General features: G+C 41.2%; 7 protein-coding genes, 1 non-coding gene and 1 pseudogene across 9 annotated transcripts; 4 read left to right on the top strand and 5 right to left on the bottom strand.

Annotated features, from left to right (window-relative positions):
* The window catches only part of LOC114559646 (protein-glutamine gamma-glutamyltransferase 2-like), a 10,018-nt pseudogene extending 6,298 nt beyond the window's left edge, over positions 1-3,720 (top strand).
* A 5,625-nt stretch (positions 3,721-9,345) lies between these two features.
* Positions 9,346-26,806, top strand: rspry1 (ring finger and SPRY domain containing 1). Its single transcript, XM_028585884.1, has 15 exons — positions 9,346-9,765; positions 10,298-10,916; positions 14,463-14,515; positions 16,046-16,158; positions 17,224-17,350; positions 18,406-18,464; positions 19,816-19,882; positions 20,444-20,575; positions 20,714-20,829; positions 21,044-21,187; positions 21,288-21,399; positions 21,709-21,811; positions 22,079-22,231; positions 24,007-24,111; positions 24,343-26,806. Exons 2-15 carry the CDS (start codon positions 10,519-10,521, stop codon positions 24,437-24,439), a joined length of 1,779 nt encoding a protein of 592 aa, XP_028441685.1. The 5' UTR covers positions 9,346-9,765; positions 10,298-10,518; the 3' UTR covers positions 24,440-26,806.
* Positions 26,807-27,244: 438 nt separating this feature from the next.
* Positions 27,245-31,157, top strand: arl2bp (ADP-ribosylation factor-like 2 binding protein). Its single transcript, XM_028586018.1, has 7 exons — positions 27,245-27,339; positions 27,697-27,766; positions 28,100-28,161; positions 29,051-29,157; positions 29,425-29,510; positions 29,756-29,852; positions 30,125-31,157. Exons 1-7 carry the CDS (start codon positions 27,321-27,323, stop codon positions 30,221-30,223), a joined length of 540 nt encoding a protein of 179 aa, XP_028441819.1. The 5' UTR covers positions 27,245-27,320; the 3' UTR covers positions 30,224-31,157.
* Positions 31,158-31,201: 44 nt separating this feature from the next.
* pllp (plasmolipin) lies at positions 31,202-46,847 on the bottom strand. 2 transcript variants are annotated; one of them, XM_028586161.1, is made up of 4 exons: positions 46,481-46,847; positions 33,871-34,044; positions 33,233-33,358; positions 31,202-32,249 (listed from the first exon to the last, which is right to left on the bottom strand). In XM_028586161.1, the coding sequence occupies exons 1-4, from the start codon at positions 46,643-46,645 to the stop codon at positions 32,142-32,144; spliced, it is 573 nt and encodes a 190-aa protein (XP_028441962.1). In that variant the 5' UTR covers positions 46,646-46,847; the 3' UTR covers positions 31,202-32,141. The 2 variants fall into 2 exon arrangements, with proteins under 2 accessions (XP_028441962.1, XP_028441964.1); XM_028586163.1 differs by lacking the exon at positions 46,481-46,847 and adding an exon at positions 36,437-36,517.
* A 1,715-nt stretch (positions 46,848-48,562) lies between these two features.
* trnal-cag (transfer RNA leucine (anticodon CAG)) lies at positions 48,563-48,645 on the bottom strand. The gene has a single exon. It is a non-coding gene; the product is annotated as a tRNA-Leu (tRNA).
* Positions 48,646-53,577: 4,932 nt separating this feature from the next.
* Positions 53,578-66,650, bottom strand: tgm2l (transglutaminase 2, like). The gene is made up of 15 exons (XM_028586510.1): positions 65,785-66,650; positions 64,475-64,645; positions 63,464-63,694; positions 62,962-63,080; positions 62,316-62,444; positions 61,666-61,843; positions 59,747-59,888; positions 59,548-59,651; positions 59,045-59,187; positions 58,463-58,562; positions 56,944-57,089; positions 56,611-56,740; positions 56,134-56,294; positions 55,301-55,437; positions 53,578-54,545 (listed from the first exon to the last, which is right to left on the bottom strand). The coding sequence occupies exons 1-15, from the start codon at positions 65,798-65,800 to the stop codon at positions 54,374-54,376; spliced, it is 2,079 nt and encodes a 692-aa protein (XP_028442311.1). The 5' UTR covers positions 65,801-66,650; the 3' UTR covers positions 53,578-54,373.
* Positions 66,651-82,380: 15,730 nt separating this feature from the next.
* On the bottom strand, positions 82,381-84,285 carry exosc6 (exosome component 6). The gene is made up of 2 exons (XM_028586003.1): positions 83,872-84,285; positions 82,381-83,057 (listed from the first exon to the last, which is right to left on the bottom strand). Exons 1-2 carry the CDS (start codon positions 84,147-84,149, stop codon positions 82,511-82,513), a joined length of 825 nt encoding a protein of 274 aa, XP_028441804.1. The 5' UTR covers positions 84,150-84,285; the 3' UTR covers positions 82,381-82,510.
* Positions 84,286-84,676: 391 nt separating this feature from the next.
* aars1 (alanyl-tRNA synthetase 1) lies at positions 84,677-114,395 on the top strand. The gene is made up of 20 exons (XM_028584446.1): positions 84,677-84,781; positions 87,458-87,615; positions 87,801-87,989; positions 88,470-88,615; positions 89,488-89,679; positions 93,437-93,581; positions 95,781-95,926; positions 96,112-96,220; positions 97,041-97,191; positions 98,151-98,275; positions 99,503-99,647; positions 100,325-100,503; positions 100,924-101,037; positions 101,251-101,457; positions 102,359-102,543; positions 105,641-105,749; positions 111,441-111,554; positions 111,635-111,841; positions 112,955-113,068; positions 113,151-114,395. Exons 2-20 carry the CDS (start codon positions 87,472-87,474, stop codon positions 113,328-113,330), a joined length of 2,901 nt encoding a protein of 966 aa, XP_028440247.1. The 5' UTR covers positions 84,677-84,781; positions 87,458-87,471; the 3' UTR covers positions 113,331-114,395.
* A 4,827-nt stretch (positions 114,396-119,222) lies between these two features.
* On the bottom strand, positions 119,223-143,695 carry st3gal2 (ST3 beta-galactoside alpha-2,3-sialyltransferase 2). The gene is made up of 8 exons (XM_028584422.1): positions 143,653-143,695; positions 142,451-143,076; positions 131,327-131,386; positions 130,779-130,912; positions 127,773-127,952; positions 127,563-127,608; positions 125,430-125,549; positions 119,223-124,471 (listed from the first exon to the last, which is right to left on the bottom strand). The coding sequence occupies exons 1-8, from the start codon at positions 143,693-143,695 to the stop codon at positions 124,298-124,300; spliced, it is 1,383 nt and encodes a 460-aa protein (XP_028440223.1). The 3' UTR covers positions 119,223-124,297.
* Positions 143,696-144,179: the final 484 nt, after the last annotated feature.

The raw sequence follows: 144,179 nt of genomic DNA, 5'->3' as shown, positions 1-144,179 counted from the left end.
GGGAGGAACATCAGCACCAAAAAGTGACACAGAGACGATGTCACTCTACCCTACAAATATCCTGAGGGTTAGTTAGAAAGTCGTACAAAGAGGAATTAAAAGAATGGGACCACTGATTGCAGAAATGTACAGCAGCCATAGTGTTAAACCCTTAAGGTCCTTAAAGAAATCCAAAATTTTCCGCACGCTAAAAAATAAATACGACCTCAAGTTGTGTCAATCCCGTTTACACACTGCCTCTGAAACTTTTGTCCATCATAAAAAAAAAATCTGATTTGGTTAAATTTTTTTTGTAGCATTTTTAGGGGTTTTGTGCATGTCCATACATGTCAGCCTCTGTTCAGCTTCAATTGGTTCGTCAAAATCTTCTTTTTAAAATGTGGTTCCAGTATGGCTAGCAAAGCATCAAGCTGAGCCACTGACCTGATCCTGAAGTAAACTTTAAATTGCTCGGGATAATGCCTCAGTTCCTCGATAAGGAGGTGGAACTCTCCTTGCTCGCTGCGCAATCTCAGGATTGGATGGACCCAATATTTCCTTATCCTTTTTCTCTTTTTAAGAAGAGAGAGGACAACAAAATCAACCTCACTACTTGAAGAATCAATTTCGTATTGTTTTGCGGGGAAAAAAAATTGTTTCTGTGCGTGACAAATTTTTAGGATGAGAGATATGGAAAAAACGCATACAAACATTTCAGACTCAGTGTGCAAGGATCTTTACTGACTATCAGAACAAAGCATTCACCAACACTATGTAGCCTCCTACTGTTAAATCTTGTGACTGTAAGACTTCATTTCATGTGATTTAAAAGAAATCACACAACTGATTGAGCATGTAACTGATGGATGCTCTGAAGCTCCAGCTTTCTGTAACTTCCACTGTTGAACTTGTGTAATGTCTCCTCAGAGTCATCTGTTTAGACTCATGAATAGGGCTAGTTGTCATGGACCAACGTCCTCTTCTCAGGCTCCAAGAAGGAGAGAGAGGTGTACGAGAAGGCGGGGCGCAAGGTCACAGAGCCGACCAATGGGAGCGCAGAACCAGGACAACTGATGCTGTCAATCAAGCATGCTAAGCCTGTATTTGGGACAGACTTTGATGTGATTGTTGAGGTATGGAGTGCTTAGACTGTAGCTAAATAAATGGATGGATGAAATGCTAAAATGATTCCATTACATCATACACAGGGAATCTGGGGCTGCCTTTGTCAGAGTGTATCTACTGTATATTCTTCTGTTTGATTTATGGACACATAGTGATATACCATCACAGTGGTCAATCCATTCATCCACTCATAAATCCTCTCTGCCTGCAGGTGAAGAATGAAGGAAGCAGAGATGCTCATGCTAAGCTGACCATGCTGGTCATGGCTGTAACTTATAATTCTCTCCACCGGGGGGAGTGCCTGAGACAAACAATCAGTGTGACAGTACCCGCTCACAAAGGTTAGTAGCTCAAATAAACACACAATCTATGGTGCGTTCCATTCGTACTCAGAAGTCGGATTTTCCGAGGTCAAAGTCGGACACTTCAATGAAAATCCGACTTGTAAATGGAACGCATTTAACTTGGGTGTGACGTCAGTCCCAGCTTCGGCTTCCGAGTTCTGAGGTAAATGGAATGCACTAAAAGTCTCTGGTGCAGATATAATGTAAAACAACAGTGCTGTGTCTTACCTGCACACTTCATCCCCCTCTTATTTTGTAGCAGCATGATGTACCATATTCCAATTTAATACTGTGTGTGTGCATGTGTGTTCAGCCCACAAGGAAGTCCTGCGTCTGCACTACCATGACTATGCCAGGTGTGTGTCAGGGCATCATCCGATGAGGTTGGAAGCTTTCTTAGAGGCTCCAGGTGAGAGCGAACCCATCATAACCGTCGCCAACATACCACTGAGCATGCCTGAACTCCTCGTACAGGTAGGTACACACTGAGCTCGCCCAGAGGTCATAGTGTAGTTGGACCTTAAAAGGTTTATAATGCTTGTCTAATGTGTGTCTAACAGAAAGGTAGAGTACTGATTAGAATTGAAATACTAACTATTTGAGTGTGTAGGTTGAGGTTAATCTCAGTTAAATAAGGTTTACGTTGAGCTAGGAGACTACTGACATAAAGAATTTGATGTTATATATATATATATATATATATATATATATATATATATATATATGAGATTTAACTGCACGAGAAACATCCCATGCATCATTCTTGGAGGTTGTTATCCCAGTATTTAATGGAAAATTTAAGTTTATGTATAAAACCGCAGGATAATGCATGTACAATCAGCTGGAAGCTCCTTGGATTTTTGAAATTTTCCAGGAGCCCAGGAACCAGTTTAGGAACTCAGGAACCTTGCCTGCATTTTGACTGACGGAACCAGGGTTAAGATTTTGTTCCCTCAGTCTCTGGGCTCATTTGCATACTCTCTACAGATGCAAATCTAAAATGGACATTTTGTCCCTGAGTTTAGTTCCTGTGGTTGGGTAGTACCTGAAATTCTTTGGACAAAAACAGGCATTCATCCCAATGAATCCACAATTCGGTCTGGTGGAAGTCTTTTGATGTTTTAATGTTTCCAGATTTAAAACTGTGATGTCCTAAACTGTAATTATTTAACCTTCTGTGTGTTAAAGCTGTCATCTCTTTTTCCAGGTGCCCGGAAAGGCTTTTGTATGGGATCAAGTAATAGGCTACATCTCCTTCACCAATCCTCTGCCAGTTGCTTTGAAGGGTGGCGTGTTCACTGTGGAAGGGGCCGGCCTACTGCCGGCCACTGAGGTCCATGTTAAGTAAGTACATGTGCAAAGAATTGACAGCCAATATACAAATTCATCACACAACCGCATATATCACACACACTACAATAAAAGATGGTGATTGTGTCCATATCTAAACATCCCACATGAATTAAAAAGATGGTTAGAATTAAAAAGGCCCCTTGGCCTCCAAAAAGTGTTACGTTTATGTTAGAAGCCCAGAAGCGCAATAGTTCAGAATAAGTATTTTGAGTTTACAAACTAGCTGTTGTAGCCAAACTAGTGTGTTTGGTATAGAACCTACGGAAGCCCTGAGAGGCAAGTGAGAAAAACAAATCTAGGGATTCATTTTCTAAGTCTGATCTAAATTGTTTTCTCTCCTGTGAAAAAAATCCTTCTAAAAAGACTAAAACAATAGATTAGCGCTGATTACAATACATTTCTAGCCAAGAGAAAGACCTGACAGTAATAACGTTACATAACTTGCTAATACACAACATTGTGTTTAGAGTGCATGGATAAATTAAAACTCACCTGGAGGAAACCATGAATGCTTTTAGTCCTATCTAGAACATAGGGTAGTGGCGCACGTTTAAATCAACAAACAAAAATATGTTTCACCTGCCAAAACCAAAAAAGGAACTTTGAAAATGTAAAACATTTCTTGTTTTTACCTGTTCATAAACACAGTAGAGAATGACAACAGATCAAAATTGTCCAACACTTTGGTTTACGACAGGACCTCAGTAACGAAATAAAATGAAAATGAACAATTCTTTCTCTTTTCTTTTTCAGTGAAGACTGCCAGAAGGTGTCTGTCGAGTTCGTATTCTCACCCATGCGGACCGGGGTCAGGAAGCTCCTGGTGGACTTTGACTGTGATAGACTGATGGACGTGAAGGGAGTCGCCACTGTGGTTGTCTGCAACAAATACCCCTATGGAATTCCTGACCATTATTAAAAAACCTTTGAGCTTACAGAAACCGACATATCTTGTATTGTGAGATAACTTTCTGGATGGGAGAGGAGGAGCTGCCTATTGCAAGTATTATAACAGTGAACTGTATATGCAAATAAGTTCTTAAATGATAAGTTTGTATCTTCCAGGATGACTGTGACTTTGTCCACAAAGAAATGCTGGACACAGTGCTAGTTTAATTACCTTAAAGCCACTATGTGTCAGATTTGAACACTTCTGCATAACGCCTGGCACTAGATGCCCACTTAGAAATGGACAGAAAGACAACAGGTGACAGCATCTGGATGGCAAATATGTAATTGTTTGCTTTTTGTGTATGATCCTCAGAGGTGTCAAAAGTATTCACATTCATTACTCAAGTAGAAGTATAGATACTAGGGTTTGAAAAGACGTTTGTAGAAGTTGAAGTATCAACTCAAACTTTTTACTTAAGTAAAAGTGTAAAAGTACTGGTTTCAAAACTACTTAAAGTATAAAAGGAAAAGTAATGTAAGGCAGAGATCTTCAACCAGGGGTCCTCAAAGTCATTGCAGGGGGGCCTCCAAATTATTGTAAATTTTTTAGTCTTTTTATTATCTTTGAGTCTTTTAAAATTAAAATGCCTTAACATAATTCCAACATATTATTAGCAAATATAAATTCCCACTGATGATAGGCTTACTGGCCTATAGGTAAGGGAGTCCCTAAGATATCAGCCCACAGATACAGTTAATCCTAAATTTACTGTGCCACATACAGTATGTAACATTAAAATATTATAAAATCATGCCAACAATTAATATTTTAATAGCTTATGAAAAAATGGTATGTAAGAACGCTTTAGGTTGCCCTAACTGTTATTGGAAGCCCAGTTTAATAGGCAACTTAATTTCATACAATATGTAGTAGGGGGTCCCTGCTACATCTCACTTTAAGTTAAGGGGTCCTTGGCTTAAAAAACGTTGAAGACCCCTGATGTAAGGGGGAAACAATGCCATTAAGGACAACAGCTTAACCCCAAAACGTTAGGACAAAATCATATGACTATAATAATGTAATATTAAAATCATACCTGCAAACTCAGAAGGGCTGAAAAAGGTGACACATCTCTGTGTCTGTGTTTTTCAGACAACGGCAGCTACAGTCTGGTGTTACAATCCTCTCCAGTGAAATACAGACACACTTTACACCATTTAGCTGTCAGAATTTTAACCGTGTTTACTCCAGCTGCTAGCTAACCGTAGGCTAACGTTACCTGCTGCCAACTGTAGTGTTAACTAGCGTCCCGTGCGGCGATGTTTCAGTTCCCTCTAACATCCGTTTTCGGAGCATCAGAGATAAGCGCAGGCATCTAAGTGGCACCTAAATAAGGCACCAAAATCCGCGTTGCTTTTCGGTCCGGTAGATAACGGTCGTTAAAGCACCGGTGGCGTATTAGCTCCGGGTCTGTGCAGGTTTGATGGATCGCGTACAAACCAATAGGGTGTTGGAATGACTATGTTTATACTTCTCATCCGACCACAATCACATTCACTCTCTCCGGATGGAGCGATTTGGATAGGTTTTTTTGTGTGTGTTTTTTTGAACAATGACGAGCCGGAATGAAAACAAGCCGAACTGAAATATGAGTAACGAGACTATTTTTAAAATGTAAGGAGTAGAAAGTACAGATAATTCCGTGAAAATGTAAGGAGTAGAAGTAAAAAGGATGCTGTAAAATAATTACTCCAGTAAAGTATAGATACCCAAAATTTCTACTTAAGTAAGGTAACGAAGTATTTGTACTTTGTTACTTGACACCTCTGATGATCCTCCTCTGTACCGTTTCATTTCTTGTATTTCTTACTTGACAGAATGGCCAAATTTGTTTCCTTCTATCTTCATTCCCTTCTCCTGGTCCATATCATCGCTGGTGTTTACTCCCTGAATATGAACTGAAATGAAAACCATCAGGGCAATAGTCATGAGGTTGAGGGTTAAAAATATGCTATATGCTTTGTTATGCATATACTTGTTGAAAAGTATCTGATTTCACAAAATCTGTTGAATTTTTTCTTTCTTGATTACCTTTTTGCACTGCTTCCAATCCCATTCCCCAAGCTGATATGACACATATGCACAGTATGCTTTCAATAAAGTTTTTTTTTTTACCAGTATTGACTTAATCTGACACGTTATTAACATGAATGTCTCTGAGCTAGGCGATGAGTTGGCTATCTGCAACATCATTTTAAACAGTACAGCAAATTATTAATAAAGGTGAATCCTACTGTCAGTTGAGTTAGAATTCTTAGATTTCTTGAGTAGGCTGGTCCTCAGTGGATCTCAGGGTTGGTTGAAAGGACATTTGTTGCCTTTATCTGCAGAGACTAAATGCAACTTAGAGAAGTAGTTAAACTGTTTTAGCAGCGAGTAGAAGAGATTGTCACCATCGCTGTGATCACCCTGCTGACATAGACGGGGTCATATCTGTGCTCAACGTCCATCTCTAAGGTTTTCAGGGCATCCTTGGAGTTATCCAGGATTTCAAAACAGATGTCCATCACATAGTCCTCAAACTGAGAGAGAGAGAGAGAGAGAGAGAGAAAGAGAGAGTCACAGGGAGATGGAGAGAAAACATGAGAAAGAAAACAAACAGTTGGTTTTTGAGCCAGATGCTTGCTGTTCTGTGCTGTTGTCTCATTGGCATTTTCAGTCCAAAATGGCGGCAGCGCCATCTAGCTGCGGTTGTCAATAAACACTGTATAGACACTACAGCTAAAACACCAGCAGAGGGAGCAAGAGAGTGTAAAAGTGTAAATATACTATAGTTATGCTGAAAGTGTAGCTATCTAGCCACGATCTTTACCCATAGGATTGAAGGGACACTATCAGCTAACGAAACCCCTCAAATTCACAAAAATACATTAAATTGAAATCGGAAGTGTTAGCTAGCTTTGTAAGACTTTAGGGTAGCTGTAATATAAGTGGTGTGACGAAATTCAAACTGTAAATATACTATAGTTATGCCGGCAGCCATGGATAGTACAGTAACCCAGAAACGGTGACTTTGCCCTGGGCTCATCAGACTGTGTAAAGCTCCTGAAGTCCTTACCAAATTTGCAATTAGCCATCCATTTTCGTAAAACAGCCCATAATTGAACTTTATATAGTGGATTTCTCGCATAAAAAAGTCTTAGAAGTGAATTTAAACAATGCAGTGTCTGAAATATGAGACCTGCTGTCTCATTTCCAATGTATGTGTATGTGGGTCGCTCAACTAATCAGCACGCAGGTCATCTAAATATTCATGAGCACACCATATTTGGAAGAAAAGCTCTTGCTCAAAATAGGGCCGTACTCACAGGGTAGTAAATGACCCACAGAAAAGCAACATGGGCCATTTTCAGCCCAACCAATGTTACATACCCTATTAGGAAACCTTAAGGAACAGTGTGAAATACCCTACAAAATCATTCTATCACCCCTTTAAATATTATTTTTTAGATATGTAGGCTACATACCAAGAAAATTTATGAATATTAACTGAGATACCCCATTATGTTGTGAGCAGTAGGCCTACGTGTGCTGTTGGCAAAATGGTGTCTAATATGTCTGTGTCTATGTCTGACCTGGGCTGGCACATGTTTACGTTAAAAAGCGTGTGTGTGTGCATGCACAAGCACTACAGTAACGCGCAAAGTGTCCCGGTTTTAGTTCCCGGGAAATCTGGTCACTCAAAGCTCAAATTCCACTACAGCTAAATCACCAGCAGAGGGAGCAAGAGAGTCATGTATAAGGTTTAGCCTTTGTTGCTGCTGAACCACTAACATTTGTCTACTTCTAGGAATACACAAATATACAAATACGAAAAGTAGCATCTATATCAAGTAATGCTTATTTTTCAAGGTTTTCATGTCAGGATGGCCAAGCGGTCTGAAGGTCGTTTTATGGTTCAAGCTTAATGGCTGTTGTACGGACTGCTCTTTCTATGGACTAGAAGAAGAAAAAGGTAAACAACGGCAGAACTGGCAGCAGCATTGCCGTCAATGCTTCGATTTGATTCGATGACCTACTTAGTCGGATCAAGCCTTTCATTCACCATAAAAGAACTTATCTTAACCCAGTAAGTTTACGTGAGAGACTTGCAGTCACTCTGAGAGTCCTGGCATCCGGTTGTCGGCGAACTCGATCAGGCCTCCTGTTTCCGCTTTGTTGCACGTCGCTGAAAAAAAGAGCTGTGCGCGACCTCTGCTCGCGCGCTATAAATCAGGCGCGCCGGCAGGATATTACGTCATTTTGACGTCACGATGGCGCGCGCCACCTTGGAATGCGTCTAGTATATAAGAGCCTTAAGGCGGTGCGTTAAGGTCACAGTCTCCTCTGGAGGCATAGGTTCAAATCCCACTTCTGACAGAAACCTTTATTTTTTTTTCATCAATCAAAAGCTACATCCTGTCATAAACACCCGGTATGTGTCAGTTTTTACACAGTTGCTACACAGTGTTTACAATGTGTATTACGCATATAACATTGCCATACCAACAAATATTAAATAACATATACATACTTTACATCAGACTTAATTGTCCACTATAGTGTAAACAAGAATAAATCTGACATTGTGATCTATTTATTGTACTGTATAATCATGTTATTGCAGTTATGTAATAATGACATTTTTCTTGGCTGTTGTGTTTTATTCATATGTTGTATGTACTGTCTGTGTCATGACATATTGAGTGTTTAGTAAATATGATGGGGTGAATGATGGTTGTTTTATGAAATGAGTTGAAACAAGTATTTTTTTCACTCTTCTTCAAGTAGCCTATAACACTGAAACCAGTTTCACTTTGAAACACCAGCACACAACTCACTCTTTCTCACTGAAGAACCAGTTGCTCACAGGATGTTGCTTTTGAGTTAAACGTACATTTACAGCATACTATCTGGTCATGTGTCATTACCCCTTTTTTCTTTCATGAAACATCTGGGGCCCGTTTCAGGATGGAGAATTTAACAAACTCTGAGTTGATTTACCCTGAGATGGGAAACTCTGAGTTATCGGTTCCAGAACAGCTGATTTGAGTTGGTTCAATCAACTAGCCTACAGACTAAAATATTCTAAGTTATCCATGTAGCCTATGTGTGCACTTTCAAATGGAAATATTGGATCATTTTAAACAGATAGACATCCTGAGTTTTTTGTTGTTTTCTTTTGGGACTTCTGGTGATTGCGTTCAAGCACTGTGGGAAAGTTTGGCTTCAGGTCATCTAGTCGCCTTCTGGCATTCACGTGCTAACACCCAATTTCAGTTTTTTTGGTATTTTATTTTCTTAAACAATTGTTGTAGCACACTTGTTTGAAGTGTTTGGTCTGCATTGTCATCTCATGTAATGTTTTTTTTTTTTTTGTTACACACTTGTTGTTGCTTTTATTCTTGCTTCTCGACATCTTTTTTTCAGTCAAACAATATTTTGCAAAAATACACAAAACAAAATTATTTCTAAACAGAAATCAGTGGGCTTCGTGATACATCATGGATAATGAAAGAAAGAGAGAAATATTTTATTTGACAATAAAATGGGAAACTGTATGTTGACGTTGTGCTCAACATAAACCATTGACATATGACATAAACCCTCCTCCCTCCCTTCCAGTCAGCCGCGCCTCCGCAGCCACAGCTGATGATAGCCAACCTTTTAGCTGCAAACGCTACGGAACTTAGCAAACAGCTAGCGGTGTAGCGTCGTTATGGGTACGAGGTGTTAGCTGACTGTCAAATAAATGTGCTGCTTTAGAGTTCAGCAAAGCTGTGTTGAGTAATATAGACGGGTCCTGTAAATGTGCCCCTAAACTTTACCGGCGCGTGAGTACCCCGAATAGTTCAATCCTACTTACTTTAGCTAACTTGTGCTGTTTGACAGTAGGATCAGAGGAGTGTCCAGCTAACCGGGCTAACAGCTAGCTAGCTGGTTCGTAGCTGGCTAGTTAGCTGTCTGTTTTGTTAACTACTTCGGTCTGACTCGACTTAGCTTGACTGCTGCTGTTTTTCAAGTGGTAGCAACGTAAGTATGCGTTTCGGTTAATATTTAACCATATAGTTTACTAACGAAATAAAAAGTGCCGGCTATTGAGACATGTTTTTCATTTGGAACTGCTAATGTTACAATGCCTGCTTGGTCGGTGGCTAGCCAGCTAGCCAGCTAACTGAAAATCTCTTGTTTGTCAACAATACTAAAATGACTCAAATGAGCGCATTGTTAATACACTGTGGCTGTCTACTTACACAGCCCAGCTTTAGATTGAAACGGCTAGACATTATATAGTAGCTAACGTTACTGTGCTTGAGAGATAACCTAAACGGCCAATGTTGATTTTCTAGTTTTTACAATTTTCTTTCTAGTTTTCACAATTCTCTTTCTTTCAGGCGTGACACACATCATGGGGTGTGCAAGCTCAGCTGGTTTTAAGCTTTGCTGCTGGCAGAACATGATCAGTTGAAATGACAAAAAACAGTTAAATATACTGCTCTGACATACTTAACTTTGGGGCATAATTCACTTTTTCAATTCTATTTTGTTTGTGTTGCTTTCACAGCCATGCAAGCCCTGGATGAGAACTGGACCTGAGCCCTGGGCTGTCTATGATGTTCAAAACCTTTTTTGTTGCATCAACTGACCTCTCCTGGTCCGTTTAACCAGCCATTATTATTCCTAAAACAATCCCACATCTCTGCTTGGCAACAGTATGATCATTCAAGCTGACCCGACCCAGCCCACTGGGACAAGAATACCCCATAACCAAGCTCTCCAAATGATATGATAGTTGCCACCTGGATCACTTTTTGTGCTTGCAGGAGCCTAGCACAGGTTCTGATCTTCCTTTCCTCCTCAAACTCCCTTTCCCCATTCTGGGAGACCCTTGTCACTGTGGTCTCTGGCACTGGAACCATGGGTAACAGCTGTGTGTGCCGGGAGGATAGTGATGTGGAGGATAATCACCATGGGTCGTCGAGGGCAACTCGAGGACAAGCTAGGCGGGTGGATCACGGTACAGGCGTAGGTGTTGATGCCGGAGAGGCGCGGAGCAGTCGACCCAGGGACCCAGTCAGGCCACCACGCCGAGGGCGAGGGCCCCATGAGCCAAGACGGAAGAAACAGAATGTGGATGGCCTGGTGCTGGACACATTGGCTGTCATCAGGACACTTGTAGACAAGTAAGTCTAATACGAATATCAATGTATAATAATATTGAGGAGGTGGCGTATCGTATATATCCTATCGATTTGAATTGTTGACAGGTTAATCGTAATCAAATAGTTACACCAGTGAAGATTCACACCCCTAGTGTTTCCTGTGGCTAGCTAAAAGTATAACTGGGGAATCTATTGTTCTTTTCCAGGAAACCAGGATTTCTCACCATAAATGAAAGCTAATATTAAAATGCACCATTGCAGCCAATTCACAACTAAAGCAGTCATTTTACAAAATAGCCTGCCTAAAATAGAAATGTAAAGGCTGCAATAATTCATCTTGGACCAAACTGACATATTTTTTTACCTGAAGTAACAAAATACAACAAGCAGAGATGTCTTATATCAGGACTTAACTTATCATAAAATGTTTCAGGGCCTTTGTCACAGCTCTGTGCAGCCCCATGTACCTCTCTCTACATAACTGTTCCTCTGATCAAAACAATCCAGTTTCAGCTTGAGTTCCTTTACGAGCTATTTTCATTCACATAGGCCTGTAGCTAGTGATGCACCGATGTGAAAATTGTGACCGATACCGATAACCAATATTAATATTGCTGTTATGGCCGATACCGATATTTACCGATGTCGATATCTCTGAATAGAACACATTTTTTCTGATAATCAAATAAGGAACTATTTTCCAAAAGGCATTTTTTTTACTTTTGTGATTTATTTTCAGAAATCATTGATATTGGGCACCTTTACCTGTGTGCAAAATATGACTCATCAGATTTTCAGAAGAAAAAATAAATATTTATATAAAAATACATTTTTAAAAGGATACAAGTGTCCTGAATTCACACTATGAATAAGCCAACCCTGAGTATTCACAATAAACATCTAACTCACTTAAGACCAAGTCACTGTATTCTGTGAACATTGTACAACAGTTCGAAACTTTAAAGTACAGTAGTAGGCCTTAAATGGCCAAAGCCAAAAGTATTGAAAGAGGTAAAATGTGAAAATGGAGCCAGAACAAACTGGACTGAACAGACACTGGCTTTTGCAGTCTGAACTGGAAGTACAGTAACTGCCAAGTACTTAAAGGTTAGGCCTAACCCTTGAAATTATACAAATTGGTGACTTCTAGGCCGAGATTAGCCATAAAATGTGTTTTTTGCTCATATGGATGAAAGACACCAAATCCTAGAATGCACTTGCTTCGCTGCTTAGACTCTACTCCCAAGCCACATCCACCTACAGACCGACAGTGAGGCAGCATTCAACTCAACCCAAATGTGTTTTATTGTCATTTCAACCATATACACAAAACAACATTTCACCGTGGCTGGAATGGTTACACATTTAAAATATATAAAAACGACATACGAAACAGGTGTTTACAGTCAACCAAGCGCTAATGCTAGTATGCATTAGCTGAACTTTACGTGTGTGTGTAATAGCTAAATGTAGCAGATTATAAACACAGTTGTAAATTTGCGTGAAATGTAGAACGGTCGGCATTTACTCGTCACAAACTTCCCCAACAGTTAGCATTTAGTTGGATACAAGCAGCTAATTTTTGCACAAGTCCTTGTTAACAAAATCTCCACTCTTACCCGGCGACATGTTTCCACAACAAGAAAAACACAGTAGTCTCTGAACTCGCGATGGGAGTTTCGTTTAAGTTGGATGTACTCCAGTTTGTTGTCTAATGAGCAGACACTTGCAACCAGGATTGATGGAACAGGTGGCTGGCTAGCGTTAGCTTTCCACCTAGCTAGGTCCAGCCCCCGTTTGCGTTTCACCGCTGAGAAAGTCCCCCCATGATCGCGGCTGCTGCCCACTCCGGCCGCCGCTGCTGCCCGCTGGTCAAACTAACCTGTATGGCGGGCCGCAGCAACCTCTTATTTCCGAACATTCATCTCTCCCCCGCCCACCGAGAGCCGGTGGTCTAGTAAAGTTTCCAGTGTCCCACTCGGTCCCACTTCGCCGCAGATTCCGTCTGCAAAAACCAACATCCCCGCCCATAGTTTTTCTTCTTCTTCTTCTGATTTCAGCAGTATAGACGCTGTTAAGCGTATTACTGGCCTCCACAGGTCAGATTTAAATCTATATTCTCACACACTCACATCTAAGCCTACACACGTCAAATACACAGGAATGATTCACATCGGCTCTATTCATCGGCCCTATCTTGACATCGGAACGATACCGATGTGTAAAAAAATGACCATATCGGCCGATATTATATCGGCGACCGATATATCGTGCACCACTACCTGTAGCTTTTCACTGGTTTGACCAGTTGTGTAAATGTGTGATTTATAAATTCTATTTTATAGTTAAAAGAAACAGGCCACTTTCTTCACATGGCATGTACATTTTTATGATCGTTTGATCTCCTCTTTTTCAGCATATTCTCTGTCTGATCAAGCCACTTGTGTAACTGCCTGTATTTTTTTTTCATCCATTTTATTCTCTTTATTGACATTGATTTTAGCCCAACTTCCCCACACAGTTAAACTGTAATCTACCATTTTAGCATAAAAAAGCATGGTACATAAAAAAAGTTAACCCAACTTTATTAATTAATAACTGCATTTTAAGGTATAGTATGTGTGGCAGTTTTATCACATGTGAACCCACAGGCGTGCTTTTCAGTTTTTAAGTGCCATTTTTGAAACTAGTTGCAAATTGCTGATTTCTCATTTGGTTATTGATGTTGATACTATGTTATTTATTAAGTAAGTGGATATTTAATTTCATCTCCTTAATTGTGACCATTGACAGCTTTTCTCTGTTTTTATGGTTGTAAATTTAACATTTTGGTATTTTTATTGATTGTTGAGGCCAATTGTACACTTTGACATTGTATAGCCTAAATAATAATTCTATCATTAAAAAAAGCAACTAGTTTATTTATTGATAAGTAAATAAAATATTCAGTTGCATCTCGAGTAGGATTGCATTAATTGGAAGCTGGTCCTCTTTGATTGTACAACATCTGTGTGTCAAGATACTAAAAACTAACAGTGGTTGCAAGATACAGCAAAAATATCCCTTTTTATTAGAATACTGATAAATATTGCAGCTCTGTATGAAACATGCATGTACATTTCAAAGAATTTGTTCACAGTTTTACTTTTAAATGAAAGAAGATTAAGTTACAATATTACTTAGTTGTGTTAGGAATCTGAGGATCAAGTTGGCTGAAGTTATGGCTGTCAAAACAAAAGCAGTTTTCAGCTTAAAATGAGCTGTGACAAGCAACAGTGCTAGCTGCAGCGTCATCAAAAACAACCTCCACTGAAGTAAATCTTTTACGCTTGCTTTAACCTCCCCATGGGATAACATTACTGCCCATAGCCATGACTGCAATCCCAGAAACGCACAAAGGCTTGAGTCATTTATTTATAATATTTCAGATGCTGGGTCATAAAGACATAAAGAATGCATATATCACAAAATATAGAGCAGAGTTTGTGTTGTATAGCATACAGGTAAAATGAAAAGAAGGTGTAAGAAACAAGCTATCACATTCTGTCCGAACATTTTGTTTTTCAGTGACCAAGAGCCCCCTTACTCCATGATCACTTTGCACGAGATGGCTGAGACAGGTAAGAAAAAATTAAAACCCATTCACACACTGGTGGTGGACTTGACACTGTATTTGTCCAGTTAGCAATGTGACCTAAGGTGATGCTAAAGCAGTAATTGATACATGTTGTTCGAAGCAGGTCAAGCAGTAAGTATATTTGGTTTGTGTTGAGCTGTGTTCTGTTAAGTTTTGAGGACCTACACAAAGAAGATGGATGGGTTTGAATGATGTGTAAAAGAGGCCATTTATTTCAAGCTGGAGAAACCTTCACTGAAGGGGGCTGCAACACCACCTGTCTGCTGCTTACAATGCTGCAGTAATATTGCTGCCTCAGCATTTCTTTAACACACCTAGTGGCCCAGCCCGGGGGGGAAGGGACATAGTCACGAGTTGCACTGCAGTCATCATGTGTTGGTCACTACTTATTCCGTACGCTCAGATCTGCAGGCCAGCTGCTGCTCTCGGACCCCAGGGCAAGGCTGGAGACGGAGGGTAGTAGGGCGTTTGCTGTTAGGGCTCCAAGACTGTGGAATAATCTTTTTTTTTTAAATATTTATAAAGTGGCTTTTAATTAGTTTTTCTTTTTGTTTTATGCTTTTCATCTTCTTTTTTTTAATCTATTCTGCAGTAAACTTGTTTTTGAAAAGGGCTATGTAAATAAAGATTATTATTATTATTATTATTATTATTATTATTATTATTATTATTATTATTATCATTATTATTATTATTATTGTATTACTACCCTGATCATGTGAACTGTGTCTAAATACGATTGAAATATTCTCCCCTTTTAAAATGTTACAGATGGATATTTTTGCTGGTTTGTACAGCAAGTTAATAAAATATAACGGAGTTTCTGTATTCTCAGTATTGACTGACAGGTCTGATTCTTTGGGGTTGTGTCTATTTCAAGCTTCTTGATGTTTGTGTATGCTTTTAGTTTGTTGTGTGTGTGCTCTCCATAGGTTGTTAATATTAAGAAAAACTAATAATATACAGTCTATGGTGCTATCTTGGTGAATGATGCTCTCATGCTGTGTGTAACCCTGTTATGGGGTAGCCTTTGAATTGTTGTGTTTGCACATATGGTGTTTGATGCTCACATGGTTTGACAAGAGCCAAGTTGGGTATTCGCTTGCAGATACTGAACCTTGAAGGCAGCCAAGCAGCAAGTCAGCCAGACAGTCAACTTTCTGTTTTCGGTTTGTGCCAGATGCGCCAGATGTGACAATATCAGGCAGTTGGCTGGGGCTTTCAGAAGTGGTAGTATTAGAGAGAGAGAGAGAGTTTCTTACTGAGTCATGGACAGGAAATTGATGTTTTTAGTATTTATGCTGCATCTGAAAATCATAACCCAGTGGTCTGTCTCAGAACAATTTCTGTGTTTTTTGCATAGTGTGTGTTATCCTAATGAAAGAACATAAGCAACACAGAGACAAGAGAGTCAGACTGGACCAAGGAGGAGAAACGCCTGAATGCCCCGATACATTAAAGCAGTCGATTCTGAAATCAATCTTTTTTTTTTTTTTCCCCTCTTCTCCCTCAGATGATGGTTGGCTGGAGGTTGTCCAGTCTCTGATTCGAGTGATCCCATTGGACGATCCGCTTGGCCCTGCAGTGATAACCCTTCTATTGGATGAGTGTCCCTTGCCCACCAAGGTTAGTGGCTTATGCCCAGGATTTTTCCTGTGTTTTTTTTTTTTTTTTTTTTTTTTTTTTTTTTTAAGAGCGCTTAGGTACAAATTACGTCCTGCACTCATTTGCATACGAAACCCATTCCTGTGCGTTGGCTCGTCCAGGTGCTCTCTACATCATTTTTACGTTCATACGCCTAAGCCGTGTAAAGGCATAAATAAACCCTGCTTATGCCTTTTTTATGAAACGGAGAGAGTCATTTGGGGTAATAACTTTAAAATAATATGACCCGTAACCTAGAAATGTCTTACCCCGAAACTGACCAAAGCCTTAAGTGAAAAAGATGTAATCTCAAAACTGATCCTGCCCTGCCCCCCACCCCCCATGATTAGTGAATTGCTGTGGTCCCAATTCTTAACACCTCAAGATACAGGCTTTTTTTTGCCCTCTGCTTTCCACCCCCTCTCTCTTACACCACCTTGATCTTTTTTTCCCTTTTGGACAAATAAAATCTGGTTAAGACCCCATACCTCCTGGTCCAAAGTAACCTGAGGACAAAGGACATACGCACTATGTACTCTTTCCTAGTAGTACACCGCCTAACAAAACATATTTTGCAGATTTAAAATCTAAAATGCAAAGCTTTCAAACACACAGCAGCTATAAAAGGAAAAAAAAACCTGCTCTTATAACATGCCTTGCCTGCAGGTGGTGGCTATAAGTAGCACTGGCTGGACTCAAACTGCAAGTATGAAACTGCTGGCACTGCAGCTCGGTACTGTGTATTGATTGGATGATATTGTCAGATCCTGGTTTCTGCTGCATCAGTGACACTGTGTCCCTGTTAATGAAGTACATTTCATTTACTTATGGTGTGCTTTCTCTAGCTGGTCCAAGGGGGGACCAGCTAGACCAGCTTGCTTTCTTTCTTTCTTGGCATTTTCCATGAATCATGTATGGATTTGGGAACATTGTGACTAAAATTGTAATATTTCATCTCTCCATCCTCTTCAAAGTTTTTGGATTATTTGGTAGAAACTGAGTGTATGTGATTTTCATTAGACCAACTGCTCCATCTTCTCTTTCCAGGATGCTCTCCAGAAACTGTCTGACATGTTGAGTCTGAGTTCGGCTGTAGCACAACAGGACGCTCTAATCCCGGCTAAACACAGAAACACCACAGCTGTCCTAGGATGCCTGGCAGAGAAATTGGCTGGTACAGTCCACATTTAAACGTTTTTTTTTTTTTTTTTAAATCCTGGAGTCAGTAGTCTTGCTTGGTATGTTACTTTATAATTAAAGGATAACTTCTAATTTTCCCCGTGTCTAAAGGATTAAGTCCGGCTACACACTGCCTGCGCCGAAAACACGTGCGTGCTAGAAATAGGACCGACACCAATTTTTCACGCGACATGCAAGCGTGTTGGAAGCGTTTCCATTCTAAATAGAATAGGAAAAGATGTATATATGTCATTTTGACACGTATACATTTAATAAATGTATTTAATTTTGGCTAGCAGCAGCAGCGCTGCGTCAGACACGTTTCTGGTGTGCAAAGACATAGAAAACTCTGCCACGCAATTGACTCAAAGTCTCGCCACGCAGGCAGTGTTTAAGCGCCCTAATGGGAACAACAATTTTTTAAATTGGTGTAGTATTGAGTGAGTGGTCCGCAGCCGTGAAATAGGCTGCAATGTAATCCTGTGAGGCAATTGCCCACCGTCAATTTACATCCACTAAAAGTGCTTGTTTTTGCCACTTAACAGGCTCAGATTCTTATTTTAACTATCTGGCTACATTATGGAAAGGACCCTACAGAGAAATAAAACTTTTTTTTCTTTACTTTTCACTTGATCTGGACTGTTTCTTACCAAGTCTCCCTCACGGTAAAGTCTTGTTCTGTGAACTCTTCCCAGCACTCCTCACTCCGCTGTCTTACGACAACAAGTCACCTCTCGCGAGATTTCAGAACGAGACTTTTCCACGAGCGAGACTTAGTTAGACACAATAACAGCGGACCGGATCAAGCGATCTCTGTAGGGTCTTTTCCATAATGTAGTCAGACACCTATAATAACAACCTTAGCCTGTCTGTGGCAAACCAGCACTTTTTAGTGTTGACAGTTTGTAATTGCCCATAAGATTACATTGCAGCCCATTTCGTTGCTGCAGAATGCAGGGCTCTCGGTCAATGAGTGAGGTTATAATCCAGTTGTTCCTCATGATATAGACCCATTAACACAATATCTTTACATTCCTTTTGTTTTTTTAGGTCCGGCTAGTATTGGATTGTTGAGCCCTGGAACCCTTGAGTACCTTCTAGAGAGCCTGGTGAGCAAGCAAGCAAGCAAACACACACACACTCACTCACTCATCCAAAAAGTACTTCACTGTTTTCCAATCGGCTCTCTTTGATGTGCTTTGTCAGAGCTATAAGGAAGTCAATTCTGCAATTGAAGTGTTTTATACTCAAATATGACAACTTGAGTGGAAAAACACTCTGTAGCTGCCTGTCAGGAAAATCCTTTGACAATGCACTTTACTATGAAGTAGTTGATGAGGGCTTTGTATAGAAAGAAGAAGAGTAACTATTCAATTTCAATTCAATTTTATTTATAGTATCAAATCATAACAAAAGTTATCTCGAGACACTTTACAGATAGAGTAGGTCTAGACCACACTCTATAAATTCCAAAAGCCCAACAATTACAGTAATTCCCTCAAGAGCAAGCATTAGCAGTGGCTATTGCGACAGTGGCAAGACAAAACTCCCTTTTAGGAAGAAACCTCGGCAGACCCAGACTCTTGGTAGGCGGTGTCTGAAGGGCCGGTTGGGGGCGTGATGAACAGTGGTGATAACAGTCACATTAGAAGTCACATTGACTTTGAAGGTTATCGTGGAAGTTCATGTCATAGCAGGGCACATCGTGTCATACTGAGTAGTGCAGTCTCCTATACCGGATCCTGACTACTCTGTGCGTATGAACATCACAGCAGGGCGTTGCGGGATGTAACGTGGCGCTGCAGAGCACGGGGGAGGCTGCGGATGCAGCAGGGCGCAGCAGGATGCAGCCGGAAATGCAGAGAATCGCAGAGCATAGCTCTGCGAAGAAGAACATAAGGACTCCGGGGAGTAAACTCCCCAGAGCTAGATTAGTAACAAGCATTTCTGGGACAGGATGCATACAAAAGTAACAAGTAGAGATGAGAGAGCAGCTCAGTGTGTCTTAGGGAGGAACAGCCTCCCTGGCAGTCTAGAATTGTAATAGCATAATTTAAGAGAGGCAGGTTAAAGAGAGGTGCCTGGTCGGGCTAGAACTCCCCCCAACCGGGTCGGGCTGTACTGGACCGCCTCCCTCTACTCTCGCTCGATTATTAATTATACAGACAACTAAGAGATACTTTTTATGTACATGACTGCCAATAACTTTTAGGTCATGCTGGAGCTAACAGATGTACTTGGGGAAATGTCTGTTTTGTAACTTGTCAGTTACAAAACTCTCAACCACCTTTTTTTTTTTTCCCATCTGTCTGTCCTTGGAAGTATGCTCACTATGAATTTTGAACAGCAGGGAAAGTTTTTCAAGGTTGCGTGGAAGAAAGTGTTGTGTATATCAATATAATAACCCGAAAAAGAGCACCGACTGATTATCTTTTTCCTTTTCTCTAAATCTCCCTCCAGAGCTCCGAGGCCCACCCCACTGTCATGCTGTTTGCTCTCATCGCTTTGGAGAAGTTCTCCCAGACCAGTAGGTTCACTTACTGTATTTTAAGAAACAAAAAAAAATAAAGATTCATGATTAGATAGTTGAAAACTAGTGACTTCCTTAAAAAAGAATACTAAAATGAGCAAGGAGGCTACGATTTCTATGATAACATAGGCATGTCGAGTGTCTCAACTTCTGCTTTCTTCTACTACCCTGTTCCCCTTTCCCCTTGTTTGCTTTTGCATACTAAATATTATGTTGTGAAGTAGAGACACAGATGTGCTGTTCTTCAACATTTTCTCCTGTTCAATTCCAAACCAATAAGTGAATTGCTGATTGGTTGCAAAAGTGAAATTGTGGTGCTGAAAAGTTTTAATACTCTATACAAAAATTCTCCACTTGTGGCTTTACAAGTCTTTGTAGTCTCTCATTTTTTCCAGGTTGTTGGTAAATTTTGAACTGGCCTTTACATCCTAACATTGCCTCTCCTACCTAGGCCTTTTTAAAAACATATTTCACTGAAGTCACTTTCATCTCTGACACAGATTTATTTTGAGATTTGAGGCTTTAACACACATGCCTGGTGCATGTCCTTGCCCTCAGGTGAGAACAAACTGACGGTGTCCGAGTCGTGTATCAGCAATCGACTCGCTGTCCTGGAGTCGTGGGCAGAGCAGCCTGACTACCTGAAGAGGCAGGTCGGATTCTGCTCACAGTGGAGCCTCGACAACCTCTGTGAGTAGCCCCATGTGTTCAACATTGTATGTCTGTGTAGGATCACATGCTACAATCTCTTTGTGTGTGTGCGCTTAGCACAAATGAATGAAGTGCGTGAAGAAATGTGATAATGTTCCTCTGTCGTCCTCCGTCCAGTCCTCAAGGATGGTCGTCAGTTCACCTACGAGAAGGTAAACCTCTCCAATATCAACGCCATGCTCAACAGCAACGATGTCAGCGAGTACCTTAAGATCTCCCCTTCAGGACTAGAGGTTAGTCCGTGTGTGTAGTTTATGAGAATAGCCATAAATGGCAGAATTCATGGATGTGATAAATAGCAGATGCACTCCTTTAGGAAATCATGCCTTCTCCAACATTGAGATTTAAAAACGTTATACCCTTAAGTCTGATAGAAATGTTTTTCACAAGTGTATAAATAAAATCTGAGTGATTTCTGAATGTTTTCTGTCTTTTTGCTCCCCTCAGGCACGATGTGATGCCTCGTCCTTTGAGAGCGTGCGTTGTACATTCTGCGTAGATTCAGGCGTTTGGTACTACGAGGTGACGGTCATTACATCCGGCGTGATGCAAATCGGATGGGCCACCAAGGACAGCAAGTTCCTCAACCATGTACTCCTCTTCAGTGTCTGCACTGTTCAGCTTTTCCCCATTCTGTTTTTCTGCAGTCACACAATGTAGCGTTTTGTGTGTGTGTGTGTGTGTGTTACAGGAGGGTTACGGGATAGGAGACGATGAATACTCGTGTGCGTATGATGGCTGCAGGCAGCTCATCTGGTACAACGCTCGCAGTAAACCTCACTCTCACCCCTGCTGGAAGGAGGGTATGCACAACACACATGCACACACTTAGGACTACTATTTCTTTCTATTTCTCAACCATACACTTCAAAGGAAGTTTGTTGTCTGTCTGAACAGTACAAGAGAGGGGGACACAATGCTTTAAATGTCGGACTCGTTTGTTTAGAAATTGCTTTGTTTTTAGTTTCCCTGGAGTGTTTTGTGGTTTGAACACCCACACGCTGCTGTCACCGCCAGCATTCAGGCTCTGATTTACCTCCCACATGGAGTATCGGAAAATAGTAATAATAGCATGCCAAGACTTTATTCTTCTGCGCGTGTGGCCTGTTTAGGAGATGCCATCGGCTTCCTGTTGGACCTCAGCAAGAAGCAGATGATCTTCTTTCTGAATGGACATCAGCTGCCGCCAGAGAAACAGGTCTTCTCTTCAGCCACGTAAGCACACACACACACACACACACACACACACACACACACACACACACACACACACACACACAGTCGCCTCCTTAATGTCACTTTTTCTATGGTTTTTGATCTGTGACATAAATTTCAATGTCTGTTCTCCCACTTACATTTCTTTGCTCTTGCATTCCGTTCTTCTTTTTTCCCTCCTTTCTTTCCTGTGTATTTCCTTTTTCTTTCTTCTGTCCCTTTCTCAAATTAACCCCTGTCTTTCCTTCTCCTCTGTTTTGTTATCAGGTCCGGTTTCTTTGCAGCAGCCAGCTTCATGTCCTACCAGCAGTGTGAGTTTAACTTTGGGGCCAAGCCTTTCCGTCACCCACCTTCTGTCAAGTTCAGCACCTTCAATGATTTTGCTTCACTGCTGCCTAGTGAAAAGATCATCCTACCCAGGTAAAAAAATGAATCTGGCCCTAAAAGTGATTTTTTTATTTTTTATTTTTTTTATAGCGTCTAAAATACACTACACTCTGATAATTTGGAAAGGCACTTTGCAATCTCTTGTTTACCCAACCGGCCTCTGACTAGTGAATCATTTGTTTGCACACAGCGTAGGTATGGCATGATACAAACATGACTCATCTTTTGGGGTTGCTTTAGTGTACATATAGCATTTCCATCTCTTATTAATTTGCTGGCAACATTAAAGCAGCTCTTTAGACTTTTTGTAAATGTAATGACTAGTTAAAGGGCTCCAATAACAATAATTAGATGCAATGTTATGAACAAAGCAATATTGGCCACTTATCACCTTTTTTTAATAATGTCTATCTCTAGAAATTGTGCCAGTGACCTAGCATCCACAATACTCTGGCAGTGGAACACCAAAATTAAATGCAGCTATTAATATATTTATTACAACTAAGTTTGACAAGACAAAATGTCTGTCATTTGAAGGGTCTACCAGCCTGAAATAAACATCTTTTGTGAAGCCTAAAATGGTCAGATTTAGTTGAAAGTTTTTGACTCAACTCGAGCAATCCCACATTACATTACTGTAGAAGAATCAAGACCTCTCAGACACAGTGTCAACAGAAACTGAACATTATAATCCTGACAAAGACAGGAATTATTGCAGGGTTGTTTCTATTGGATCAAACTGGTGTATTTGTTAGTGACACAAGCGGGGGGGAAAAGTAGACCTTTATCTGCATGTTCTGCCTGTGCCACAGTGACACAAATTGTTTCCCTTAAATAGCTCTGCCGGAAAGCGAAACTTAAGTTCCACTGGAATTGTTTCCTTTTAAAGATGTGTACTCTTTTCTGGTATTTGAATAGTTTATCTTATCTGAGTTTCAACTAACCGAAAACCACACAAAGTCAAGGCATGATTGTTTTTGTTGTTTTTTTTTTGTTTTTTTTTTTTCTTTCTGTGAATTTTTTTCTTTTTTTATACTCAAGCCTCATGGGCCCTTTTCACGTCGTCGAGCCCTGGGGCTTGATCCCCTGTAAGCCCCTGCATTAAAACTGCGTTGACAGCAACAACCGCATATTGAGGAAGTGGATCAGCTGATTGATCTGCGATAGCGGAGACAAACCAGCTGACTGCCGCACAGATTCATTGGGGAAACACTCACGTCATCACTCGCTCAGAGCAACGGTGTATCTCCATCGCTCGGCGCCCTACTCTGTGACAGACACTCGCGTTTGTAGCGCTGGCCTTGCATTGCTGCGGTCCAGCCAAAAATAATGAATCAAATGGCTAGTCAACCCACATCTTGACTCGTTCCTGTCTGTGCCACCAACATCTGCAACATGCCCTTTTGGCCAACTGTCCCACAGCAAATCTGTAATGTATACACATAGTGAAGAAAATGAATAGATTTATGAATTAGCATAAACACATGAGTGTTGGGCTCTGTTAGTAGCTTGGTAAAATAACCGTAGTGGGCTTTTTAGATTCAAGAATATATCCCTCTCGTCCTATATTTGGAAGATATGTTGTTAAAGCTTTGCAGTTAAGTGATTTTACACTCCATAAAGTTATTTACGTTAATAGAAGTAAGAGGCCAGTGTAATATGTTTAAATTTAGACTTGCCACAGTGCAAGTACATCATGACGATCTGCAGCACTGAGTTGTCGTCATTATACCGAAGAAAACCACTTTAAATACACGGCTGTAAATGGAAATATTAATCTGCTTTGTTTGTGTGTGTGTGTTTCACAGACATCGGCGTCTGGCCTTACTAAAGCAGGTTAGCATCCGAGACAACTGCTGCACGCTGTGTTGTGATGTCATGGCTGACACGGAGCTGCGGCCCTGTGGACATGGGTATGTGTGCATCTGGTGTGACCAAACAGCGCTTGAAAGTCCCAAACTATTCAAACTGGTTTAATAAATATATTGTAGGTCAAAAATATTTTTGAGATTGAGATTTTATATTTGAGAGCAGCTTGTCTTAGTAAATAATGTTAGACTAATACACAAGCCAATTTTCAACTGCAGTTTCTATGAATGGATAATAAAAACTTTCTTTTATGTTTCCCTCCCATCTTCCTCCAGTGGTATGTGTATGGAGTGTGCCTTACAGTTAGAGACGTGCCCCCTGTGCCGCCAGGACATACAGACCCGCGTTAGACTCATTGCCCATGTCTCCTGACAAACCTCCTGCCCCTTCTCTAATAAGGAGAGACACCCAAGCCCTACAGCCTCCTCCTCTAATCCCCTCTCACCCAGCAGGGCTGTGAGGACGGTGCCACAATGTTGTGACGATACCACAACTGTGACTTCTGGTAAGCGGAGGCAACGACGGAGGGGTGGAGAGGAGAAAAAGAGGAGATGAGAGGAGGGGAAATAAACCACAGCTGGATCCCCAGGAGCTTTCTCCCATTTACCTACATCTCCTCTTTTGTATCCTTCTGGCAACTCACTGCAGAAGCTGGGCCAAGAATCGTCAACTTTCTACCAACCGTGTGTATTTCAGACAAAAAGAGCAGAAGTGAACCGCAAAAACAATTTACCCAAGATTACAGACGGAACCAACCTCTCATCTGCAAGCCCCTGTGTAGAGTTATCAGACATCCTTTCTATGATATGAGAATCTCGCTGCGCTTTCAGTCCAGAGGCTACTACTATTTAATCCCAGTCGTCGTCATGCACACGTCTGCAGATCTGAAAGGGCTGGCTAACCGAAAAGAATACAGCCTGTAGTACAGTATTACACTCAAGGTACAGATACATTTGAGAAAAATCTCACCTTCATGTTTTTTGGTTATAGATATGCGAATTATGGAGTTCTCGAGGTAGCATTTTCATTCTCTTTTCCATTTTTTTTTTTTTTTTTTTTTTCGAGGTTATAGCAACACCTATCCTTTGGTCAGCTTCACTGTCTGTTCAGATTGATCGCCCACTGGTAGGATTTGCCATTGGAGAAAAAAAAAAGACTTCCTTGGGCAAAATATCAGATTTTAAAGCTTTAAAATTGGAGTTATTCAAAGAGTTTAGTTTTCCAATTCGGTTTACAAAAGCAAATGTTGAAAATCACATTGGCTGTCACACTACCGATAACGTTGATGACAAAATTCTTAACCTACTTAAATCTGTATTAGAAGTAACTGATTTAAAGCATGGCTGACCCTGCTGCTTTTTGTGCTTAATCGTCTTTGCTCAGATGTTGAAATTGCTTCAGTCATGTATTTAACAAGCACAAAAAAATAAAAACACAGATGCACTTTTACAGAAAATGTATCTGTAAATGCAATGAGATGTTTGTTTTATTTCCCCAGTTATAAGTGCTAATGTTTGGAGAGCCATTGAGGCGGAAGTATATAATTAGTTTTCCACCACCACCTTCTGAATTTATTTTGGATTGCTCAATAGGTGAACACTTTGGCAACAACTTGTAATGCAGCTCCACCATGAGTCAGGCTCCATTGAGGTGCAGCATAAGTAACATGATATCATTTTTGTTTTTAATGACAAACACCCTGCGTCTGTAACTAAGACGACTATTTTCAATCCTCAAGATTTGATTTAATTTTGTAATATAAATGATGGTGATCGCTGATGTAGAAACTTGGTTGAGAGGTACAACAGGTTTTGTTGATTTTACAGTGTTGTATTAGCCGATGAGTAAATTGCTTAAAAGAAATGTGAAATGTTTGAGAAAATATTTTTTTCCCCTCAATATCAGTTTACTAAATATCCCTGGGTCATTTTTAAGATGTTGTCATTCTGGGTCTGATTTGGCAGTGAAATACTTGACATGAATTAGCAAAGAAACTACCCGCCACAACATGGTGACGTGAGCTGAAGAGTGTGGGCTTCAGTACAGGGGGGGAAAAAAGGATGTTAACTTGCTACTAAACGGCATACAGAATTGATCTTGTCAAAAGACGTTTGTCAGGTTGGAAGTGTATCTTCCATTGTATCTTTTCAGACTGAGACTCTCCGTGCTTTATATAACATAGCAAATCTCTCTGCTCTCATTTAGCCAATTCCTTTTTCATCTTTTTCCCTCCGTCTTTGTAAGAAACTTATGTTTTCCTCTGTCTTTCTGTCCATCCTTTACTTGAAGCATCTCTGGGTTGACTAAATTACATTTGTATTTGGGAAACCGGGGATGAAATGAGATCCAATGACATTTCAAATTCTTAAGCTGAATAGGTTTGCATCTGTTTTGGTCAAGTTATTTATGGAAGTGTTACTACTTCACCAAATTGCATGAACAGGATCTGTAAAACCATTCAGACTACTGGAATTATTTCTAAAACGTAACATGCATCTCTCAGTAGGAAAAAGACTGGTCTGGTCACTGTTTGCTTTGTTGTATTCCTGGAGCACCTTATACTGTACACAATTTTATGTTTGCTTCTACGGCTTGAGATGACATTCGGGATTGTAAAGAATTAGTCGTGGATTGTATTTGAAACATCTATTAAGGAATTTTGCCCCACAGTTCCCAAAGATGTGATTGAAGAATTGTTTCCTGGGTTGTGATATTTGTAATAAATGTATGTTCATGTGATTTTCTTTTTGTATGACTGAGTGGTGTTTACTTACATCTCAACGCATCTTTTATCTCAAAACCAGGAATGATAGTCTGATTATTTAACACTGGCTTTCCAGTTTTAAAACTTGGCCTCAAACATTTGTGAGTAAATGAAATGTGTGATTCTTAATATACGTTGAGTTACACAGCTATTAATTCTTGAAATAACAGTCGATCACAACAAAGGGCCATACCAATGCTTATACGGTTAGTAAAGAGTGACAGGACAGATGTGGTTATAATTAAAAATTAAAGATTACTTACTTAAATGTGAGTGATATTCCAGTACAGGAAGTAAGGGGACTTTGTCTCAGTAATGTCTTAAAAAGAAGAAGAAGAATTTGTGTCTCATTTTTTTCTTTAATCACACTGTTCTCAAGTAGGAACCAACGTGCACAACGTGTACCGGACGGGACTCAGTTGCGCACATGTTCGCCGTTTCCTTGGTAACAACAATTTACCATACACGTTAGCGATTTATTTAAACAACATGGACATCCAGGAACGAAGTAAGTCGATTCAATTAATTTAACTGACATGCCTGGAGCTTAAGGGAGGTGTAAAGTAATAATTTAGCTCGGAAAAATGCGAAATATAGCTAACCGACTCTGACAGTTCGTATTAATTTAACACTAACATGTGTTTAGCTAGCTAGCTAACCTTTAGCTTACCTAACGTTAGCCAGCCAGCTAACGTTATCGGCAGCTTTATCATTCAACGAAATATTGCTTTTGTTGAAAAAGGACAATTGCTGGTTCACCTAACGTTAACGTTGGCTAGCTGTTTGTATAGCTAGCTTTGACAGCTTTGATTTCACATGAACACGAATATATGTATATCAAACGTTGCCTCCCCTCGGTCTCCAGATGTGCGAGGCTGTGGAGAGAACATCGTAGAAATGGTTGACATGGAAGAAGAAAACTTTGCTATTTCAAGGTGGGTTTCAAGTCCCAATACTTGCTTTTGTTTCTTTGTGAGGTCAAGTTCTCTAAGTGAAATGCTAAGGCCAGATAATTAAATGTTCAAGCTGTGTTGTGCGGTCATGAAAGACTTGTCTGCCACTGTCTTTGGTATATTTCTTATTAATCTGGGACCTTACCAGGTCAAGACTTGAGCCTTTACTTAGCAGTCAAGTCTCAAGTTCTCATTTTTGAGACTCGAGTCCACAGCTAGAGAAAGCAGAATTAATACATAGCTGTGATATACTGCATATATATAAAGTCTACCTTTAAGTGATATGATCGTGTTCTCTTGGTTTTTCCTTTCCAGTTCCTCAGCAGCAGACGCAGCTTTTGATGCGGTTATTGGCTGCATAGAGGACATCATCATGGGTAGGATAAGTGATGAATCCATTCTTGTCTATATGTCTATATATATATATATATATATATATATATATATATAAAATTTAAATCATACAGGTTTACAATTCAACTATTTGTGAAAGATGAATTTTTCCACAATCTGGCAGTAAGAAGCGATTGTCATATTCTTATGTTGTAAAACATGTCTCGACAGTAGAGCTGGTCAATATATCGATTGGATTGATGGATTATATCGATATCGTGATATGAGACTAGATATCGTCTTAGATTTTGGATATCGTAATATGGCATAAGTGTCTTTTCCTTTTTAAAAGCTGCATTAGAGTAAAGTGATGTCATTTTCTGAACTTACCAGACTGTTGTAACTGTTCTATTATTTGCCTTTACCCACTTAGTCATTATACCCACATTACTGATGATTATTTATCAAAAATCTCATTGTGTAAATATTTTGTGAAAGCACCAATAGTCAATACTACAATATCGTTGCTGTATCGATATCGAGGTATTTGGCCAAAAATATTGTGATATTTGATTTTCTCCATATTGCCCAGCCCTAGTCGACAGTCTTTATGCTTAGAAAACTAATGGATAAAGCGACTGAATGTGAGAAAAGTGTCCTTTTTGCCTAAAAATGAAGGCCTCTGTAGCTTTATTAGACCTATACAAAGACGTTTGGATTTAGGTTCTTAAATTGCTTCAACTGGTCTTTATTTGTTCTGTGAGAATGGTGAAAAATGCATGAAAGAAAATTGTACATATGTACATCATTTCCATATTTTATCCTGAGACTTTTTTTTTTACTAAACCAGCTGAAGACATATCAGTCTTTAGAGTTTCACCAGTTAGTGGTGAAGATACGTGATGTTCTACATGTCCATTACTTTTCTTATAGAGGAGGAGTTCCAGCAGCTTCAGCAGAGCTTCATGGAGAAACACTACCTGGAGTTTGAGGACTCTGACGAGAACAAGCTCAGTTACACGCTTATCTTCAATGAGTATGTGAGTTGCTGACCATCTCGCTGTGGTCTAATGGAACTCCCACACCTGTCTTCAAGGAAAATTACATACGATTATCTGATTTTTATAACGCTGTCTTAAGTCCAATACGCGTAAAGTTATCTCTAGAAATATATATAGTCATATCACCTTGTCTCTAATTTCAATTTACAGCGCTATCGAAGAGTCTGACTTTTTACTGAACGTCTGTAGTAGTCAGGGAGGTAAACTAAGACCAGATGCCTAATAACACTCACGTCTGTTGTGTAGGTTGACCTGCTGGAGAAACACCTGGAGCAGCAGCTGGTGGAGAGGATCCCCGCCTTCAACATGAACACTTTCACAGAGCTGCTAATGTAAGATGTGACACAACTCTCCCGGAAGTCCGTCTTATTCTGGCTGTTATTCTAAACCACTCTAATTCCACTCTAAGTTGGTGGCATGCATTGGTGTCATTGAAAGCAATGAGTCGGCTCACACAGTGGTTTGTTTGATGCACCTGTTGCGCCTAAGAAATATTATTTTGCAGCGGGCCACTAGGTGGCACAAAAGTACATTCCAATGTGACTGGATTCACCATGTGGGTCTCTTCCATCTGCAGGCAACACAAAGAGGAAGTGCCAGGTGACATCTTTGACATGCTGCTGACGTTCACGGACTTCATGGCCTTTAAGGAGATGTTCCTGGAATACAGAACTGTGAGTTGTCTGTAAACTGGCAAACATCTTAAATCCCCTTTTCATTGAGATGCTCAACAACTTTAGGATGCTCTATTTCTATTTTCTAGTAGGTATCGGTGCCATATTCCATAATTAAACGCGTCTCTTATTACTGTTAGCTTCAGCCTTCATTCAAGTCCATTTGAATCTCGACTGATTTCTGCGGGTTAATTAGTCAAAAACAAGTTTTTACGACTCCTGTTTGTAATGTTATGCTTCAATAACAGCTGTCTGCATCTGTATGTTTCTAGGAGAAGGAGGGCCGAGGTCTGGACCTGAGTCAAGGGCTGGTGGTCACATCTCTGATCCCTGCAGGCTCCAAACACATCGGCTCCACTCAATCCCAGTGACACTCACACTCAAAAAGTCAAACATTTATATAACATTTTGTCCATTGCCTTCACAAAGTTGTGAGCTTGTTTTTTTTTTTTGTGGTACTCTAATGGTGAGCTGCTGGATACACTACCCATAAATCTACAGTTTGTGTACAAATGACCCATAACGGCAAATTCATAAATGCATTCCTCTGGGTTTTATGTGGCAGGTGGGATGGTATGGGTGTTTAAGAGGCTCTTTGTAGATAAAGAGTGAAGATGAAAGATTTTGGCTTCTTTCTGCTCCCTAAGCACTGCACTGGACATAATGACTACTTGAAATATTCAAATTAGTTTAACTGTAATCTGCAGGTGAGAGGCCTAATCCTGGTGTTACATATACTCTTATTTCTGTATATTTTTATCAGGAGTTTGCATTTATTAGTTCTGCCTGATTGGGGAGAAGGAACCCAGTATTGTGGTGCTGGTACTAGATTTGTCTGTGTGTTTTTCAGGTCATCTTACTCATTCTTCTGCTAATGGCATCACCAAATCCCCTTGTAAGCAGGGGAAACCATTTGATATGATTGAATGTTTGGCTCTGCTCTCTTTGCCTGGTATGTTTTTTTTTTATTTTTTTTATTAGGAATATAGCGGAACTAATATATGTTTTATGAAGTTTTAAATTATTTGGTCAGTTTGAACTCATTGGATTGAGTTTTGTGCCTATGAAAGGGATTTCTAATGTACTTAGTGATTGTGTGTGTGTGTGTGTGTGTGTGTGTGTGTGTGTGTGTCTGCAATTAGAAATAAAATCTACAGTGTAGTTTTCAGTACAACGTCAAAGTATTTTCTACTTGTCTTAACATGACAGCTGTAATTGTAAACGTATATTTATGTCACCGGTGAAATACTGTTGTCTAATTTGCCAGTAAAAAGATATTTTTGAAATAAACAGGTAAAAGCCTTACTTGAAATCACCCAAGTGCTTTATTTGAACAAGTGCATGTTTGAGCCCCACAGGATTTCACAAGTATTTAAATTCTTGGTACAAAAACAAACTCATTTCATAAAGGCAAATGCACTCTATATAAATCAAATATCTGATCTTTACATCAATGACTGACCAAAGAACCCCCTTTTAGAGCCGTTCACACTGATATTGTTACTTTACTCCCATAGTATAAAAGTAATTTATATATTTTACAATAGTATTTTACTATTAAGATTTGTTAGAGTATGGCATTCAGAATGTGAACAAATAACTGTGTTCACTCTGCAGTTCAAATCACTTTTTTTGCATCGTAAGGTCTTCTTCGATAGTCGGGTGACCTTACTTCAAAGAGATAGTTTGACATTTTGGGAAATAAGATTATCCGCTTTCTTGCCGGGACTCAGATGAGAAGATTGACACCGCGCTCGCATGACTGTAGGCTGCATTACATATCAAGCCATAGCCAGCAGCCAGTTAGCATAGCTTAGCACAAAGATTGGAATCAGGGAAACAGCTAGCCTGGCTATTTTCAAAGATAACAAATGAATCATTGAACTTTAGAGGTACTGGTGAGGGGATTTGGTTATTCTTTATTCTTTTTTTGGGATCCCCATTAGCTGCCATTAGGCCATAGGCTGCATATTTTAAATACAACTTGGAGGTGCTAGTATGCCAATATGCTGTAATATTACCAACAATTTAAGGCACTGTATGCTTTATTTATGTATAGACAATAGTATTCAAAGAAATATTGTGTTGTAGTATGTGATACAGTACATTTTATGTGGACAATCCAGTGCTGATGTACAATTTCTTTTTATAATGTTACGGTAAAAGTGAGTTTGACTGAAAAATATATATAATATAGGATATTTTCGTCTGGATTAGGCTTTATCTCATTGGTAATACTACCTACACCTACAGTATCTTGAGGGGATTTTCTAGGATCAGGATTGAGTCCTAGGTCGGCACTGTTGTGGTGGCAGCGTTTCCTCCATCTCCCTTCCAGGTCAAATAGGAGAAGAAGGCACTGGCCCCGTACGCCAGGGTCACCACAGCACCGAAGAACTGAACAGAGAGGCAGAGAAATACAAACAGAGAGATGTTAAAAGGGGATGAGAAAGAAAATCATTCCTCTTTAATGACTTTATGAAGCAAAGCAAAGGTCTCAAATCTCCAACTGCTGACATAAATCAAAGATAACTTTACATCTTTATGTATTCACATCTATAAATATTTCAGCTAGCTACTTGTGATAACTTTATAACTACAATAACTTTAAATGGCTATGTCTTAATTGGTCATTATCTCTAGTAAATGATAACGTATGACTGGTGTGCCTCAGAGGCAGTAAAATGCAACTGATAAAGAGTTTGTGATTGGACACGGGCCAGGGCCAAGAGTGTGTGTGTGTGTGGGGTGGGGGGGTGGATGGGTGTGAAATCATGTGCTGGATGCTACCGTAGGTGTAAACCAGCATGGACTTTAGCCTGTTGAACAGGATATAAAACAACATATCTAGCCTGCATTTCCTGATAATGTAGTGTGACATTTTTTGCCTCACACACACACACACACACACACACACACACACACACACACACACACACACACATTACTGCTGCCCTAGATCCACCTGTTTTTTTTCTTTTTGATGGAACATTGACTCGGCAGTGGGGAGGAGCAAGTGGCAGCGCTGCTGTGGTACAAACCGATTTAAAAGAAACAAAAACTGGACTTGCTCCATAATAAGGCCTCACCCTTTTTCTTATTCTGCCTACCAAGTTTTGGGTGTGCGTAGCAACCTGATACTGTAAGTAAACAGGCTTTCAGAAACACATCTATAGTCAAACAGTGATGGCAGTGAGAGGGAGGGAAAACACACAAAATGTGCCGGGTGTTCCAACATTGGATGAGTTAATAAATGGAAGACTCAAGGCCTAGATATTGACTCTGCAGGAACATTGTCAGAGGGTGACCTCAGAGTGTTTCTTGCATGTTTAACAAGCTCTTTGTATTTGAGGCAGTGTTAGTGGTGTCAGGCGTCTTACAGCGGCTGCTGCCATTTGTTGGTAGTAACGCTGATACCAAGAAATGTAGAAGGGGTCCACAGATGCTGCGTTGGCCAGGAAGGCGGTCAGATAGAGGACCGTGGCTCCGGCGAAATACACCATCACCTAACAAAACAGGAGAAACATTAGCCACATATCCTCAGGGCTTCTTCTTTCTGTCCAGGTTGTTCCCTACTTTTCTATTACAATCTTGCTCATCTTCTCTACGTTGTCTTTTTCCTTGCCAGCTTTTCTAAATGTCGCCTCCTCTTCCACTGCTCTGGAATTCTAATGACCAAACCTTAAATGACCCTTGACAGTGACACTTTATTTTAAATTCTGCTGCCTTCTTCTTGTTTATGCACCATTTAGCAATTCATTTAATGACCAAACGCCTTAAGATCTTGCCTAGAAGACAGCCGAGAGATTATCAGAGTGGGCCTTGCTGGCCAGTCCACATCTGGAATATCACCTGCACAGGGAGACTCAATGGTGTCAATGGTATCTCTCTCCCCCTTATTAGAACAAGTAGAGAGATACTCTAAAAAAAAAAAAAAATGTTTTTCTCATGCGAGCAAAGCAAATCTTAAAACCTTTCATTCCACTATTCTCCCCCCCCCACCCGCGTCCCTTCCTACCGTCAGGGGCCAGGGGATGAACGTGAGTTTTTGCTGGGCGCCGAACAGGATCATGAAGAAGAGGATTGTGGTGAGGATCCACAGAGTGACGGCCACAAACATCACCCAGCCATACACTGGCAGCAAAGTGTAGGGGGCACCGGCTATCAACGCCCACTGGAGCAGCCCCAGAAGCTAGGGAGGCGAGAGAGAGAGAGAGAGAGAGAGAGAGAGAGAGAGAGAGAGAGAGAGAGAGAAAACAAGACAGACCAACCAAGAAGAAGAGAGAGATGAAGTGAGACAGCAACTTAAACAGGCTGAAATTAAAAAACATGAACTGTTAGTATATGAAAAGTAGACACTTTTTAAATTGAATATGTAATTATTAATTGACCACATTGGGGAGAACTTGTAGCCTCTACCTCATACAATTGTATGCCAATGCAACTGTAAAGGGATGGGTTAACATTTTATTAAATATTTTATTAAATGTTAAGCCCCCAAGTGTTAGTGGTCATTGTAATCATTCCTCCTCTCCATTCCGACAGTAAAGTGATACTTTCTCAGGGTGACTTCATTGTAAGAAACAGGGAAAATTCACACTCCTTGTTTGGAGCAAAAATACACTCTTAATCAGCAAAAGTTAATATGAGCTTTCAGTAGTATGAGTGGGCATCTTTAAAAGATAAATGCAAATCTAGAAGACTTAATAAAAGACATAATCCATTTTTGGCCACTTGGGAGCAGTGAGCTGTGCAACATCAACATAATACTACCATTATGTTGATATGGCTAACATGTTAGCAAACAGTTGCCCATTTACACATTTTTGGAGTGGTGTTGTTGGCCACCTGGCCATTTTGTAGCCTGTAACTCCTGAGGGAAATATCTGTGTCTTTAGCTGGTATCCTATATGCTGCACTATGTTCACCAGCTAGTCAAATTTGTCTGTTTGCCATTTGGTGCTGGTTAGGTAGTATAAAATGGGTTTTGAGAGTTTATCAGCCAAAAACAGCCGAATTGTATGATAACACACTTGAACAAGAACAACCCTCCCTATCCCACCCCCCATCCTCCGCGGTCTCGAGGAAACGCCACGTGGTGTGTATGTTTACATCTGCTGTATACAGCGTAGACATACACGTGGATAGCTGAAAATGCGTACAGATAACACTCCATTTGGAAAGTGGCGTGTATGTTTACGCAAAGTCATGATGCCATGTTGCAGATGCGGAGGTCATTAGAACTGATATTTGTGCTGCTGCACCTTTGTCAAATAGTCGATGACTTGGCTTTGTTGGTCCTTGCTGTAGAGAGCTCAAGCATAACTATGTCCACAAAATACGCCAACCACTGTTTTATACAAAGCAAATGGGGGGGCGGCAGAACTGAGCTATTCCCATGGTCACGGTTGAGCCAGCTAACCAAACTTTCTTTTGTCCCCCAAGCAGGTGTAATTTAGAGTCGTCATTAAGTAACAATCGGGTCAGTAGGAATTCAACATCCTATCCCATCAGATATTATTGATGTTGTATTATTCCAGAACTCATGCGCCTGTTAACACTCCCAGACTATGTGCAAGAAAGTTCCAGTTTGTTCAGGTTGACAGAATGTGCAATAGGGAGTAGGAATGCCTTTGGAGATGTATCTCTTCTGAGGAGTCCAATATGTCCTATGACATATGTTGAAGTGGATCTGCTGGTGATTTGGGTTCTTGGAACAGTGGGAAATGTTGTCCCAAACTGTCTCCCAATTAATTACGTTCCCCACTTTTTTGGACACACACCTGCAAAGGCAAGGTCTTGCAGTCTTAGACTTCCAGTGAGGTTTTGCTCTATTTCTCTCCATGGGATTGTAGATGAGTGGTCCATCCACACTCTGAGGGCCCATGGCTGAAAGGCTCTATGGTACACTTTAAGGTTGGGGAGGGCCAAGCCTCCCGTGTTCGTGGTACGTTGCAAGGTAGAGTATTTTAGCCTAGTTTGTTTACTATTCCAAATATACTGCCGGATAATGGCATCAAGTTTTTTCCAGAAATTTATTGGTGGGGTTAAGGGGATTATTTTACTTAAGAAGTTCACACGAGGAACTATGTTAATTTTAACGACAGCAATCCTGGACTGTAGCGAAGCCGGCAGCGCAGACCAATTAGTCAGATCCCTTTGAACACTACTTAGTATAGTTTCATAGTTGTCCTGGACAACTCGCTGTAGCGATGCGTGGATGGTGGTGCCCAAATATGTAATTTTGGGTTGGTATTGTATCACTAATAGCTGATGTCACCTGTCTGTTGTTCAACAGGAGCAGATTAGATTTATTCCAATTGATTTTATAGCCAGAGATTGAGCCAAATTTTTGGAACAGAGTCCTCAAGGTCAGATATGTACAGTAAAATATCATCTGCAAATAACAATATTGAGTTGGACATTACATATTTTATTTTGCCTCATGGCCTGGGCTAACGGTTCAAGAGAGATTGCAAATAGCATGGGAAAAGCGGGCGTCCCACGCGATGGGGAATGACGCGTACAAAGTACGTCCCATGTCAATGAATTTGGCTCCCAAAGCAAGCCTCTCCATTACTTACCACAGGTAGTTCCATTCTAGGCAGTCAAAAGCCTTTTCCGCGTCCAGTGATAAAACTGCTGCCGTTGTTGGGAGGTTTTTGGCTTCTTCTATTACATGGAGTAATCTGCGTATATTGTCTGCAGCTTGATGCTTTGGTATAAACCCTGATTGGTCAGAGAGACTAGCTTCTCGATGAAGACTTTGGAATAAAGCTTAATATCAGTTCCAATGAGGCTGATGGGCCTGTAATTTGAACACTCTGTAGGATCTTTGCCATTTTTAGTTAAAAAAAATTAGTGCCTGTGTGTTGGTTTGTTGATGAAAGGTGCCCCTCTCAATGGCCGAGGTTAAAGTTTGTAAAATAATAGGTCCTAGTGTGTCAAAGAACTGTATTAAGAGTTCCGATGGAATTCCATCCAACCCCGGTGTTTTCCCTTTTTTAGCTGTTTTTAGCGCTGATTTGAGTTCCTCTAACGTAATAGGTTGACCCAGTTCTTCTGCCTCCTCTGGGTCAAGAAGAGGCAGGTTTAGCTCTTTTAGGAACTTTTGGCACTGCATCCACCCTGCATTCATACAGCTTTGAATAAAAGGAAAGTGGCAGTAATCTCCTTAGGATTCGTTGAGATACCTCGGTCCGTACGGACGCTATTGATAGCAGCTCTGGACTTGCTTTGTTTTAAATTCCGAGCTAGCAATTTGCTTGGTTTACAGCCGTTAAAATAGTAATTGTGCCTGTGTGCATTATGAATTCAGCTCTCCTTTTTAGCAAGTCATTTAGCTCTGCTCGATTTGTGACTAAAAGAGTATGTGTTGATTTAGAAAAACAATTTACAACGTTATTCCAACTCCTCAATCCTTGCCTCTCTCTTTTTCTTCAAATTTGCTGCAAAGGAAGATGTGAAATCTCTAATAAATCCTTTAGTGGCTTGCCAGATGTATGCCGGGTCCAAAACTGAGCCAGTATTGATTGACATGAACTCTGCTAGTTTGGCTCCAAATTCTGTATTAAAAGCTGTGTTTTGGAGAAGGGAATTAAAAAATGTTTCTCCTAACATATCACAATGGAATGTGGTTATCAGTGCACTGTGGTCAGACAGGATTGCTCATTCCATTGCTATTGTGTGGAACATTGCCTTAAGTACACTTGAGCACATAAAATAATCAATGCGGGAGTGGGTGAGGTGATGTGTGGAAAAAACAGGTATAATCCTTGCTAGTAGGATTGTGCATTCTCCATATATCTGCAAGATCGTGGGATTCCACAACTGCATTAAACATGTCCGATATGTGTTTTTGGGCTTTTGTGTGGCTGACCCCTGATCTATCCTGATGTAAGTCTAGTACCGCATTCATGTCTCCCCCTATAATTAGTGAGTATTCATTGAGAGAAAGCAATTCATTGGTTAGGCGTGGGAAAAAGCTTTCATCATATGTAGCCGCTGCATATCCTGAGACAAAGGCTATTTTCCTACTCCTTATTGCGACATATATATGATCCCTGCCTGAAGAGTCATTAATACTTTTGTCTACGGTGAGTGTGCATCTCCATGACAGCAAAACCATGGACAACTTTGAAATATTTATTTTGTAGACAATTTAAGGCTATTTTAATTCCAAAGGCCAAGGGAACTTTATCAGGATGCATAGTACCCTGGATCCATGAAATAACTGACCTTTAAAAATAAAAATCTGCCTGCCTCTATGGGAATTTAACATAGAGATGTACTTTCTTCTGCCCGCTGTATTTTAAGGAAGAACATTTATTCATTTACGATACATTATTAATTTACAAAGAAAATTGGTGTCCTTTAAGGTTGGATTTTTCCTAATTATTTTAATCAAGGCATTAAGATCAATTTCCAAAAGATGATTTTTTTATTCCTCTTTTTAGTCAACTTTAGCATGGGTACATTTTAGATTATTTGATTTATCTTTGATCTATTTTTGTTTGCTGCATGAACTGAAACATGAATTTACAAACCCGAGTACAGTTTAGTTAATTATTGTAACAGCAACAATACTTATTCTGCAACATGATCATGCTGACTTGTCAGCCAGTGGTTATGGCATTAATGCCGTCTATATCACAATAAAGCTCATCACAGTTAGTACTGAAGGCCTTTACACTGGTGACTCGTTTTACATTCATCAGAAGGCAGCAGCTTTCTGTTCCATCTGCAGTCTCTAACTGAAATGATGTTGTGCAGATCAGACGGATCGGCTGGTTACATTTTGTGCAAACAGCGTCAGACTGTTGTAAAATAACAGAAACCCCCATGCCTATGTGCACATCAAACATGTCGTTTTGACATACAGTTCCTTCTGCCAAGGGCAGAGGGAGCCAGCAAATGAGGTAATAAAAACTACATTTTTGGCATTCTGGTGAATTTTTCTGCCCTTTTCTGCATTGATGTATGGTGGAAATGTCTTAAGTTATGTAAAGGTAAACACACAATGACAATTTAAAATATAAAAATATAATGGAAGAAATGCAGTAAGGCTCTGATTCTGTGTTGCTTTCAAATGTGTATGTTCCTGTAGATCAACTTCATTTAACGTTATTTCTGCTGAGTCAACACTAGGGTTGGGTACCGAAACTCAGTGCCAATAGGGAACCGGTGCCGACGTAAACGGTAGTAACGAGACCGAATAAGAACGAAAGTTTCGGTGCCTCATTTCGGTGCCTGACTTTACACTACACCTGACAGCATGTAACGTTAGCCTACCTTTAGTGAGCAGCTGGATTAATCACGGTTAAAATACTGACAGCTAACGTTAAACAGTGTAAAGTGTGACTGTATTTCACTGTGGAGGACTTCTACAGCGGGATGTAACAGTCTGCTCTGCAGCGCAGCAGCTGCCGTTGTCGCAATTCATAGAGTATGTTTATATGGTCGGAATTAAACAACACAGACGGTGCGTTCACTTGCAGCTGCCGTTGTCGGAATTAAACAACACAGACGGTGCGTTCACTTGTAGCTGCCATTGTCGGAATTAAACAACACAGATTCACTTAAAACTGGTAGCCTCGTGGTGCATTGACAGTAATTGTAAAATACCCTTTTCCCATCTGGGGTTCAACAGCAATTTACTGGTGAAATAAGTTATTGTTATTGTTATAGTTATTACATTATTATTAAATATTTAATTTTGACCATGGCCTTAGCAATAAACAAGTCACTGACTGTTGTTTACTACCCTTATTTTTTTTTTTTTTTTTTTTTTTTAACTTTATTGAAAAGTACCGGTTCAGGCACCGGTTCAGGCACCGGTTCAGGCACCGGTTCAGGCACCGGTTCAGGCACCGGTTCAGGCACCGATTAGGCACCGGCACCGTTTTAAAAGTATCGATTTAGCACCGGAATCGAAAAAAAACCAAACGATACCCAACCCTAGTCAACACACATGTAGGCATTATTTACTCTTCCCTCCTCTTTTCTGCCTTTTGTTTGGGGAAGTAACTTCTTAAATGTGCATTTGGCACCTGTTCATGTTAATGATACATTGATTTATTTTAACAAATTTATAAACTATTGGATTGTAATAGCTCATATTCAGCGAGACTTCTGCTCATGCTCAAAACTGTCTGCACATTCAAAATATATTTATGCCATCTGTGTTCTCTGAGATTTGGAGTAGTCATAATATTTTGAGGAAAAAGTTCTAATATTAGAAGAATAAGGTTGTATTATAATGTGAATAAAGTCACAATATTTCTACAAGAAATCCACCTGTCCTGTAGTCTGCTGTGAATAACCCCATTTGGGACTCTGAATGGAACAAAGTTTATCACCAGAGGCAGAAAACCGAAACTACGAATGAAATAGGCTACTAGGAGCACAGATGCAGCATGAGCATGCTCGCAGCATGAGCGTGTCCATTATTACTGAAACTGCTACACTGATCCTTACAGTAATATAATACAGCATGTACTGACCACTGTGTGAGCACCCCAAACGTTTTATCAGTCAAAATAACTGTACCACACTAGGGATGTCACGAGACCCGGTACTTCGGTACCAAGTCGGTGCCAAAATTCGGAAAATGTAACGTTACTTGTTTTTTTCTACAGTAGCTACTGTAGGTTCCGGGGGATGCAATTTGTCCAGACGTGACAGGGGCAGTACACACAGTACACAGTACACTTCAAGTGCAAGTCTACCGCTAATTGCTGGAGAAGAAGAAGAAGAAGGCCAACCAGCACAGAAAAACAGAGCGCGTTGCCCTGCACGACTGCTTGATCGCAGTCAGCCTCCACAGCGCTGTGGAGGAGGGTCTGGCTGGTCCACACAGCATTCCAGGAGAAAAACGTACAGCTGCAAAATAGCCTCAGGAAGGAACTTGTTTTGGTGGGACATGTATGTTCAAAAGTTGTTTTAGTTGTTCGAGAGAAAACTCAAGATTGGACAGATAGTCTAGCTAGCTGTCTGGATTTACCCTGCAGAGATCTGAGGAGCAGTTAACCATAGTCCTCGTAAATCCACCAGAGTTTAGAACGGCGACACAAAGAAAGCGGAAGGAAATGGATATCGGTGAAAAGACATGCATCTGGCAGAATTTCCTGCGGCACCGCAACGTCGAAGATATAGACTAGTCACAGCCTAACGTTTGCTCCCAAAGCTGACATTAGCTAACTTTAGCGCTTGTTTTAGCAGACCTCTAGAACGTCAGTTAAATGAACTTTAACCAGCCCGGTTCTATGTGAAAAACAGACTATTAAACTAAACATGCTTGCTGTCTGGGAATTCCAGGAGAACTCATGGAAGACAGACAAGCGTTTTCTCTAGATTACATCTATTATCTCCTTTCCCCCTCCACTTCACACCAAAACAGTGACAGAAAGTAGAAAAAAAATATACTGACACTGAAAATAGAGTGATATGAGACTGTCCCAACCCCCCCAAATGTGTTTTCCTCTTTTTTTTTATTTTTAAACTCCGTGGTATCGACTTTGGTATCGAGTATTGTGTACTTTTGATGGTATCAGTACCGACTACTAGATTTTTGATATCGTGACATCCCTAAAGCACACTGAGCAGCTCTCATCTCCTCCTTGTCTGACAGTAAGATAATGCAAAGAGTTAGCTCAAATATTGGTAGGGATAATTCTGTCCTTGTAACAGACACAGTTAAAACTGCAACCAACCGACACACACAAGAGAGACTTCATTAACGAGTTGGTGTAGGAAGCTTGTACTATGTTCTACTGCTCATGTATGATAACTAAATAAAGCACAGTGGAGACCTGGCATTTTATGGTCGATATTGTAGCAAAAAGTATTAGTGTAGAATCTCTGTTCAGTTGTCTGTGGACTCTTTAAGCTAATCGGCTAATCTCGGCGCTCCAGCTAACTGCTAGCTCTCTCCACCTGCACCAGCCATGTTACATCCTCCCAAAATATTGGTAGGGACATGTCCCCACCGTCCACATGCAAACCTACGCAAAACTTGTCTTTTAAACATCAACAGGTGTGTTACATTGAAAATTGTGGAGGTTGGAAAGTATGCTGATATAATAATACTTTGTGAATTTGCCTGCTGAACTTTTTAAATAAAATTCAACAACAACAACCTGTAGGGGGACGTTCCCCCTACAGGTTGTCTCATTGCAACTACAACTTACGTCGGGTAGCGTGAGTTGTAGTTCCAATGAACTTTGGCACAGCAGTGCTTTGAGCTAAATGATAATGCTAGCATGGCAACATGGTCACAATGACTGACTAAAAAGCTAATGTTTAACAATGTTTACCATGTTCACCATCTTAGTTTAGCATGCTAGTGTTTGCCATTTAGCATCAAACACAAAGTGCCCCTGAGAAGGATGGAAATGCCATTACTTTTGCGTGTATTTGGTCTTAAACCAAAGTATGGGACACATTGAAACTGTGATCATATGAAAAGTCAATACTATTCATCCTGAGGGGAACGTGACAAACCATGGTCAATGTAAGATTTATGGAAAATGTGAGCATTCTCAGTGAAGTTCCTTTTAGTTTATCAATACATTTATACAAAAAAGCTAACACACACACACACAGTGTGCACTCTAATATTGACCTTTACAAAGGCTACTGTACACTGCCAGGGCAGTACAGGAAGCAACTTAAATAAACGTATGTATCCAACCTGTGATAGCTTTATCACTGAATGTTAATTACGGCAAAACAGACTCAGTATAAAGGTGAAATAAATGTCAAATCTGTATGTTAACTTTATCTTTTCACCGCCCATGTTTAAGCATCTATCAAGTTAAACAATGCACTCTTAAACTAGTTCCAGAATTTATATATTATGCAGATTGTGTTTGTGTTTGTGTTTTATAATGCAGTATGCATGGGGCATTTTATGTATTAATATTGCATAAGGAGTTGGAAGTTTGAAACAGGAAACCTGCTGTTCTATGAATGTAACACCTACTGCAGATGGATATGACCGTTTGGTTTTGAAAGAATTTCAAACTATTCTGGTAGCCTACTTCCCTTTTTGCTTCTTTAATTCTTCCCCTATTGTTGTTGCCCAATTATAAGTAAATGGAAAATGACATTGCCACACACACTAACACAGTCTGCGACACGCTACTAGATAGGAGGTCAATTAAATTGTTGATGTTACATAAGCTCACATTTAGCAATTAGGTCAACTGATTTCCATATCAATAATCCTAGAAAACATCTTTTGGTATACTTATTTAAAAATAAAAAGAAAACTTGTTTCGGGGAGAACAAAACTACTCTGGGCTGAGTTTTCCTAGTAACCTTACCAAAAAGGTTCAGGATGCTGCAAATGTTGGTATAATATGAAAGTGGCTGGTGGATTTAAGACAAAAAATTATAATTTATTGAATGAATCAAATTTGAACATACAGTATGTGTCAGTGGCTTGTTGATCTTTATATTGTTAGTTCATTGCCTATCCTGGCCTGGCCTGGGACACACATTCATAAAGTAATTGGACTTTAACTTATCATTGCACCTACAATAACGATAAAAAAAAGAAGCAAAGTCTGGCATGTGGGACTGCTGTGATTGGTTGAAGTCGCGGAAATTGGTTATTGGTCAAATTTGCGGTAAAGTTGCCGTGATTGGTCAAAATTGCGAGTCGCATCGAATTCACGGTGATTGGTTGAATTCACGTGAATTGTTTCTATCACAAACTTTCTAAATCAGAAACTTATGCAGCTGATTACCAAGCCTCCTTGAAATGAGTCTGCAAGTATTAATGAGTGCTGTCAGTGAAACACGTTATTAACGTTATTAATAAAAAAAATTATCGCGAGATTAACGTTCTTTTTGGCCTAGAAAACGTTGTAGTTTTTTTCACATGCTGTTGCAACAACTAGTAACGTTAGAAAAACTACAACACATCACCGGATCTAGCTAGACCGGAAACAAAACAACAGGCACGCCGCACGCAAAATTATGAATCCCAGTATGGCCACACGAAGACCCGCCCTATGAAGCAGCTTGATTGGTTGGGGTTAGGCATTTCACCTCGAGTGGTTAAGGTTAGGGTTAGGGGATTGGTCAGGGGATAGGACTTGTACATGTAAGCATGGACGCCTGGCCAATAGTATTGTGTGAATGCTATTGAAGGGCGGGTCTTGGCGTGGCCATAGTGGAAAAAGTAATATCTTGTTTGGGCTTGCTAGCCGGCCAAAGGGCATGTTGAAACATTAATGAAACACAACGAATGTCATACTTGATCTGGTATGAGCTTTTGGTGGCTAATGTTAGCAAACTTTATAGATATTGCTGTGTAACTGCCACCACTGAGCCAGATTGCTGACTTCATGACCCTTCCCTACTTGTCACATTTCAATGACTTTAACACACAAGTAAAAGTAAGTGGCAGAGCCTTGCTTTTATTACTATTATTAAATTACTTTAATTTACTATTTTAATTAAATTTGCATTGCAGTGCTGTTTCCAAATGCCGCAGGCAGCTGCTTTCTGTGAAAAAACTCTAAAAGCCAACTGTACTCGTCTACCATCAAACAGCAGACAGATATTCGGTCCTTTCACACATGCACTGCAAACCTGAACCTATCTAGAACATTACCTGGCATAGCTGTATGTGAATTGTGAACTGTTTGAATCAGTTGGACTAGACATTAAACAGACTTGACCCTGCCAGTTTCTTAGTCTAAAGTCTGTGTATTGTCCAATTGAGCCCATGTGTGAAAAGAACGGCTCATTGTGCGAAGAATTCACGGCGAGCGACTGGGCATGTTGATAACGTTTCTATCATGCGGCTTGCCGAAACCGGTAGAAAACAAACAGAGGGTAAAGAAGGGTGCGATTCGTTGTTTATGAACCAGCTCTGTGACCGTGATGTAATCCGCGTCATGTCCTGCCTCCTGCATGCTCTATTCCAGTCTGACACTGACAATCTCCTGTGATGTGCTACATGTGTGAAATGATTCCATATGTGAAGTTAACGACTAGCTACATAGTGGAGCATTTAGCAGCATGAGCAAGATATTTTCCTCAGGAGTTGGTGGAGACCAAAACAGAGCTTAAATAAGTTATTGGAACATTTGACTTACATTTGTTAGGTGGTCAGAGACATGACTCCAAATAAAGCAACAGTTTGCTAACACTTTCCAGTAAATCTAAATCAATGAATGCAGCTTGAACATAAAAGGGAGAGCTTATAAAAGTCATGTGGTGGTGTTTATGACTTTTCTTTCAGGCCGTGAACGTGCTCTATTTTACAATTTCCATCCAATGTTCACAGCTTGTTAACCTTAGGACATCATAACTGTAGCCATTTAAAAATCACAACCGGCAACTATTAATAAATTAGTCACACTTATTAAAGGTGTATAGACAATGCTCATGTATGGGTGCCTAAGATCTGGGCATGAAGATGTACTGTAAAAGTTTGTTTAGTTTGGTTTATTAACATTGAAACAACTTGTTTGTAAAGTCTGTTTACCCCTGCTAACTCACACACTACCACCAACGTTATAGGCCAAGGTTGCTGTTGATTTTCTTGAATAGTCGGGCTGAAAGGTGTCACCTGTATCACCTCAGGGTTTAGCTGCCACACACTAGCTAACTGGCCCGAATACTACTATATCATTAAATGCCAATAAAGCATTCCACTTAACATTCAGGTCATATACAGAATGAACATTGTACCTCTGACTAAGCTATAGGTTGAGTGTAATGATGGGATGGTCTGAGAGGTGTGACAGGAGGGGAGAGGGCCTTAGGGGACAAAGAGCTCCTGCAGCCAGTCACATGTCCTTTGTATGGTCAGAGTTTAGTGCAAATACATCACTAGAGGGGGAATGCGTTTTAGCTGAAGCTTAGCACTGTTAACATAACATATATCAACAATATACATATACATATATATACATATACATATATATATATATATATATATATATATATATATATATATATATATATATATATATATATATATATATATATCACTAAGCCCCACTAGTGTCTAAAAAATATTAAAACACAAGGGTGCACTGGGTGAGATTTCCCTTCATTATGATGAACATGGGCACTGTCATTTATTTTAAGTTGATCCCACATAGACTGTCCTGCTGCTGTATATTTTCTCTAAAACACCAATGTGTATTAATCCACGCAGAAACTAGTCCCAAACAAATGAACTATTTACTCCTGTTTGTAACATTTGCTTGACACTACAGAGCCCAGCTGTTTAATTATTAAAATTTTCTAAAACTAAAACTACAGTATAAATATGTTTCATTTAAAGATGGATGTCCTCAGTTGGAAAAAAAAAAAATGGACCTGTGGCTGAGAGTTATAGTCCAGTTAAGAAAGTCATAAAGTATTAGGAGATGGAATAACGTATGGTTGGTTTTGGTCTTTTCGTGGTGACACTAAGAAAAATAAAGAATATCACCAACCGTATTCTTTAAATCTGTAATTGAATCAACCAATGGGTTCAGTCATGATGTACCCGAGGGAAACAGAATCCAACAGAAAAGAATAGAAGAGAAAATAAGTTTGCACTGAACGCAGTTAAATAGAGTAAAAAAAAAAAAAACAGAACAGCGTCACCTGTTACATACTATTTCAACAATCATGAGGATGGCCGGGATGCTTCGGATAAAGGACCCGTCCATCATAATGGTGACGTTAGCGGCCAGCCCTCGGAGGCTGTTGCCCCCCTGCTGAGAGCTCTGGGAGTTGGGGGAGCTGGTTTCCGTGGTAACCTTGGACGGGAAGTCTGCCATGATCACGCAGATTATCCGAAGATGGGTGTCTCAGGAACAGCCACACCAACAGAAAACTCCTCAAGGATTCAGTCTCAGGATGAACTGAGACTGATGAAAACAGTCCTCCTCCAACAGCTTTCACTCCTCAAAAAATACCCGAGTGTTGGGATTCAGTAACCATTGACTAGGCCTACATATGCAACAGCAAGACTAAAGTTCAGTTCTGTCCATATAAAACCCTAAAAAAAGGTCTTGAGGTAAAAAATAAAGAAAGAAAAGTAAACTGTCCAAGGAGGTAAAGAGGAGTCCTCCAGTAAAACCTCCAGGCTCAGATGGCCAGCAGTCCCTCTCTCCACCTGTACTGACAGGTGGCTAATGGTGGTGTGTGAGTCTCTCTACACTTTGCTCTATCTCTCTCTATCGCTCTCTCTCTCTCTCTCTCTCTCTCTCTCTCTCTCTCTCCCTCCCTCTCTCTCTCTCTCTCCTCTCTCTCTCTCTTTAAACACACACACACACACACACAAACTGGGTGTTTCATCATCTCTCTCCATGCGTACTCTAGTGTTTTGCTCTCCTTCTTTTACCATCTTTATTTCCCAGTGGCACCTCCCATATGGATCCCAGAGGCCTGTCACCTGACTCAGTGACACCCTCTTGGTGTGGATATTTTGGATGTGCATATTTGGCCTTCACAGGTCCGTTTCAGAAAGCAGGTTTAGTGAAAACTCTGAGTTTGTTAACCCTGAGATGAGGGAAACTCTTGGTTTTCTGTTTCAGAAGGGGAGGTTGATCAAACCTGAGAGAGAGAGGAGTTACTCCAGCCCGTTTCAGAAAGAGAGGTAACTTAACCTCAGAGTCAGTTACTATGGTAACTGAGCCTGGGAACCTAACCTGGTCGCGAGCAGGTTTTCTTCCAGAAACCTCGAGGTTTCTCTCAGTCTCTTCCCTCTCACACAGCGCTCTTTCATTTCCTCATTCATTCATTCAGTCTGGTTTTTCTTCCCAGTCAATCAGTTATGTAGCCTACATAACCTTATCTGTCCTCACATCACTAACGTCACCCATCGTGGACATGCTCTACATCCCAGCAGATTCTTTGTGTCACATTACAGTTTTTTTTGCAAACATTGGTGACGCGTAGCATATTAGTAAAGCCACTGTATAGCAAAGAGCCGAAGAGTGTGACTTGATCGCTCTGAAACGTGTTTTAAACGTTTTTGTAGTGTTCCCTGGACACAAACCTGTAAGAGCCATTAAAAAGATGTTCCACAGTATTGCAGGTGAATGATGTAAACCCTTTGAAATAAAAGATTAGGAATTCTAATTCTGTTCATCATGGTGCTGCAGCCTCAGAATGGGATTAGTAGGCCTAGGACTTTTTCGCCCGCAGGATTGCACCTAAATGAAATAGATTATGGATTCAATACCATTTCACCAGTAATATAATTCTTATGATTATATATATTAATACACTATATTGGAACTTACACATTTACTCTTGCAGCAACCCACGCAAATTCTCTCTCTTTTGCAGCATCCTCTGTGTTGCTTTTTTAATGAAATACATGTTCAAACTCACTGTATGTGCGCCTCATCATTCACCCCATCATATTTACTAAACACTCAATATGTCATGACACAGACAGTACAACATATGAATAAAACACAACAGCCAAGAAAAATGTCATTATTACATAATTGCAATAACATGATTATACAGTACAATAAATAGATCACAATGTCAGATTTATTCTTGTTGACACTATATTGGACAATTAAGTCTGATGTATGTAATGTAAAGTATGTATAAATTTAATATTTGTTGGTATTGCAATGTTGTATGCGTAATACACGTTGTAAACACTGCGAAGCAACTGTGTAGAAACCGACACATAACGGATGTACCTTTTGATTGATGAAAAAAAAAACGGAGATTGTCAGAAGTGGGATTCGAACCCACGCCTCCAGAGGAGACTGCGACCTGAACGCAGCGCCTTAGACCGCTCGGCCATCCTGACATGAAAACCTATGTATTCAAGTATTATGTCATATAGATGCCATTTTACGTATTTATGTATTTGTGTATTCCTAGTAGGCCTAGTAGATAAATGTTAACCAGAAAAGTGTGTTAGTGGTTTAGCAGCAACAACGGCTAAACCTTATACGTGGCTCTCTTGCTCCATCTGCTGGTGATTTAGCTGTAGTGAAATTTGAGCTTTATAGTTTTAGGAAACGTGGTTCAAAATCAAGAAAAACTAAATGACACATATCTGATTGCTCTACACGCAACTGGTCCAAACCACTAACACTTGTTTGATCTCATTTTAAAGTCCAAATAGGCCTAAAAAAAAGACCGCTCAGCCGTCCTGAGACACGTAGCTTAAAAACATGATTTAAAATAGATTTATGTAGTAAGCAATGTATTCCTGTTACTTAGTTTGTTAACCACAAGACAGCGTTACTCTGTCCAGTGGCTCAGCAGCAGCATCGGCTCATATTTATACATCAGAGCCATATACGGCTCTGTTACATGGCTCTCTTGCTCCCTCTGCCCGGTGTTTTAGCTGTAGTGTCAATACAGCGTTTATTGACAACCGCAGCTAGATGCATTGACATATATATAAGGCTAGATGGCGCTGCCGCCATTTTGGACTGAAAACGCCAATGAGACAAGAGCACAGAACAGCCAGCGTCCCAAAAAATGAGTCATTTTAAATTTCTCAAATTAGAGGAACTGTATAAAATGTCATCCTGGCACAACAAATACAACTGTGTGATTATTTTGTGCTCTCATTTTGGTTTGCAATTTAAGTAAGACAAAATCTTTAGAGGTGGGGGGTCCCCTATGCCTGTATTTCCTTTTCTTATTTTAGTGTTTATGGGCATCAGCAAAGATGCCCCACATGGGTCTTATCATGGATGTAGGCTATCATAAGAACGAGATACAGCGTTCGAGTCGGAGACCCGTTCATTCCTGTGACAATTGATCAGTGGCGCAATCATGGAGCCAAAACCGCGTATAGAATTACCTAGATGATCAGCACAGGTGTAGGGTACAACCGGGACGATTGAAACGGAGGACGAATGAAACATTGCAGTTATCCCGAAAAGGTCAGTGTAACAACAGAAAAACTGAAAAATGGGTTAAAATATCCAATTTTTCATTTTTTTTCCCACCTTGACAAATTAAAAAATTTGATCTTTAACCTGTCTTTCCAATTTTCGTTTTTTTATTCAGAGGATCAGAAATTGAGAAAATTACAAAATTGCTTCTGGGCTCCAATTATTCAATACTACCAAATAAGCATTCTCGAAACCAAGCAAGCACCTCTGACCCCAAAGTCTATCAGTTTTTTATTTTGGTCCATATGCAGTTAATGACCTGCATATTCTGTAAAGTAGAGGAAGAGAATACCATTACAGTATTGAATAATTGGAGCTCAGTCTCAATTTTGTAATTTTCTGAATTTCTGATCCTCTGAATAAAAACAGAAAATTGGAAAAATAAGTTAAAGATTCAATTTTTCGGGAAAGTCGGGAAAAAAATGAAAAATTTGATATTTGAACCCATTTTTCTGTTTTTACAAATGTCTGTTTGTGCTTAGAAAATTGAACTGATAAGTGAATTACACTGACCCGAAAACCATACACGTTGCAAATGTCAAATTTCGTCAGCACGTACACACAAGATCTACCAGACCCAGGAAAGTTGGTGACATGACGTCATGCTGCTACAAAGTTAGACCCGCGAACCCAATTTGAGTGGGGTATGTAAAATGTTTGATGCGGTAATTTTTTTTTAATGACAGGTTGTATTTATTGTTTCATGTACCGTTGTCATGGTCATACGACAGATGAATTAGTGTTTTAAAATGTCAATTGTTGCTGTCAAGACGAATGAAACAGCAGTTTCGTCCAGACCAGGCAGTAAACCCCATGTATTCTAAGTAATTGCACACATATCTGTGTTTATACTATATTTTATACAGGTGAGACATGGAAAAGTGGTTTTAGAAAGCTGTAAATATATTTGGGGCTATCAGGTAGGAGGTCGAGTTTTGCCATGTTAACCAATGGAGACTGATGGCCTGTGGGTCATGAAGGGCACTTATTTGGATGTGCGGTGGCCTACCCACATAAGAACAGAATGAAATAACATTTTGTACTATAGAAACATTATATAATTGGAAACATGTATTATTCTAACTATATGCCATAATGCATGGTATTTCCTTAACTGCGAGATAGGCTACGCACTTCACGATGATGGCAATGAGTTGTTAACAGACATTCACCAAGACGTATAGCCCTGCAGCAATCTATCTGAAATAACACCTATCTATTCAATTCAATTCAATTCAATTTTATTTATAGTATCAATTCATAACAAAAGTTATCTCGAGACACTTTACAGATAGAGTAGGTCTAGACCACACTCTATAAATTCCAAAACCCCAACAATTACAGTAATTCCCTCAAGAGCAAGCATTAGCAGTGGCTATTGCGACAGTGGCAAGAAAAAACTCCCTTTTAGGAAGAAACCTCGGCAGACCCAGACTCTTGGTAGGCTGTGTCTGACGGGCCGGTTGGGGGCGTCTGAATATCATGATATGTTGCCAAATATTGAAGTTGTGGGAAGTGTACATAGCTTAAACTGTACGTTTCTTTCGTCCCCCATGCCTGTTTCATTCGTCCAGGCCTGGAGGGACGAATGAAACAAAACGCACGTCAGACTACTGCTTAAATAACTCCTGAACGGTTTCAGTCAGAGCTGAAAATGCAACTGCATTTGACAGAGGACAGATTTAGGTTGCTAGTGAGAAAATATGAACTTTCAGTGTTTTACGACGTCTTTGTAAATGACGTTTAATTAAAAACTGTTTCATTCGTCCCGGTTCTCCCCTACTAGAGACTTCCGCTGGCTGACCCAGCTACTTCTGGTTTAGCGCTCCGCTTACACTCTCTTCTAGACTACAGGAAGTCTTTTTGGGCCAGAGGTCATCACAAGACGGGCTGGGAGTTGTAATTCCACTGTTTTGGCCAATATGTTTAATTTTCTTGAAAGCCCTTCCAACTGTTTTTACACAAGACAGAATTTCATTTGATATTTTCAGTTGGGAACATACTTTGACTCACTTTTTGTCAAATCTTGAATCATTTGCCGTTATTTGTAAGCAACAATTGCTTAGTGTTACATTAACATAAGTACTTTGTGGCAACTCTATCTTAACAAAGCTGCAGTCTGTCTCTCTGCCTCACTCCCCACCCCCAGAAGAATACTTTGCTGGGAGGAGAGCGGACAGCAGCTCTGAAGACAGGCCTTCAGATAGAGGCTGCAGCAACTCCAATTCATAGGACATATGTGAGGCCCTCAAACACACACACACACAGAGAGAGAGAAAGGGAGGTGATTCTCTGGACCAGCTAGAGAAAGCACACCATAAGTAAATTAAATGTACTTTATTAACAGGGACAGTGTCACTGATGCAGCAGAAACCAGGATCAGACCATATGATCCAATCAATACACACACACACACACACACACACACACACACACACTGTGTGAAAAGATTGAGTATGTCTGTGTCTGTCAGGCCAGTAGGTGGCATGTGTGAATTGTCACAGCAGTGTGACAGAGGAGACTCGGGGGGGATTCGGCTGGATCAGGAAATCTGTTTGTTGGACAGCGATAACTTCTGGAGGGAGGTGTCAGAATGTAACCAAACCACACAAACAAGGGCTTGTTCCTTCACAGCTCACTGGGGGGGACAGAGAGGAAGAGAAACAGGCAGGCAAACAGATAGATGGCATATAGAGAGACAGCAAGGTGGAGTAACAGACACTCACAGACCGACCAATGGGAAACAAATGTGATTTGAAACCTGTTTTTAAAAAAGGTTCAGAGGCCTCTCCTGCTCAACAACCAACTGTTTGTTTTCTTTCTCATGTTTTCTCTCCATCTCCCTGTGACTCTCTCTCTCTCTCTCTCTCTCTCTCTCTCTCTCTCTCTCTCTCTCTCAGTTTGAGGACTATGTGATGGACATCTGTTTTGAAATCCTGGATAACTCCAAGGATGCCCTGAAAAACTCAAAGATGGACATTGAGCGCAGATATGACCCCGTCTATGTCAGCAGGGTGATCACTGCAATGGTGACGATCTCTTCCACTCGCTGCTAAAACAGTTTAACTACTTCTCTAAGTTGCATTTAGTCTCTGCAGATAAAGGCAACACATGTCCTTCCAACCAACCCTGAGATCCACTGAGGACCAGCCTACTCAAGAAATCTTTTCTGGGCACTTTATTTTGAATTCCAACTCAACTGACAGTATGATTCACCTTTATTAATAATTTGCTGTACTGTTTAAAATGATGTGGCAGAACTTATCAACTAGCTCAGAGACATCAATGTTTTTTTTTAAAACATTTTTTGTACATTTTACAGACAAAAACAGTACAAGGCACATAACATAAAACAGAAAAAAGACCAAGGATCAAATGTAGTAGCTGTAGTATCCACAGTCATAAGTCCATACATCCATAGGTGTATGCTTACATGACAAACATACCGCCATTGTTTATCTCAACACCATATAGTACAGATGGCACACTACAGGCATTAAGAGAATGTTATATTATTTATAAAAAATAAACAAATAAAAAATAAAATAAATTTTTTAAAAAAAACGCTTGGTCCAGCTAGTTATCACTCCAACCATCCACATCCATACTGTTATTCTCAAGAAAATTGAAGAAAACGCTCCAGATTTTCCAAAACTTGTCAAGCTTATTTTTTGTTGTGTAACTTATCTTTTCTAGAGCTTGGCATCTAAAAATCAAATATTCAGTAGAGACTTAACTTTGTTAGTAAGCATAATTTAGGGCTAAGGGGCATCTCCTCGCCAGTGACCTGGCTTGCCAGGTCTAGAGACATCAATGTTAATAATGGGTCAGAAAAAAAACTTTATTGAAAGCATACTGTGCATATGTGTCATATCAGCTTGAACACAGAAATATTATAAAAATGCAAAACATATTAGGATTAAATGATATGAGCATTTGTAGTTTCTTCATCATCCATCATATTTTGACTTAAATGGGATTGGAAGCAGTGCAAAAAGGTAATAAAGAAACAAAACATACAACAGATTTTGTGAAATCAGATACTTTTCAACAAGTATATGCATAACAAAGCATATAGCACATTTTTAACCCTCAACCTCATGACTATTGACCTGATAATTTTCATTTCAGTTCATATTCAGGGACTAAAAACCAGCGATGATTTGGACCAGGAGAAGGGAATAAAGATAGAAGGAAACTTGTTAAATTTGGCCATTCTGTCAAGTAAGAAATACAAGAAATGAAACAGTACAGAGGAGGATCATAAACAAAAAGCAAAGAATTACATATTTGCCATCTAGACGCTGTCACCTGTTGTCTTTCTGTCCATTTCTAAGTGGGCATCTAGTGCCAGGCGTAATGCAAAGTCAGAAGCGTTCAAATCTGACACATAGTGGCTTTAAGGTAATTAAACTAGCACTGTGTCCAGCGTTTCTTTGTGGATAAAGTCACAGTCATCCTGGAAGACACAAACTTGTCATTTAAGAACTTATTTGCATATACAGTTCACTGTTATATTACTTGCAATACATTCAAACAGGCAGCTCCTCCTCTCCCATCCAGAAAATGTCACATTATCTCACAATACAAGATATGTCGGTTTCAGTAAGCTCAAAGTTTTTTTTAATAATGTTCAGGAGCAAAGTGGTATTTGTTGCGGACAACCACAGTGGCGACTCCCTTCACGTCCTTCAGTCTATCACAGTCAAAGTCCACTAGGAGCTTCCTGACCCCGGTCCGCATGGGTGAGAATACGAACTCGACAGACACCTTCTGGCCCGGAGATATGTCACCACTGAAAAAGAAAAGAGAAAGAATTGTTCATTTTCATTTTATTTCGTTACTGAGGTCCTGTTGTGAACCAAAGTGTTGGACAATTTTGATCTGTTGTCATTCTATGCTGTGTTTATGAACAGGTAAAAAAAACAAGAAATGTTCCTTTTTTGGTTTTGGCGGGTGAAACATACAGTATTTTAGTTTGTCAGGATCAAGTTTTTGTTGATTTAAACGTGCGCCACTACCCTATGTTCTAAATAGTACATGGTTTCCTCCAGGTGAGATTTAATTTATCCATGCACTCCAAACACAATGTTGTGTGTTAGCAAGTTATGTAACATTATTAATGTCATGTCTTTTCTCTTGGCTAGAAATGTATTGTATCAGCGCTAATATATCGTTTTAGTATTTTTTAAAGGAATTTTTTCACAGGAGAAAAAACTATTTAGATCAGATTTATGGATCCCTAGATTTGTTTTTCTCACTTGCCTCTCAGGGCTTCCGTAGATTATATATCAAACACACTAGTTTGGCTACAACAGCTAGTTTTTAAACTCAAAATACCCATTTTGATCTATTGCGCTTCTGGGCTTCTAACATAGACTTAACACTTTTTGGAGGCCAGGCGGTCTTTTTAAATCTAACCATCTTTTTAATTCATGTGGGATGTTTAGATATGGACACAATCACCATCTTTTATTGTAGTGAGTGTGATATATGCGGTTGTGTGATGAATTTGTATATTGGCTGTCAATTCTTTGCACATGTACTTACTTAACATGGACCTCAGTGGCCGGCAGTAGGCCGGCCCCCTCCACAGTGAACACGCCACCCTTCAGAGCAACTGGCAGAGGATTGGTGAAGGAGATGTAGCCTATTACTTGATCCCGTACAAAAGCCTTTCCAGGCACCTGGAAAAAGAGACGACAGCTTTAACTTTAACATAGGTTAAATAATTACAGTTTAGGACATCACAGTTTCAAATCTGGAAACATTAAAACATCAAAAGACTTCCACCAGACCGAATTGTGGATTCATTGGGATGAATGCCTGTTTTTGTCCAAAGAATTTCAGGTACTACCCAACCACAGGAACTAAACTCAGGGACAAAATGTCCATTTTAGATTTGCATCTGGAGAACTGTAGAAAGCCCAGAGACAGAGGAAAAAAAAATCTTAACCCTGGTTCCGTCAGTCAAAATGCAGGCAAGGTTCCTGAGTTCTTAAACTGGTTCCTGGGCTCCTGGAAAATTTCGTAAAAACCAAGGAGCTTCCAGCTGATTGTACATACATTATTCTGCGGTTTTATACATAAAATTATTTATTCCATTAAATACTGGGATAACAACCTCCAAGAATGATGCATGGGATGTTTCTTGTGCAGTTAAATCTCATATATATAACATCAAATTCTTGATGTCAGTAGTCTCCTAGCTCAACGTAAACCTTATTTAACTGAGATTAACCTCAACCTACACACTCAAATAGTTCATATTTCAATTCTAATCAGTACTCTACCTTTCTGTTAGACACACATTAGACAAGCATTATAAACCTTTTAAGGTCCAACTACACTATGACCTCTGGGCGAGCTCAGTGTGTACCTACCTGTACGAGGAGTTCAGGCATGCTCAGTGGGATGTTGGTGAAGGTCATGATGGGTTCGCTCTCACCTGGAGCCTCTAAGAAAGCTTCCACCCTCATCGGATGATGCCCTGACACACACCTGGCATAGTCGTCATAGTGCAGACGCAGGACTTCCTTGTGGGCTGAACACACACGCACAAACACAGTATTAAAATGGAATATGGTACATCATGCTGCTACAAAATAAGAGGGGGATGAAGTGTGCAGGTAAGACACAGCACTGTTGTTTTACATTATATCTGCACCAGAGACTTTTAGTGCATTCCATTTACCTCAGAACTCGGAAGCCGAAGCTGGGACTGACGTCACACCCAAGTTAAATGCGTTCCATTTACAAGTCGGATTTTCATTGAAGTGTCCGACTTTGACCTCGGAAAATCCGACTTCTGAGTACGAATGGAACGCACCATAGATTGTGTGTTTATTTGAGCTACTAACCTTTGTGAGCGGGTACTGTCACACTGATTGTTTGTCTCAGGCACTCCCCCCGGTGGAGAGAATTATAAGTTACAGCCATGACCAGCATGGTCAGCTTAGCATGAGCATCTCTGCTTCCTTCATTCTTCACCTGCAGGCAGAGATGATTTATGAGTGGATGAATGGATTGACCACTGTGATGGTATATCACTATGTGTCCATAAATCAAACAGAAGAATATACAGTAGATACACTCTGACAACGGCAGCCCCAGATTCCCTGTGTATGATGTAATGGAATCATTTTAGCATTTCATCCATCCATTTATTCAGCTACAGTCTAAGCACTCCATACCTCAACAATCACATCAAAGTCTGTCCCAAATACAGGCTTAGCATGCTTGATTGACAGCATCAGTTGTCCTGGTTCTGCGCTCCCATTGGTCGGCTCTGTGACCTTGCGCCCCGCCTTCTCGTACACCTCTCTCTCCTTCTCGGAGCCTGTGAAGAGGACGTTGGTCCATGACAACTAGCCCTATTCATGAGTCTAAACAGATGACTCTGAGGAGACATTACACAAGTTCAACAGTGGAAGTTATAGAAAGCTGGAGCTTCAGAGCGTCCATCAGTTACATGCTCAATCAGTTGTGTGATTTCTTTTAAATCACATGAAATAAAGTCTTACAGTCACAAGATTTAACAGTAGGAGGCTACATAGTGTTGGTGAATGCTTTGTTCTGATAGTCAGTAAAGATCCTTGCACACTGAGTCTGAAATGTTTGTATGCGTTTTTTCCATATCGCTCATCCTAAAAATGTGTCACGCACAGAAACAGATCCCCGTAAAACAATACAAAATTGATTCTTCGAGTAGTGAGGTTGATTTTGTTTTGTCTCTTCTTAAAAAGTGAAAAATCCAATCCTAAAATTGCGCAGAGAGCAAGGAGAGTTCCACATCCTTATCGAGGAGCTGATGGATTATCCCTAGCGATTTAAAGGGGAACTATGCAGTTCTTTTTAGCTTAATTTACCTTAACCGAACAGCTTTGGAGTCATTGGAATGGTTATATGACTTTTTTTCGAGTTGCATGGTGGTCGTCTCACTCCCCCCTAGCGCCTGTGAACTGATAAACCACCCTTGTAACTTTGGGCCGATATCGCGTGATATCAGGTCTCGCGATGCAACAAATTGCTTCACGGCACTGCACACATACGCCCATTCAGGAACCGGCTAACAAGGTAGCGATGGAGTTTTTCACACTATCGTCATGGCTAAAAAAGAAGCAGAAAGCTAGGAAAGCATTGTCGGAGGAACAGAGAAAGAGGAAACGGCAGACTGACCGAGTCAGGAGTCAGACACGAGTAAACACGAGAGCTGCCAAATATCTATTCCGAAGCTGTAGGGGGAGCTCTATAGAGAAACATGCGAGAAAGCAGCGAAGAAATGGCCAAAACTGCATAGCGCCCCTTTAAAGTTTACTTCAGGATCCGGTCAGTGGCTCAGTTTGATGCTTTGCTAGCCATTCTGGAGCCACATATTAAAAATAAGATGTCTGTGAACCAATTGATGCTGAACAGAGGCTGACAGGTATGGACATGCACAAAACACCTAAAAATGCGACAAAACGCAGACAATTGAACCAAATCAGATCTTTTTTTTTTGTTATGACTGCGAAAGTTTCGAGGCAGTGTGTAAACGTGATTGACACAACTTGAGGTTGTATTTTCTTTTTTTTACCGTACAAAACATTTTGAATGAAAATTTTCCGACTCAGTGTGCAAGGACCTTAAGGGTTTAACACTATGGCTGCTGTACATTTCTGCAATAAGTGGTCCCATTCTTTTAATTCCTCTTTGTACGCCTTTCTAACTAACCCTCAGGATATTTGTAGTGTAGAGTGACATCGTCTCTGTGGTTGCCGTAAACACTTTTGGTGCTGATGTTCCTCCCCACACCCGACTGGTCCACTTTGACCTGTAACAATAATACCAATCATCATTATCATTAAGTCTTTTTTAATTTTTTGGTCTTAAAAACTGCAGATGCTTTTTAAAGCTATAGTGCGTAGTTTCTGTCGACCCCATGAAGAATTCTAAGTAATGACAACAGAACTGTTGGCGCGTCCACATGATACAAGTCTTCCTCCTCCACGCAGTTGCTAGTAGCCAAGGAGGACACGGAGGATTAAAAAAAACACGATGGACTCTTCAGAAGAGGTCATTATCTTCACTCGAGTTTCTGTGCGGGAAAGTCACCGGACGACACAATTTTCTGAACATAGCCATACTGAGAAATATAGAGAGAGTTGTGTGAAGCTGATAGTCTTAATTAGCTTTTTAGCAACTCATTTGGCCATGGCTTGAATTTAACGTGACGTTCATTAATATCAAAACGTTACGCACTAAAGCTTTAACTTGAGCAAATATAAAAGACCGATCAAAACAAAATTCATTCACCTTCTTCCTTTCGCCATCTTGTTGGACAATCCAGTAGATGATGTCAGCGTTCACCTCGGCGAATACAAACGGAGCGTCATACTTTACTCCCAGATTTCCCTCCTTGATGGCCGTCACTGGACACGGACCACAGCAAAACTCACCTGAAGAGTAAAAGTGTATTATGTCATGGATTTCTTCAAACCATTTCCTGGAGTTGAGTTGAATTTTCTGCATCTTTAGATAGTGACAGGCTGCAGGAGCAAGCCTCTGATTTTTTTAATGATGGTAATTCATTTTGATTATCAGGCTTTTAGAAAACACCAACCAGCCTTAAATCTAAAATATTACAATAGGATAACACAGGAAGCCAGCACTAACAGTCTTGAGTTTATAGTGATGAAACACAACAATCAACATGTAGGATGTACATTTTTTTTCAAGGTGGAGAAGGTGAGAAATGTCTTGTAAAACACAAATAGAGAGGTGAATAACAGAGATTAGGTTTAAAATTAGGAATGTACCATCACTCAGTTCTTGAGGGGTGGGGTCCAACACCTGCCAGCCATCATATCCTTTGGGGAGATCATCTCTCTTCATCCAGGACTCGACCCAACAGTGGAAGTTCCTGAAATCATGAGGAGAGGAGGGGATAATTCATTACATTATATGATGTGATGTTTCCTACTATATCTGGTTTAAAATCTCTGTGCTCCTTCCTACCAGCTACTGTCTTTCTTGTTTCTTCCTTCTAAGCTCTCCAATTTTTCATCCAGCAGGATGTCTATAGAGAGATTTCCATCGACATCATGGGCTGAAGAGAAGTTGGTGATGTGGCGTGTTGGGATTCCCAGACAGCGCAGCACTGTGAAGATAACACACATCAGCCTGGGACCATTCATTCCTCTGTTCCTACCTACTTTCTCTTCCTTCCTTTCCTTTTTTATTTTATTTTTTAAATATGGCTCCCTAAATTGGCTTTAGTCTGTTGACATTACATTACATTAGTCATTTAGCTGACGCTTTTATCCAAAGCAACTTACAATTGCTATATATGTCAGAGGTCGCACGCCTCTGGAGCAACTAGGGGTTAAGTGTCTTGCTCAGGGACACATTGGTTGATGTATCGCAGTGGGAATCGAACCCGGATCTCCCGCACCAAAGGCATGGGTCATATCCACTGTGCGATCACCACCCGACACTAAGGTTTTAGGAGTATTGGGGACTCACTTTATGGTAAGCTAAGGTGGCCAGCTGCTGACTGCAGCTACACATTTGCAGTACATAGTGGTATCAGTCTTGTCATCTAACTCTTGGTAAGAAAGTGAATATGCATCTTTCAGAGATGTATTCCTTTTAAGGTCCCATATGGTAAAAAGTGAGATTGCCATGTCTTTTTTTGATAAAACTGTTCCTTTAAACAAGCTGTCAGGATGATTGTAAAGTCACAGCTATACTATATAGGTAGAAAGTACCATTACAGTCATTCCCTGGCTGCAATGACACCAGAGTGCAGATGCAGATTGACCAATCAGAGCAGACTGGGCTTATACAGTAGAGGGTGAATACTGTGTGACGACCCTCTCCGCCATGTCTGCCTGTTACTTTGTTTGTGTGGCTGCTTTCCTTGAAATCATAAATCGTGGCAGAGGGTGTGTAAGTAGAGTGGAAGATCCTGGGCTCATTTGTTTCACTGGCAACACCTGTGCTCTGTTGCTGCGTTTCAGGCAACCCGTAACCCGTGTTTTCAAAACCTTCTACCCGTAAAAGCGCCCTGGAACGGCAGTCAAACCCCTAACTTACTACCCGTGAACTCGTACCAGATGGTTGTGCTCCCAGTTACAGTTTTGTTGTTATTACAGCTACAGGTTATGTTTATTAAATGAAGCACAAAATATGTTGCAGACTAGAAATCGCTAGTATCAGCTAGCGCTAACTAACGTCAAAGTTAGGTAGCCGCTAGCTAGAAGAATTTGTCGTGACTTTGCCTGGAACGCTACCAAGTCGTGAGTCGTGAGTTGAAGTCGTAACTTACGGGCTAAAAATTGTGTCTGAACCGCAGCATATGAGCTAGCTAGAGCTAGCTTTTAAAAAGGCCTTTTGGTTTCAGTTATGCTCCCTCCTCGCGGACACACCATCATCCTGGCCTTGGTTGCGTTTTGGTTTGTTTTACTCCACCATACAACACTACACATACATTCTTTCACTCATGCACCCTCTCATCTTACTGATCTTATTGATTACACACCCCACTGTTAGTTTAAGTTTATTTTTGCTTTATGATTTAAACTAATAAATTATTTGTTAATTGGCTTTGTTAAGTGCTTATCTTTTGTCATGGCCGTGCGGCCCGGTTTGTGACAAGTGGGGGCTCGTCTGGCGGAATTTGATGTGTTTGAGGCCGTTATTTTGTACCAGTATTGACATTGTATCAGACGGTATGAGAAAAATTAACATTAAGCCATGTAAACATATTCTAGTAGAAACCCAAAATACAAGTATCAACCTGAAATGAGCATAACATTTCCCCTTTAAAAACGTGTTATACTGTCACTAGCAATTACTCCGGAAAACACGTTTTTCCTTCATTTTCAGAACTATTACATTCAATCATGCAGCAGTGAAATCTGTTAAAGCCTCACCTGTGCAGGCGACAGCAGCAAAGACCCAGCATTGGCCGTATTTGACCGCCCTTGCGCCGGCCTTACTCCACTGTTGAAGGATCGGCACGCTGCCGGTCCATTTGTACGGTGGAACTCCATCGGAGTATGAGTCGTCCCAGCGACCGGTCAACACACCCTTGTCTCCGTTAGAGTTCACCTAAATGGGTGGAGAAAACATGTCAATCTTTAAAGCTGTGAACCACTACATGAAGCATAGGTTTGAAAAGGAGACATTTGTATTCATGTTTATCTTTCTGATAATATATCTATAGGGTCATATGTAGGAATCATTTGTTAATGAAACAGTAAGGTTAGTATGATGACAACTCCTTCCTGGGGAGGGTTTCTATGGATCTGTTTCTGGGAAGTAGCTAGAACACCCAAGATGTTTACATCATTGAATGGGAAAGCTTTCATGACAGAGAAGACTAAATGCAGAGGTTTTCTTGTACTGCTGATAAACTGTCAGGACTCTGATGAAGATGTAACCTTACATCGAAACGTTAGTCACTGTTATGCACCTTAAGAAATAAAACCATCAAGTAAGAAGACATCTGTGTTGCACCGGCAATTTTTTGTTATTTTAAACTGTCAGTGTTGTTTTAGCAGCGAGTAGAAGAGATCGTCACCATTGCAGTGATCACCCTGCTGACATAGACGGGGTCATGTCTGCGCTCCATGTCCATCTTTGAGTTTTTCAGGGCATCCTTGGAGTTATCCAGAACTTCAAAACAGATGTCCATCACATAGTCCTCAAACTGAGAGAGAGAGAGAGAGAGAGAGAGAGAGAGAGAGAGAGAGACACAGGGAGATGGAGAGAAAACATGAGAGAGGAGTAAAGAACATAGAAATGGTTGGTTGTTGAGCAGGAGAGGCCTCTGAACCTTTTTTAACAACAGGTTTCAAATCACATTTGTTTCCCATTGGTCGGTCTGTGAGTGTCTGTTACTCCACCTTGCTGTCTCTCTATATGCCATCTATCTGTTTGCCTGCCTGTTTCTCTTCCTCTCTGTCCCCCCAGTGAGCTGTGAAGGAACAAGCCCTTGTTTGTGTGGTTTGGTTACATTCTGACACCTCCCGTCCAGAAGTTATCGCCGTCCAACAAACAGATTTCCTGATCCAGCCGAATCCCCCCCGAGTCTCCTCTGTCACACTGCTGTGACAATTCACACATGCCACCTACTGGCCTGACAGACACAGACATACTCAATCCTTTGACACAGTGTGTGTGTGTGTGTGTGTGTGTGTGTGTGTGTGTGTGTCAGTGTGAGTTACCTGTCCATAATTCCAGGGCCTACTTTTGATGTAATCCCAGCTCCCCATGTAAATGACTCCATCTTCATTCATAACATACTCCTGGAGCAGACTCTCATCAGGGAGGTACACTACATCATCTGGCGTGCACGCGCACACACACACACACACACACACACACACACACACACACACACACACACACACACACACACACACACACACACACACACACACACAAAACCATGAGTACACTGTCCTCTTGTTAATGAAATAACAAACACTAACATTAATTCATTAAGTAGTTCTTTTTAAATTAGTTTTTTTTACATTAAGAGGGCCTCAATTAGAAAAACATGACATAAATTTGGTGTTTTGATGATGCTGGTAATGAGATGCTCCTGTCATATGGTTTTTATCTTTGCCCATGGGTGCACCAAACAGCTGACAGGATGAACATAGAAGCCCCCACTGAATGTAAATATAAAAAGAGAGAGTGTGTGCACTTTGCTTCATGTTTTACCTTTGCACCACGGGTTAAAGAGCAGGTGGAACTTAATTTTGTCGGTCTTCTCTAAAATGCGTCCATCAGGTGACATCACCAACACAGCCAGACGGTACTGGCCAATGATAGCGTCCGCTGGACTGTGCAGAGTCACCAGCATCTCATCTTGCGCTCCCTGTTGGTTAAACCACCACTTGTTTCCGGCCCCACGCTCCTTCTGAACCTTAATCAGCACCTCGTCTTTCTTACCTGAAGAAACATACAAAAGTTTATATTGCTGTAGCATCACTTTATCTTCTCGCTGTTTATCTGAGTCAGGATCACAAAATACTGCTGAAATCAGCATGATGTTTGAATGTAGCGCAGAGCCAAGACAGCTGTTGTTGCAGCTAACTGTAATCATCTAAAACTTTACTTTATTCTTATAAACAGTTATCCTAACATTCAGCTACACTAGCCTTGTTGCCTAACATACAGTGGCACTCATATGTTTAGGAACTCATGCTTGACTAAAAAGAGGAATAAAAATATAATCTTTTGGAAATTGATCTTAATGCCATAAATTAAAAAAATGAGGAAAAATCCAACCTTTAAGGACACCAATTTTATACTTTGTGAATGAATAATGTATCATAGTCAACTTTAGCATGGGTTCATACACTTATGAGTGCCACTGTAATGGTACATATTTGCTAGTTTCATTGTTCTGCTGTAGCTATGAATTGGTAGTAAATCTGGTAAAAGTTACTAGTTATTTAAAGGTCAAGAAATACTTGGAAGAGATTAGTACAGTCCAGTCTGCAGGAAAAGCTAAACTGTTGGTGTATAGGGATCCCATTGACTGCAGCATTACAGTACGTTGTTATGATGTGTTCACATTCATTACTTACTGAATAAATATGTTTTGTATTGAATTTCTTATTGTTTCATTCTTGCTTGGGTATGCCATGCCTTTGTAAATGGGGAATAGTTCACATTGGGTAAGCATTTAGCCACAGTATCTTTTGTGAGGCTGTGGGCTGTACTCACCGAGGTGCAGGACCAGTTCCAGGTGGTGTTTGGGGTGCAGAGACTTAGAGTACTGCAAAGTTATGGAGAAGGGTTGACCCCTGCGGACAATCAGGCGCTCCCTGTCAATCTCCCTGGTGCGGTGAGCCAAGTTGTTTTCACGACTTCGCAGATCCACATTATTAATCAAACCTAACAGAGACAAAGTTCAATCAGTCTGCAATAACATCTGTGGTCAGTGGTTGGCTGTCCTGTTTGCTAAATAAAATATTGGCAGTGACGGAAGAGTTTCAGCTCAGTTGTGACCTTACTCAGAGTTGACAGAGAGTTGCACTCTGGCCACAAGTTGAACTTGATGACTAAGTTTTCATCTTCAGTACACGTGTTCTCTTTAAAGAAATAGTTGGACATTTTGGGAAACAACACTTTCTTGCCAAGTTAGAGTTAGAAGACCAATACAACTCTGTACAGTAAGTATGAAGCTACTGCCAGGAGATGCTTAGCTTAGCTTAGCATTACAGGAAGACTGCGAAGAGGAGGAATCCGCTAGTCTGGCTCTGTCCAAAGGTAGTAAGATTTGCCTACACTTCTAAAATGTGATATTTCATTTGGTGAATCAGTACCCTGAAAACTCAAAAGTTGTGGTGGTTTAGGGGTTTATGTGACAGATTTTTGCCGAGCACAGTGACTTCCTGGAGTCTTGTTGTCACCGTGGCGCTGCCAGACCCCAGTGAGACATGTCCTGTTACAGTAATTAGTGAGGTTTTAGAGGTGCTAGTAGGCAGGTTTAGCTACATTTAGACGGAGTCAAGGTAGTTGTTTCCCACTGTTTCTGGTCTTTATGCTAAGCAAGGCTAACTCTCTCCTAGCTGTAGCTTCATATTTACCATTCAGACATTAATCATCTTCTCTACTTCCCTGCAAGAAAGTGAATATGTGTATTTCCCAATGTCAAGTTATGCGTGCTAAACTGAGAAAACTAAATTAGTTTGAGCCATAAATGTAGTTCAAATAATCAATGTACTAAAAAAAAAATTATAGTTTTTTTTAATTGTAAAATGTAGGGTCCTATAGCCAGTCTGATCCTTGTCCTAGCTGACTTGTTGCAGGAATTAGGATGGGTCATATCACACCCAAGTGTTGATTCATGCATCAGCACATTTTTCACATGTATCATAATCTCCCATTGTAATATTGACTGCAGAGAGAAAGGGAGCAAGAGATGTAGACAATAATAAGCATTACAGATAGATAGATAGATAGATAGATAGATAGATAGATAGATAGATAGATAGATAGATAGATGGCTATGGATAGAGAAAATCACATACCACTGTGGTTGGCCATCGCAGATCCTCTTCCTATTCAGGTCTTTTAAAATGTTGCTCCAAGTGTCCTCAGATGTCTTTTCATGCTGTCTCTCCACAGTTCGGTATTTATACACACAAGACTGGCCCTCCCACCTTTCTGAGACACACTCACCCCGAAACACCCACATAGTCCACCTCATCACCCTTGGAGACCTCTGACATCACTTACCAAAAACCTTCAGTCCTCACGGCAGTGATGAAATATAATCTATTTATTTGTGTACACAGATACGATTTTGCCCTTTTTTTGTGACGCTCAGCATGAATTTCCACCAATGTATTTCAATGAGAAATTAATTTGTGCTTGCACCACGTATTCTTTATGTCGGGACTGCAGCAGATAAGCTAAGAACATAACAAAAACCATGATAACTTGTAGTGAATAAATGTTGATTAAAGCAGTGGTTACAGTCCTAAAAATACTAAAAACGACAAAGCAATACAGCTCATCTGCTTGTCTATTTTACGAACTGCCGTGAGACTGACCATATGTGACTGTGTTTACAGTGTGTGAGTTGATAGTTTAAAGCGAGTTGTGTCATCCCTTCTGAGACACTAGGGTCTTTGTTGCTTATCCTATGCTTGAGAGGGAGAACTGTGACACTGAATGAATAAACCCTCAACACTGTTCTAGCACAGTGGAGGAGTAACATCCCATTACTTCTTCTCTTATCAGACTCCTCTTAATAAAGACATTATACAATTTGAGAAAATGTTAGGTTTTGAACCTCCTCTAATTTCACCACTTAGTTTGACTTCATTATATTCACCCATTCATTTAGTTGAATAATCACTTAATACATCCATGGAAGTAAACGCAACATTTTTTCAACTTTCTGCTAAGATATATTTGACCTTTTTTGCATATTTGCATATTTTGCGCGGAAATCTGCAATTTATGCGGCGAAAGTGCGGCGTATTTGAAAAAATGCGGCCCCCACATAAATATGCGGACTTTGGCTGATTATGCATTGAATTATGCAATCGCATAATCGCATTTTTCTGGAGGGACTGGTTTAGGGAAGTGGCTGTACGCTGCTGTACATTGGAGGTGGAAATCCGAAACTTATGGCAGAAATGCACGGAGCACAAACGCGAAACCGCCGCAGCATGTCGACAGCAGAGCGCATCCATAAACCTGAAGCTGCGCAGCTTTTTACAGCGAGAGTGGACACTAAACAACGTCCGGTTTCATATTTGTCAGTCAACTTTTCAAAATACATTCGGGTACACTCAAAACATTCGGGACTGAAACCCCGGCAAAATGTTTGATGCTGAAGGAGACGGAGCTGAGCTCCGGCAGGGTGTGTTGTGGACCTGAGGAGGCGGAGCTGCGCTCCGGTGCGCTCCAGTGCGCTCCAGCCCAATTTAACCTCTGGTTGGCGTTTTAAAAGGCTGTAACAAGGATAGTTCTGCTTTGCATTCTGCTAGTAGGGCAACTGCAACATATTACCTATGACTAACATTACATTACATGTCATTTAGCTGACGCTTTTATCCAAAGTGACTTACAATTGCTATATGTCAGAGGTCTGGAGCAACTATCGAATCGAACCCTGGTCTCCCACACCAAAGGAATGTGTCATGTCCACTGCGCCATCACCACCCAATTATTACTCAATATAATATGATGTAACCATTTATAAGCTAAAATTGTCACAACAACCCAGCCAACTCCTAGAATTCATTCTGTTGCCTGCTCGGTTTTCTCTGATAACTGTGTTCGCAGATAGCTGGTGATGGCTGCTGTATTGTCTGGCTCAGGGCAGGGAACAGGAAGATAATGAACTCACACACACACACACACACACACACACACACACACACACACACACACACACACACACACACACACACACACACACACACACACACACACATACACACACACACACACTCACACAATGAGAACAGTACACTAAATAGGACAGATGATAACACAAGCAGCCAGTCTACACATAAACAGACAGTGACGTGAGCCAGCCGCCTGCCTGTGAATTCTGATTACACACAAACAGCAGAGACATAGGGTGTCCTCTAGTCCACTGGATCCCACACTTTTTCACAACAAGGACGCCTAAACTGACACAAATTAGACCACGGACCCCCATCTGATAGGAGTTTTGCTTTTAGATGTTTAGAAAGTGTATGAAACCCATTAAGGGTTTATAGTACTTTAGTACTTTAATAGTCTTACATTCTATGGATGGAATTATAGTGAAAATAAATGATTCCCCCTTTTGCTGGGGAACCCCTGGGGTTCCCCCGGACCCCCCTTTGGAACCACTGATCTAGTCTAGATGACACTAGTCTATATCGACGATGTTCCACTTTCGGGATTGTACAGGTGCTGCCGGAAATTCCACCGGATGTCCTTCTTTTTTCGGCCGGATGTCCCACACCTTCCGCTTTCTCTGTGTTGGCAGTCTAAACTCCGGTGGATTCATGAGGACTATGGCTTATTGTTCCTCAGATCTCTGCAGGGTAAATCCAGACAGCTAGCTAGACTATCTGTACAATCTGTGTTTTCTGTTGCACGACTAAAAGAAGTTCCTTCCCAAGGCTATTTTGCAGAGGCACCGTCATTGTGTCTGGCGACACCTAAGACGATTGTGATTGGTTTAAAGGAATGCCAATAAACCAGAGCACGTTTTTCTCCCATCCTTTTTGGAAGCAATATTTTGTAAAGGGGGGCGTTGAGGTGGCCTTGGGGGGCGTTTGTTTGAAAGCTAGTTTAAACCAAAGATTCACAATAATACATGTTTACACTTAAACTACTAAAAAAAAAAGTGGTCTGCAACATTAACACCTGCCAGTTTACAGCACTGCGACTGGACGAGACGGGTATCCTAACTTTTCTGTGCTTCTGTCAGCTTTGTTTGGTGCAGCTCCGTGCTGCCTTCATGGAAACGGAACGTAAGAGCATCATCTGAGCTCTGTAGCTACTAGTGAAGCTGCGTTCAGATAAGAAAATAAAAAAAGCAATCGCCGCGACGTCCTGTTGTATTCTTTAACCCCTTTTACCCTTTGTTAAGTGCCAGCTTGTTTTCCGTTGGAACAATTCGAGTTTAGATTTGAATGAAAACTAGATTTGAATTTGTTTCTAATGTTAAATTTGTAATAATAATAATAATAATTTAATAATACATTTTATTTAAATTTCATGACACCCAAGGCTACTGTTAAAGGACATTTTATAGTCATCTTAAAAAGGTTCACACCATGCAGCAGGCCTTTTGATAATAATTATAGTTTTAATGTTATATAGTCTTGGCTATTTTATTTAAAATGTCAAATTAACTTTTTTAAAAACCTGTAAATATATTTTCTATTCACATGGCTTTTTTTGATACCTGGTGTTGTTTTGTCATTCAATTTGATTTTTTGATTATTTTTGATAATAATAGTAACAACAATAATAGGCCTATATTAGAACATAATCATTAATATTCATCGGGCAATTAACATACATAATATTTGATGGGGGGGCGTTAGGGACCTGGATAATGGATAGGGGGGCGCTGGCACAAAAAAGGTTGAGAACCACTGATCTATACCCATCGAAGAGTGTACACTTGATATGGTTTTAAATGAGTACTCCAGCATTTAAGATTAAGGGATTTGCAGATGCGTGGTACTCGTCATGAACAGTAATTTGACCTTAATATTCTTACTTTCCACATGGGTCATGCCAGTCGACACACTCCCTGTTACATACCAATGATCGGACAGTGAAATTAAGCAGAAGAGCAAACATTTTATTGAGTAATATTTGTCTTGCATCTGCCTGACGGGAAAACAGCGTTTATATCAGTGTGATTTTGACCTATGGAATGCTGGGATGGATGTTTCGGGAAAACAAGGTCTTTGACTGACCTCAGCCTTCCGATCACACCAAAGTGTCAACAGAATGACACACTGATGGGAAGGGGGAAAAAGTGCAATTGACTTAATTGTAGGGCAGCTTGATTATGGAAACAAAAATCATAATTACAATTGTTTTGGTCAATATTGAAAACACGATTATTTAACACGATTACTCATTGACTTTTGGAAAGATGTTAAATTGGTTGTAGTTAAAAAATAAAATAAAAAAAACCTGAAACTGTTAAACAAATCCACAGTGAAAACACCTTGAACTATGAAATTCCCCTTAATACTTTTCCCATTGAACTTTTTGAATTCCCCTTTATATAAATAATATTCAAAATATATTCAAAATATATTTATGTTGGCTGAGTGAGTTTAGCCTTCAGCTAGACAAAATAAGAATTTGCTTGCAAAATAATGTGCAAAATAATAGTTTCTCTCGATTACATTGTTTTAGTGATGTTACACTCATTACACAGCCCTACTTCATTGGTCTCTTTCTACACGACCCACACACACACACAAAGGTCATGTTGGTACATTTCAATATCAGGTCCTTTGCATTTCCTGTATGTCATCCAGAGATCCAGACATGCTCAGAGTGTCACTCTGTCTGTTGCAGTGCGTCTGTCGATCATCTATCTCACAGTCAAATCAAAAAGGAATCCAAACATAATGTCAAACTCCCGCAAAACAGGCTCGGAGAGCAGTGAGGGCCTAAACTATGAAATTACAGTAAAATAGTCCATTATATAAAGGCTTGCTGTGACTCAGGCACACTCATCTGAGTTATAAGCCAGGAATGAATAATTGCATTGATTTCTTTCATGCAACTTATTTGAATAAAAATAAATGTATTTCAACTCAAAAATAATCAACACAAATAATGTAAGCCTATGTGTGGCGGTATTTGTTAATACTAGCTAGCTAGCTAAAGCTACAGAGGCAGCTCCAGCATTTGAGCAGATAATGAAAATGATCTACTCATGTTCAATATACGGAAATCTTGTTTGTTAAAATAGCCTAACATGACTTCTTCATGTAAATTTAAAAAATAGGACTTCTTTATGTAAAGTATATGCAAGGTTGGGGAGTATGTGACGCCCATCAATGTGTGGTCACATTATTTGGTTTAATTATGTATATTTTGAATAATTGGCATGTGTATATTTCTTTAATTTCGTGTAAATTCATTTTGTAAGCTGTATTCCAAATTTCCACCACAAGGAGGCTTCGCCTCCCAATGAGACGGCATATGGTGGCTGTAGCCGACTCTTGTCTTTAGTCTGGCACATAGACAGTATATAATGGACCAATAGACCCCGTTGCTCTGGACCAAGGGGGTAAGCTTCGCTTCAGAACTCGAACCTCCGATGGCGCCATTTTGTTGTTACAAAGCGATCACCTCCTGTTAGCATTCCACTGACCGCCATTTTTTTTTACGTCACTTGACAGCAAATAACTTTACATCTGAAGCGTTTAAAGACTTTATTTGTCCGTTGTTTATTTCTAAAGAAACACAACAATGTATAAAAGGCTCCATTACCTTGTACCTCACGTTATGGCTCCGTATATGGGCTGAAATATGTGCCACCAGAAACTGAATTTGAATCATTCATATTTGAATTTGAATTGCTAAACTTGAATAATTGTATTAAAAAACTGAATTTGAATCACATAATTTGAAATTGTATTGCTTAATTTGAATCGTTGCATTAAAAAACTGAATCTGAATAGTATAATTTGAAATTGAATTTATTCGTTTGGAAATGAAGTCCAATCAAATTTGATCCTCATTGAAAATTCAACTCTCTATATATCCTCACATTCAGTTCTCACATTTCAGATTCAGATGACCAAATTCAATTTCAAGTTACTGAGACAGACATCCGGGGAATTGGAGGATGAAGGAAGAGCAATCGAGCGCAGATTGATAGATACGAGTTCAGTCAGTGGCGCAGATACACAGTAGGCTACTCCTCTTCGGACAATCAGCACCTACGTTTTGGAGTACAGAACCTGCCATGAAACGTGTGTGTGTGTATATTTATATATATATATATATATATATATAAAATGAGTAGATGTCGCCTTGGCTACTGCTGTTCATTGGTAGGCTATGTGTCAAAAGAGCCGTGGTGTAGGCTAGCTTAATAATGTGCAGTAACAAACAAAAGAAAGAGACTAATTCATGTGTTAAGAATATTTATTATAATCCGTTGACAGATCTGAGTCCAAACAGAAACCCTTCTGAACTAAGATTTTCTGCTTCAAAGTGAAGTTTAAACAGACTGAAATGTCCAGGCTCGGCCCTCCACTATTCATTTATTTCTGCATGTAGTTATTTATTTATTTATTTAACGAGACTTAAAGTCATGTTTCGTCGTCCACAATCCGAGTCCCACCAGACTGCCTTTAGGAAACCTCTAATTTAAACTTCAGCAGGCTGTGACAGTCCGCTCAGTCCTGGTTCTGATTCTGCCGGGCTTCCCTTCCCTCCAACGGGCTCAGCAGTAGGCCTACGGCCCGAGTCTCCAGCTGCTTCGTGTCCGTTTTGGCTCCCAGGAAGCAGCCAGTGAGCTCCAGATACTGCGGCCGCTGACGGACTCTGCTGCCCCGCTCTAGTTTCTCTCCGTCCGCCGGCCGCCGACAAACGCAGTGGAACTTCCCGCCGAATACGTGTAAAATCCTATTTATCACCACTCGCATTGCAAGTCAGGATGTCAAGTGTGACGTCAAAATGTTGTGGCCAGACCGAGAGGAGAGATTGGATGACCCTTGAGGTTGATACATTTGCAGCACATTTTGTTTTTTCTTGCACATTTTGTTCAGTATTTTTTGATAATTTTGCTGTTCTGTATCTTTTTTCTGTACAAGCTTTCTTTATGTATTTGACGCAGCGGTCCCAGGTTCGACTCCGACCTGCGGCCCTTTGCTGCATGTCATTCCCCCTCTCTCTCCCCTTTCATGTCTTCAGCTGTCCTGTCCTAAAAAAATAATCTCCATTAATTCGCACCTTACTCATCTGTATATCTGTTTATATAAGGTTGTTTACTGTGAAAATACGATTGTTGTTTTATTACTATTACTATTATAACTAATTATATTCTATTTTTCCTATAGTTTATGTATATTTTTCTCCTATCTACTTGTATTTGTGTTATTCAGATGTGTGTACATTTTTCTTTTGAGCTGCTGTAGCACAGGAATTTCCCCAGTGTGGGATTAATAAAGTCTATCTTATATTATCTTATCTTAACTATCACACTTTCAGAGTACAGTGTAATTTGACAAGATGTCTTTGCATTTTGACTGTCTTGGTCTAAGCAATGATAAAGGAACCTTTTGTTTTGATGGCAATGATTTATTCATTGATGGATTTATTTACATTTGAAACAGGAGTTAATTATTTTTGATTGAGTAATCACCTTTTGCAGGTCACTGGTGTGCTGAATGTACCACGTGGTGTGAGGATTGTACTCAGAGTTTTGAAAACTGTAAGTTTGTTTCAGTAAATGTGCCAAAGCGGAAAAAACTACTGGCCCGATTTCCATGAAACTATGTGGAAGGGTGTAGCTTGGACCAAAGACGAACTCATTACACTTTGGAGTGGATCTGACTCACGGGTCAGATACACAAATTAATTACTGTATATATAGCTTTCATTAACTTGCAGTATGGCTTTGGCAAAGGTCTGCATTCTCCAAATGCCCTTCTAGTTTGTATTTGTTTTATTTTTTTCTAAAATGCATATGGAGGCACGCATTTCCCATAAAAAATATAAAAAAAGAGTGATTTATGCATGCGCAGTGCACCTGTATGACAGTGGCAGAGGAGACGCACAGCCAGGCAGGGATGTGCACAGACATTTTGGGGGGCAGGGGCTCAAGGAAACAAAAAGGCCTAATAGTTAATAAATAATTATTTATTTGAAATTTAAACAAAACATTAAATTTATTAAAACAACTCTGACAACCTTATAAATTTCTTATTTCCCGTATGCACTTGTTTAATAGATTTAATAAATACTCAGTTCACACAGATACTTTCTAGTATTCACCAGGTTAATCACAAACAGCAAAGGAACCTCTGTGCATGTTTTCTATGCTACTAGTTTCAAGTATACAGTATATTTAGAATAAGTGAACGGAAATAGTTTCACTAAGAATTTGTTTATTTTGCAAATGGCAATAAATCATTTTAATTATTGTGGTGCTATTGGAATAAATAACACTTTAAACAATCTTTTAGAAAAATGTCAACAAAAACCTTCACACTAAACTGAAAAACTGTAGCTGCAATTTTGTTAATTTTGCAAGAATAACACTTATTATTTGATGAGGAGCCTACGATCACAATGATGAAGTTACTGTTTAATGCAGGACAATTTTTCATGTTGTGTCACTGGTCAATTTAGAGATTTTGGTCTATTTTGCTTCCATGTCTTCTTTTACTGTAATGGAAATCAAACTTCCAAAATACACATTTAGATGGTATTTGTTTTAGGCTGCATCTGTAGATTTCTTCTAAATGAATCTACATATTTAAACCTAACATTTAAAGGGTAAGTTCTTTGCTGATATGTTTGAGTTATTTTGTTTATCCTGTTCACCTGTGGTTAAATAGTTAACGCCTAGTTTGCATATCAATGTGGCGATTGTGATGACGTTATTAGACACAGATTTTACCGTAGCTGTTCACCTGGAGTGTCTCCATTAAGTACAGTAGCTCCATTATGGCCATGATGCCTCAGCTAACCCTTTGCTTACTTATTACATTGGCTAGTAGCTCATGCATGTTAGCAAGTGTAGAAATGTTGGCAGTTAAAAGTTGTTGACAGTTAAAGTTGCATTGTGCTCGTTGCAAAAGTGCTGTGTGCTGTCATTGAGGAAGTGACTGTACTCCGGGTGAACTTGGATGTCAAAGTTCCCGCTCCGTTTTACAGTTTTTTTTTTTATGTAACTAAGTAAATTTTACTTAAAGTACATTTTAAATGAACTACTTATTACTTTTACTGGAGTAATTTTTCAGATTAGTAATTTCACTTGTACTTGTGTAATACATCAAAGTAGTAGCGTACTTTTACTTTTAACACAATATACCTTTACACTACATTTGGATGCTTAATACTTTTTTACTTTTATTAGACCTAAGTAAAACATTTAAAAGCCACCCACTGATTCTACTAAAGAGCTATTTTTCTGCTGAGTTTATGTAAGGGATTTTTTGTAAAAAGTGGAAGGCCCAAAGGCCAGAAAATCTGACTCCAATAATCTCTCTAAATTCTAATCCCCAGCGTATTTGTTGATGACCCAAAAGACTAGAAACCTTAAAGAATCACTGAGACGATAAAATAAAGTCAAGTACTTTTACTGAACAGTATTTTACAGTTTTTCTCCATTGGTTTGGCTCATTTCATGAAACAGAAATTACATTCTCAAAACTCTAAGATTATTTGGCAAAACAGTCTTACAGTTCAGCACAACACTATAGTTCACTTGCAAAAGCTCATATCTCTCCCAAAACTGTTTACTCATGCTTCAAAACTAAATTCCGTTCCCATATAAAGAGTCAGTGCCACCAAAATGGCAAAGATCCTTCTCAATTGCTTTGGCTCATTTCTTGAAACAGACCGGACGTTCTCAACACTCTTGGTGCTTTTGCCAAAATAACCTGGATGGTTCAGCCCAACACCATGGTTCACCTGCAAAAGCTCATATCTCTCCCAAAACAGTTGATTCATGTGTCAAAACTAAATTTCTCTCTCATTTAAATAGTCAGTGCCCTAAAAATGCGTCGTCCCTTTGGCATTGTGTAAGCACTGCAAGTCAAAATGTTTAGATGTTTTGTCACTATGGCAGAGGACCATTGAAATATCCCTCATGTCCACCTTTCAGTCTTAGCCCAGTTTTTTGTCTAGCTAACAGAATACAATTGTGTATAAAACTGAAAAAAATCAAATAGGATTTTAGGATAAGAGTAGCCTCCAAGGTTTGACATCACACATTGCACTCATACTGCCAAGGAAATTGTAACCATTTTCATTCACACACAAAGTAACTTCCCTACATCAGAGTAAAAAGAAAATATATACAGCATAACATGTGCACTGTAATAACACAAAAATAAACAAGGAAAATTATATGTAGCCTACAGTGCTGTAAATAAAGCTGGAGTTTCACAACTAACAGTTCTTCACTGGTCGCTGTCCTCACCCTCCCTCTCCTGGCCACCGTCCTCACCCTCCTGGCCATCCACACGCTGCTGTCTGTCCGGCCACAGATTCTCGTCCACATCACAGCGTATATTCTCCCTTGCCATGCAACGAGGGAAGAAACGGCGCGCATGTCGCAACCATCCCCTACGCTGATCTCCTGTAATATCCTCACACGCAGCGTCCATTGCCTGGAGCAGGGACCTCTGATCTTGAGCCCGATGCTCATACACCTCCAAGCAGAGAAAAACTCCTCAATAGGATTGAGGAAAGGAGAGTAAGGTGGTAGGAACACCATGAGCATCCTTGGATGAGTAGTGAACCAGACCCTGATGAGCTGGCCACAGTGGAAATTTACATTGTCCCATACAATGACGTATTGTGGTAATTGAGGCCCTACGAGACCTCTCTCATTTTCAGGGATCAAATCAAAATGAAGGCGGTCCAAGAAGATGAGGAGCTTCTGTGTATTGTATGGGCCAAGACTGGGGATGTGAGTGGCTACACCATTCTCAGAAATGGCAGCACACATCGTTAAATTGCCCCCTTGCTGTCCTGGGACATCCACCGTGGCCCGGTGGCCAATAATATTATGGCCACGTCTTCGGCCCTTGGCCAGGTTGAAGCCAGCTTCATCCACAAACACGAGGATGTGAGGGGTCTTGTTTCCTTCCAATGCCAGTATTCTCTACAAAAGAAAACATCAAATCAGTCATACAGAAGAGTCATACACTACAGTTACAGACAATTACATAGGAATGTTCTATGTTCTCCACAAGTTCAGTAACTGACTTACATACTGTTACCGCAGCTCTTTCACTCTATCTCTTTTGAGTTCCTCTCAGATGGTACCCTGTAAATTTGCTTCATTGTCATCTGTTGCTTCTTCAATACCCGGTCTATTGTGGAGATGCTTATAGAGTTGACATTTTGGAGTATGGCATTGTCTTGTAGGATTGCAGCGCGGATCTGTCTCAATGAGATGGCATTATTTGCAATCACCATGTTACAGATGTCTTGTTCTTGTTCGGGCAAGGTTGTCGTCCAATCCTAGACATAGAATTCAAAGGACAACACTCCATTCGTAATGTATACCTTATGTATTCCTTACAGAATGCATTACCAATATAATTGTATTGTTGTTTTACTTACAGTAACTTTACCACAATTCTAATGCATCACTGCACAGTGACTGGAATACTACTGTAAACTGTATCATCAATACTGTAGTATAACTGTAATACTGTAGACAATATTTGTATTGTCATTTTTAGTATCATAACATCCCATTGAGGTAAGATAGTACTGTAGGACACACACACACACACACACACACACACACACACACACAATGAATAGGTAAATGAGTAAATAAATTTAATATATATAATAAATAATATAATATTTCTTGCTCTATGCACAGTGTCCTGTCCTATACAACATATAATTCCATCATTGACTGACTACATACCTGTTTTCCCTGCGAAAGGTTTGGATGATGGAGCAAGGCACATTAGGCTGCACTCGGCGTCCTGCCTCCGCCATTGTGAGGCCATGGTTGATGACATGATCTATAATTGTGGCCCGAATTTCATCCGGGACAGCATGGTGTCTTCATGCTCCTCGGCCTCTTCCCCCTATTCCACCACCACGCACCCTTACTCCTCCTCCTCTTCTTCTTCTTCCTCTTCCTCGAGCAGGCAGTTGCCCTTGTTCGTTTACTTCGCCAGGTGCCTCCATGTTTAGAAATTGTACTGGTCCTGCATGGTCAAGCTCTATATATATGTTTGGCAGCATTCACAATCATGGACAGCACCTGTCAGGTAACTAAACATACTGTTTGATTGGTCATCTGAGATGTGTGAAACTCCTCCTTTGTTAGTCAAGTTCCAGTTTCACCTGACTGTCAGTTGCTTACATCAATTTATCAAATGTTCCAAGATATTCATATATGGTATTCATGGTATTATGTTCTTGACTAATTTTGACAATTGAACAGACTATTGTGCATATACAATGAAATGACGCTGACACATTTTGGAGAGAACTACCATTAGACTGAGAATCAACAATCAGTTTAGATCAACAAGACCTATTCACTTGGAAATTGTGCTAAATGTAGGCTACCTGTACTTAATCATTTGCAAAGATGTACTGAGACATTGAGACATGTACTAAGACATTTGCAATTTGATGAAATGATGAGATATTCAATTCTGTTGTGAACAACTGCCAAGTGGTTTAGAGGTTTGTCCATGTTGTTTTGAGAACGTCATTTCTGTTTGAAGAAATGAGCCAAACCAATGGAGAAAAACTGTAAGTATTTACAAACGCATGCAGGCCTACATGCGGGCTACACACTGACACCTCTTTGTTGGACTTATAGATACCAAAACTCAAGGATCGAAGACGATCTCGATCTGAGACGAAGAATTCAAGTTAAGCAAGGTTTACTGAGTCCAGCATAAAAGTTTACAGACACAATTGTGGGTTCACAAATGACACTAAGTATCCCTAGCTTCAGACAAAGGAGTCGGAGCTCAGGCTAGCAAAGTCTCTGTCAAGGTGTGAGCCTCGACCTAAACTGTCCCTCTGTTCATATTCTCTCTTCACAGGTCGGCATCGTTTTCATTTCTAGGCTGTGTGTGTGTGTGTGTGTGTGTGTGTGTGTGTGTGTGTGTGTGTGTGTCATACACAGGGTTGGGTCTTCTGTCTGGTGCAACTTCCTCTTCTTGTCCTCGTAACCTTTAAACAATTCACTTGTATGCCCTCTAAGGCCTAAACTATTCTTGTTGTATGAATTTAGGCTTAACCTTCTGTGCATCAAGAGGTCACCCGGAGTAATTTTAACCACTTCCTCAATTTGACACCACACAGCTCTTTTGCAACGAGCACACCACACTTTCTTAATAAAATATTCCTACACTAGGAACAGACTGTGCTGGAGACTCCAGTGAATAAACTACACTCTAAATACTCCTGGGTCAAAAATAACCCATTATGGGTTATTTTTTACCCAACTCCTGGGTTAAAATGGGACCAACTAATTTCTGTGTTATTTCAACCCAGAAAATTGGGTTACTCTTTTTAACCCAACTTCTGTTGACCAAATCTTTGGTTAAAATAACCCAACTTCTGGGTTGAAATAATCCAGAAATTAGTTGGTTCTGGGTCCTTTTTAACCCAGGAGATGGGTCACAAGTAACCTGACTAACTCCTCCAAAATGATATTGGAAAAAGGGATGACCCAGCACAACAACTTATTATACCAGTTTCATTTCAGCAAAGACATACAGATGGATATTATTCATTTTTACAGCTATGAAATACATGACTAAACCTCTGCATTCTCATCTGACACATCACACTCCTCTGTTATGGTGTGGTGGCCATTTCAGTAGATTTACTCACTAACATTGTTGTGGAAACACAATAAGCATGGAAACTAAATGCACACTTCCTGCATTACTTCAAATACTAAGTTACTCATCTAGTGTGCGGTGGTTTATGGGATGAGTAGTTCCTTCGCTCTGAAATGACGATATGTACATACGTTGTATCAACAGTCCCGCCCCTCCTCTGAGAGAGGGGGCGTTCTTCTTCTACGGGGGTAGAGAGGGAAGGAGGTGTTTCTTCTTCCTTTTCTTCTGAACTTCTAGCAGACTGATGTGTATGTTATAGGGGCAAGGGTTTAATATATGAACTTATTTCTTCTATTTCTTAGTTAATATATCCATGTTTAGAGGGTGTGTCACTTTATTTCTCCAACAAATACTGGTGATACTGTTTTATCATAATGTACACAACACACAAGTGTGATTGTTCATATTGTAAACTATGTTGACATGATTATATAATAACTTCATAAAATACACTGCTCCAACAAAAATATATATATATATATATATATATATATATATATATATATATATATAGAGAGAGAGAGAGAGAGAGAGAGAGAGAGAGAGAGAGAGAGACAACCCTATAACCCAGAACATGGGTTACTCTTTGACAAATAACCCAGCAACGCAAACAATCCAGGAATTGGGTCAAAATATTAGCCCTATAACCCAGAAAATGGTTACTCTCTGAAAAAATAACCCATCATTTTAACCCAACACAAATAACCCAGAAACTGGGTTGAAGAAATAACCCAGGAGTTTTTAGTGTATACAATATAATATAAACACACTAGGCTTCAGTAACATCTAGAATTGTTTTTATATGTGTCTCAATAATCACATTATGGGAGAAAGTAGATAAAGTTTAATATTGATTAATATGGATCGCAATGCTAGTTTTGTAACTGAAGAAGTTATAAATGTATACTCATAAGAACCACAGCCTTATGAGACTGTCGGTGACCAGGAACAGACAAGGATTAGAAGAAATAATAGCCCATCAGCAAGGCATTTTACCAATCTGAATTTGCAAATAGTAGGCTACAGCTAAAATGCATATTAATCATCTGACTTTGTTTTGATTTCTAATCATCTTAAATTGTAAACCAAAAACTACATCGCATAGCTCACTATCATTGGATCATTATGGATGAAACGCTGCCAGGAGAAGCCTGAAGAAAAAACTAATTATGCAGTTCATAAACTGTACAAATAAATATGTGAATATACCCAGAATTTAAAGGCAATATATAAGAATATTTGTAAACTATTTTTTCTTAGTAGAGCAACGCTGCCACCCTGTGACTAATGTGTGGCATTATAGACAGGACAGAATATTCAAAAAAATATCCATTCTTGTTTTATACAATAACAGGATTACTAAATACAAATTAGTACAAGTGGTTGTCTTTCTGATTCTTTATTATGCTGTAAAGAATTTAAAGCAAACTGGGACAGATTTGACAGATTTATGTTAATATTTCTAAGCTTGTCTGCCATCAAGTGTGATTGATGTAGAATCTGCAAGACCATACTACTCTAGTGTTAGTAATATAATGGTTCAACAGCTTATTCTGTTGATTTAATCTCTTTCTTTGATAACAACTATTTGATTTTTTTATGCCATTTTAGGCCTTTATTAGATAGGACAGCTTAGACACAAAAGGGGAGAGAGAGGGGGGGAATGACATGCAGCAAAGGGACACAGGTCGGAACCAAACCCGCTGGTTAAGGACTGAGCCTCTGTAAATGGCCGCATGCTCTACCAGGTGAGCTACCCAGGCGCCCAACAACTCTTTGATTTATGTAACATAATGGGGCATAAAATTCAACATTTATACACATTACCTGTACGTCACATTGTATATTATACATAAATAGCTATATAGACATAGCTATGACCGGTTTACCTACCTGTGATTGAGTACATTTGTTTTTTGTACTTTATTCATATTTAGTGAATATATTTCATTTACACTCTTCCCACATTGTACTGCAACTGCTGGACAACAATTTCCCTTGGCATAAAAAAGTTCTTACTTACATACTGGATGACTTAATATTTTATCTCTTTAAATATTAGAGATGTCTCTGGAGCAGTGGTTCCCAACCTTTTTTCCTTGGCGCCCCCCCTACTCATGTCTAAGAAAAGCTGAGCCCCCCCCACCCAAAACCGAAGTTGAGGTAACTCTCGAGATAGAGCCTCTCTTTCATTTTTGATACAGAGGAGTTATCAGCACTGTTTCTCCGGCATGTTTCATTCATAAAATAGTGATGCCGTGGCGGCAGGAAAATTGAGGATACAACAAGATATATAGTTTTCATACAGACTTTTGTATACATTAGATATTCTAGTGTATTATAATTTGTTTAACATGTGCAAAACATTTTTTTTTACCTCAACCTCAAACCAGATAAAGACTCGCGCCCCCCCTGTGATCTTTGCCGCCCCCCTGGGGGTGCCCGGACCCCAGGTTGGGAACCACTGCTCTGGAGCATATTGCACTCCTCTCTATACTGCCCCCTTGTGGGCCAAGTTTAAAAAGGCAAGCATGCATAAGCTTCAGTTTGCCTATAATGACTATATGCGGATAGTGTAGTGCAAGCAAACGGTTTTTTAATGCAGGAGTCAACACTTTCCAGGATCCACTGAAAAATCCTGATGGTCAAATTTGACTGATGTACAAAATTGTTGACTGAATGATTCTCAGAATGCCATCATGCTGCTGTCAAATCCTAGTTTTGGTGTTGTAGGATACCAGTCACTCCGGTGGAAACATTGGTACAAGACACTGAGGTTTCTGTTTTAAAAGACAATCATTTCATTTGAAAACACAACTTTGATTTATCCACTTTATTATTTATCTGTGAATTTCATACCTTTCCAGTTATTCAGGTCAGGCTATTATTAGTAATGACCCTGCGTAATGGCAGCTGCTCTGGAGCTGCTGAAAAACCCCTGTGATGCAATGCAATCAATTGTTGATGACACAGTCCAGAAGTTGAGCGACGTTAAATAAAGTTCCATATATGTGCATTGTTAAATTATTTAATTAAGAAAACACAGTTAAAATCAGTCTTATCAGTTTTTATTTAAAGAATTGAATAGCAAACATAGAAACAGGTACTGCTGTCAAAGAAAGGACCGCAAATTGTAAAGTAGAAAAACTATGGACTAAGCAGTTCTGGGTTAATGAGTGACTCAGCTCTCTGATGGTGGGGGCGCAGCCCTGCGCACAGCCTTTGCCAGGGCTTGTTGGATAACCGGGTACAGTTTATAACATCCCTCAATGCAGGTCCGAACCCCGGCTGCCAGAGTCTCTTCAGTCATTTCTCCATCTGACTGCAGCCCAGAAATCTGGTTGAGGCTGGGGAGGAACGCAACAGTCAGACCGCCCTGGTTACGGCTGCTGGCTGAGCTGCAGCTGTTTTCCTCCATGTAAGAAGGGTCAACCACATAAGAAGCGCCATCCTGGCGTATGGAACAACCAAGCACCAGGTCATACATTTCGATCCCTGCATCTGCGAGGGCGAGAGAAGCGCACGTGACTGCGTGGGCCAGAACTGAACCGCTGTTCTCAAGAACCATCACGTTGACCTCGATCTGAGAACGAGGATATTTGTTGAGGCACACGGCCGGCTGCAGACTCTCATGCAGCATCAGGGAGAGGTCCTTGTCCTGGCTTCCCTGAATCCAGGAGCCCCTCTCCAGGCAGGAAAATGGAGCGAAACGCATGTCAGTAGTCAACCTGGATACACAATACAGTTTTGTTAAAGTCTTCCTATATAGACACACACACACCTCGATTGATTTTTAATCGCGATTAGAAACAACTGGATTTCGATTTCCAACAACCGCAAAACAGAATAATCGAGAAAAACGATAATTCTGCAAATAACGTTTTGCAAGTAAACTCATTTTGTCTTTGGTTCTGAATGGAAAAAGAGGAAACATTGAAGATATTGAGGAAACATTGATGATACAACACCACCTCTTAACACAATAACAGGGATATGTCCCTTGGTGATCATTTATAATCAAAAGGGCATGCTATTTAATATTTGTGTTCCCAGAGAATGGTACCTACTCCAATTGGCTATAACAACAAGGCCAGGTGCCTTCATGCAATATGCCCCCAGTAAATAATGAATGAAGCCAGAAGCTTCTTTTGGCCTTCTAATATGTAATATTGATGTGGATAACTACTACTTAATTGGTCTAGTTTGCACTCATTTTTGGTATGTAAGCTCTTAGTTGTTTCTTTTTATGTTATAGTCTGTCTTTTCACATTACAATCTTGGTGTTCTCACTTAAACATGTAACTTCTGTTAAATACTTAAACTATCTATCTGAAGTTTGCTTATGAGCTAACGTTAACATTCAGCATCATAAGCTATAGGTCTAAATTTACTCATACAAGACCAAGGCTGCGATTTACTGCTTATGAATGCAGGCAGAATGTATAAGTTACGACGTCTCGCTTTAACGTGCACTTCCTGTGTTGTAGATCAATAAACAAGTCAAATAAAATAAATAAATACATTTGTCAACTCACTACATACCTTCCACATTTCATATCGGTCTCATCTTTCCGCTCTGTTTCTCTGGGTCCATAAACGCAGCACATCAACTTGGTGTTTCCAGCCTCGATGTAAGCAGAGCCTTTAGCCTGGCTCACCAGCCCGCACCGGACAAAAACAGGCCGGACGTCCACTTGATCCCGCTGCCGACCGTCCGCTCTGGGGCCTTGCGAGGGAAGAACGGTCGCGGGTTTGCACAAAAACAAAGACGGACTTTGGGACACTTCGGGGCCACGTACACGTTTGGTATCAGTCGGCATGGTGCAGTGAAACGAAGGGAACGAATTACCCAAACAGCGCGCATATGCCTGTGTAGAAGTCCAGCACAAACCTGTCCCCCGGAAACAGCAACCAGAGAGATGATTCCGTTATTGCGTCGCAGTAAAGGACATTACATCAATGATAGAAACAGCTCAAGTGCAGATGCAAATTGCAATAATAAGCAATATGATTTCATTATCATTATACGTCACAAAATCACTAGTTATTACAAAATTGGTAATGCATCTTATTTACTTGGCCAGAACCTAAACACCCAAATCAATAACTGACTAGAAATTATTATTTTAAGTGAACTTTTTTATTTAGGAACATGTTCACTACCACCTTTTTATTTTTTTTTATAAAGCAAGGCAAACTATTTAGATTGAGATGTCTTTTCAATTGCATCAGCCAGGCAGGAAAGTTGGTACCATTGGTGCTAAGATTGACAGTAGGCTTGTCCAATAGAAATGTACATTTGCCGATGTACCGGTGTGGCCCGACCAATGGGCGGCTGCCGTGAGCGTGGTCACTGGATCTGTGCTTTCCTTTTGGTCGAGCAGCGTGGGCTAACTAAAGCAGTGTGTCTGGGAGCAGTTAACTGATTCATTCTGCGAGAATAGCGACTCTTGTGAGTATTATTTTTTTCCTCAGGTGCTGTTGAAATACATTACGTTCACCATACCATTCAGTAAAGTAAGGTTTCTGTTATAATTGTGTGCTAAAATCTCTCTCTTAGCCTGTCTGGCTAACCTTTCGATTGCTAACGTCAGCTTGTCGACCTAGTGCCTCTGCCCAACACATCAGTTTAACCAGTTGATGGTATGATAATGTTGCATTCCTGCTTTTAGTTGAGCTGTTTCATAGGAATGATGTCTGACATGACTGGCACTATTTTGTGTCACTACTTTCTGTTTGCTTGTTCACAGCAGAGGTGGAAAGGGGACATGGAAGAACTGATTTTAGTTAGCAGGACAAAAAGAAATTAACCCGCTCTGTAACTTCATGTTTGACCGGATATAACTAACGTTCACTTTAGTCTCTATTTGTGGGCCTCCCCAATGGTAGAATCACTAAGCTAAGTTTTGGAGACAAGGCACAGGGCTGCTCCACTGACTGACGTGGAGTTTGTCTGTGGACTTAAAGATGTTGGTTTCAGAATGTACCACTCACAGACTGTAATGGTCACAAATACGAACCAACCAAAAATGTGTTGATCCTTTATTGTATCCTTATGTTCATACTCAAAAGTGCACAATTTCCTTGTTGTTACTGTATTCTCTTGTTTTCAGTTATTACACCCTATTTTATGTCTCACCCTTTGTGAAGTCTCATCTTTGTCATGATATGCCCCTTTTTTATGTTTTTTACAACACTAGTTTTTTAACAGTCTGTGTTTCGTAGAGGGGAGACTTTCCATCGCCATCACCTTGATGTCTCCATTTTCTCTGGTTGCCAACGGGGTGGTTCCATAGTCAGAATGGGGAGGGTGGCTGTTTACGGTTCGCTTGCTGGCCCTAGAGAGCTGAGGGCACCACCTGTGTGGTTTTCTTTGCCAGCTAGTGTACAAATAAGTCCACTAATCAGAATTCTACTGTGCTGCCTTTTAATTATACTTTTAATTAACTATTGATACTGTATTTATGGCTTACATTTTGCTCAATGCAAAAGCCCCATAGATACTTCATGGCAGCTGAAAGTGTTAAACACTACTAAAGCTTCACCAGACCAAACTACACTAAGTATTACACTCTGTATATCCTATGTGAGCATTGTAACCATGGCAACAATGGGTGTCCTGAATGCATTCAAGCCTTAAGGCTGTTTGGGTGCATTTAGGATTAAAATGTTGAGCACAAAGAACCCAACAAAAGCTGAATCATCCTTAATTTGAGTGATTTAGTGATGACATACTGCAATAATACAAACAATGCTATGTTGTAACTTGTAAGTAACCAATCCAGATCAAGATTTGTGAAAGACCTAGTTCCAAGTATTTGGGGTTTAGGGGTCCTCCCTCAAGAAAAAACAAACAAATGCAATTACACATCATTTTGGACCATTTTTATTGTCATATCTGTGTCTAAAAAGTTGGAAAAGCTAGAGCAGATACAAAATAAATAACACCCTTAGGTGGTTCTGTGGGTTTTGGATTGTTGGTTGTATAGATACAAGACATTCGTAGATGTCACCTTGGGTATTGGGGAAAATACAATTAGCTTTTTTTTCTTCCTATTTTGACTTGTTTGAAACACTGAACGATTAATCTGAATAATAATTGACAGATTAGGCCTAACTCATAATGGAAATATGAAATTGAAATTGAAAGTATGGAGACAAGTAATTATTGGTTTGTAACTCACTATAATGTAATTGTATGCAGAAACAAAAATCTTGGAGCCAACCTTGGAGCAATTGGCTGTTTTGCAGAAAAGGCTAAGTTGGTTTAACTGGTTGCAACTGGTGCTATTGCCTTCTGGTGCCTCTGACACACCGAAGCGACGCCGACTTGAGAGTATGTTCTGCACGTGCGCGAGACGTAATACGTCTCCATAGCAGCAGGCGGCGCTAATCTGTATTGTCGCCCAAAAAATGAAAACCGGCAGCTGATTGGACAAATGCTTCACGTGGGTCTGGCTGCTCCCGGATTTTACAACCTGGCATAATAGCGGCTTCGTTCGGAGTACGATCTCGTATTTTACGAAGATAGTTCACCACTGACCTCACCAGACCGTCCGACGGCCAATTATCGGGTTGCTGTGTCAGGGTCTTAACCAGAGCGATTTCACAGCAGACTCACTGTGAAAATGTAATAATTGTTTCACAGAAATGGGAGACAAGCAGTTTAATAGTTTCATTGTAAACCTTGTTAGAAAGCCCAGGAGAGTTATCACACATTTTACAAAAAACAAATGTATTCTCTTATATATGGTGAGATGTACAGTCACGTCTTGGAACGTTCAGGTGCCATGGAAAAGAACACCAACTCACTCAGCTCCTCGGAAAAGGCTTTTACAACTTTTTAATCAAGAAGTAAAACCGCTAATTTGATCCCACCAATTAATGTGTCTTCCTTTGTTGCCCTATATATGAGTTCAGCTGTTGGGAGCATGTTCAGACCAGAGATTCTATTACCATGCTGTTAGCAGTACTAGTAATTTACATACAAATGTTTATGTTGTCACTGTGGAACACAGTCAGGGACCCAGAACAATTTATTTAGACAGAGCTAAAGTAAAAAGGGAGCTGCCTATTTAAACATGCTTCATGGTTACAGTATTAATTTTTTTTGTGTATTTTTGTTCAGACAGCTGATTCAGAATGGACTCCTCTTTGAGTGCTGCTCAAATCCGCGAGAAGTTCATTGACTTCTTCCGTCGCTATGAGCACAAGTATGTCCACTCGTCATCCACCATCCCACTGGACGACCCCACGCTGCTTTTCGCCAATGCTGGCATGAACCAGGTACATCATCCATGCGTCTCCACGTTGTTCTCAAATATCGGTGCCTCTATATTTCAGGATGGTTCATTTATACGTACCGACTGATTCACAACATTTTGACTCCGTGCTAAGATGAGGAGATTATTGTAGCAAACTTTCAATAATACCCCACTCACAAATTTGCTCCTTATATCCCTTCCTTTTAGTTTAAGCCCATCTTCCTCAACACCCTCGACCCGTCCCACCCTATGGCCAAGCTGCGTCGTGCCGCCAACACCCAAAAGTGTATCCGTGCAGGAGGCAAACACAACGACCTGGATGATGTGGGTAAAGATGTCTACCACCACACCTTCTTCGAGATGCTCGGGTCCTGGTCCTTTGGTGACTACTTTAAGGTATTACACTGTCATACTCTGCAGTCACTTTTTGTCACCAACCCGACTGAAATTGGATATATCAGCAGATAGTGATTTATTTATTTTTTAAATTGTGACCAAGATACTAAGCGAGACATTTTGCAGTTGAAAAATCTACTTCTCAGTGCGCTCTGTTTCTAAATGACCTCAAACCTAGTTTGGCATTTCTGTACTCCAATTTCTTGCAACTTATTGGCCAATATGTACACCTATACTTGTACTAATATATCTGCCACAAGCTAATATAGACCAATGTGTCAGTCTGTCAGAATTATTGGTCTAGCTCTACTTACAAGTTGATCTGCTGCAGTGGCCTTCATTTTGACATGGAGGAAAGTGGTAAGCTACAGTATATACAGAATAATTTTTTCCTCTTCTTACTCTTCTGTCTTGTTATCCTTTCTGTCTTGTCTCTTTCTTCCCTCTGCTTATTCTGCATCTTCCCACCTCCCCCTGCAGCAACTGGCCTGTAAGATGGCCTTGGAGCTGCTGACCCAGGAGTTTGGTATTCCCATAGACCGTCTGTACGTCACCTACTTCGGGGGTGACGCTGAAGCAGGCCTGGAGCCCGACCTGGAGTGCAAACAGATCTGGATCGACCTAGGGTGAGCCTAGCGTGAGAATGAGATGTATTGGTGAACGCATCAGATGAAGGCATTTGCTTTAGAGCATCTCTGAGCAACTTTTAATAATCACAGCCCACTGTGAATTATTTTTCTCCCCATGCATTAGCTCCTAGGATTTTCTCATAGCTCACACCTCAACAATAGCCTACACAATTGTCTCTCTCTCTTCTCTCCATTTCTCTACCTCCCTGTCTCAAATCATATCTCATTGTTGCGTTTTGTCATGTACATGAATACATTTTTACCATTGGTGTTTCAATAGTGCAGTTATCTACCATTTATATATCAGTTATATACCATGTATTTATTCAAAACTTTCAGTTGACATTTTTCCCACTTTTCTTTGCTAGGCTTGTTTCACTTTTTACTCCCTTCAGCATCTCTGTTCACATAAAATCTTACACAAAATTGCTGGTCCTGCTAAAGCAGCTTCAACAGAGGAGGGCAAGTCTATAAAATGCATGCAAAGATATTTTTACGTCGTTGCTTTGCCTTTTCTGATTTTTCAGAAAGAGATTTACCTCACAATTATCAGTGCAGACGTATATGTATTTTATTTATCTTTATCATATACCATTTATATCTTTCTTCATTTTGTGACTGCTATCTAATGGCATTTTAATAAGCAGGCAGTTTAGGACAGTCATGAAGTATCAGAAGCTGAACATTCACATCGAGTACGACTCAAATAAATTATTGCACAAAAAAGGCACCCACATGAAAGAAAAATAATCATTTGTTTTGCTTATCGAGGTTTTCACACTTTGCACATATGTCCTAGTTGTCACAAAACTTCATTTTTTACCTATTAACAGAAGCGATTTAATAAAATCCTCTCTGTGTTCTCTCAGAATGGAGGAGGCTCGCATCCTGCCAGGCAGTATGAAGGATAACTTCTGGGAGATGGGAGACACCGGCCCCTGCGGTCCCTGCAGTGAGATGCACTTTGACCGCATTGGAGGGAGGGACGCCTCTCACCTGGTGAACATGGACGATCCCAATGTCCTGGAGATCTGGAACCTGGTGTTCATCCAGTTCAACAGGTAACCGGCTCACAGACGGACAATGATCAGAGCATGTTAAAAGATAGGTACCTCATGATTTACCTCACGATTATCAGTGCAGACAGACTGTATTGTACGGTGGCCCTGAGGGCTCAACACACTGCAAATTACAAATAGACACAACAAATGAAGAAAGATCTTCACCAGTTTGAATGCCCATCATTTAGAAAAAGTGCTGCAAATAGAGAAACGCGCTGCAAGAAGCTCACAACAACGCAAACGTTTTCACGGGACACAAAAGTGATGCACACAGTTGGTTGACTATCCATGAAATGGTTTTTAGTAGTCAGGGTTGTTTTTGGCTTATTTTTCACCTTGTGATGATTCAGATATTATTGCAGAATATTTGCGATTACCTAGCATTAGCCTTTTGCTTATTATTATGATACTAGTGCAGGGCCCCGTTTGGAGCGCGTACCTGTTTGGAACAGGCCGATTGCTTGGTTCCCAGTATTTTTTTCCGCAAGTTTATCTAACTTTGAGCGCGGTTCATTCAGGCGTGGCTCGGCTGCGGCTCATTAAGAGATTTGCGTGTCCACTTTATCGTCCAGCCAACACACATCCAGGTAGCCATGTGACCCTGGCGGAGGAAGGTGGGAGCCTGGCTCAGCCTGCCAGCCAGCGGCTTCCCCAGCCTCTTCTCTTAAACCACATGCACAGGTTGTCAAATTGGCGAAAATGTTCCTTCATTTGCTTGTGTTTTGTCTATTTGCATGTGTTTTTTTCTTAATTTGTAGTCCAACAGTAGTAAAGGCACCGACCTTTGTATTGATATGTGGACCAGAATAAATAAAGTGGCTCATAATCTTTTTTTTTTTTAGACCACATAGTTCACAGGTTTTGTGGTCAAGCTGATGCAGTTATTCACACATCAAATATTAGTTTATTTACATATATTTTATAATTTGTGGGATAAATGTTAAATCTTTCTGGTTCTTTGCTTTTGTTTTCACCTTCACGCTAACACCTCATGGCTGTGTGGTAATATCTGTCTGTTTCAGGCAAGGCTTGTAACCAGTTTAGTGGGTTATATAAAAAACATTTAACTGATCACAAGCTTTGTGACAGCAACACACCCAAACATAAACCTAACCAGGAATTTAGGTCAGGTGGTGCAACACCTTTCATTATCATCTGTTTTGTCCAATATAAAGTGCAGCTACTGAATTAGATGTACACACCCTCACTCCACACCTCTACGCTTTATTCTATTGTAAGTGCAGTCAAAACAAAATAAAAGTATGTTACTTGGCCCTAGGGCTGTCCCAAACGATTTTTCGATTAGTCGACTAATCTAACGATACATTTTTCAATAAGCGATTATTTTCCCATTGCTCAATTTTTAACAGTTTACACAAACCAAACTCTATTTATTAAAATTGTTTAACACTGCACTGTTCAAGTAAAATTAATTTGTAGTGCAACCTGAAGCCAGATGTAGGCTATCAATCCAACCACAAAATAAAGTCACTTTCAGGAGGAATACAAAAATAAAAACTTAAAGTCAGCAGAGCAGGTGCAAAAGAGTAGCCTGTACTGGCTTTTTTTTAACAGTAGTAGGTAAAATAATGAATAAGCTCTTGTTTAACATCCAAGCTCTTCTCCCTTTTAATCTTACAGAAAAAAAAGTGCAATTTTAGCAACATATGAAATCCGATGTATCAAATAAATCCAACATAAGGCAAGTTGCAGAGTGTCTGATATAACGGTCAGTAATCGATTGGGTCACTGCTGACTGACAGTGTTTGATGATGCTTAAGTTAAGTCATGGCGGGGCATTAAAACAAATCAACGGACTAACGTACCGTTGGGCTACTACTGGGAACACTTTCCATGTCACTATGTTGATAATCGCACACGTTTTCAGTGCACGTTGTACCCGGCCCGACACATAACTGGAATTATGAGCCCAGGCCGACCATTTTTTAATACGTGGGCCGTTATAACTGACGTTATAAAGGACTTGTGAGATTTCTGAAACAATCCGGCCTGGTTGCGCAATTATCGAAGACAGTGCTACAGATGGGGGAGACACAATTTTAGCCCAGTTTACCTCACACTCAAGTCAGAGCGGGACATATATCCAGTAGGGATGGGCATTCGATTACATTTTCTTAGTCGATCGTCGGGAGAATTAACGATCGACAATCGATTTAATCATTAATATTTTGATATTAAAATTCATTATTTATTTAACTTTTTATAAATTATTTATTATAATAATTATTTATAAATTAAATTAATTTTTACTTCGAGACAAGAAGAACACCTTATGGACTGTAGGTTATAGATTATAGATATATGCGCTGCGGTGAGGTGCTCTGAAGCAGCAGAACCTGCAGCTGCGAGTCCGCGTTCTTAAAGAGAGACCCTCGTTTGTTCCAAAATAATAAATAAAAAGAATCATGTTAAATAATAACTTAACCAAAAACATAATAATACTTGGATCTAACGGGTTTTGTCAAAATGTGGCTAACTCAAAACTATCCAAGACACGGACAAAGCCTAATAACAAAATAACCAGTAGGCTAACTCACATTCAACTTCTGCACCAGTCTACTGATTTTTGTTGAGAAAGATAAGCATGTTGACATAATCTGGGGTCAGACACGCCCACTACCTGGAGACCGTCAGTCCAGCTGCCGAAAACATCCGCGTTGCCGGGACCCACAGGTACCTCCGCGCTAACTTGGCCAGCCCGGGGAACCTTATTCCGTTCTTCGTAGTGAGTTTCTACCAGTCTGGTGATGGTACGTCGTGACGAAATGTGATATGCTGGTTCTATTATCCATGTCAATGAACTTGCAGATCCCTTGGGTAATTTTCTCTGCTCGTTGTGCATCGCAGCTCCTCCATGCTAACGCCGAGTTTATGCTAGGTTGAGACTGAGAGCAGGGTGCACCGCGGCCGCCACCGACCTTAACCATGGTCGGATGCACTTCGTTTAGTGGTAGGCTACATCGTTTTAGTCGTGGCTGTGTTGTACTTATACACGGCATCTCAGTGTTTGCAGTGAACTAAGTAGTGTTTTTTTTTTATCAAAATGGTCCCAGGCCACACTTGGCCATGTCCTCTTCATGATTACTTTTGAAATCGAAACGGAAACTCGCAGCCAGGTAACGGAGTATGGAGTCAACTATTGCCCCCAGGTGGTAAAATGTTTAATTGCTGCCACACTGTGCAATTGGTTTAATTGCTTCAAGATTCACACTACGCAACACAACCAGCATTAGTTTAATCAATACCAAATTAACGTGATCGGCGAAATTCTTAATAATCAATTATCGATCGTCGAGTAATCATGCCCATCCCTAATACCCAGAGCTACGGGAGAAGCTGGAGAGGCATAGCTTTCTCCTCACCCTATTAGGCTAATAAAGTAATGATTAAAAAAAACATAAATGAAGGGCCCGGCCCGAGGATAGTGGCGGGACATATTGGCCAGAGCCGGCCCGTGGGTCAAGCTCGGTTATTTATAGATTTCTACGAGTGACGCGTCGACGGAAATGATTTGTGTCGACGCCGACGAATCGTCCCAGCCCTACTTGGCCCAGTAAACTCATAATCTGGTTTGATGTGAATGGAACAAAACTGTATGATCCTCCTTTTAACAAATGCACACAGTAAGAAAAACCTGTGTGCTTTCACATTATGAGACTGCCTCTCTCAAAGTGCATGCTCGTATACTGATCAGTGAATCCGTGTTTGTAACTGTTTCTCGTTCCATCCTGCTTAGGGAGTCCGAGACTGTGCTAAAGCCACTGCCTAAGAAGAGCATCGACACAGGGATGGGCCTGGAGCGCCTGGTGTCCGTACTGCAGAACAAGATGTCCAACTATGACACTGACCTCTTCATCCCGTACTTTGAAGCTATTCAGAAGGTACTGAAAATGCCCCAGATTTGTGTAACTGAATGGAAAGGGGTGTAAAAAAAAAACTTGTTAAAGTGTCTTACACTTGCCGTCAATTAGATCCACCAAACAGCACATATGTAAAAAGAAAATGCGTCCCTTTTAAAGCTAGTTTGGCTTTTTCTCCCATTAATTCCTTCTTCCAAAACAGTGAAAGAACACTAGGGGCAAATGCCAAGAGTTGAGTTTTCATTAAAATAAAATTATGACTGGCGTGTTAAATGCATGCCAAATTAATCAAAGCACAAAAGGCCAAATTGCCTCTTAAGTTACCATATGACCGGTTCCTTTTTGAAATGGAGTCCGGTGCAGTGCTCACTCCACAGAAAACGCACCAGAGCTACATTCCATCACTTCCAGCGAACTTCAATGAGAACAGTGAGGGCAGAACAGCATCACTGATGTGTTTTTAAAGGTATAACATGCAGTGCTTTCCTAAAATAAAAAACATGTAAAGACTAATGCAAAAGTAATCCCTCTCCATCATCACTTTTAACCCCCTATGAGTGTGTGGGGTGGTGTCTGTATCTGCAAAGAACCTGCCCTTTGCCTGGAGTTTCTGTTTTCTTTTTATATTGGAGAGTCGGAACCATGTCGGGACGTTTCTGGGCATCAACGAGACAATCGGCGCTTACCCACTGCTAGTACCTGCTCTGCTCGGTTCGACTCTGCCGTGGTGCCCCGTTCTCCTTTTTCCATTGCAGATTGAGGCGAGCGTGGCTGGTCGTCATAGCGACGCCGCAGGAAACTGCCGTGACCAAACGCGACACGCACAGAACGTCGAAGGTGTGTTGTTGTTCCCACAGCCAGAAGCTGGAGGCAGCTGGCTAAACTATTTAGAAGTGGCGGGTTTGTTTGCTAGCAATGATGACGCAGTGATTAGTGACAATTCTCGCCGACCAATCAGTAGTCTGCAGGTTTTCACGTCACCTTTTGGTATCGCCTCAGCTTGCTTGGAACCTCGACAGAGGTGATACTAAAAAAAAAGTACTTGTTAGCTAGTACCAGGTACTTTTTTTTATAATAGAAAAACAAAAAAGGCAAGTAGAGTCGAGCTAATACCATGTAATGGAAAAACGCCATTTGAGCCCACGTGGATGTGTAACCCCCATCCATTAGCAACGTTCTCATTTCCAAACGCTGTTTGCCCCTCGCGTCTCATATCGAAACACGAATTTAACTAGTTCAAACGCATCACCCGACCACTCATTTACCGCGCAACCCGGAGCGCAAGCCCGAGCCTGTGTAAAATGATAGAAATTAAGACCGAACCTGTCAGGTTCGGGCAACGATCTTCAGCTCTACAATGCGGCACCTTCCCGCAGAGGTGTGTTTGTATTTATTTGTGCGTATGGGCTTATTTGTGCTTCTTTTAACATACGGTAATTGCGGCAAGACAAAGAGAAGGAAAGAGCATTTTATTCCTCTAATTCACTGCTTTGTTTGGCGCTCCCTCTCTTCATTCACTCTCTAGCTCGCTCGACCACTGCTGCGCCCTCTCTCTCTCTCTGGCTGTTGCGGAAGGAGGGGCCAACTTTGAACACAATGTGTTTCCGTCAGCACGTTAGCGTGCCGTTCACGACCGAGCCTGTTTGTACCTGGTAGGCTAATGACAACGTTACCTTCACTTCAGCTGTTCAACTGACACAGACACTTGTCTCAGTCATGTACTCACAGCGGTGCACTGCAGAATGAATGAAGGGACAACACTTGAATAGATATTTTATTTTTTGGGGGTTCCCTTTGTATTCGTCCCCAACCGCTTGGTTCAGGACGTTCGGTATGCGACATTGGTTCGGTATGACCTGTGACGTTAACGTAACGTGAAGTTAAAAAAAAAACATAAATAAATCTGTCCTCTCGCTTTAGCTCTCTGGCTTTCTTGGTCGCTCTGGTAATGGAAAAGGATACAGCACAGTAAACAATAAACAAAGTGGCCACAATTGGAACACAACAACAGAGAGGACAATGGAAGTCCATGATCTATAAATAAATAAATAAATAAGGCGTATTTTGCATAATTGGTACTGTTAAATAAGATCCAGTTGAAACATTTGGAACATGACGGGTGGTGCTGATGAAGGGCTGTGGGTGTACAGTATATCAGAACAAAAGCTACTGAACTCCTGATCTAATACGCCGTTTAAACATGGTTTGTGTTTGTTTCAGGGTACAGGCGCTCGACCTTACACCGGTAAAGTAGGTGGCGAGGATACTGACGGTATTGACATGGCCTACCGTGTGCTGGCTGACCACGCCCGCACCATCACCATCGCCCTATCAGATGGCGGCCGGCCTGATAACACAGGAAGAGGGTGAGACAGGAACATTGCAGAGCAAAAAGGAATGACAAAAAAACCATAGATTGTGTGTTAGCACAACACAATGCTGATACTGCAAAACTACACAAGATTTCAGACAGCGTGGCTATAAATGCTTTGTTTTGCAGTGCATTTTTTGTACTTTATTGTAATGTTTTGTTGTTTCCATCATGTTTTAGTTACGTGTTGAGGAGGATCCTGCGTCGCGCAGTCCGTTACTCTCACGAGAAGCTGGGGGCTCAGAGAGGCTTTTTTGCCTCTCTGGTGGATGTGGTGGTTGATTCCCTGGTGAGATTTTCTTTCTTCACTTTCTTTTCATTCTAGCCACAATGGTCTATATGTGACACATATCAACTTGAGAGGAGTGGACTTTTTAAACTGGTGATAGCCTCAGTAGGGGTTTTCCATAACTGTTAAAATGGATAAAAGTTTAGTGCAGGTATGTCCAGAACCGCTGAGGTTAACATTAATATAAGATTAAAAAGTACTGTGTGCTGGTTATAGCGGAGCTAGGCAGTTTTCTGGAAAAGCCCCCCAAAAAAGCCAGCATTTGACAAAACGGCCCCCTGCAGCTCTCTCCTCTCTGTCCACCTCCCTTCATACAGCAACATGAACGAGTACTAGTCATTCATTTTAACCCCGATGCCGTTATAAAGCGGCATTTCTTCGTGTGTTTCTTTGTAAAGCCCTTTGAAATGACAGACTGTTATTCAAGGCTCTAGCTAGCTACATAGGCATGTAGACATGACTTTTTGTATGGGCACTAAGGCTGAGCAATAACATAACATAACATATTTTTTGTTTTAAAATCTTCTGTTCTCCAAATTAAGGATATTAAGCAAACGTGTAATTAAAACCTGTCAAAAGAGTAAAGAGTTTTATTTTATTTTTTTTTAAGACTTCTAAAGGGTTTCATGTTGTGTGTGTGTGTGTAACAGTGGAACACAGTTCATTGCATGAAATGCTAATAGTAACTTCTAACATCCAGTTCCTAACTGATGCTGTAAATAGGTGACCTCCTCTCTGTGATCCCTCGCTTTTCCCTTCTCTTCTTCTATCTCATCTCCATCCCTCTCTCGCCCCATCTTCTTTCACTCTCATTCTCCAGGGCAACGCCTTCCCGGAGTTGAAGAAAGACCCCGAAGTAGTGAAGGACATTATTAATGAGGAGGAGGTGCAGTTCCTGAAAACCCTCAGTAGGGGGCGTCGTATCCTTGATAGGAAGATCATGAGTTTGGGAGACAGCAAGACCATTCCAGGTGAGACTCCGTTACAGAGAAGCGCTTGTGTGCGCACACGTTACGTGTCATATGTTTTAGAGGAAAGAGCTTAGATTTATTGTAATTGTGAAAATGTGTTAAAACTGCTTCAAAAAAATCTGTTAACAGAAAGTAGGCCTGCACGATTCAGGGAAAAACACGAATCACGATTTTTTAGCTTAGAATTGATATCACGATTCTCTGCCACGATTTTTTTTCTCATAAAGTGTAATGTTTATTGCACACATGAACCATGACAAAACAAAACAAATTGGCAGTACCAAACATTGATTTTTTTTTTTGGCACCTATAGCACATTGCACATCACCACAAGCCTGTAAACATAGAGGCTTCAATGAATAAAGAAAATAAAGTACATACTGGCCATTTAAGTACAGTAGGCTACCAAAAATAGTGACATATAACACATTGAACAAAATATGGCCCTGATACAGGCTCTATCTGAACTCCTTGAACATGTCTTTACATAATTAAAACATGTTAATGTCAATGTCAAATGCTTTCAATGAATTAATTGAAGGCGATTTAACTGAAAGTGATTTCAAAGTTAAATTGTGAATGGGTGAGTCGAGATCGCGATTTTTAGAACGATTTATCGTGCAGGCCTAATAGAAATCATCATTTTAAAAAGTTCTCTCAATCATTCTCTTTTTGTCCTTCCATACCTTATATCTCTCCTCTTTGCTCTTTCTTACTATTCCCTCACTCCATTGTTTTTTTATTTATTTATTTAATTTAAATTCAATCACAATGCGTTTCTTGGCATTATGGATCGTTCTCGCTTCCTTCATTCATCCATCTTTTTGAGCTTGCATGATGTCTCAAATCGTTATTGTTGAATATAAAAAATAAAAAAAACTCAGATTGGCTGAAGGAAAAGGGACTACAATTAGAAATAAAATAAGCCGTTTCTTTCCCCTCTCCGTTTGCACGTCCAGGTGACACAGCATGGCTGTTGTATGACACATACGGCTTCCCTCTGGACCTGACCTCCCTCATCGCAGAGGAGAAAGGCATGGTGGTGGACATCGCTGCCTTCGAAGAGGAGAAAAAGGCAGCACAGGTGAGGAGACGGAAGGAGGAGTGGAGGGAAGTGAAGGAAACCTTCTGTGTTAAATGATTGTTTGAATTTGGCCTTGACCGCTCTGTAAAGGGACACTCCCCTGAGCAGTGTTTTGTGTCCACTACCGTGGGAACATATTTAGCCTCGTGTCAGCGTTCTCCAGTATTGCACAGTAAGTCATAATCACGAGCTGTGCACCTGCTGTTTAAATGAACCCTCATTTACTTCACAGCGCTGTGCTAATCCCTTGTTGTTTGATTTTGCAAAAAGATTGATTTCTTTTCTAGTTTACTGCAGCCTCAGACTGCTCTCACACTGCTGTCCAACACATGAGTGAACTAATGTCTGTGCACATACTGGCACCGCAGCTCAGCTCCCTACCAGATGGGGAGTTTGACACACTATGCCTTTTTCTATATTTCCTTCTTATCCTGTCATGTACACTGGGTTTATTACAGCAAATATGATACCATAGCCTTGTAGTAAGTCCAAACATTATAAGCTTTACAAAGATAGGATGTGTTCCAGGGCGGTTGTGCATTAGATTGTACCTAATAATAAAATAAACTTGTAAATCCACAGTGAACACGAGTGAGAGAGACCAAGTGTTTGTGAAAGTACACCCACTTTTATTCATAATGCATATAGGCTGGAGTATTGTTGCCTCGTATGCACTTTTAAAACCCGAGCAGATAAATGGATATGAATGCATTTTAAGGAAGTCAGCAAATTCCGATTTTGTTGACTAGATTGAGTCAAGTTTAGAGTGCAATGAGAAAGATATGCTCTGAGCCCCATGTTAAAATGTCCCCTTTATCCAGTCACACAATAAATTGCAGATTAGTTAAACCAAACCTATAATTTGCTTTTGTTATCGATAATACAGCAAATTTCACCTTTTCAATAAATTTATTTAAAAGGTTTTTAAGTTTGATTCTAAAGGTAAAGCCTAGTCTTCCCCCCTCACCAATCTCTGCTTACTTACAAGGGCACCATTGCTGCATTCAGGGCTTACCACAGATTGATTTAAAGTAATACGATCACACTAGAGCATCAATTCCCCCTCATCCCAAAATAGATAAGCAGTGTATCAAGACCATATTCCAGCGCTGACGCAGCACTGCGGACATAGGTGTGGTACTGCGAGACTAGAGTCCATCCTGTGGTGTGTTTAAGTGTTAAGTGTTGTAGATGTTGTGATTTATAACTGAACAACTGTGTGTGTAGTTAAAGTCCCAGGGTAAGGGCGCAGGAGACGTGGACCACATCATGTTGGACATCTACGCCATCGAAGAGCTAAGAAACAAGAACATACCCGCCACAGATGACTCTTCCAAATACAGTTACACCTCTGAGGAAAACGGCAACTACAGTTAGTGTTTGGCATTCTCACAAATAGTGCTCATATTATGCTTTTTGGCTTTTTCCCTTTCCTTTATTGTGTTATATTTGTGCATGTAATAGGTTTGCAAAGTGAAAAAGCCCAAAGTCCACCCCAAAGGGACTTACCATCTCCAACAGAAAACACTGTTCACCAACTGCTCCAAACAGCTCTACTGTAGTCCAGCCTTTACTTCAGAGACAAACGTGGTCACTTTGTAACACACATTATAATGCTCGCCTAGCTGCTAGCGTGGTACACCCATATACCCTGCTTCTGACTGGCTAGTAGTCCTTACCTAGGTACTGCGCATGTGCAACTCCCAACAAAGATGCCTCACTCTGTAGCTAAAACGGAGGGCTCAACACACAGGGTGAAAAGAGGAGCTGTGTGCAGTACAACAAAAATATGGTGTTTCTTGAAAATTAAACCATGTAAACCTATTCTGGTACAACGTCGAAATACAATTATAAACCTGAAAATGAGCATAATATGAGCACTTCAAGTTTAGTTGGACAGGTGTATTTACAGAACATTTCTCGCACTAACTCTTAACGTGTGTGTGTGTGTGTGTGTGTGTGTGTGTGTGTGTGTGTGTGTGTGTGTGTGTGTGTGTGTGTGTGTGTGTGTGTGTGTGTGTGTGTGTGTGTGTGTGTGTGTGTGTCTAGAGTTTGAGCAGGCCTCAGCCACAGTGCTGGCCCTGCGCTGCGACCGCGCCTTCTGCGATGAAGTGACCACGGGTCAGGAGTGCGGTGTGCTGCTGGACCAGACATCCTTCTACGCCGAGCAGGGCGGACAGACATTTGACGAGGGCTACATGGTTCGAGAGGACGACAGCACAGAGGATGTAAGTGCAGCAACAACAACAAAAAAACTAGGATGAAAAACAACATGGAAGCATGTGCTTCTCAGTGGTTTGTAATGAGCTCCACTGATGCTGTTTGAGATTGTTTTATAAAAACATCTTAAGGTTTGAGGTATTAAAAAGAAGCCCTCATTAGAGTCATTTTCAGAGTCTGTGTGTTGCTTTTTTCCCAAACTACATAGTGGTCATGTTGCAGATAAAAACTAAAATCCATGTTTTTTTTTTTTTTTTTTTTTTTTTATATATCTTTTTGCTAGTACAAAATACACACACAATCCATCAGGTTAGTTAGAAGGCTGGCTAACAAGCTGGATTTGAAATTTTTCGCTTGTTTTCTAATGTTTTTTTTTCCAGAACATAAACCTAACATCTGTCACATCGTCTTTCTTCATTTCTTTGCAGCGGATGGAGTTCACGGTGAAGAATACGCAGGTTCGAGGAGGTTACGTTCTCCATCTGGGGACGGTCTATGGCAGTCTGAAGGTTGGAGACCGCGTTACCTTGCGTGTAGATGAGGTAAGAATAGAATAATACATATGCAGGATTTGAAATGTATTTAACTATATAATCAAGATACACACATGATATTTTTCGTTATCGTGGCATGAAAATAAGTTTATGACACATTTTCAGGATCTGTTTCGGAGCTCTGTCTGTTTTATGCCTCTAGGTGAAGCCCTGACTTGTTTATTGGACGTACACGTATGTCTGTTCATATTCTCTTTCCAGGCTCGACGTAGGCCCATCATGAGCAACCACACCGCCACACACATCTTGAACTTCGCCCTGCGGGGGGTTTTGGGGGAGGCAGACCAAAGGGGCTCCCTGGTCGCCCCTGACCGCCTGCGCTTTGACTTCACTGCTAAAGGTGCCCTGAGCACGGGGGAGGTCCGCCAGACTGAGGAGATCGCTTGTACCATGATAAAAGAAGCCAAGGTCGGTGGGGGAATACACATTTAAATAAACACACACCAGATAGTAGTTTTATCTATATATCATAATATTTCCCATATTATGCTCATTTTCAGGTCCATAATTGTATTTTAAGGTCTTACCAGAATAGGTTTAATTTTCAAAAAACACCATATTTTTGTTGTACTGCACAGCTCTCTCTCACTGCTGCAGATCCTCTTTTCGCCTGGTCTCTGTTTCAGCTACAGAGTGAGACCTCTTTTCTTCTTCTTCTTCTTCTGTACTATCTTTGATTGCACTTGCACATGCGCAGTAGCTCAGATATAGATCATGTCAGCTAGCTAGCTCCATAGACAGTAAAAGAAAGGCTGTTTCTCCGACTTCGGTCAGTTACAAGGCAGGATTAGCTGGGAGACTTCTAAACGAGGGCGCACATGTAAGTAGTTCTTTTGTAGATTAAGGTGAACTTGTGTGTGTTGTAGAGTGCTTTGCTATTGAGAACGAGGTAGCATGCTAGCGTTAGCATTAGCGTTAGCATGCTAACGCTACAAGCTAACGGTTGCAGTTAGCCAGCTCGTTTCGGCTTGTGACGTCACAAGCTGTGCTGATTTTAAACAGCTCACCCGGAGACTGAAGGACACGTTCAGAAACCGTATCTCACTCAAAACAGCATGGATGGATTTTCTTTCAAACTTTGTATGCGTGTGGAAGCACCAGAGACACAAAATAACACCCCAAATCCCAGAAAGTGTTTTTCATAATATGGGCACTTTAATGTCTTCTGCTGATGAGATTAGAGAGGGTTTGTACCAACCTTTGACCCTGATTTAAGTTTCACATGGTCTTGCCTTTGCCGTAATAATAATAATAATAATAATGAATGTTATTCATTAAACCACCAGTTGACAGTGCTTTCTCTCTCCAGCCGGTGTATGCCATGGAAGCCCCACTAGCAAAAGCCAAGGCTATTCAGGGTCTGCGTGCCGTGTTCGATGAGACCTACCCCGACCCTGTCCGAGTCGTGTCTATCGGTATCCCCGTTGAGCAGCTGCTGGAGAGCCCCGACAGTACTGCTGGTTCTCTCACCTCCATTGAGTTTTGTGGTGGAACGTGAGTATGATGCTTTATTTCACTTCTCTTGCATTTCTGCTCGTGACAGAGGATGCAAGCCAGCCCGTCACGGTGCACGTTTAGTCAGCATCTTAGTCCACTTTACTTCACGTCATTACTGACATAAATAGCTGGCAACAAACCTTATGTAGAGAACCTGTTTACAACTTGTTTTCAAGTGATCTTGGTTTAAGAATGTAGCATTTCTAATCCCAATTGTCAGCTGCGACAATCGAATAAGAAGTCGGTTTGCGTATTAACTTGTTTTACAAAAAGAGAACCTCATTGCCACGGTGATCATAGCATGACCACCTGGATAATGGACTACTTAACATCAAGGCTGCAGTTTGTCAAGCTGGGGAAGTGTGTTTCTGGGTCGCTAAAATGCAGTACGGGGGCTCCACAGGGGACGGTTCTGGCTCCGTTTCTGTTCACTTTGTATACATCTGACTTTAAGTACAACTCTGAGTCCTGCCACATTCAGAAGTACTCTGATGATACGGCTGTTGTGGCATGTGTGTGAAGTGGAGTGTGTTGTGTGTGAGCTGCTGGACACTCCAATTTCCCCACGGGGATGAATAAAGTATCTTCTCTCTCTCTCTCTCTCTCTCTCTCTCTCTCTCTCTCTCTCTCTCTCTCTCTCTCTCTCTCTCTAGCTATCCATATATATAGTGCATCTATCTAAAATAATCTTTTTCATTTTGTTAATGTTGCGTGTTATGTTCGCCAACAAGCTTTTTTTCAGCACAGACGTCACTAAACCCTAACTGTAGTGATATCAACATGCAATACCACTGACAAAAAGACAAACTAAAATGTAGTTTTACAAATATAAACTTCACCAAAAACTCTTTATTTCTGTCACCTTCCACCTTCTTTTCCCCTCTCTTTGTCACTCACTCACTCACTGTGTTGAATGTCAAAAAGTGCCATGACTTCGCGAGTGATGACGTCCTGTCACTGTTCCAGTTGCTCACCCTAAAGGGGAGAGAGAGCGGATGACAGTTCGCTTGAGTTCAGTAGAGCACACGGCTCTGCGGAGTCGTGTAATTGCGACAGCTGAAGGAGCGGCGGTGCGCGGTGTACATAGCCAAAACCCTGTTGTGCGTCTGCGGCAGAAATCTGGCCGCCACGGTAAAATCAACATAGAGAAAACACATATTTTTGCATGCTCCTCGGTGCAGATTGGCTCTCATAACGGGTCGGGTGGGTTTGAACGCAGTCAGGAGGACTGCAATCTTAATCAGTCATCTTGTGTTTTTCATCAGATTATGTGAATTAAGTTTGACAAAAGTGAAGTGGTTTTAGCGAGAAAAGATGAGGATGATAAACTGATATGATAAAATGGGACATTTTGACACACGACCAATGCTAAATTACAGTAAAAAGCTGATCAAATGAGCAGTGGTTTTAAGAAAGAAAGCATTTTGACTAAAAGTAATGACCTAAGGTTGATTAAAATGTAATGACTTTGACTAAAACGTTTTGAGTTTGATTAAAATCCCTAAAATTTAGAAGCATTTTTGTATTAAGACTAAATCTAAAATAGCTGCCAAAATGAACACGGCTAGTGCATTAAGAATAAAAAAATTTAATTAAGAATGATTATGAAACTTTTGATAAACTGAATCTTGGTAATTCTATCAGCAGCTAAATTCTATAATGCTGGAGAATAAAACAAAGCAGAACTCCTGCTGAAGTAGCAGAACGAAAACACACGGCAGGATGGAAAATCTAAACCTGTTAGCACTTTTGTAAGATGAGCTCTGCTCTGTGTTCACCGTTAACGGGGCACGTCCCGAGTTGGAGAAGAAGAGTTATCTCTGACTAAATGTCTGCATCTGCATGAAGCCGGTGCCCAGTGGCAGTGTGTAAAGTGGAAACCATTAATTGGATTTGTGGGTTTCTTTACGGTGAGACGGCTGTGTCCCTGTGCAGACAAAGGCCTGGAACATTTTGTAGAGCTCACTCCAGCGATTAAACCCGCTGCACTGACTTTTACAGTGTCTGCCCCCCGGCTGTAAAATTCACCTGAATGCCAAGACATCTCCACTCTTGCATAGATTATAGCAAGACTTTTCATTTCGTTTGATTACTGTCAAAATGATTTCCAGGCTGTATTTTATGTGCATTCGTGTTGAAAATGACCCCGCATGTATAACGTTGGTTCTGATTCAAGCACTTTTTTAACCCTCCTGTTGTCCTTGGGTCAAATTTGACCCATATTCGAAACGTTTCTATATCCAAAATTTGGGTTTCTTTCAACCAAATTGTCAAAAAAATAACGTGGATAGTTCCATACAACCATTACTCTTCACAAGTAAAATGAAGGCAGTGTTTCCTTTTAGGATTCTTTTTAGCAGTGGGGGCAGGTCTGTCTGAACAACAACCCCCCCCCTCAACACAACAGTATGTGGAGTTACCATGACTACATTTTTTTTGTACAGCCCTATTTCTGATACTGTGGTGGCAGGAATTTTGCCATGGTGGGCCGCCACTACAAAATCAACATAGAGGAATCACTGGAAGGATCAGCTCAGTACTTTCATTGAGTTTGGGCGTTTTATTCAATTTTATAGCATTTGGAGAAAAAGAAATAAGAGTGACAAAATTGTCAGAAATGGCTTCAAAAACGTGGGGGAAAAAACAGCAGCAAAACCTTTTTTAAAGAAGCGCAGGAAAAATGTGACAAAAACATCGGTAAGAAGTGATAAAAAACTTTGGGGGAACGCGACAGAAGTGTCGAAAAAGACGACCACAACTTTGGAAAAAGTCAATTTTGGCCAAGAAAAATCCAACGTTGCACAGTCGACGGGAAGACCACACAAGGGTAAAATTGCATACCACCGTGCCGCTTCAGGCTTTAAAACACTCCACTTTAGTAAACTGTTGTTGTGCTTCTGGATGGCGTCCGTGATGTTGTTTAAATCGGCAGCCACTCCATAGAATCGCTGGTTCCCGCTGCTGCTGTAATGTTGTAATGTTTTTTCTCTTCTGTTGGTGTTCCTCCTTTCTCCTCACGGCATCTCCTTCTCGTCTGCCTCCCACAGTTGTGTATTTCTGTCGCTAATGTGCCGTTGGTTTCTCTTATCTGCAGCCATCTGCAGAACTCGGGTCACGCCGCGCCGTTTGTCATCGTCTCAGAGGAGGCCATCGCTAAGGGCATCCGCCGCATTGTTGCTGTGACAGGAACAGAGGCCCAGAAGGTCAGCGCACACGCACACACACACACACACACACACACACACACACACACACACACACACACACACACACACACACACACACACACACACACACACACACTTGCTCCCAGCATTATGTATCCACCCACACTTGCATAGAAAAGAGTTGGGTTTAGCCAACATTTTAAAGGAGGTGGATTTAATATTCCGACAGTGTATGTCTGTCTAAAATGAAATGATTACTTGTTGTGGCGGGTTGATGGTCAAAAAGTCTCAAATGATTTTCTTGCCCCTCGAAACAGAAGAACCTAACTGTATGAAAATGTATCTCCGACTGAGGCCTTTTTTTTTTTTTTTTGGGTCCCTGGTAGAGGACGGATACCCGAACCGAGTCCCGACGGGCCGGGTTCGGACAGATATTTAGAAATGATGTTCGGGTCGGGCTCGGTCACATCAGTGCGATAAGGCGTTGAACATTTTAAGTTTAAAAAAGCTTATTATGTAGGTTGCGTGCCTGTGTTAATGTGCGCTTGTTGCCCCGTGTGCGCTGATGCGCTCATCTGTTGACATTTCCGAATGCCTTCCTACAAACGTACATGTGTCATTTCAGTCAGGAGAGACTTGTTTGCAGATATGCAAAAGGTTTTAATGTACAACAGCATGTAGTGTACAGTGTATTGGAGATTGGACTCTATCGTTATTAATACATTTAAAGGAACACGCCGACTTATTGGGAATTTAGCTTATTCTCCATAACCCCCAGAGTTAGACAAGTCAATACATATCCTTCTCATCTCCGTGCGTGCTGTAACGCTGTCTGACGGCTCCAGCGGCATCAGGCCAGCACAGAACATGCAGGTGAATGGTTCCAGTAATCCTACAGCTCCGAATAAGTGACAAAATAACGCCAACATGTTCCTATTTACATGTTGTGATTTATAGAGTGACAGCGTGTACAAAAAACAACGTAACATGAGACACAGCCGTCTTCTAACTGTAAACAAACCGGGAACTATATTCTCAGGCGGAAGAATATAGTACTTGGGCGGAGTGATATGCTCGCAGCAAGCCTGTCTGAGAATATAGTTCCCGGTTTGTTTACTGTTAGAAGATGGCTGTGTCTCATGTTACGTTGTTTTTTGTACACGCTGACTTAAAAAATCACAACATGTAAATAGGAACATGTTGGTGTTATTTTGTCACTTTTGTCACAATTTGGAGCAGTAGGCTCGTTGGAACCAGTTACCTGCAGGATCTATGCTAGGCTAAGCTAATGCTGGAACCGTCAGACAGCGTCACAGCACGCACGGAGATGAGAAGGGTATGTATCGACTTGTCTTACTCTGGGGGTCGGAGCGACAGCCGGAGAAACCCCTAGGACGGGAGGCGGAAGGGAGGAGGAGGAGGAGGGACGACGTCGTCCTGAAATGACAGCTGATAGCACAGGGAGAGAAGCTGCTTTTTAAAACCGTGACGTAACGCTGTGATTGGCCCTATGGGATCCTTGGCCGTTCCTGATTGGATTATCAGAAGGTGAACGCCTCCAGCGCTGATTCGCTTTAGGAGGGACTGATTACTTGTTAGGTCTTCCTGAAAGAATTTGCGCTGAGCTACATTAGTATGAGAAAAAAAAAAAGAGATTTTAACTGGTTCGGGAATAAATACCTTAATGCCTGTCGGGCTCGGTTACTGCTCTGTCGGACGCGGGCCGGGCTCGGACAGAAAAATGCGTCCCAATCCGCTCTCTAGTCCCTGGCGAGAAAACACACCCCAGTGATGAAACCTTAATGAAGCTTGTTTTTGACTTGTGGTGAACTTGGAGCTAGAAAGGAGCACTTAGCATTTCCCCCCCTCTCCCCAGGCCCCGAGGACAAATTCATCTTTACTATTTTTAGACATCAATGGCTGTTTGATGCTCCTCTTCTTCTTTTTTTCTTCCGTCTTGCTTTCACCACTCTGCTTCTTTTTCTTCCTTCCTCATCTCTCCCTCTACTTTTTGCTTGTTGCAGACCTGCCAACCTTGAGAAACTTTTTTGAGTAGCAACTTACTGATTTATTGTCGCAGTTCTGGTTCATGAACACGGCGGCATGCACGCGGAATAAATGTGCCATTAAATGTCAAATCTGTATACATTTTAAACCCTAGAAAATAATTATGTTCAAGTAGGCTACTTGAATTAAATAAAACATTTTATTTAAATTATTGGTCATATTTAATACAATTAATTGGATCATAATATAATCCAATAAAATATATTACACTGCATAATGAGCACTTTTACTTTTGGTACTTAGTATATTTTGATAATACTTTTGTACTATTACATAGGGAAAATGTTGAATGCAGGACTTGTAACTGACAAGTAATTTGTAACTCTACAACACTGTTTTTTCTACGTTTACTGCAATACATGATCTGAGTAAGTCTTCCATCTCTGGAAATCACCATGAATAGTCGTGCATGAACACCTGCAGCAGTGTTTAACACTGGAAACACACAGCTTAGTTCAGCGTTTCCTTGCAGCTCTGCTACAGTAGCAGCGAACCTTTAACGTTACCTGCCGGTCAAATCGTCTCTTAACAGTCCGCTCACAGTGAAGTCCTGCACGGATCAATAGGTGTTGGAGTCCGGCGGCTGCTCGCTCTGTTTGTTATAAGACACACACCGAGCAGATTGATGCGCTCACAGAGCCAATCTTTGCAGATGTCACCGCTCGGTGTTTGGCTAGCTAATAAGCCGTTAGCCTGTTAGCTTGAGCTTTGTCTGAAGGCGCCGAGCGGCCAGCCAAGGTCCGACAGACACCGACACATTCCGCACATCCTCCGCTCAGTTTAACCGCTAACTCCCCGGTACCGAGGGGTATTGCACAAAACCAAGATAAGGGATTAAGCCGGGATATTCAGGTTATCCTGGATGAATTTAGCTTTGACTTGGTTGCACAAAAGCAGGTTGAATTAAACCCAGCCAAGTAACCATGGAGATTTATTCCTTGCAGCTAGCCTGGTCCAGAGCAGGCTAACAGGCAGGCTAAGATTAATCCTGGAGTCTGATGTGTTAAATCAGCTGACGCTCTGATCCGAAATAAACGTGTTTAACAGTTATTCCGTTATCTTCTGAATGTGTTCTGCTTCATTTTATTAACATGCATTACTTGTCACTATTGCTGTCACGAGTTTGATTTAAATCCTACTACTGCAGTTGTTGAGATGGTAATGGTAAAAAGTGGGACGAGGAAATGGGCTTTTCCTCCGCTGCTGTCCCCGTGAAATGTGCCCCGTGCAACGCGGGGAGGCGGGGGGAGGCGGGGAGATCCTCCCACACCGTGCAGCGGACTCTAAAAGCGGACTTTTTGCATCAATAACGACGACAATGGCACCTGATCAAATGTCCTTTTTTACCAAATGGGAGTGAGAATATGTTGGAATGCCACAAGGCTTCTTAATCATTTTATTTTGGGGCTGTCATTGTCATCTTGGGAGTGAGAAAAAAACATGAATAATAACCGGCTAGATTGTTTTACAGATATGCTTACAGTGTGTATTGAAGTCACTTCTTTTTCTAGTTTTTGTCCAGTCAAGCTTGTTCTGTATGAACATTAATTGTAGAAAGATATTTAGAATTAGACATAGCTTATGGAGATCTGTGCATATAGTTGTAAAACATATTGTCGCATTTTTAATAAGCTTTGAAATTAAGCCTAGTCCTTATAAATTTCCCAGGAACAAGAATTATTTCTATTTATTTATATAGTGCTTTACAGGCTACTCAAAGACACATTACACTAAAACCAGCACATTTAGCGCATAAAAACAGATACAGCAATAAAACCAACACATAAAACAAGCATATTAAAGCAATTAAAACGTGGAGTGACTAATAGGCCTAAATTAATTCATTTCACAATTTCGCCTTTCTACATCAAATCCGTTTACCTTTGCAAGCACCGTCCTCCCTTGGAGAAACCCTTAGTTTACCAAACTAAACGGGAATGAGGGAGGAATATATTCACATGCATTTGATACTTTCGTTTTACTCATTGACATATAGACGGGTTTCCGGTTTACAAACATTACAGGGTGCGTGCGCATACCAGGGGCAGAAAGGCAGATTGGTGAGCTGGTCCGATAATGCAAACGCATTTTTGTCTCAGTGCACATTGTCTTAGTCCCTTCATTTCGTCATGGCATTTATATAACACATACTCTATGGTCTTACAAAGCTAACGTTTTTGACCGATTACAATTTAATCATTTTTTGGGAGCTGGAGAGCTCTCGTTATGAGAAGCTAGCTATAGCTCTGTTGCCATTCATTCCAATGGGGAAACATCGCGGCTAGAATGTCGACATGCATTCCGGTGGCGTATTCCTTTAAGCTTTCTTTGTTTGTATATAACTGCTGACTCAATATAACATTATTTTAGTTGGATCTGTTTGTCGGTCTTTAATTTTGCAGTGTTACTGTGATATATATGTATGGCTATAATTATCATTTTAGGCTAATGTAATAGCCCGTGTTAGCAGCAGGGTTACGCCTGAGTGTACCCTTATGGTTGGTTTATGTCTTAAAATAATGGCCAGGATTTCTGGGAAAAGGTACGATATGTTAGTTTCAAAACATCACTGTAGGTTGATTGTTTTTCGCAGCAGAGGTTGATTGTGGGCGAGAGGGCGATAACACTGTCTTGGTTAGCTTGCCGAAGCTCTACTGCCACTGTCTCGGCAACGTTAGCTAATGTCCGCTAGCTAATGTAGGCTAACTATAGCCAGTTAGCTTTGTATGTAACGTAACAAAAACCCACCCATCTCAGAGGAGCGAAGCTTAATATTTCATTCAATAAAGTTATGTACAAAAGGAGCACTAACGCCACACGTCCTATGTTGGCAACGTGGACGCAGATATAGTAAACTCCGAAGGAAGTCGTAATATTTACCTAGTAGGCTAGGCTAACACTGTTGCGCTCGGCTAACGTTAGCAAAACATCGGCGTAGCTTTAGCTAGCTGTCTAAACTTGTCTCGAGTCCGGACTCGAGTACCACAGCCCTGACAGGTAGATATCACTTAGCTGAACAACCACAAGCTGCAACTTTTCTGATTGATACAATGGGAGCCTGACTCTTGCATATGACCCCAATCTGCCCCTCTTATGGCTTGAAGCCATAACCTCCGCCGGTTTTTGGCAAAAGCATGCTTCCCCCCTAGGTATGTTAAACATCAGGCACCCATCACTGGCTCTGTTTGTACAATTAACTACACAACAACTCCTTGGCATTTTGACTTACGCTATGCCGCTACTAGCTAGCTAGCTACACAAAACACGTCTTCTTTCTGCCCCCGGGTTGCGTGCGCAAGCAGTGATGACGTTGCCGAGAAACCCATGTATATAAAAGGTTTTACTATCTGACGGTGTGATTGGTCAAACTCTTCTTCAGTTTTTTTTTTCAGCATGCTCGTGGCTGCTACGCTGTTTTAGCCATAAGTTTTAGCTTCCTACTATCATCAAGAGTACTGAGACGGCTACTGCACGTCAACGAGTGAACTCAAAGCAGTCACCTGATTTTTTTGCTTAGTTTAAAGTGACAAATCGTATCACTGTATTTTGATGTCAAAATGCGTATCTACTACGCAAAAATGCGTAAAGGTTGGCAGGTCTGTTGTTGCCCTTGTCTGGCTCCTGCCCACTGCTCACGCCTCTGTGTGTCCCATCCATCAGGCCCAGAGGAAGGCCGATTCCCTGCTCCAGTCTTTGTCCCAGCTGGGGGACAAGGTGAAGCAGCAGACAGCCCCGAACAAGGACATTCAGAAAGACATCGCCGACATGACAGAGGTAAATGGCATATGTGGGCTCCAAAGAGTCCAGAACAACTCTGTGCTGTGGTGTCAACAACATGGCCGTCCTTTCTGCAGTTGATAGGCACAGCAGTGATCTCCCAGTGGAGGAAGGACGAGATGAGGGAATCCCTAAAGGGACTGAAGAAGACCATGGATGACTTGGACCGCAACTACAAGGCTGACATCCAGAAGAGAGTCCTGGAAAAGACCAAGGAGGTGATAGAAGGCAGCCCCAACCAGCCGCTGCTTGTCATGGAGATGGAGACCGGAGCCTCCGCTAAGGTGAGAGGCAGCACGGGATTTTAAACAACCTCCAAAATTATGGAAATTAATTTGTGTTCAAGTGCTCATATTATGCTCATTTTCAGGGTTAATAATGATATTTTAGAGGTATGTTTACATGGTTTAAACCTTTGTGTTGACTTTGGGTCAAATTGACCCGTTCTCAATTTTTGTTTTATATCAGAAAATATGGGACATAGAAATAAGCGCTGAAAATGTGTAGACGAAAATTTTTACAATTGAAAACGTTAGAAAAAGCAAAAATAAACTGAAAAAAGGCGGCAAAAGTCGGCAAAAGGTCGACAGGAAGACAACTTAATTAAATAAAAAAACTCTTTTCACCCTGTGTGTTGAGCTCTCTGTTTTAGCTACAGAGTGAGGCATCTCACTGTTCTTTGTTGGGAGTCGCACATGTGCAGTACCTAGGTAAGGACTACTAGCCAGTCAGAAGCAGAGTATGAGGGCGTACCACGCTAGCAGCTAGGCGAGCATTATAACGTGTGTTACAAAGTGACCACGTTTGTCTCTGAAGTAAAGGCTGGACTACAATAGAGCTGTTTGGAGCAGTTGGTGAACAGTGTTTTCTGTTGGAGATGGTAAGTCCCTTTGGGGTGGACTTTGGGCTTTTTCACTTTGTAAACCTATAACGTGCACAAAAAATATATATAACACAATAAAGGAAAGGGAAAAAGCCAAACCGCATAATGTAAGCACTTTAAGCAATTTCTACCTATTTTATTTTTTTTTAATTGACTTATCGGCCTTGTAAAAGAAGACCCTACACACACATACGAGAAGAAATCTATAATCCAAGCCCCAAGACTTCCTCAGCACACCATACAAAAATAAATGAAAAGTACAAACAGTATTAAAATCCAGTTTATCTCTGCAGTATTGCATATTTTCTCAGGGCAGTCTCTGAGCTCATTGCGTTATTGCCATGGGACCAAATCAGCTTTGTGGCCCATTAGTTCTGACCCAGAGACAACACCAGTGCTGAGTAGGAGACTTTTTCTCTCTTTCTTCCCTCCTTGTTTCTATTCTTCCACTCCTTCTCTCTTTGACTTTTTTCTTTCTTTTTTTTTTTTTTTTTTTTCCCTCATCCTCTCGCAGGCACTGAACGAGTCACTGAAGCTGCTGAAGTCCCAATCTCCTCAGACCGCCGCGATGCTCTTCGCTGTAGACCCAGACGCCGGCAAGATCACCTGCCTGTGTCAAGTCCCACAGGTAACACGCCCGATCATTGCTGGCAGCCACTCAGTGCCACATCTGAAACAGATTGAACCCTAATCACCCTTCCTCTCTTCAGGATGTGGCCAACCGAGGTCTGAAGGCCAGCGAGTGGGTTCAGGAGCTGTGCCCCCTGCTGGACGGTAAAGGAGGCGGCAAGGACATGTCGGCCCAGGCCACGGGCAAGAACACCCAGGGCCTGCAGGAGGCGCTGCAGATGGCCAACCGGTTTGCACAGCTTAAACTGGGAGAGAACTAACGGGGGTCTGTGTGAGAGGAGGTTGCAAACATAGGTCGTAGTTTGGTAGCGGAAATAAGGTCGAGTCCTGAGTCTTAACTGAGTTAGAAATCACCAAACATCCTCCTTTCCTTCGTCCATTTCCTCTACTCTTTTCTTCTCCCTTCGGCTCACATAAAGATTAGAAAACGAGCGACATTTCCGGGCTTCTCGCTCACTATGTTGACAGAATGACCAGTGACTCTCAGCCTCGGTAACTGAGCCACTCATATTTATTGAGACTATGATTGCTGACTTGCTCCAGTAAAAAAAAAATCATCTCTGTGGAAATAGCTTGAATATATATATGAAGATCCCGTCATGCAGCTGAGTAAAAGAGGACTGCAGATGATTTGAGAAATTTTATTTGTGTTTTCACTTTATTTTTGGCATGCTTGTGACAGAGGAAAGGGGATGTACGATTGATCAATTTAGCCTCCGACAAGTACTGTACAGATCAGATGAAGTACCAAAACCATCCTGCCTCTGTGTTTGTTTCCTCTAACTGTAGCCATGTTTATTTAAATACAAGCCCTTTCCTGCTTAACCAAGGCTGCTTTAAACGGCATCAACTTCAACTTTTGGTTTCCCGTACCTCTTAAGCTCCGCCTTTGGAAAGAAAAGTGAAAAGTCAGCCCAACTCTTAAATGATTTAGGTACTTTTTGTCCTTTTTAGTTTTCTGAAGGTTTTTGATCTGATCTCTGGCCAGCGGCTCCGTCCGTCTGTGTGAGCGAAAGCCTGAGCTCTCTTCTGTGATTGGTTGGTCTTGCTGTACATGCACTAGCTGTATCGTAGTCTTTTTTTTTTTTTTTTTTTTTTTTGAATAACAAGCCATTGCAAGAAGTCAACGGGTTTAATAAGGTGAAAAGAATAATTCATTAACTGCATAAAATGATCATGAACGTGTCCAATAATCTGTGTAACTTCATTTCGCTAACATTAAATATCGATAGAATGCAGAAAATGTCTTTTATCATTGTAGCTATTCCATGTCAGAGAAGTGTCACGTTATGGGAATGAAAAATAAATATGACTGGTAAATGCCACACGTCTACCTTGTTCATTTTTGAATGTGCATTAGATTTGTATCGGTGATTAATTGCAAAGGACAGTACAGACTCTGTTTACTCTGAACTTCAAGTGTTTGTTTCTGATCAATTACACCGAAAGGTTAGACAGATCATTAGATGTGGATCACTGAACAAAAATGATTGCGTTACAAATTCATTAGCAAGTAAAAAGCATTTATTAATAATGGTTTAAAGAGCGAATATTGTGTACTTTGTTCAGGCCTGAAATTGCCCCTACAGTGGCAGAATTAGTGAATTATTCTTGATTTGCACTAAGAGTTTTGGCCACTTCAGAGCACGCAGTGAAAACGAGCTGTATACGCAACACTGACATAATATATCACCTGTTAAGTTGATACGTGATAGCAAGCCTTTTAGCTTTTAAATGTCCTGCTAAACTGCTTCTAGTTGGCTTTAGTCTTCTGTAACTCCTGAGGAAAACACATTTTTCAGCTTAATGCCCCACGATGTTAACCAGGCACTTTGTCTGTCGGCCGTTGTGTTTTAGAACATTTCGGAAAACGATGACTATGAGAGTGAACCAAAACATTAACTTTTTTTTTCTTCAATGAAATATTAATTTCATTCACGTGTCAGGGTGGTGGTAATTTTAATAACTTTAATAACATATACTGTTAATTAGTTTAGAGCAATGTATTTTTCATGAACTGATCATGTTTTATGTTTAAAATGCACCTGAAAAGGTGGCCAGGTTGCATCAGTGGTTACAGCAGGCGCACATACTGTATACTGAGAGGTTTATGCCTCGATGCAGTGGTCCGGGGTTCGAGTCTGAGCTGAGACGATTTCCTGCGTGTCTTCCCCCTTTCTCACCTAGATGTCCTGTCGATTAAAGGCGGAAAAAGTTTAGTAAAAAATTTTAAATATGACAGTTTAGTAAGTAGGCCTATCTGAAAGAATGCTACGAGAGTACAGTATTATATCCATCAGTGCCAACTTCAATCAAGTTTCAGGATTTTTCTACATCTTTTGTCTGCATTCTAGCTCAGCTTATTTCAGTGGCTCAGTGTTAACCAAAGTCATAACTCCACAAACACATCATATGTTTACCTCATGTTTCATGAAGCTTTTATTTGTACAATAGCATAAGATACAAAGAGTCGGATCACATATCATACAGATGTTTCAATGTAGTAAATACATGTGTACTACCTCATCCAAAAAGGTAGTCCTACTGATGAATGGGACATTAAAGCCGGGACTAGATGATGACAGATCCAGACAGCAGGAAACCAGCCACACGGGAAGGTTTCACCCATTCAATCTCTAAATCCCAGCAATGAATCAGATTGCTGATTTTTTTTCCTACAGAATCAGATTCATATGAGTCACCACACGTTTGCTGGCAGATGTGTTCACTAAGCAGCCTTTAATCCTACTTGACACTTCATATTTGAGCATACTAGCACGACAGCCGACAGAGGTATGAGTGTTAGCGTTGCAATCCACGGCGACGGTCTGATATGTTTGACTGCTGCTAAAGAGCTGTTTCTGTTCAATGCAGACCAGTGAGCTGACAGAAGAGCCACCTGAGGCTGTCCCCACCTCAGCCTCAAACAGCACAGCCCGCTGGCAACAGTCGCAGGCCGTGTCACTCTGCCAACGGCCTGACGGGCAGTATTGTTGCTCACTGAGTGAAAGTTCTGTCCCTGCTGCAGAAACCTATTCTCCATTACTAGAGTGACACCGGGCTGCAGCCAACTTAAAGCGTAACTGCCAAAATGCAACCTAGGGTCTTTTTGTTAATGTACCCGAGTCAAACTTTCGTTTAAAAGCACATTTTGGACGGAAGCACCACTTTTAAGATTGACCGTATTTTCGTTTTTTCGGTCAAATGGCCTTTTGAATGGGAGAGCTATGGGCACTACTATGATAGCATCAAAATCGCTATTTTTAAAACACTAAGAAGGCTTGACAAAACATTAAAGGTCCCATGACATGGTGCTCTTTTGATGCTTTTATATAGACCTTAGTGGTCCCCTAATACTGTATCTGAAGTCTCTTTTATATAGACCTTAGTGGTCCCCTAATACTGTATCTGAAGTCTCTTTTATATAGACCTTAGTGGTCCCCTAATACTGTATCTGAAATCTCTTTCCCAAAATTCAGCCTTGGTGCAGAATTACAGCCACTAGAGACAGTCCCACAATGAGCTTTCCTTAGGATGTGCCATTTCTGTGTCTGTAGCTATTGAGGAAGAGGAGCAACTGCCACTTTGCTCCTTTGAAAGCCATGATGTCTCTCTCATGGGTGGGACAAATTCTCTGGGCGGGCAAAGCAGAGAAAGGGGAGGTAACCTTGCTCCTTATGACCTCATAAGGAGAAGATTCCAGATCGGCCCATCTGAGCTTTCATTTTCTCAAAGGCAGAGCAGGATACCCAGGGCTCGGTTTACACCTATCACCATTTCTAGCCACTGGGGGACCATAGGCAGGCTGGGGGAAAGCATATTAATGTTAAAAAAACCTCATAAAGTGAACTTTTCATGCCATGGGACCTTTAAACTTTGCTCCAAGTATCACCAGGGGCTCTGCACATAAACTCCAGCATTGAGAACATTGTTTAGGTACACTTACTAAAAAGAAAGGTGTCACTAACCGATGCGAGTCGAGTGCAGATGTGAGTTGCGCATGCGTCACTTTGCGACAATGACCAGATTTCACGCAGATCTGATTTGCTGTTAGCCACAGAATAATGGGATAGGTACATCACATAGCAGTAATTTATTATTTAGCGTAAGACATCGCATTTTCACGGCATGATCCCTGATGTCAGCGCTAGATTAGAGGCTGAAGTAGCTGACAAGAACCAGCTAACGAGAGACTTCTGTAAAAAATGGACCTACATAATCAAGTTCGTTCACTGCTGGCTGCAAGTTAGCAATCAAACACAACAAGGGCTGTCACTTGAATGGCGTTTTGAGCTAACGTTAGCGATCCAACAATCATAGATAGCTAAAACGTTCACCGGATCCGTAACCCTTGGCGTTATGCCGTAAACCGTTTAAATCTGAGCATGCGCAACTCACATCTGCACTCGACTCACATCGGGTTGTCGGTAGACGATCACACGATCCGTTCTGCCTGCACGATCCGTTCTGCGCATGCGCGATCCGTTCTGCACATGCACAAAATGTTCGCGCAAGCGCTGTTGTACGAGGATCCACGACACCGCACGATCTGTTCCACGCTTCCGGTCGACAGCAAAGCTAACGTTAGTTTAGCTAACAGCTAATTTGGCTAACTGCTAGCTGAGACAGCATGTAATAACTTTAAAAGACCCTCAAAATAAAACTTGAAAATAAACGTTAACATGTATAACAGCTGTTATGTCAGTTCTATTTTACTTGTGCTCATTTAAAATACAATCACTCAGTATTTGTCTTTATTGTTATTCCTGTGAAGTCTTAATGTAGCTGTAGCCTGCTTGTTCCATTAAGTATGACTTAATGTTATTTTAGACTGAATCTAGCTGTCAGCTAGCGGTTAGCTGAATTAGCTGTTAGCTAAACTAAAGTTAGCTTCCCGGTGGAGGCTAGCCATAGGCTAGCGTGGAACAGATCGTGCAGGTCGTATCCTTGGTAAAACAGTATTATCTTGCGCATTCGCAGAACGGATCGTGCAAGCAGAACGGATCGTGTACCGACAGTGACAAAGGTTTTGAACAACTCACTGTAGCGGTTGGCATTTCCGCTCGCCGCCATCTAGCCAGTGAAAAAGTGTCGATCTCCGAATGCAACGTTAACAGGGAGGAGAGTAAAGATGGAAAGCTCCTAAAGCTTAGTTCCATGTAAATGCGCAGATAAGTCGTTTTGTCGTTAGGGAAAAACAATATTGACCTAGTAGTACCTCTATAAGAATAATATCTCCTTCTATGGAGTCCGTTCATCCGCATTCGGAGATTGACACTTTTTGATTCGGAGATCGACACTTTTTGACTGGCGAGATGGCGGATAGCGTAAATAACAACAGCTAAAGTGGTTCAAAATCTTTTTTAGTAAACTCTGTGTACACAAACAATGTTGGAGTTCACGCCGGTGATACTTGGAGCAAAGTTTCATGTCGTGTCGAGCCTTCTTAGTGGTTTAAAAATGTTGATTTTGATGCGATGATAGTAGGCTAGTGCTCCTAGCTCTCCCATTCAAAAGACCATTTGACCGAAAATACGGTCAATCTTAAAAGTGGCGCTTCCTTCCTAATTGTGCTTTTAAACAAAAGTTTGACTCGGGTACATTCACAAAAAGACCCTAGGTTGCATTTTGGCGAGAGTTACGCTTTAACCATAGCAACTGGAGAAAAAAAAAACGTTGAGGAGATGTGCGTGCTATAAAAATTATTCTCACACACTGATATTACTTTTTGTTACGGCTGGAGATGGAGCGTTTTTCCTCCTGCCAGACAACTGCAAATTGATCCAATTTTCCATTAACTCTAGCTCAGTAATAAGGTTCTGATTAATATGTTATAAAGTAATAAAGCCTTAAGTAGGCTACCACAGCTAGAAGAAAAAAACAAAACAATTTGCCCTTAATATACGCTTTGGCATTTTGGGAAAGAAAACGCTGATTTGTTTTCTTGCTGAGTTAGGTGAATAGATCGATACCACTCATGCGTGCATGATCTCACCGTACTCCTATAAAAGGTTGTTTCCCAAAAGTGTCAAACTATTCCTTTAAATGTAGATGCACGTAAGGGTTTGAGATGCTTCCAGATATTCTCCCTCTGACATAAACACATCAGAATCCACTCCCCCCCTCCCCCCCCAAGCTGAGCAGGTGTGCTTTCAGACTGTGCTCATTTCCACAAAAACGTTGTTCTAATTACCCCATCAAATATTCAATTTAATGAGCCTCCTTTTCTATCCAGGAAGATGATGGTAACCTCCAGTGGTTGGTGTCTGCTGCTTTGTGCGGTCGTACAAGGCTCCGCAACACATTTTCAGGTAATCACTATAATGTGTATAATAGTGTTTTTGGCTTTACCGAAATATACCTCAGCACAGAGTGTGTGAGACAAAACGGTGTAAAAAAAAATTGTCCTGAAATTCCACCGGCAGCAAAGTAGAACAGCTTTTAGTCTGGGGATGTCTAGTTTAAGTTGTGACAGAAACTCAAATACTCGAGTCAGCTTTCATGTGACTTGTTTCTGTCGGTGTTACCAGAGGACTGAACCACACGTTCAGATTTCACCTGAGAGAACATGCCGCTCCCCGGACATCAGACTGTCGCAATGAAGGACCGCATTTCCCAAAATGCTCCCAACCGGTGCAGCTCTGTATTTCGTGATAGATGTTCCTGACACGGTCACAGTCACAGCGCAGACGTTGACCTGAAAACTGGAGAGAATGAACTCCAGAAGACAACAAAAATAATAATGTGTGTATTGGGTCAACGTCGGGAGGAAAAGGCCTACTTTGGGTTGGAGATGCTACAGGGAACACTATCAGATCTGTGTCATGTGCTGTAAAACCTCCACTCTAATTTAAACTAGCACAGCAGAGAGGGATCACCCTGCCCCCCCACCCCCGTCTATCTGATCCCAATGTTCTGGTTTACAACTGTGCCAAATTGAGGAGGCCGATAACAGTTTCCGTGCTGGAACGGTGGTCTCGCAGTCGGCTATTAAGACTTTTCCCTCACGCTGCAGGCTGCAAGGATGTGATAGGAAATGTGTTATTCTGCTGCCGGAGACTCCAAAACTATTTTACACATTCATTTTGAAGTCGGAGGGAGCATCTTGGGAAACAATCATCAATAACGCAGGGACCGCAGCAGCTGACAACTCCAATAAAACACCGAACCACGAAAAGCAAGCGTCACACTCCGATATGTCAAAACCTTCAGATGCTTTGTCATCTTCACCGTCTCTTCTACGGCCGCCGTGTTGATGGGAACAGATACAGAGAAACAGGGACAGGCACCTGCAACCCCGTGGGCTGTAATCAAGCAGATGGCCCTTTCCAGCCATTCTTCACGATGCAATCTAGAAAAGCAAGAAATGCCTCAAAAGTATGCGCTTTATGTTCAATAAACTTGTCCTGATGTCCTAATATGAATTCACAGCAAGTCCCACTGCATCGCCGCTTTACATGCTCTCCTTTAGCAGACAATGTGAGTGCCCAAAGCAGTAAGAAGTGAAGAGCGGGTGGTGTTTGTACCTCGATCAGAAGGCAGAGTGTGTTTTCATGTAGGTGTGTGTGTGTGTGTGTGTGTGTGTGTGTTTGTGTGTGCAGCTCAGAAGGCACAGCTCTCAGCCAAAAGACATGTTAAGTATGTAAGTGTGTACTTGGGACTAAAAAAGAAAGCAAAGGTAGCATGGCGTGTGTGGCCGATGAAGCAGCTGTAGGCGAGATACGTCCAGCAGCAGGACAAGGCACGGAAGCATGAGCGTGTGTGTGTGTGTGTGTGTGTGTGTGTGTGTGTGTGTGTGCGTGCTCGTGTGTGACAGAGAGAGAGAAAACACAAACAATGTGTCCAGTTTCAGCCGCACTGACTCTTAAAGTGAGCCAGCACAACTCTACAGCGTCCTATAAAATCTGTTATGTGCAATGTAGGACAAAAACATTGAAGGCATATAACGTAGAATGGTAATACATGAGAGTCACATGTGGTTACACGATAATCCTCCAAAGATAATACACAAGATAGATAGACACTAATACACCAACAGAACTGATATCAGAGGAGGCACAGTTCTTCGCATCGCCTGCTGGGGGCGGTATGGCACCCCAACCCTCCTCACTTTGTGTGTGTGTGTGTGTGTGTGTCTACCTCAAACCTTTCTCAGCAGGAGCAATGGTTGAACATGTAAAAAATTATACTTAATAAGAATGAGCTTCATACTGCCATGTGGTTGAATCCTACACAGCTTCTATTCACAAATGTAGCTATCTTTCTAACCATTTTTTGGAGGTGGCAGATTAGGTTTTTGAGTCACTAAAACAATACACCACCCTTTCACATAGTTTTAAAGGAACATTAAAGGCCCTTTTCTGGACGTTCTTCTTACTGTGAGTCCTTGGATCCTTAATGCAAACACACTGGGTTAGTTCCGTTAAGAGACTTTTGTATTTTATGTTTTTGTCTGTGCTCTTTGTGTTGTTTTGAAGTGGGCGGTGGCTCAGATGGAGAAAATAAAAGTGACGTCACGTCTTTCCGTGCACTAATCAAACTGTTTGCGGTTTTTTGAATCTGGTAACATTTGGTGGGCCGTTTGCTCGTGTGGCCATGTCAAACTGATCCAAACCACAGCCACACAGTCCTGATAAGACAAATTAGAGTTTCTAAGTGTTAAACTCGAAATAAATAATAGCTAAGAATGTTTTCGTCCCCCCCCCCCCAAACGTAATGGTGCTCTGTGGAGTTTCTGTTTACATTCACATTTTGTGTATCCATGAGCTCCAACAAATACTTACTACTCTTTAACTGACATAAATACTAAATAGAGTACAGTCTGGGAAGTGGCTTTTAGAAGCCAGAGCTCTAAGCACAACATGAAGCAACTGTTGAGTCACTAATACTGACCAACGATCATTCAAACCCATGCAAACATTAGTTTGGTGTAACGGGGCAGTACAAATATTACTTCTCACATCTTGAAAGAGGCCAGCGTAGGAAGCCTGAGTACTCTTCTCATCAGCCACTAGCTACTTCTTGATAAACACATCTCCGTAACGGCATCTTTGGATGGATTTACAGCCTCCAAACAAATACTTTCATTTTCCTTCCTCTCCGTGGCACACGTGTTCGGTTTTCCACAGACGTTTCCCCGTTTTTCGATATGGTCTAGCAGCACTTCCGTGACTGGTATTTATTGTGCCTCCTTTGTTAAAGATGTACATAACTTACAATGGAGGCTATACATTTTTAAATAGGCATTATTTGAGGATACCAAATCATGATAAAAGCCATTAGTGTGCCATCTGGGCAGGAAAGAAAATGCAATCTGAGCCAACAGTATAAATCCAGCCAAAGTTTAAACCCAAATCTAAACAGTAAATAAAACTAACAAATTAAATCTGCAGTGTGCAGGGGGATATGCCATCAACATGAATCAGAACAGGACGTGCAGTGTATGTGCTACGGAGGTCTAAGGCGTCTGGTGGCTCCACCCCCTCCAGACATAGCTGAAGTTATAATCGGCTGAGCGGAGACCGGGGCTAGTGGTTAATGAAGCCGAGCTGCTGACAGGTTAAAGAATTCCCAGATCCATTGGGGGGTTTCTTTCACCCCATCATATGGGCTTAATCTGGGTCGAAATGCTCCTGACAGTCTCCAGCTCCACTGGGATCCAGGAGTCAGGTCTGTGAAAGGGAAAAGAAGCAGAGCAAGGTCCCTCTTTGTATTTTGTCCTTTCAAAAAACCAAAATTGGTGAACCCAGTCCAGTGTGTGTAGAAGCGTGAGTTTGTGAAGCAAGGTCTTTCTGTTTCATCCTTTAAAAAACACTGGAGCAAAAGACGTATTTCTCATGCTGCCTTAGTCAGACTGGTTCTTCATGCCCCAGCTCTCCCAAATTAGAGCCTGACAGACCACATGGGGATGAAACTCCGGTCCAGAAACCAGCGTGCCTCCATCCAAACACGAGATCCCAGGAGACTGCCTTTTGGCCTCATTAAGAGTCTCATGCAGTCAAACCAACACCCTCCCAGAACACTTCTCCCCGGGTCTGGGAATGCAGCCTGGCCTGTGGCTGTCCGTGGTGTTTAAAACCCGATTAGCTGGCTCTACAAGGAGCTGAAGCTCATGTTGCAGCCATCTCTCGGAGTCAGAATGGCCAAAAGGCAAAAGCCTTGATCATATTTCCGTGAGTGTGCTGCAAGGTGTCCAGGCCTTGCTGAGCCTGGTAAGGCCCAGCAGGGTTCAGAGGACAGTCATACGATATATAAACTCGCGGCAATTGCACAGCTATTGTCTCATAACCAGCCGTTTTACAATGTCCTTGTAACGCCGTCTTGTGAGGCTGAGATCACATGAAGAGGAGTGACGACAGTGAAAAGTGGCAATTGACGTTTGGCCTCGTATAGGACTTGAGAAGGAAAAATTATTTCTCAATAAACTCGTGGCCCGGGGTTCTGTAAGATTAGTCCTCAAGTCTCAAAATGTCACAACGGCTTCAGATCCATGGTTTGTGTCCGTAGTGGCAAACTTGTCTGCAGGCCTGCAGCACGGCGCCTCGTGCTCAGAGGGTAAGAACTGTAATTTTCATAACACGCACTTTGTTACTGTAGAACAATAGTCTCCTGGATGCTGACGGTGCTGTTTCTGTGGCCTTTTCAGTACGCAGCATACTGTGTGTTTGTTAACGGATGAGTGTTACACACTCATCCAAGGCGAGTCCGGAAGTAGGACTCTTGCACGTGAGATCTTTCCCTCTCTGGCTCTCTCCCTGCGCTGTACACAGTCAAAGTCAGTATTTGTGGTGATCGGGCTGAGTTTTCCTGCTGTCCAGCCTTCGCTTGAGTTGAGATCTGTGGTCTTGCGCTGGTCGAAAACTACTAAGAGCCAATTACTATAGTGTGAAATGTAAGGCTCAACTTCCAGTGTTCGGTCAGTCCTAGGTGAGCAGAACTACATTTGGATCTACATGTTCCCCGTTCCTGGTTCCTAAGAGTCTACACCATGTTCTCCGATGAGAGCCTCAACTGGTGGCTGACTTCTCAATATGAGGGAAAGTGAATGGAATAACATTGTTTGGTATGTGACCGTTACAGCTCGCCTTCTGTACTGTAAGCCAAATCGGGAACCCAAACTGGAGCAGGTGAGTGAAAGCGAGAATATCTAACACGTTTTGAAGCAGCCTCTATAGTGTCTGTTGCCGTACCAGTGTTGGACCATTAGATCCACAGGGTGATTTGCTGCTTATTTCCCGGGGAATACAGTGATCTTGCCAGCCTTCGCCAGCAGCTGGATGATCTGGGCTTCGTAGTCGGCGTCGTGGACGCCGGTCTTCCTGAACTCTCCGGAGTAGCGGTTCTCCTCCCAGTAGTGGTGCCAGTTTCCCCTGCTGTCTGCCCCGAAACCAAACACGTTCACCTAGAGCAGAGTCGAAGAGCAAGTGTGTGATTACAAATGTGTAGCTATCCAGGATGAATATGATGGATTTAAGGCTGATTTATACTTCTGCGTAAAATCCACGCCGTTGCTACGCACGTAGACACGTGAAGACAAAAACCTACACCGGACCCTACGCCGTAGCCTGATGTGCACCTCTCGGGAAATGTAACTACACGTCACAGCGACGCACGTCACTCGGCCATGGATTGGTAGTGTTGCATTTCCCCCCCGACTCATTTCCTGGTGCTCCTTATACATAAACTAGGGCTGGGTACCAAATTCAATACTTTTTAGGCCCCGACCGAATTGCCTCTAAAGTATTGAGTATCGAAAAAATGCCTCGTCATTCAATACCCAATTTCAATACCTATAATGAGCAAATCTCATCAGCGTCAGTGAGCCAATAAGCACGCAGAATGTTTCTACCGGGACCGAATAATGTTTGTGATTGGCTGTCTAACCATACACGCAGGAAAAACTCTACGTTAGACTCAGAGACAGGGCTCACGTAGTAGGAACTGAAAAATAAATAAAGATTTGTGCCGTAATGCATAATGTTGTAATTTCTTTTTGTTTTACACAATTGGTATCGGAAAAAGTTTAGGAACCGGTATCAAAGTCACAGTATTGGTATCAGTACCGGTATGGAACATTTTTGAACGACACCGAGCCCTACCATACACAACATGAAATCAAGGAGAGGGTTAACTTTTCCTGCTAAAGATTTCTCGGTACTCTCACTGATCCCTCGCTCTACCACACACTCCCCACACACACACACACACATGCCGGCTCGACGCACACACCAACGCACAAGTATAAACTTCAGGCCACTTACGTAGGCTATGGCGAAAGCTCTGTGTGGAGCCTCCGCAGAACCATAAAACATCCTTTACAGTATGTGGTTATGTGAAAGCGGAGAGAGAAAGAAACTGACCTCGTCACAGACATGCAGGGCAAAGAAGAGTACGAGCATGCCAGTGGAGGGGTAGCGGCCATTATGTCTGGTCCAACGGTCGTGGATGTATTTAAAGAATGCCGGGTTGAAGATCTGGACCTGGGTGGAGGACAGAAACGCTCAGAAAGGGAAATACTGTAACATACTGTCTAGGGCTGCTCCCTCTTAGTCGATTAGTCGACTAATCGGTCGTTTTGGTCTTAGTCAACTTAGATTTATTTAGTCGATTAGTCATGTTTGATGCTTTTTTTCATGCTGAATGACTTATTTCCAAGAAATATACGGGCACATCTCTGGTAAACACAAGAGTTAAAGTGGTGCTTTTGCATGATTAAATCAACTAATCGATTAGTCGATACAGTTGAATGAGTGTTAGTCGACTAAGAATTTCTTCAATCGAGCACAGCCCCATTACTGTCTACTTGCTGTACATTTTTTACTAAGAATCAAAACCAAACATAAATAAATACTGATACATACTAAATACTAAATATTATATTTCCACTATTATTTAGCACTTTGGGACTTTATTCTCTTTCATATATTGTAACTATATGTCATTCATGTTCTATTTTACTATGGTTTTGAGTATGATGTCACTTCTTGCCTTTGTCCTATATATTTCCTGTTTGTGTCTCATTTCCGGGCCACGTTCAGTACCCGAAAAAACGTAGCAACAACATTTTATATATACTGAAATGGGGGTGCATTGAACACCCTGTTGTGTGTGCCAGCGCTCTGCCTTTGAATTACCACGTGTTTACAGACACGTCTCTGCTGATTGGCTCTCACCTATGACACAGCCAATAAACGAGAGACACACCCACCAAACGAGAGAGAAAATATCTCAAAGCAGTGGCACACCGGGTGCCTGGGTAGCTCACCTGGTAGAGCAGGCGGCCGCATATAGAGGTTTACTCCTCGACACCGCGGCCGCAGGTTCGACTCCGAGCTGTGGCCCTTTGCTGCATGTCAATTACCCTCTCTCCTCCCCCCTTTCATTTCTTCAGCTGTCCTATATAAATAAAGGCCTAAAATGGCCAAATAATCGTAAAAATAAAAAAAAAGAGCAGTTGCACACCGTTGCGAGGAAACCCTAGCAAACCGTTTTGAGATTGAACGTGCCCCTGGTTAGTCACCCTGAAAACGGGCTGTGTGCTGCAACCCGTTGGTGGGTTTTAAGCCGTATCAATAAAGGCTTTTTAACCTTTTTCTTCGACAAGAGGGCCTTGGTTTTCACACTGTTCTGATGCTATTAGATCACCCCTGCACAAAAGAGCACCTTGCTAGATTTTTTCCAAACGCCACTAAAAAGAAGCGCTCCTTTTCTCGGTCTTCCCAAACATAATGTATTTCTTCTAAAGGAAAAAAACTTTCTTTTCACACTTGTTTATCAGGAAGGATCCACAGTCTTCTATTCAGAAAGAGCCACAAAATGGGGGATTGTTTTGTTGGGTTTGTTTTTCCATATATTCCTAGTTTATGTATAGTTAAATCCAAGTTCCATTTCAATTTACATTTCACAATTCATTTTCACTCAGATCATGTAAACATTAATAAAGGAAAGATAACCTTGTGCAAACCACAGCCGCTGCATATTCAAAAGGTCCAACCGAACAACGGAAGATTTTGCAACATTCAATTTGAATACTCCCTGAGGTTGTGATTGCTGTGAGAGATTACTGTAAAAGCACGGTTAACCTGATGAACGGTAATTACAAATGTGTCATCTACCTCCAGGTGATGCTCAGCCCCAACAAACAGGGCTTTAGGCTACGCTGAGTCTTTTTTTAAATTGATATATTTAGGCCGGCACCAAGACGCTGTGTCTCTGACCCGGCCAAGATATTTACAGTCTTCACATGCCGGGGATTAGCATGAGTTTATTTATTTTCACGGATTACAGAGCGAGCAAAAGATTATTAAAAACAAAGGGAAGGTTTATAATCTAACTGTAATCCCTCATCAACAATGGGGAGGGGATGATATAATTGCAGCAAAGCGGGGTCACTCTGTGTGTGTGTGGCTGCAGAATGTGTATGTGTTGGCGTATTACTGTCAGTGTGTGAAAATGGGCAAAGGTTTAAGCAAATGGAAGTTAAAAATACACACCTTGTCCTTATCTACGCGGAGGAACTGCTTCACTGGAGCGTAGGTACTGAGAGAGAGAGAGAAATTGATTAAACCCATTCAATCAGCACTTTATGTGATTGCGGCAGCTATGAATTCTGGATGATTGACAGTTGACAGATTGTTCCAGTCCAGCAACTGTCTGGCTTCTCACAATTGTGTGTGTGTGTGTGTGTGTGTGTCTCTTCTTACAATCGAATCGTGCCAGTGGACAGAGCGCTGGTGATCCAGACAAGATCCAGCGTTTTGAAAGGAACCAGGACGAAGCTGACGTTGGCCGCCAGGTTCTTGGCGCTCTCCGGGTACATGAAGTGGTGAGTGGTCAGGCTGCCGGCGTCTTCTTCGTAGCCTACAGTGGGGGCCAGGTTTATCCTGGGAGCAAGGGAGGGACAGCATAAGAGATGTACGTCTTCAGGGCACATTTCATTAGCTGGCAATGTGTGACCTTCAACTGTAGTCAAATAGGTGCCCAGAAGTGTTTCACAGGATCTAATTTCATGCTGACTTGATAACAGTTCCTGAATGTTTTTGGAACCAACTTAAAAGGTCCCATGGCATGAAAATTTCACTTTATGAGATTTTTTAACATTAATATGCGTTCCCCCCAGCCTGCCTATGGTCCCCCAGTGGCTAGAAACGGCGATAGGTGTAAACCGAGCCCTGGGTATCCTGCTCTGCCTTTGAGAAAATGAAAGCTCAGATGAGCCGATCTGGAATCTTCTCCTTATGAGGTCATAAGGAGAAAGGTTACCTCCCCTTTCTCTGCTTTTCTCTTCGCCAAGAGAATTTAGCCCACCCATGAGAAAGAGACATCATGGCTTTCAAACGAGCAAAGTGGCAGTTGGTCAAGGCCACACCCCCACTCTCCACCTTGCCCCCCCCTCTCTCAGAAATGGCACATAGTAAGGAAAGCTCATTGTGGGACTGGCTCTAGTGGCTGTAATTCTGCACCAAGGCTGAATTTCGGGAAAGAGACTTCAAATACAGTATTAGGGGTCTATATAAAAGCATCCAAAGAGCACCATGTCATGGGACCTTTAAAGGTTTAATTTATAAGATCAAGATTTATATTAGATCACCTGTTTCTTTTTAATGTTTTAAACCTGAATTTGGCCACTTGGAGGCAGCGCAACAAGCTGTAAAAAAGAAAACTACATTATTTTCTTCTTAAATGAGTCTGGATCAACAGAAGTACATTTTCAGGATAATTGCCTGACATCCGATGTCCCTCACCTTCCACTCTGTGTGTGTTGACGTTCTCAAACTCCCTTGGCTTAAGGAAACAACCTTCGAGCTAGCAAGCTACATGCTAAAAATGCCAAGTTTTTGCTGAAAATCTGGATCGTGCAACAAGGCTGGCCTGCTTGGTTCTTTCGGGGAATGATGAACGTGTTTACGGTATTAACTATCCAACTGGGACGTTTTGGGACCGATTGGTGGGGATTTGCTCTGGACTAAGTTACACACGGCAATATGAACAAATACAGTAAGAAAATTACGTTTAACCATGTATCCAGCTAATTTAAATAGCTCACGTTACTGTATTGTGTCAACGGTTAATTTAATATTGTTGTGTGTGTTTCTTTTGCAGGGTGCAAATGTTCCACCAAAACAAGTTCCTTCCAGAGACTATTTTGCAGAGCCACCGTCGCTGCATCCGGAGCTTGGCGCTGCCCAAGATGATTATGATTAGTTTAAAGAAATTTAAAACAACCCAGAGGATTGTTTTCTCCTATCACATAATGTATGTGTGGTGTAGCCAGACAATACTCCACAGTGCTGCGGAGGTCTGGCAATGCGAGACTATCTTAAATTGATATGGTCAAAGTGTTAACAAATAGTGGCTTAAGTACACATCTAGCAGACACGGAGCAACATTAGCATCCATTTGGAGTCGCTGCTGAGGGAAATATCTGGCTCTGAAGCTGCACTATGTTCACCAGCTAGTCACTAACTTTGTCTGTGGGTAGCATACGGTGGCTTTTTTTGAGCTTTTTCCACTGAAAAGCGGTTGAGAGTGAACCAAAACAGAAAAGCTACAGGCTGTAAAACCAACAGCAGCGTAGGGTGATAAATCACCGTGTGTTTGTCCCTACCAGCAAACCACTTCACCATAGCCGTAGTCATTTGAGTCATCGTTAATATAAAAAAATGGTTAGAGCAGTGGTTCAATGCATAACTTTAACAAGTCTGATGACAAGCAGTTCCCAGTTCTCAGCAAATTCTATTATATAATTTACATAAGTACTTCAGACTTTTGCTGTATTTACAGTAGATGTGACTCACTGTCTGGAGGAGTGAGCTGTTTATGTAAACAGGAAGGTGCACCTGAAAAAAAGGCCACCGAGTAAGCCTAACCATATATCAGTGAACAATCAGCTAGGATAGCGGGAGTGAAAAGGCAGACAGACATACAGACAGACAGACAGGAGGTGGGTGGTGGTGGTGAGTGGGACCAAGCTGATTACAGAAGCAAATGAGAATCAAAACCACAGCAATGAAAAAGTGTAACAGGAGATGGAAGTTGGAGGCTGCCCACACAGGTCTACAGAGAGCGCGACGCTAATGGTTGCTAATGCTTTTTGCACGCAGAAACAAAAAATACTAGTCATTCCTGCGGAGGCTTTCATGCCACAAGCACGTGGCCACAACACACGCACACTCGCTGCAGGAAACAACATACAGCTGTGTGTTCATGCCAACGGACAACAATCAGGCTCTGTGATCCATCACTGCTGCGCGAAAAAGAGCGGGGAAATGGATTTCGGACAAACGGATTTATATGCCTCTCTGCATGGGTGTGAGAGGCACAATGTATACGCTTCAGCTTCTTAGGACACAAAGCTCTCAGTGGTGACCTCACACGAGTCCTGTGACCTCCCTGTCACCCAGTCGGTTTTGAACAGTGGGATTAAATTTAGTGTCAGAAACACACATCTGCTGTCGGCTTCTTTATAAATACTAGCGTAGTGTGATGCTAACGTGCTCTCCCTCACATGAAATCTATGAGTTTGAGTTTATTGAATTCACGCTCACAGTTAAACAATAAATTAATAAAAAGCAGAATTTATATCAGTTTAAAAAGAGAGAAAGTCTAGCCCTATACAAATAAATATACATAGTTAGTCTTACTCTAATCTAATGCAGCCCTGCATTCTATCTCTTTGCCCGTCTATCTATTGCACCCATCCCTCTCACCTCATGATGTAGCTGTGTCCGTCAATGGTCGCCCCATATCCGGACCCGCGGAGGTTTCCTGAGTTCCCCACCACGGCGCAGCGCAGGCAACGTCTTGGATTCCACGAGCCGTACGGCGACCTTCCGGGAATCACCTGCGACAGACAGCCATGATTGAATCAAAGCAGACTAGATTCGAGCTACACCGGAAATGAAATAGGACACTAGCACTAGAACAGCAAGAGACATAAAAGAACCTAACCTGCAGCTCAGACCTGATTGTAAAAATACATCCTGCTCTCGATACTGGGGTGAATTCTTCATGGGACCATCAATGAAAAATACATGAGTGCCTTCTGCCCTTAAGGAGCCAGACTGAGATGTTGAAATATATAGCCTTATGTGAAAGCACTGAGCTGCATTGAGATTCAGAATGAAGAAGAAAAAAACCCTGATAAACCCTTATGTCTATCTGTTCCCCTCAGCCTTTGCCCAAGAGTGTGAAGTGATGACTTGGCTGATTTCAAAGTACCAGGGTATTGGAAAGATGAATTAATAATATAAAATACCTGGAACAACTTCCACAACACCTGCTTGATGCTGTGAGGCTTAAACTGGGGCTGTAACATCTAGAGAGACAGAGAAAGAGAGAAAAAGTATGGTTAGGATGCATAGTTTCTTCTCTGCAGACAAATTGGATGTGACAACAGACTTTATATTTAGTTACTTTCTGTGTACCCGTGTACGTGTGTATGCATGCACTGGCTTGCATTCATGTGCAAATAAGCAGGTGCTTGTGCCTGTGTGTGTGTGTGTGTGTGTGTGTGTGTGTGTGTTTAGGTCACAGCCATGTGCCAGACTGACAGGATGCAGTCAGACTGGGTGAGCTGTGGTCAAAGGAGCAGAGGCATTGCTGTCCACATGTCAAAAACAAGCTGAATAAAAATAATTAAAAAAAACAACAGATGGCAGTGGAAGAAGGGATGACAAATGTAAAAAAGGTTCTTTGTTTCTTATCAGGCAAGTTTTCTTTTACACCATCCATCAGCAGTGATGGTGTCCAAAGTACCCAGAGTTCTGTTTGATAGGATAAACAAAAGTGACAGCAGAGATGACAACACGCCTCTCCTGTCTGGCTGAACGACCAGAATAAATAAAGGGTAGATCAAAAACAAGTTAGTTATGTCTTGAATGTAAAGAGGGAAGGACGATAAAGGAAGTTAAAAGAAAGAAGATGGGAGGAAGATGACACTGTAGGTGATCTTGTCCTTTAAGTACCTGACTGTCAAAGACTTAAAGGATAAGTAACACCATGAATGTGAAGTGTTTCGTTTTCTGTCCGGCCACCTTGAAAGTGGCCTTAATGCACTGTTGAAAACATTAAATCCCATAAAAGTGTTCAGCTTGAATAGTATCCATTACAATGTTAATAAGCCATGGCAATTAATTGATTATTTATTGAATTACAGTCCCTCCAGAAAAACGCGATTCAAATAATATATATATAAATAATAATTCAATGCATAATCAGCCAAAGTCTGCATATTTATGCGGGGGCGGCATTTTTTCAAATACGGCGCACTTTCGCCGCATAAATTGCCAATTTCCGCGCAAAATATGCGGGACTTGCATGATTTCATAATCCCTGCATTTCTGTTGCAAAAAAGTCATATATATCTTAACAGAAAGTTGAAAAATGTTGCGTTGACTTCACACAAGAGCAGCCATTTTCCCATGTTGCCATGGTAACGTTATGAAGTGATGTAATTACGCGACGTGAACATCATCGAAAAAGCAGGGTGTTGGGGGGAATCACTTTTTTTTCTCTTTTTCATCAAACCGCAATTTTTGCAAGTTCCCGCAATTTCATCGCATAAAATTGCATAAATATCCCGCATATTCCATCGCATTTTTTAAGAAAACGTGCCACATAATCAAGGATTTTTGCCCGCAACAATCACAAAAAAACAGAAAACATTTTTCTGGAAGGACTGATATTAAAGTTAAGGGAAGTTTGGAGTCCCCTGCTGGAGCTGCTCCCCCCGCGACACCAGATAAGCGGACGAAGATGGATGGATGGATTAAAGTAATTGTGGAAAGCAATAATTAAACCCCACTCCAAATTGTACGGAAGAGGATTAGGGCCACATGTGAAAAATGTAATTGAGTTCTGAGTTTAAAGTCAGAATTCAGACTTTTTTTTTTAAAGTCACTTTTTTTTTTTTTTTTTTTAAGAAAAAAAGAGTAAGAATTCTGAGATTACAGTCTGACTTTAATCTCAGAATTCTGACTTTAAACTCAGAACTCAATACATTTTTTCACATGTGGCACATGTGCCCCTAATCCTCTAAAAGGTGCTTTGGGAAACTATAACCGGTTTAAGTGGTAAGCCAAAAAAAAAAAAAGTTAAATAATATACTTAGTTTGACAAAACAAAGTCTTGACTTGATACTATCATTATTATTTTTGCAATAAAAGATCAATAAACCGTTTCATTTTTCAGGCAAATTTTATTTTGGGGGCAACATTTTTTTTTAATGGGAATATTTTAAATATGCAGACCTGACATTGGCAATATGAAAGATATTAATGGTCAATGTGGCAGCAACATGTTAAAGGACAAATCCGGCACAAAATAAACCTAGGGGTTAATAACATACACTCATCTAAAGGATTATTAGGAACACCTGTTACATTTCAGGTTAATTAAATTATCTAATCTACCAATCACATGGCAGCTGCTTCAATGCATTTAGGGGTGTGGTCCAGGTCTAGACAATCTCCTGAACTCCAAACTGAATGTCAGAATGGGAAAGAAAGGTGATCTAAGCTACTTTGAGCGTGGCATGGTTGTTGATGCCAGACGGGCTGGTCTGAGTATTTCAAAATCTGCTCAGTTACTGGGATTTTCACCCACAACCATTTCTAGGGTTTACAAAGAATGGTCTGAAAAAGGAAAAACATCCAGTATGCTGCAGCCCTGGGGGGCGAAAATGCCTTGTTGATGCTAGAGGTCAGAGGAGAATGGGCCGAAGTGATTCAAGCTGATAGAAGTTCAGCTTTGACTCAAATAACCACTCGTTACAACCGAGGTATACAGCAAAGCATTTGTGAAGCCACAACACGCACAACCTTGAGGCGGATGGGCTACACTAGCGGAAGACTTCACCGAGTACCACTCATCTCCGCTAAAAATAGGAAAATGAGGCTACAATTTAAAAAAATAAAAATAAAAAATTGGATAGTTGAAGACTGGAAATATATTTGCCTGGTCTGATGAGCCTTGATTCCTGTTGAGACATTCAGATGGTAGAGTCAGAATTTAGCGTAAAGGACATGGATCTGTCATGCCTTGTTACCACTGGGCAGGCTGGTGGTGGTGGTGGGGGTGTAATGGTGTGGGGGATCCCTTTTGCCTTCAGAACTACCTTAATTCTTTGTGTCATTGATGCAACAAGGTGCTGGAAGCATTCTTTAGAAATGTTGGCCCATATTTATAGTATAGGGTCAAACACGGTATTAGTATGGTGTTCCTAATAATCCTTTAGGTGAGTGTATACGTACTGCGTCGACCGTTCTTTGGGATATATTTTCATGCTAATCGAATGTGTCTCTAGCTTGAAACAAGATAGCGCAAACTGCTGATTAGCTTATAAAGCTAGTCATCAGTGCCGAGGGTAAAGTAAAAAGAAATCGCTATTTCTATACCACTAACAAAGCTCAAAATAGCACCACACTTCAACGGTAGCATAATAAGGGTCCCTACATGTAAACTGAAGCATTGAGAACGTTGTACAGTGTTGTACAGACAGTTTATTAAAAAGATAGATTATAAAGACGGGCACCATCTTGGGAAAACAGTCATGACCCAAGTGACAAACGCCGTGTAACTAGTAACCAGTAACCAGTAACATAGCTCAAGGACGGAGTTTGCTTGTTAGTGGTATAGAAGTAGAGGTTTACTTTACCCTCTGTCCCGACGACTAGCTTTATAAGCTAATCAGCGGTTTGCGCTAGCTTGTTTCAAGCTAGAGACGCATTCGATTAGCATGAAAACATATCCCAGAGAATGAACAACTCGGTACACATATGTTATTAACCCCTAGGTTCATTTTGCACTGGTATTGTCCTTTAAAGCAGGTACTACTCATCTTTAGATGTTAAGCACCTCATGAAATTGGCCACTAATTCACTTACAAACTCCTTTATCAACATTTATCAGGCTGGCAGCACCGACTGTGGGTTTAGACCATTGGAAGTGTATTAGAAAGGGATTCTTTAAACAGCCAGAATGAACCGGGGAATGATTTCATCAGCAGAACCTTATTCAGTGTTTATATGGGCACCTGTTGTGAGAGAAATTGAACAACTGAGAAATCTTCTTTAACAGCGGTGCTTTCCGATGCAGTCATTTCTCGTGTTCTTACTGTAGAAGAATAGATTGTGAAGCCACATGTTCACAGTCGAGAGTAAAAATATATTTCTGCTTTGTCTGTTCATTTAAATGTCGAGTGTGTCTTTGATCATGGTCTTATAGTGTGATGTAAAGAGAATAATGACACATAGGTACTAGCGTCGGCTGACAAAGAGAAGTCCGAATAAAGAAAAAATATAAATTATTATAAAATATTCTTCCAATTTTAGCTTGTGCCAAACCACACAGGCAAATGTGCATTCATGTGTTTAAAGACTAAGCCAGTACCTGCACACGCATACAAAAAATCCCCCAAAACAAAAATGCACACACACAACATTCCTTGAGGCTATTGGCAGATTCTACATGGCTGTTCCTCTCCATAACCATGTTTTCCTTTCTGTCTTTCTCCCTCTCTCCCACACAGCGATCTTCATTTTCTCACTCCTTTGTCACCGCTTCCTTTTCACCCATCGGCCTTAATTCGCTTTTGCCAACACAGATCTCATTCACTTACATTTTCATTCAGGCATCCTCTCCAGCAGTCTCCTTGCTCTCATGTCTAATTCCTTCTCTTTAATTTCCCTTGCACCCTCTTTGGTTCTCCTCCTCCTCTTGTCTTTCATCATTTCTTCGTCTCTCTAGGAAGCCTGCGTGCTGATCAGATCTCCTGCCCTCTCTGTTTTTCCATCCTCCTTGATCACTCCATCCCTTTGCCTTCTTCTGCCTCTGACTCCCTGCATGATCCCAGAGCTAGCTTGGCACGCTGCACCGCTGTTGTTCAGGTGCTTCTAATTTTTGGCGGATGTTTTTTGGCAGCCAGGAAGCAAGATGGCCAAATGCCATTTAGCTTTCTTCCTTTCAGCTGTGACTCTGAAGGTATTAGCTTCCTGGCACCTACTTTCAAGTAAATACCACTTTTTCACTTACTATAAACCAATATCTCACATTAGCAAAACCATGCTACTTCCGGGTGCCATTGCAACAGCTGTTCCTAAGTTCAACCTTAGCGTAATATAACATTAGTGTTAACGAAGTGCAGATTCACACACGGGTTGTACCACACAAACAATTTCTTGCGTTGAGATTAGTTGTAACTAAACATTTACACCAAGTAACTGCCAGGTATAACGGCTGCCTAGTTAATTGAACCAAATGACAAAACTTACATTAGTTTGCTAATGTATGACACGTTCAGACTGTAGAGTAACGGAGATAATGTGGTCAACAATTGATCTGTTATCGGTTATCTAAAAATAATGCAAACCTTTGTGAAATTACAATTCACAATATACCTCAAAGTATAACACATGAACATCAGCCTAAATGTGGAAATTCCATTGGTTTAGTTAACATTAGCTTAATCTGATGTTTGTCTCTCACTCTAAACTGCTCTGAGCGTCAACAGTAGTGAAAGCTGTAGGAATATACTGTTTATTAGCACTTCTGTCTAATTTGTGTCTCATTTAAACATTTGTTCACACACTACTATCCATCTTCTATCTGTGGACAGGTTGCTATGGTGTTTGTACGTGCAAAATACCGCATACCGCATTGTTATCAACTGGTATTGCTAACAATGGCTAACCTGGCTAGAGTCCCTCCACCTTGTTAAATATAATGGTTTTTGGACTTGTTACTGGAACGCGGTCAACTCGGGTGTGATGTCATTTCCAGTTCCAACCACAGACTTCCGAGGTAAATGGAACGCAGCATATTTCTCCATGTATGCATATGTTAACAGATTCATACCTACATATACAAATGATTATCTGGTAAGTGTCATATGTCACTTGGACTCCTAAAGCTGTTATTTTTGGACGTTATATTACACCTTGTTATGCGAGAGTGACTTCCTGTTTACATAGTTAATTGCTTTTGATTTAAGTGTTTGATTTTACTGATTTCCATATTACTATTTGGTGTTTAGTGAGTATTTACTGGCTCCTTCATCTTTAATGTTGGAACCCCATTTAACTAAACATTTGACACTAGCTAAAAGTTACTTAAAACTAAGGAAGGACTTTACGCAAACTCAGTAAAGGATTCACGAATAGCTGGTGCAGCCCAACCCTGGACTCAATCAGCTGTCTTTGGAAGCCAAAAGGCTCCATTCAAGCGTTGTTTTCTGTTTCAGCTCTCAAAGTCATAAAGAAACAGCAAACATTCAATATTATTCATTGAAAATCAGAGCGAGAGCTTTCAAAGTGACGGGTAATACATCGGTTCACTTAATCAACGAAGATTGCCGGATTGGCATGTGAAAATGTTCCACCGAACTAAAACATCGCTCAATTCCTGCACAACAAATCATTCTTCAAAATGTTTCCTGCATTTAATGCTTGATTCCTTCCACTCCTGAGGCAGGAGTGCACAATAACACATTAGGTTTGATTGAAGAGCATATATTCAATCATGCACACACAGAATCGTTTGTTTTCCTTCCTTCCTAACATTGGTTGATTAGACTCAGGATTAACACCATTAAAGTCAAGTGATGCAAAACTAAAAAAGACAAAGCAGAGGTTAGCTCACCATTTTGCTTTGTTATATCAAATCTCCATAGTAAAAGGAGTATGCAGACGTATTGGGACTTATAGCTTATTCACCGTATCCCCCAGAGTTAGATAAGTCCATACATACCCTTCTCATCTCCGTGCGTGAAGTAACTCTGTCTGACGCACCCACCGCTAGCCTAGCTTAGCCCAGATCCTGGAGGTCCCAGATCCCAATAAATGACAAAACAACGCTGACAAGTAAAAGCTAAAAGTAATTAACTGTGGAGCACTTACACGGCTACTTCTTAGTGTGCATTAGGGATGTTTGCCTCCTAAACTCTTTGCCAACTAACTAACCTCTTATTGTTTCTTCTGATTCCTAACAGAAAGAGCTCTAACTTCCCTTCACCTTTACCATATGGTGTCCAAAAATATAAGCCTCTAAGCCAAATGCAGGCCTGGTTCTCTCTGCCATTGAGGTAAATAAAGAGAATTTAACTTATGTTTATTCTTTTTAGAGTCAACAGGTACCATCCCTAAAGGTGGTTACGACTTGTTGGTCTCCCCTAAATGTTGCAATCTTCCAGCAATGTTGTCCATTGGTCCAAAATCTTTCCAGGATATTCCAAAACATTTTCCACCAAATTCCCAGTTGATGAAATCATGTAAAATATCTTAATCTTGCTAAACTCCTTGGGTCAAACACACCAACAACTCTAAAAGCTTGTGACATGATGTATGTATTTATGTCCAGCTTTTGTTTGGAGGAACAGAAAAAGAAAGTTTGATATGGTGAAGATTTCTGAAGAGACTGGCAGAGGCGGAGTAGCTCCGAATGTATTTTGAAAAGTTGAATATGAAACTGGACAATAGCCTATGTAAACGTGCCTCATCGCCTGGCCATTCATCCCTGATGCTTATTTCTCCATGCCTGTCACAAAGCGATCCCTCCCCTCTCTATCTCTCTCGCCGATAGAAAGAGACAGGATGAGTGGGGAAAACTGTGGTAATTGTAGCCTGTGTGTGTGTGTGTGTGTGTGTGTGTGTGTGTGCCTGTGTGCGTGCGTGCGTCTCTGTCCATCCGTCGGTCTCTCCGTGTGTCTGATCGCATGTCTCACTGTGAGAAGTCAAGACTGTGAACCTACAGTGGGACCTTGCCCGCTCAGCACTGGTAGGAGAGACTACAAGACCGCCGCCGCGGTAGGCTACCGACTCGAAGATCCAGCAGATCGGATAAGCAAAGCCCGTGACGTGTTGTTGCCATATCGACTGCAAGCAAGTGTGTGTTGAAAGCTCAACTTTTCAAGCTGAAGCCAAGAAGCGCTCTACCATTAGGCTACATTCAAGTTAAAGTGGTCTGAGAAGTGGTTAAACTTGGAAATTGCAACGATAAGGACTCAGCTCTTTTAACCTTGCATTACAGTGCTTAGCCTACATGCTTTGGGGATGAATCTAATACGCTGGTGTTTCTGGTTGTTACATGCTACAAGGTGTAGCCTAAAGGGGAATCTAACTCCATAAGGGAGTGAATAGGTTTTGAGTATAAGATGAAAGAAAAGGACAACATAAGTTTAAGTACTCCTCCACGACTCCTACAAATCACATAGAACACAGTTGGGATGAGTTATATTTTGAATGTGCACAAAGTTTTGAACATGAGCAGAAATCTTGCTCAAACACATCTGAACTATTACAGTCCAGGGCTTTATTAATTCATTAAAATTAATTCATGTATCATTGAGGTGAATAATTGTCATGTGCACATTTAAGGAGGTTACTTCCCCAACAAAAGACGCAAAAGAGGAGGGAAGAATAAATTATAGGCTACATGTGTGCTGACTCAGATATAATTAGAAAAGTCGATCCAAAGGAGAATAAATAGTTGAAAGCAATGCCTGAGAGCCTTACTGCAATATATGTTTTTATATTTTGAATTGTCCCCTATGTTTCCCTTTACATATTTCCAGCGTAAATTGATTGAGAAAAAGGTAGAAATAGGTGCATAAGAATTCACCTGAATGCAGGAAATTTAGTGTTAGATGTTCAAAATTTGGCCTTTGGGTTGCCAGGCCAGTTATGATTTGGCCAAATGTTGGTGCCATCTAACTTACATCTACAAAATGGAAGCTGAAATGAACATACACTGGCTATTAACAAGCTGGGCAAGCCAACTTTGCTGTTTTTAATTGCATTGCAGTCTATTTAAATGGGTCCCCCGAACCTCCTCAAGTCCTGGAAATGCCCCTGGAGACTGGTATGTTTATCCTGCTTGGTATGGCCTTGTGCCTTTCTTCTGTTTGTTCTCTAGTTCCTTTCATTGTTTTCTTCCATATTCTATATTCTTATTTTCTCCTTTTCTGTCCTCATTCCACCCTATTTCTCTAGTTTATTTGCAAACTTTGGTGTAATTTCACCGCTCCCATTTTCCTACCTTCCATGTTTCCCCTTTCTGTGCTTTGTTCTGGATGTAATCGCCCCTATTGCTTCCCTATCAGATCCCCTGTCTCTGTCTTTTCTTCTTAATATTTATGTCTCCTTCTTTCTCTCTCCCAGTTCATCACCTCCGTGTTGCAGTGTGACCTAGTGACTTGGCAGCTGTTGGCCTGTGTTTGCAGTTTTTTGCCTTTTCAGAGCTGGAATGAGGCTACAGCTCTAAAATAGGACTCTGGGCCACTAAAGGAAACTGTAAAACACTGGAGATAATACTGGAAACACACATTTACACTTTGATTCAAGTGGACATATGCTGACAAATGAGTACACGAATGCACGCACACGCATGCGCACGGGCACACACAAACACACACACAGAAGGGGTGTTAATGTAATAAAAGTTATCTTCAATTAAGTGCATCCCATCTCTCTCTCGCACTCTCTCAAACAGACATGTTCATTTCAGTTTTTCAGATATTACTCAGTAGTGGTTTACGCCCAGTGACCAATCGTGTAATGCTCCACCATGACATCCATGACATGTGACTGGCAGCGATACATGAGGAGCATGTAGATCTTGTAAGAAGGGATTGGTTGGCTCAATGACGAGGGAGGATGAGGAGGATGGAGAGAGATCTGCGATTATGATGTATTACTCCCCTTGTGTTGGTGTTCTAAAAAAAACGTATATCTCCCATGTAACTGACTTCCCCCCTGTGTGTTTCATGGTGCTGCATGCAAAGTCAAAACAAAGTGAAATGCTGCAAAATACTGATTAATATAGTGTACAATCAATGATCTTTTTGTGTGTTTTTAATGAATAGGTAGGGATATTAAATCAGAAAAACAGTCTGCATGTCATCTATGCAAAAGTGTTGCCATGTGTTCTGTAAATGTTCAGTTTGGGAGTTTTATTCCAAATAGAGAAATTAAACCACTTAAAGTGCCAATATTATAGGTTATAGGTTCACAATATTTTTGTTGTACTGCACATTGCTGCAGCTCCTCTTTTCACCCCGTGTGTTGAGCTCTCTGTTTCAGCTACAGAGTGAGGCATCACACTTCTATCCCATCTTTGTTGGGAGTCGCACATGCGCAGAAGCTAGGTAAGGACTACTAGCTAGAAGCTAGCGCTGCTAGCGGTTAGCCACCTCGTTCTCAATAGCAAAACACTGCTACAACACTGTAGAACTACTTACGTGTCCCTGTTCTGCAGGTATTCCACGCAAAGTTGGAAGTGCGCCCTCGTTTAGAAGAAGTCTCCTGGCTAATCCTGCCTTGTACTGACCGAAGTTGGAGAAACAGCTAGCTGATGTGGTATTAGCTAAAGTGGTTAGCACACACCAAATGTTTCGGCCGATGACGTAGACGGCCCTGCCAATTTTGACCAGCTCACCCGGAGACTGAAGGCAGGATACATTCAGAAACCCTATCTCACTCAAAACAGCATGGATGGGTTTGTATGCGTGTGGAAGCACCAGAGACAGAAAATAACACCCCAAATCCCAGAAAAAGAGATTTTTTCATAATACTGGCACTTTAAACAAAAAAAGTATTTAATGTTAAGTTAAAGGCCCCATGTGTAGGATTTGTATTTCTGTCTATGGTGACTCCCAGTGATAGTATAAAAAGACACAGTGGCAAAGGGTCTGGACCCAGAGATGAAACGATGAAAGCTAAACAAAGACTGCACCCATTTCCATCGAGATTGTCAACGTTATTTTTTCCTACAAACAAAAATGTATGCCATCAGAACAATTTGAAAGATGCTATAATCATATGAATCCTCTACAAATAGTGACTTTAACTAGCTTAGTGTCCTAAATTGAGAGAATACATAATAATTTGACACAATAACTGTTTAACTATAAATGTAACTACATAAGATATACTGAGAAACATCGCGTGACAAACTTGACTAAACATGGACACAAAGTGTTTGGTTGCTTTGTACTCTACGTTTGTGCGTGATGTTGGTGAATACGACAGATAACGCCATCCTCCTTACCTTACGGTCGTTGTTTTTACAGGTTAGCTGTGTCCCTTTGTTTCCAGTGTTTATGCTAAGCTAAGATAAGTAGCTGGTGGCTGTAGCTTCATATATACCGTACTTTACAGACATGAGAGTGGTATCAATATCCTCATCTAACTCTTGGAAAGAAAACAAAAAAAAGGGTATTTTCCAAAATGTTGAACTAGTCCTTTAACCTCATACCATATCAGATGTAAATGATCTTAAAAAGATACATTATCACCCAAGCTCTTGCGAAAAACTGAAACACATGTATACACTTAACATTCACAGTACTCATCAGCTCTAACATGAATTAAATAATATTGTTACTTACCACCCACCAGTAGTAGACATCAGAGGGCAGCTGGATGTTGTCTCTGGTCCAAACAGGTGAGATATCCGGCTCAAAGTTCTCGTCGAACCAATCAGAAACGCCCGGGTCTCCGACACAGCGCGAGCAGGCACACGTCTTCTGCTGCGAGGTGTAAGGTGGCGACAGCCTGTGTGCGCCCACATAGTTGGGCACTAGCTTCACCCTCCTCGACTCCTCCCACCCGGGCGGCTCCAGGTAGTTGAAGCTGACGCCCCCACGGAACGAGATGGTGAAGAAGAGCGAGGTGAGAGAGATGAGAGCCAGCAAGGCGAGGAGAACCCAGACCCTGCGGGAACACCTCACCCTGCCTACTTTCTCCGCCCCGGCTCCTCCCCCGGCGCTAACTCCACCTCCCGCCGCCGCGGCCGTCCCTCCGCTAAGCCAGGGCCGCAGTTCTGAGAGTCTGGAGGGGCCCCTAGATGGACCCCCGCCCCAGGACCCCCAGGACCCCCAGCCCCAGCGCCTGTCCCGGTGCAGGGTGGAGGATGGGATGCGGCCCCCCCATGGCCATGCCCCCACCCCTAGGCCTGCCACTGTCCCAAGCCCACCACCACCACCTTCTGCACTGCCGCAAACCACCACCGAGGCTTTGTAAACGGGATTGGAACAACCCCCTGACTAACACTTTGGACCACAAGATCACCCACTATATCGGACTAGTAAACACACACACACACACACACACACACACACACACACACACTGACGGAGGACAATGTGTCAGAGTCAATTTGTCTCACAGTCAAGCTGTGTGCTCAGCGATGCTCCTACACGTTCTCTCCGTCTCCCGCTGGATTCTCTCCCTCTCTTTTCACAGCTATGTGCTCGTCTCACACACAGAAATGTCTCAACACACACACACACACACACACACACACACACACACACAGCGCACGCGTTGGAGTCGCAGCTGAATTACACACAGCTGTAGCCTGACCGCTTGCTTTGCTTTCCACGAGAGGTGATCTCTCCTTCAGCTTCGATCCCAGTCTTCAGCTTTTTCCACCTTTCTATGCTTCGTTCATTCCCTCCCTCTTTACTTTCTAACTTTCCCTTCTCTGGCTTCCACTGTCTTTAAGTCCACCTCTCTCTTTTCCTTCCCTTTCTTTTTTTGGGGGGGAGGTGTTAACTGCAATGTCCATCTTCAGTGAAATCCAGTGTACGGTGTGGATGGATGCAGCAGGTCCTTCTCCCTTTCTCTGCCATCTGTGTGAATGATGAGCTCGACTCCAGCGCTCTGCTCTCTCTCTCTCTCTCTCTCTCTCTCTCTCTCTCTCTCTCTCTCTCTCTCTCTCTCTTTTTTTTCTGTCTCTCTCGTTGCACTGAAGCAGCTCAGCCTAAGAATACCGGCAGACTAGCTGAGAGCAGCGGAGAGAGGGAGGGAAGATGGGAGGAGGAGAGGGAGGAGGAACAGTAGAAGGGAGGAGGTCTGGCCTGAAGGGTGTTTCATCACATCTCTAGCCATCCTAGACCAAAAAAACACCTCTCTTCTTCATCTCTTTTTCTCCTTCGCTGCTCGGTTCCTCTGTTCGCCGCCGATTTGTCAGTATTCTCTCTTCTGTTCTTTTTTTGTTCTTTCCTCTTTTTGCTTTTCTCTCGAGGTTCACCTCACCTACACTTGTCTCTCTCCGTCTCAAGGTCTCTCCTCTCCTCTTTCACCCCTTTTAGTCCATTGTCTGTGTCTGCCTGT

Source organism: Perca flavescens, chromosome 8 (genome assembly GCF_004354835.1).
Source record: "Perca flavescens isolate YP-PL-M2 chromosome 8, PFLA_1.0, whole genome shotgun sequence".
NCBI lineage: Eukaryota > Metazoa > Chordata > Actinopteri > Perciformes > Percidae > Perca > Perca flavescens.
Note: the sequence above shows the minus strand (reverse complement) of the source record. Positions and strands in the feature narration are given on the sequence as shown.

Coding starts and splice junctions, on each gene's coding strand:
- rspry1 (XM_028585884.1), top strand. CDS start 10,519: ATGATAGTTGCCACCTGGATCACTTTTTGTGCTTGCAGGAGCCTAGCA. Junction 17,351..18,405: donor CCTGGCAGAGAAATTGGCTG/GTACAGTCCACA, acceptor TTGTTTTTTTAG/GTCCGGCTAGTATTGGATTG. Junction 22,232..24,006: donor GAAAAGATCATCCTACCCAG/GTAAAAAAATGA, acceptor TGTGTTTCACAG/ACATCGGCGTCTGGCCTTAC.
- arl2bp (XM_028586018.1), top strand. Junction 29,158..29,424: donor CGCTTATCTTCAATGAGTAT/GTGAGTTGCTGA, acceptor TCTGTTGTGTAG/GTTGACCTGCTGGAGAAACA. Junction 29,511..29,755: donor ACTTTCACAGAGCTGCTAAT/GTAAGATGTGAC, acceptor TTCCATCTGCAG/GCAACACAAAGAGGAAGTGC.
- pllp (XM_028586161.1), bottom strand. CDS start 46,645: ATGGCAGACTTCCCGTCCAAGGTTACCACGGAAACCAGCTCCCCCAAC. Junction 34,045..46,480: donor TCCTCATGATTGTTGAAATA/GTATGTAACAGG, acceptor TCGCCTCCCTAG/CTTCTGGGGCTGCTCCAGTG. Junction 32,250..33,232: donor AACAAATGGCAGCAGCCGCT/GTAAGACGCCTG, acceptor CTCTCTGTTCAG/TTCTTCGGTGCTGTGGTGAC.
- tgm2l (XM_028586510.1), bottom strand. Junction 63,695..64,474: donor GGAACTGGTCCTGCACCTCG/GTGAGTACAGCC, acceptor ATGTTTCTTCAG/GTAAGAAAGACGAGGTGCTG. Junction 57,090..58,462: donor ACACTACAAATATCCTGAGG/GTTAGTTAGAAA, acceptor TCCTCTTCACAG/GCTCCGAGAAGGAGAGAGAG.
- exosc6 (XM_028586003.1), bottom strand. CDS start 84,149: ATGCCGACTGATACCAAACGTGTACGTGGCCCCGAAGTGTCCCAAAGT. Junction 83,058..83,871: donor ACCGATATGAAATGTGGAAG/GTATGTAGTGAG, acceptor TTGTGTATCCAG/GTTGACTACTGACATGCGTT.
- aars1 (XM_028584446.1), top strand. CDS start 87,472: ATGGACTCCTCTTTGAGTGCTGCTCAAATCCGCGAGAAGTTCATTGAC. Junction 98,276..99,502: donor AGGAGAAAAAGGCAGCACAG/GTGAGGAGACGG, acceptor CTGTGTGTGTAG/TTAAAGTCCCAGGGTAAGGG. Junction 101,038..101,250: donor TTACCTTGCGTGTAGATGAG/GTAAGAATAGAA, acceptor TTCTCTTTCCAG/GCTCGACGTAGGCCCATCAT.
- st3gal2 (XM_028584422.1), bottom strand. CDS start 143,695: ATGGCAGAGAAAGGGAGAAGGACCTGCTGCATCCATCCACACC. Junction 143,077..143,652: donor CTGCTGCATCCATCCACACC/GTACACTGGATT, acceptor CCGTTTACAAAG/CCTCGGTGGTGGTTTGCGGC. Junction 125,550..127,562: donor TCCGCGTAGATAAGGACAAG/GTGTGTATTTTT, acceptor TCCTCCACCCAG/GTCCAGATCTTCAACCCGGC.